The following is a 141,868-nucleotide window of genomic DNA, read 5'->3' as shown; positions in this document are numbered from 1 at the left end:
TGGAAGCGCCTCAGCAATCGGGGGTCAGAACTGACCCGACTGGATCCTTCCTGCGGTCCGCAGCCCCCGGGGGCCCCCCACTCCAGAGACCCTGTCTCCTGGTTCTCATGCCTTTGTGCAAACTCCGCGGTTACGGTGGCCTGGCTGGTGCCCCACGTCCCATAAGCAGCACGCAGAGGCCGCGAGGGACCTCGCTGCCAGCCCTGAGTTCCTGCTGGCGCCGCTCTCTGTCGCCGGCCCTCCCTCTGCGCGCGCGGCGCTGCCCAGGGCCCACAGGGCCGCAACCGAGGCAACCTCTGGCCAACAGCCCGGAGGAGCCGCGGCCCCCAGGCCGCGTGGATCCGAGCGAGAGCAAACGCAGGACCCGCCCCAGTCACGCCTTCCGACCAGGGACAGGCCCCGGCTGACCAACGGCAGCGAAGCGGGCCCGCAGCCAGGCCACGCGGGATTCCCAGAGCACAGAAAGGTCTGGGGGTGATTGGCTGTGCAGCACCGGCTAACTGTATTCCTCCACCATGAATTCTCAGCTATAGGAAACACCCAGCTGAGGGCTGCAACTTCCTCTCAAATGGTTCGTAAAAAATACTATGCACGTATAAAAACATAGAAAGATATACAAAATACTAAGCAAATGAAGCAAAATACAAACGACTGGAGAAAAAAAGGTGAAAGGTAGATTGAAATTCTCTGTAATAGCCCTATAATTGTTTCAACTTACATCAAAGTAAAAAATTACCCTTAAGGCCAACATAAAAAGTCAGTTTAAGAAGAGAAGAGTTAAAAATTATAAAAGTGGAGTTTAAAGAAGTTGTGAGAATAAATAAAAATAGAAAAGCAAAGTCCTCATCAGAAGAAGAAAAAGGAAAAGATCGTAACCCCGTATGGAGCCGGATGGTACTTGCTTGGACTTACTGTGATCCTCTCCCAATATGTACACCGGACACTTGGAACTAATAGAATGTTATCTGTCAGTTATACTGCAACAATAAAAAACTTTAAAAGAAAAGAAAAGGAGTTCCCGTGGTGGCTCAGTGGAAATAAATCTGACTAGTAATCGTCAGGTTGCTGGTTCCATCCCTGGCCCCCCTCGGTGGGTTAAGGATCTGGCATAACCTTGAGCGGCGGTGTAGGTGGCAGGCGCAGCTCAGATACCACATTGCTGAGGCTGTGGCGGAGGCGGGCAGCTGTAGGTCCGATTCGACCCCTAGCCTGGGAGTCTCCATATGCCGTGGGTGCAGCCTCAAAAAGACAAAAAGAAAGAAAGAAAAGAAAAAAGAAATATGTTTAAAACCAAAAACAAGTGAGCCTATATTTTTGTCCTATGACCAACATGTCAAAGATTGGGATTTTGAAAATACTGTTCTGTTATTAAGTCCAGAATAACAATAGCTATCAAGAGAGAAATCTGACTTGCCTAAATAAAGAAAAATTGTACAAGACAAAGTTTTAAAATAGTTATTAGTTTTCGTTTGGAGAATCTAAAAAAGCCTTTGAGAAATACATGGATATTAGCTATTTCTACAACTTCTTTGTTTAACTAAGCCACCTTTATAAACACAAATGTATGCATCTTTATCTGCATACTGATGTAATTGTACTAGCAGCATGCCTCTGTGATTTTTTGGAAACATATCAAATTGGGAAAACCTGTTTATATTGATGTTGAACAAATATGTACAACTTGTTAAAGAAAATTCAATATACATCAAAATTTTGAAATATAGCCATTGACTTTGCATTTTAGACATTTCTCTGAACAAATGGGTACTATAAGAAAACGTTACACACAAAGGTATTTAACAGTGAAAACTTGGAAAGAGCCCATATGTATAACAAGAAAGTATTTAGCAAATGGAGAGAAATGGAATATTACGTAATAATTAAAAGTATGCTCAGGGGTTTTTTTAAACATGGGAAAATGTAACGTATAAAAATAGTAATGTGCTGTGTAAGCTCAGTCTTTTTTTTTTCAGGGCTGCACTTGGGGTATATGGAGGTTCCCAGGCTAGGGGGTGGAATTGGAGCTACAGCTGCCGGCCTATTCCACAGCCACAGCAACTCGGGATCCGAGCCCACAGCAACTCGGGATCTGAGCCGCGTCTGCAACCTACACCACAGCTCATGGCAGTGCTGGATCCTTAACCCACTGAGCGAGGCCAGGAATCGAACTCTCAACCTCATGGTTCCTAATGGGATTTGTTTCCGCTGCACCAAGATGGAAACTCCTCGATCATTTTTTAATTCACATAAAGACTTGGAAGAAATGCTCTTATTTTCTTAATGCTATTATATATTTCCAAATTGCCCTGTAAAAGCCTTATAGTCATGTGCATATATGTAAAAATATACAATAATATGTATAAAATACTCCATTATCTTATAGGAGAAGTGATAATGGCTTCTCTGATATTATCTTTAATAAATAATGCAGTTAAGAAGACATATCAGCTGTGTTAAAAATCTTTTTGTTTAACTATAGACTTGGTTTGGGAAAGTGGACACCAGGGAAAAATTAAAAGGAGTTTCTGTTGTCATTTTTAAAGAATATGTGTGCATGCCAAAATTCAAGAGAAATTGCACAGAGAGTTTGTTTTCTTAGACTATTTATAAGAGGTCTTGAGAGAGTTGTTTTATTTTTATATTCTTAGAGTACAGTACACATGTCAAATATAATTGAAATAATATTAAGCTCGTTGTTTTGTGAACAAATTGTATCTCCATGTTGGCTTCAAACCATTTGCTGATAAGATTATTTTAAGTAAAAAGAAGGTACAAATTCCTCTAAAATATCAACATTTTCCCTTGGAGTCGTTTGTATCCCAAAAGTTTAACCAATGGAGAATCTTCAAAAGGAGAATTAGGAAGTATCTTTCTTTTGACCCTCGCACATGTGCTGATAAGGCATACAAAATCCTCTTCATTCCAGTGTGAAATATTGCTTGGGTGAGAAAGGAAAACCTTAAAAAACCAAGAGCTTTGGCAAACTGGGTAATATCCAGAATGAGATTCCAATGAGAATTCAGTATCACAGTGACTCATGGATCCTCACACAATTAAGTCAGTGATTCTCAACCTGGGAGGTTCTGGTCCCAGCCTGTCCCGCCCCCCAATATGTGCCAATGTCTGAAGACAGGCTGTTCACAACAGGGGGGCAGGGGTGCTGCTAGACACCTGTGATGCACGGAATAGCCCCCGCTGGAAGAATTAGTTCCAAATGTCAGGTGTGCTGAGACTGAGAAACCCTCCACTAAATGAAACCTCAAAATGGTATATTTTTTCTTTTACACTTGTATATTAACCCTAATACAGATGACAGATTCTAGGCATACGTACAACTTAGGGGAAAAAAAAAAAACACCACTTCGTTATTAACTTAAGGTAATTATATGATTTAACAGCACATATGCTTCAACAGCAGCAACAATGGAAAAAAATAAATCTTGTTAAAAAATGAGCAAAGGACTTGAACAGACATTTCTCCAGAGAAGATACACAAATGGCCAATGAATACGGGAAAAGGTCTCCGCATCACCAATCATTAGAGAAATGCACATCCAAACCACAGTGAAGTACCACCTGACACCCGCCAGGATGGCTAAAATCAAAAGAATGGAAAACAGCAACAGCTGACAGAGACGTGGAGAAATTGCAACGCCTGTGCACCGCTGGTGAGAATGTAATTAGTGAGGCCACTCTGGAAAACAATACGGAGATTCCTCAAACTGTTAAAAGTAGAACTAAGGACCGTGTTTTCCAGAAACTCCACTTCCAGGGTTAAACCACAAGAATTCAAAGCGGGGTCTCTAAGACACGTCGGCACACCCACGCTGATTTATTGCAGCTTTACCCACTGTGGCCAGAAGGTGGAAACCACCTGCTCTCCACCGAAAGAGTAATGAACACGTGTGTGGTACGCAGGCAGCAGAGTTTTGGTTGCCCTTAAAAAGAAGGACATTCTGACAGGGCCGCAGCATGGATGAACCTCGAGGGTCTTTTCTAACTGGTTTCTCTCACGCAGCGTAAGACAAATGCTGTGCGACGCCTCTCGCCCAGAATCTAAGGTAGTCAAGCAGCAAAGAGGCAGGAAACAGGCAAGTGTTCGCTGGGGGCTGGGGGAGGAGAGTGGGGGTTAGTGTTTAGGGGGCACAGAGTTTCAGTTTTGCAAGATGAAGCTGTTCTAGAATGTTGCCAATGACGTAAATACACTTAACACTACTGATCTGTACACATAGAAACGTTACTGATGACAAACTTAATGTAATGTGATTGTAAGCACAGCTGGAAACAAAATGTAAAAGTTTGCAAAAGCCTGCATGCTCACCCAATCGTAGGACACAATTACCCAGACGAGCAGCAGCTTTGTGCCACGGGGTCAAAGAACTACCAGCGAAACGGAGTAGCCCCAGTGTCTGTCTCATAGCCCACCTTTGCGGATTTGCCGTCACTACCTGCACTGCCAGAGGACACCCAGCTGTTCTCGTCTCTCCTTGCAGCACCTGTTCCTACCAGCCTCCCTGCCAGACCCCGGCCCACACCACAGTCAGCCGTTTCCAAGCTGCCAAGGGAACAGAACCACGCTGGTTCCGCGGGTGCAGGACTGCAGGTCTCTCAGTGGTGCACGTGCCAGAGGAGGAGGCTGGAGGGAAAGCACGGGCGGCTGCGACTAGGCCGGAGGGAGAGGAGAGGGGATTTGGCCCTGTTCTCAGCGGGAGAGCTGAGAGGGCAGGAAGAAACCCTTCCTGAACGCTGGTTCCTTGCACGTCCCCGGGGAGGAGGCCTGGGGGTCAGAGCAGGGACGGACTTGCCTGAGGTCGCGGTGGACCCGAGCCTTCGTGAGTCCCAGGCCCGGGCTCCTTCCACTTCACCGCACCAGGGGCCTCTGGCGTGTGGGCACCTCGGCGGTTTCCCGAGGGCTGGAAATCTGTGCGCTCCAGGGAATTTGCCCTGAGGTTAATTTTCCCCCACATTCTGTCTTATCCATATCTGCTTATTCAAAGGACATTGGACTTTGCTTCCTGTGTCTTTTCCTTTCTTTACTCCGTTTCTCTTTGTTCTGTGAACCAGTAGTTCGTGGCTTTTTATTGCTAAACAGCGTTCGGCTGATTCTGTGTATCACGATTAGTTCATTAGTGAGAAACTCTGGGTGGTTTCCAGTTTGGGGTGATTCTAAGCAAAGCTGACAGAAAGACATGCACCCAGACTTTTTGTGGGATCCTAAGTTTTTATCTTTTCTGGGTAGATACGTAGGAGCGGACTTTTGGGTGAGTGGGTGAGTGTGTTTAACTTGGTGAGAAACTGCCAAACTCTTCACCAAAGTGGCTGTTCTGTGCACTCTCACCGTTGGGCTGCGGCAGTTCTGTCCGCCCTGACAGCATGGACTAGAAGTTTTCCGTGAATACCCAGGGTTTGTGGAGAAGGAGCCCCCTCAGCTCCTGGGACCCCCGGGCCTCACACTGCAGCTCCAGCTTCTGGGTAGAGCTTGGGCTTGTCTTTGCGGTTCCTGGAAACGCAGCGGTAAGACTTGATTTCCCTGACGTGTTATCAGCCAGGCCTGTCTGCTCCGAACCTCCAGCTTGTGGTCGGCTCCCTTTCTTCTAGGAAGCACGGCACTGAAGCCCATCGGCATCTTCTGCCTGTGTCCGGACCAGCCCGGGCCTGCGAAGAATTTCCCTTCTTCACTTGCTGGCTGACGCCCGGAGGCGAAGGCCTTGGCCCCTTCCTTCACCCGAAGCTCAGGGCAGCTACAGCGTAGGCCACAGAGGCAAAGACCTGCCACTCAGAATGGCAAAGAGTCCTTCGCGGGATGTTATTACCCTTCTGAAAACATCTGACTCCTAAAATTTTCTAGCTTTGGGGGAGGAAAAAAGAGAGTTATTTTAGAATTTTTTTTAATCTTCTGATTTTATATGGTTCTGACCCTCCTGTGGCCTGTACAGACATTTTCCCATAACTAATAACCACCACCAGCCTGAGGAGATGGTTGATTTTTAAAAAGCACCAAGCCTTAAAATGCATTTGCTCTTACTAGCTCACAACCTGTGTTTAATAGGACAAAATAAATAGAAGTTAATTCTGAACAGAGACCCTGTGGCGGTTTTGACTGGCTCTGGCACACAGGAGAGGCCACGGCCGGGGGAGGATGGAGCCCGTGGGATGCAGGCTCACTGTGCCTTTCAGGGACCAGAACCTGGCCAAGCGTGTGTCAGCAGTCCCGGGACAGCCGGAGCACAACCCCTGAGGGACCAGGACTGGCGCTGCACGGGGCGTCACGAGGACCTGCAGACACAGATGGGGGCACACCTGTGAATACACCGCGTGGCACTGCTGGCGACACCACTGTAACAGCCAGGGCGGGTGTGTGGAGCTCCGAGATCATCTCACGCAGAAGCAACCGTGTAGGAAACGAACGGGCTCACACTCCTTTTTCTCCCTGGCATCTCCTAACCCCAACGAGTCTTGTTTGCCTTTCCCACGCTCTGTTCCAGCTCTCCTCATGCGTATAAATCATGTTTACTCCATTTTAATTGTTGCTTAGAAAAGACATTCTGGATGGTACTCACTTCACTTCTATTTTAAGTGTTATAGCATTTGCTCCATACTTAGATTTTCTTTAGGTTGTTGCACAATCTTCTGAAGCGTGGCCGTGGGGGATCCTCAGACACTCACTGCAACGGCTGGGCCTTTAGATTATGTTCTTATTCGTATTCCAGTGAGTAGCTTCTCATTTCATTCTCCCTTTGGATTCTTTTACTGAGCTACATTTCCATATGCCCATAGGTTAAGAAGTTTTAGAGACGGAGGTTTTTTACTAACTAAAGCATATTTGAAGGCCTTGAAGTAATACATTTGATCCAGCCACAAACCTGAGTTAGAGGGATAAGGGCCAAGCTCCGGTTTGCCTCTGTCTTTAAAGGAGGCTCTCTCCTTGCACCTCCGCGGCTCTCTCGGGGCCCGAGTCCGCGCAGCTCAGCTTCAGCACCGCGGCCAAGCCTGCCTCTCTCCCCTCCAAGTCTCTTCCCACCCTTGTTTTGGCCTCCTCTGCCGTCTGCTCTTAAACTGCCCCCTAAGCTCCTTCTAGGCAGGAGCTGGCCCCTGCAGGGGGATTCTGCAGATAGCACATAGCAGAAAACGCAGCGCCGACTTGAATACCTGCGTAAGACTCTGAGCATGCACTGCACCAGCGCCTCCCGTCCATCAGGCTCTGGAGAGGCCTCGCCTGCAGGTCAGCGGCCCTCGGCGCCTTCAGCCTCAGCTCAGGGCCGTGGCCGCCACGCTGGGTCCACCCCACGAGGCCCAGGGTGACCAGAAACACGAGGCCCTTAGGCCTCGGACCCCACTCCTCTGGGGACACCCAGAGGTCCACTGCCTCTCCCCAAACTGACGTGAGTTCTTTTCTCCTTCATCCTACAATTCACTTAGAGAGCATTCTCATTCTTTTTTTGAGAAGAGAAGTCAGGTGGGAAAGGCCTGGTCTTCTGAGCCCACGCCTACCAGCGGCTGGTTTTTGAACACCGTGTCCCTCTCACTCGGAGTCTGAGCACAGTGAAGGCCACCTTCTCAAAGCTCCATCCTCAGGTGTCCCCTCCGTGTCCCACAGGAGTCAGGGACCATGGCTGTCCACGTGGCCACCACTCCAGCCCTTTTCTCTGCCACCTTCACAGCTGACGCTTCCCCTGCCTCTGCTGCATTCGACTGCCCTCGTCCTGCCCTCGTCCAGGGCTCTTGCTTGGCACCCACCTCCCAGGTCCTCCCGCTCTGTCCACACTGAGTTCCCCCTGGGACCTGGCTCTCTCCTCCTCCTTTTTTTAATACCACTTTTTTCATTTACAATATTATGCAATTTAACATAAATATTATAACCAAGTAACATTGTTTACATTTCAGCGGTGCATATTTGATACCGGGGGCATGAATGATTAAAAACCACGATACTACCTCAGCATTCGCTACAAAGTGCCCCCTGTTGCTGTGTCTCCAGGAGGGAGAGGAGAGGGAACGGAACCCAGGGAAGGGAGCGGGACGAAGAAGGGATGACCTCGTAGAAGGAGAAAAGCAAACATCCACAACCACACTGAGGTTCCAAGCTGCAAAACCTGATGAGCAGGATAAGCTCTCCTGAGAAACTAGAGTCACCGTCCAGGTTGACAGCTGGTTCAGTTTAACCTCATCATTTGGCTATGAGATGAAAAGCTTCTCAAGATTGTACCAAACAGTGGACCTACTAAAGCAGTTTATTGATTCATAAAATTTCCTGAGGCACATTCCTTTTGTAATGTGTAGAGTGGACTGGTCTCCGGGCAGTGGTAGGTGCTTCAGTGAATGCTGGTTCTGTGGGGAAACGTCCCCCTTCCTTGGCTCTGGTTTGCAGGCACTGGGGTCCCCCTGAGCGTGCTCCTCAGGTGTCCAGCAGGCACCTGAGCCTTTGCAGCTGCAGGTCCCCAGGAGCACACGGACCCCCCCTTCCCCTCGTGCCCCTGCTTTGGCATCCGAGCCACTGGGAAGTTGGGGGCCACAGTAATTCCTCGGTGGCCCCTTTTTGTCCCCAGCAGTAGGGAACATCTGATTGTCACTTTGCTGCCAAAAATCTTGTAAAGCCTGTAACTGTGTATCCTGGCCCACATGGTCCTAAACCCAGGCCATCCTTAAAGCCCCTTGTCCCAAAGGCACAGGTCTTTACACTTGAGAATAGCGGTTCGGGGTCACAAAGGCTTGTAGGTAGAAACCCCAGATGGAAGCATGTGCTTCCAGCCAGGCTCGGCAGTGATGTTTTTACTTTTATGCAGTGTTCCCTCCACCAGGATTCAGAGAAAGCTAAGTGTTTCTGCAAGGTTGACTGTCCTCAAGCACCCTCCTTGTCCCCTTTCCGGGAACCTGGATTTTCCAAGGCCGTCTCCACTGCCTGCCCTGTGAGCCCCGTGAAGCTACACGGCCGGCTGCCAAGGATTAACGTCGACCCTCAGCCAATCGGGACTCGATTCTGCTCTTGCAGGTCGCACTTCTGAGGCTTTTGCCTCCTTTTCCTATCTCCTCAGCGGCATGTTTTAAAATGTCTGGTTTGTTCTCACTTTTCTTGGCTCCCTGATCCACAGGTTACGACATCACAGAAGAGTGAGCCCTTTTTGCTGTTGTTCATTGTGGCTAAGAACTTAGCGTAATTCTCCGCGTTCCTATTGTGGCTCCACGGGTTAAGAATCTGCCTGGTATCTATGAAGATGCAGGTTGGATCCCTGGACTTGCTCAGTGGGTTGAGGAGCCGGCATTGCTGCAGCTGTGGTGTAGGCTGGCAGCCGCAGCTCCAATTTGAGCCCTGGCCTAGGAACTTCATTATGCCATTATGTGTGGCCGGAAAAAAAGAAAGAAAGAAGAAAAAAGAGAGTGCTTAGTGTGATTCTCAACCAGCATGGTGTCAGATGAAACACAAACCCTGTGACCAAGGTATTTCAGAAAGAGGAGGGGACTTCATGACAATGAGGGGCAGTTCTGGCCGCGAGATCTTCAAGCATCTCCAGCAGCACTGGCTTGTCCTTTCAAGGAGGCGTGGACAAGGATAGAAAGGTGGCCAGTGAGCAAGCGTGAGGGGCAAGAGGTCGGAGGATGTTGCCGCCTGAGGTCAGCCTTTCTGCAGAGAGGCAGTGGGGGGTTTTCCCTTCTGGGGACAGCCAAGTTCAGGGGCGGAGGGAGCAGGGACTCTTAGCCAGAGTTTGCCTGACAAGCCAACAGGATTATTTTCCACATATCAGTGAGGACAAAGCAGTTCAGCCAGCTGGTTGTGGGACAGAGAACAGGAACCGGCAGGGCCTGCGTGGAGCCTTTTGCAGGGGAACGAGGGCCGCCCCGGAGTCTGGCTCAGGAGGTGGCGGAGCTCTCCACGCCAAGGTCCTTTCTTGGAGCTCGAGAGACGGTGCCTAACCTTTGCTCTTTGCCAGGAGCCCAGGTCTGGGCAAGGTTCAGCATTGTCGGTAGTTAGAAATAATCTTTGTCCAGGAGGGATTTCATTCTGTGTTCAGCGTTTAATTTGTAGGGAGCTCCCTAGAGCACAGTGTTGCTGAATTATCTTCTCAGACCCATATTCCCAGCCACACCCGTGTGGAGCTCCCTGTCCTGAATGCTTCTTTTTTGGAAGAAGAATTAAACTGAAAATAGGACTTCCCTTTGGCAGAAAAGAGGAGACTTAGTGAAACCATTGTAACTGCCTGGAAAATGGAAGCTTAAGCATTTTAATCACCTTGTTTCTAGAAATTATCTGGTTTGTGCCTGCAGGCATATATTATGAACTCAATATTTTTCAACCAAATATTTGATAGAATTTTTAAAGTCTTATATTTAAGAAATTCTTCAAATGTTGTTGACAATTAAAAACCTAGACCAAGTGGACCCTGCCTAACTGCAGCAGCCACCCCCCGGCAGACCTAGGCAGTGTTGGCAGGGAGGCCCAAGCAAGGCTGCCCTGTGTGGTCACCAGCCCAGGGGCTATGGAGCAGTTCCCACTGTGTAAGGGACACTTCACTTGTAATGATTTAAAACAGGAAGTGTATTCTCCGTGTGTGAGTCTGATGTGTCTGCTGCCCATAGGGAACCTACCTTTCTCTCTTTCTTTCCCTTCCTTCCTTCCTTCCTTCCTTCCTTCCTTCCTTCCTTTCCTCCTTTCTTTTCTCAGCTGCCAGCCTACACCACAGCCACAGCAACGCCTCCACTGAGTGAGGCTAGGGATCAAACCCACCTCCTCACAGACACTGGTCAAGTTTGCTTCCGCTGAGCCACAACAGGAACTCCCTCAGGGAACCTCCAGAACTTCAACCACACGTTACCCAGTCCCCCTGGTAATGCGCTGGCCTTGCTTCTGAGGGGTTGACGGGGAACCTGGGGAAGGTCTCCTCCCAGGACTGACACTGTAATTAGTCTCCTTGGAGGAGCTGGGAGACGGAGGGCAGCCAGTTTGGCAAAGGGGCCAGAACAGCAAGAGCAAACCAATATCCGGGTTCTGTTTATTTGTACCCTTTGACAAAAAATTAATTTCTACTTGAATTCTTTTTCAAAGCTGTTATGATTAAGAAAATAAAACATAATATAAAATGTTGGACCAGGAAACATCTCCTTGCCTGGTCTCAGCATCCTGACAGAGACAGGCACTCACCTTTCCTCCCTCCGCATCTTACGGCCTCAGTCACGATGCACGTGCAATTGTGTGCCCTGAATTTTGTGACAACACATCATAAGCACGTTTCTGTGTCACTTGTCTGTCCTAACCGTGACAGTAGTGGCTGAGTCAGGGTTCAGTTTCTCAAAACTGATAAATACGCATTCACGTGGCTGTGAATAAAATAACATCGCACCGTGACGAGAGAAGCACAATCCTAAATTCAGGCCTTAAAAAGGAAAATGTTATTACCTGCATGGCCAACAGTAGCTGGCTGATTCCCTGGGCTTCCCATACTTTGAAATTCATTCAGTGTTTAAAAGGAAGGTGATCTATTTCACGGCCGCCCCTTGGTCCTGGCCTCCAGCGCGGGGCCACGTGGCCAGCAGGGCCCCCCTTCCGTCTCTTCTCTCCAGGTGGGTCGCCTGCACTTCCTCAGTGGAGTCTATTTTATCCTTTCCCATGTTCTTTGCTTCTTTTAGATAACGTGCCTGTAATTATAAAAATAAATTCAGATGAAGGCTGCCTTTTGGAAGGTGGGTGCATCACGGAACAACGAGGTCGTGGGAAGCGGGTATTCCTCTTCCGTTGGGCCTTTGTGTGGGAATAAGGCAGCGTGACCATTTTAGAATAATTAGGGGACAACAATCCGAAACCCTAAGTAAAAATCAGCCTTGCAGTTCTGCTGATCACTTTGAGATCCTCAAACAGATGCCCATCTGTATCGATGCACTTCTCTGTCTTAATTTGGTTGTCAACTTCCTTTGCCGGAATGCAGGCACCAGAGTTGCTTCCGGTCAGCAGGGCCTTGGCCATCCCGAGGTGTCAGCAGGGCCTTGGCCATCCCGAGGTGTCAGCAGGGCCTTGGCCATCCCGAGGTGTCAGCAGGGCCTTGGCCATCCCGAGGTGTCAGCAGGGCCTTGGCCATCCCAAGGTGTGCGCCTGATGGACCCAAGGAGGAGGGGGAGGGAGGCGCAGACAGGAGCACACAGAAAGGATAAAAGGCCGTTATCCGCAGCAGCAAACACCTGGCTTCAGGGTGTCCGGGGCAGGAAGGTGTCTGAGAAGATCTCCTGGGCCCAGAGGACTTTCAGCTTTCTTCCGCAGTAGGGCTCAGAAAGGGTCAGTGTACCAAACGTTGCTGTGGACGTACGCATGCACCATTTTCCGGGGCCCGGGAAAGTGACAAGAGAGCCAGCACCTTCTCTTTTGCACCCATACATCAATACCTCGCACACCACTGCACACGGGTAGGTCAGTTATCCTTTTCATTCTCTGCCTTAAATGGTGTCCGGCGCCATTTATGTGTCTATATTCAATAAACCCACTTTGATTGAATTACAGCTGATTGAATAGACAGCTCGCAGGTAGGCTTGTGTTACGTTTTTGTCAGTCGTGGTCTTCGTATGTACGCAGGTGCCCAGTTACCTTGCAAACCGCTCGGCTCACGCGGGCTCCCTTTGCCAGCGGGCAGTCACCGCAGGTCTTAGTCACCAAGCTCCGAGGGCACAATGACAAAGCCTCTGTCAGCGATGGTGACAGGTGTGGTTTGGACTCAGTAAACATGCCACAGAAACTACAGTTGGCACCAGAAGGTGCCCACAGAGCCCTCGGGGGCAGGTGAGGCAGAATATTGCCGTAGGTAGTTGGTGGAGGAGCCTGGGCTCGTACATTCCTTTGATGTGGATGTTGATTGACTTTGTGGCTTAAGGGCTCCAGGGCCTTGGTTGGTTGTAGGAAATGCGCGTTCCCTCCAGGCTTTGTTTACCCAGGGAAATGCGAACCTCTAGCCTACTCCTCAAAGATAACAAAGGAATGAGAGGAGTGGTGACTTAATCTAAGGAAAGAAAAGGACAAAAAGCCCTAAAACTCTGGGGACATTTCCAACCCTGAAACGCCTACGGGACAAGGACTGACACAGGTGATCGAGCAAGGCCAATGGGAGAAACCCACATCTTTCTGGACCCCACGTTGGTACCCCCCATCTTTAAGGAATAAAAACCCCTAAGGGACAATAGAGAAAGGGGGGCTCTTCTCCCCCTCCCAGCTATTCGCTTGTTAATGAATACTTGTTAATACTTGTTAATGAATACTTGTTAATGAAGACTTTGCTTGCTTGCTGCCTGTGTGTTCGTGGGGCTCATTCTTCAACTGCCGTGAACAAGAACCTGGATTCTGGTACCATCTTTCCAGTATCCCAGGGACCCCCAAATGAGCAGCGCAGTGATGCCCAGAAGGTACCCACAGAGCCCTCAGGTGCAGGGACCCCCGAATGAGCAGCACAGTGGTACTCAAGCCCCCATGTTCAAGTTCCTTGATGCAAATAGGCTATGGTTGGTCAGGCCAGAAAGTGGTCAAAGCAAAACAAAGCACGATGCCTCTGCAGGTGGCTGAGGTCTGAGCACCCAGCTGTGCTCAGACACGTTGATCAGTGGTGATCACCAGGTCGGCGGCCAAGTTTATGTGGCAATAGCAATAATAACACTAATATTTCAGTAAAGCCTACTGAGCATTTCCTAAGTACCCAGCAGTCAGCGAGGTTCCTCACCTGCGTCATCTTGTTTCATACCCGTTTTACAGATGGGAAGCCACTTATGTAATCACACAGCTCACAGGCAGCGGAGCCAGAGTCAAACCCAGGCAGTAAGTCCAGGTCCGGGGCTGACCCATGGTGCTTGGCAGGCTAAGTCCAGCTGCTCAGGTTGAGTTAAAGTTCACGTGGCTCTGCCTACATTACTGCAAACACAGGACCCCGGAAGGACGTGGTAGGAGGGTCCCTGGTGGTGGGCGGCTGAGGGCCGCTGGCGAGACAGCCGGTTCCCTGCAGCCTCGGGGCTGAGAGGAGCCTCTGCGTGGCTCTGGAGCTGGCACGTCCGCCTGGCGTGGAGCTCTGGTTCTGCCACGTAGCGGTGTGCTGTTGGGCAGGACACCCTGTTTCCTCATCACCACGATGAGCACGGTGGTCCTGTGCTTAGACGTGCGGAGGGAAGGAACAATAGTTTTGAAAGCACTGGTAACCCTGACACCTGAAGTACGCGTGTAATATTGTTATTTGACTTAAATGAAATACGGACATTTTAACCTGTTAAAGAAAAACATTGCTCAACTTTTTGACCTAATATAAAAAATAATTATAGGAGATTTTAAAAGCTTTGTTTATTATTGTTTTCAACTAAATATTTTTTGGCCATACCCACGGTATGCAAATTTACAGAGATCCAACCTGAGCCTCGGCAGTGACAACGCCGGATCCCTAACCTTCTGAGCCACCGGGGAACTCCTTCAACTCACTTCGTTAATCTCTTTCTTCTTAGCATGACACAAATCATGTCAGCTTACACTGTGACCAAGGAGGGTTTGGCGGTATTTGATGGAGGGCTCTGTCTGTCAGACACTTAACTGGCCCCGCAGAGTTTGTCTGAACGTGAGCCTTACCCACGCGTGGAAACCAGGAAGGTCTGGAAACGGCCAGCAGAACAGCTGGTCAAGGAGCAGTGTGTTCAGGGCACGGCTGTGTCCAGCAGGAGAAGGAAAATCACTCCGGACCAATTTCTTTTCATTTCAAATGAACGTCAAAGTCTGGTGGCTTTCCCAGAAATCTCACCTCCTCCACACATGGAAGCCTCGGACCCAGAGCGTCTCCAGGTGACCTGCTAAGCTCGGCGAGGACCCCTTGCTTCAGGCCGAGTCTCCTGCCTCCGTTTCCACCGTCTTTCCCATCGTCCTTTGCCGATGTAACCCCCCAAGAACGGCGTCTGAAAACAGACAGCTCTGTTTGTTCTGCTATGATAATAAAAATACAATTATGAAATAATGTAAACGTTCATATAAAAACATGCAGAAAGGCCAAACACAATAGCGACCCAGCCAAGCACAACAATTTAGCCCTAACCCTTAACAAAGCCACGGAGGGAGACTGGGGCCTTAAAGGCATATTCAAGTAACACTTAAAAACATGAAAACCTGAAAAAAAAAAAAAAGTCTATGCACAAGTTAGTTGCAATTGTGTATTTTCTATTTTATTTTTAGACTCAGAAAACTTGCAAAAATGTGGCATAGATTTTCCACATGGCTTTCACCCATCTGCTTCTGCTCTTAGCACCTTATCAGTCATCAAACCTGAAGATGCTGCTGGATTTCCCGTTCCCTCGAGGCCTCTGGGGCTCCTCGCGGCCCTTCAGCACCTAACACTTCTCAGTCTCTCCGCGCCTTTCGTCCTGAGGAAGCCCTTCTGGCGAGGGCTGCCTGGGTGCTGTGTAGACCCTTCCCAAAATGTCGTTATTGACGAGACGGGCCCTTCCCTCCATGAAGCGCTGTCTGCTGGGCTTCTCCATTGTAAGGCTGATGCTTCTCCCTGTTAGTCAATATCTTGGGGGATACTTTGAAGCTATGCGTGACGCCTTTGCCCCTGATTTTGCATCTGAGAGTGGAGCTCGCAAATTATTGTGGGAATTATTGCTGCGGTTCTGATGGAGGGTCCCATTTCCTTGATTCTTTTGACATTATGATTGGATTCTTCCCCAAGGAAGAGCTGCCCTTCTCCCCCGATTATGTCTTTATTCAATTATTTGTATCAGTATGGACCCACGGGTGTCTACTTTCTGGGGTTATAATAGAAAATGTTGGCGTTCCCATCATGGCTCAGTGGTTAACGAATCTAAGAACCATGAGGTTGCAGGTTCGGTCCCTGCCCTTGCTCAGTGGGTTAACGATCCGGCGTTGCCGTGAGCTGTGGTGTAGGTTGCAGGCGCGGCTCGGATCCCGCGTTGCTGTGGCTCTGGTGTTGGCCAGTGGCTACAGCTCCGATTCGACCCCTAGCCTGGGAACCTCCATATGCTGCGGGAGTGGCCCAAGAAATGGCAAAAAGACAAATAATAATAATAATAATAATAATAATTAGAAAATGTTCACTATTTGGTTGCTCAGATTTTCAAGCTCAGGTCACGGGGGCCTCTCTTGAGTGACCTTCTGTGCCCCTTGCTGCATTTGCCGATCCGTTTGAAACTGACAGCGCTTATGACTTGAACCCACGAGCCAGGACTTGAACCCAGCCTAAACCCAGATTGGGACTCAAACCCATGGTTTTTAAATTAGACTCACTCACTTGGCGTCTGGACTTACTGAGTTTCAGGTTCTTGGTGCCTCAGCTCAGAAGGAATTCATCGAGAGACCAAGTGATAGGCAAGAAATAGATTTATTAAGACAAGATGCTTGTGAGAGACGCTAGTGGGCGGGCGAGGAGGCTCTGCCCAAAGATTAGGTGGGCTCCAGTTTTATCCTCCAGGGAAAGTGTGTGTGTTGCGGGGGTGCGGGGCGGGGGGGGACCGCCTCTTCCTCTTTCTTTGAGTAGCAGCTCCTCCTGGGTATCCGGTAAGAGAGTATTTGACCCTGTAAGGTCAGACTAGGACCGGCACGTGCTTACTTCTCAAACTCCTGCCCTTGGTCTGAACCCGAATGCAGGCCCCACCCCGTCCCCCACCCAGTGACCTCAGGCACATCTCCCGCCTCCGTTAGTCCTGCAAGCTGCCTGTTCGGATGGCTTTCTGGAGCAGTTGCGACCTTGCCGTGGTCTCCCAAAGTCCCCTGGGTTTCCCTCTCTATCTGCGGCCCCTCGTCCACAGCCGCCCGTGGGACTGTCCCCCTCCGTCCCCATCACGTTCTGTGCATCTCCTGCTCTCTGGCCCCCAAGATCGCCCAGGCACGTCGTGTATTTTTCTTAACCCCAGCCCTGGAATTGGCCAGTTCTCCAAGGAACCCCGATTCCTTTAATTGATATTGAATATTTTAATAGTGTTTCAAGACCAGGATCTAGGGGCTGGGTGGGCTCGCCACAGTCAGGCTGTCGTTGGTTCTGGGCCCTCTCAGGGGACAGCGCTGGGAAATACCTGGAGGCGCCCATATCCGTTTATCGGGATGTGTGCTAAAAACTGTGAGCTCGGATGGATGCCTCTGAGCCCAATCCCAACCCGAGGACTCGGTCTGGGTTGTCCCCTGCCATGCTTGTAACTTCCTTTTCTGAGGACGAGAAGCGTGGCTTTCGTTATTTACGACGTGCTGTTCAATCCTAGACACAGCTGTCTTATAATTACCATCCCACATAGCTGTTTTGTCACTGCCATCCCACACCACTGAACAAATCCGCCATCTAGAGCACAGGACTTGTGTATGATCTAATTTTTTTCCAGTCGATATCCTGCCACAGTTACTTACTTAGGTTTGGGCGTTTTCCCTTCCTGTTCCTCTAGTCACTCACCTGTAATACAGCTGGGTTCAGTGTAGCTTCTCCTCTCATTTTATGTCACTTTCATGTTTCTTTAATACTGTTAAAAGTGATGCTTTATTTACAAAGTGGGTCTCCAAAGACCGCTGTTAAATTTAGTGAAAAACCCCTTTGTGGGGTGTATGTTCGGAGGTAGTGGCACTTTAGGGATTTGTTTGGGTTCTTGCATACTGAGAGGCATTTCTGAAAACACTGTGACAGAGGTTATGTTCCAGACAGGCACAAACCCTATCCAGCTGCAGGAGAGTCTAAGTCAGACAGCCCCAGGTTCGCCTGGCTGCCCCCCAGCGAAGCCCGAGATGCCCACACACTTTGATCCGTGTGCTTTGTACTGTCAGCAGCCAGGCCCCACTTAACGGCTGATCGCTGGAGAATAAAATTCCGGGGAGGGAGGGTCAGGCTGGCTCCTGTCTCTCAGGCCCCAAGAATAGAAAAACACATTTGGGGAAGATGGATTTCCCACTTTCCTTTGCCTAAGACAGCTGTTTTGTTGAAGACTGACTGTGAATTAAGAGCAGACAAATTCTTGAATCACCATGTTTGCTTTTTCAAACTATTCCTTTGCCACTGGTGTTTATTCCGCTTGGGGAGTGGGCCACAGGCAGGGGAAAGAATGCTGAGGCTTGTTCTTAATATAATTGGATTATATTAGACTTGCCCTTTTACTTTAGTCTGTAAACACATTTAGATACTGAACTGTCATTTTACATTTTTGTAATATCTCCCAAACTTGCTTAATCTAAAAACGTGATAACCAAGACTTTTATAGTAAAATCCAACATGCTAATGAAAAGTCTGAGTAGAAGTAGGGTCAGGAAGGGTAATTATTATTCCAGCTTTTCCACAGCATAACGTTAGTCTGTGGAATGGCATTTCTCAGATTGTGTTCATTTTATAAGTCCCCTCAGTTTAACATAAGTGAGAAGAAATTGAGGATGTTTTACTGACTGTACACAGCGTTGTTCTGTAGATTAGAGATCAAACACTGGGCCACTACTCCCGACTTTTGCAGTGATCTATGTATTTGCTTTCATAAAATCGCCCTAAACAATTCTACTGCAGTAGCAGCATCTTTCTCATGGAATTCCAGGTTTAAGACTCACATGAAGAGTTCCTGTCATGGCGCAGCGGAAATGAATCCAACTAGGAACCATAAGGTTGCAGGTTCGATCCCTGGCCTTGCTCAGTGGGTTAAGATTCTGGCATTGCCGTGAGCGGTGGTGTAGGTCACAGCAGCTGGGATCCTGCGCGGCTGTGGTGGTGCAGGCCAGCAGCTGTAGCTCCGATTGGACCCCTAGCCTGGGAAGCTCCATATGCCGCAGGTGTGGCCCTAAAAAAAGACAGAAAGACAGTAAAAAAAATAAATAAATAAAAAGAATCACATGAATCACAGATACTTGTCACAGTTCTTAAAAACAGGTGCCTTTATCTCCTAAGGCACTGTTTCTCAAACAGTTAGTCATTTATGTGTAATTTCGCAATTTTCTTCCACATTAGAAAAGCCACCTTCCCTTTTACTCAACACTTTTCCAGAGGAGATTTCTGGTAAGCACTATGGAGAAGCCCGAAGCAGAGGGAGGCAGGGAGGTTGCTGCCCTAAACAGGGTCATCGGAAAACCAAGACTCCGTGGTGATGAAAAGCATCTCCCGCAGGTGGAGCAGGAGCAGAGCTTTGCCCAAGAAACGGCAGAGGCAGCGCTGGGGGAGGCGGCTGGGGAGCAGCGCAGGGCTAGCGGTGGCGGCAGAGGGACGTCTGCGGAAGGCGTGTGGCTCTCTTAAATCCGCAATTCACAATTCGCTTCTCCTGAGTGTTTGTACGGCTTTTGGAATCTCCCTCCTGCTCTTTCTGATGCTCTCATCTCCAGCAGCCACTCACCTGCTCTCTGCTGCTCTGGGACACCTTTGCATTTTCTATGGTTTCTTATAAATGGAATCGTTAGTGTGAACTCTTTTTGGTCTGACTTACTGTAATCAACATTTTTTTTAGACTTATCTGTGTTGTTGCTTGTATGTATTGTTTATTCTATTTCCACTGTGTGAATACACCAGAATTTTTATTCTTTTAGCATAGACATTTTTGCCTAGTTCTTGGTTAAAGTAAAAATTCTGTAGACATTTCCATACAAGTCTCTGCATGGACGTCCCCTTTCTTTCCTTGGAGTAAACACACAGGAATGGAAGGTGTGGGGCTTAGTGCCTCTGAAAGTGTCGGCTGCTGCCCCAGGTGGTGGCATCTTTTACGTTGCCAGCAGCGGCTGCGAGGAGAGTCCAGTGTCTCCACACGCTGGCCCACATTTGGTGTGGGCAGCGTGATCGTTCCAGTCCTTCTGACCTTTGAAGTGCAATGTTGCTGGTTTCTCACTGTATTTATTGGTTCCATTTTCATAGTTGCTTATGGATGACGAGCATTTTCCCCTGTGCTGATTTAACACTTGCACGTCTTCAGTAAACTGTCCGATTTCTTCCAATTGAATCGACTTTTGTTTCTTATTATTGAGTTTTGCTGCTTTATGTATTTTGAATAAAATCCGATGTAAGATTTGCAAGTGCTTCCTCTCAGTCTGTGGCTTATATTTTCATTCTCTTAACAGTGTATTCCAAAAACCAGAGATTTTTAATTTTGGTGAAGTCCACTTTATCAATTTTCGTTTTTGTGGATTGCACTTGTAGTGTTTCATCTAAGGAGTCTCTGCCTAACCCTAGGTCCCAAAGAGTTCCTCCTAGCCTTCCTGTAAGCATTTCATAGTTGTAGCTTTTACATTTATGACCCATTTGGGGAATCATTTTACTGCATGGCAAGAGAGACGGCGCAACTTTTTTTCGGCATTGATTCCTTCTCCTATATTATGTTAAGTCTACACTGGGCTCCCTGAAGCCACGTGCTGCCTTTTCAATGATACTGAAAACACTCTAAGCAAACTTTCTTAAAACAGTGTCATGACCCCGCCTCCCTTTCCCCTTTGAAACTTTCATTAAACATACATCGAGCCCATTCGCTCAGACACACTTCTCACACACGTTTGTGTCTCCTCTTTGTCTTATTCGACTGTATTTTGAATAATTTACTTTGGCATCTCCTCCAGTTTCCTGATTCATCTTCAATTGTGTCTAATCTGCTGCTGAATGTACCCATTGTTCTAAATTTCAAATCTTACATTTCTCATTTACAGACGTTCTACCAGTTTCATTTTAAGACATGCTTCCTTTGTCTCTTGGCTGCTTGTATTTTTAAGCCTCTTCTGTAGTCGTCGTCATCTTATGACTTATATGTGATGCTTTCAGTACTAGCGCTTACTAGGCGACTGGGGAAAGGAGCTGGAAAGGAGCTGCTGTGAGCAGGTGCACTTATGCAGGCCTCTGCAATTCTCAGTGGCGTGTTGAGCACCATCTGAGGGTGGGATGCTCCGCCCTCTGACGTCCAAGGTCACTGAGCAGACACTCTGGAAAGCCCGGCTGGAGGGTTGGTGGTCTCATTTAGCCTTAACCAGGGCAGCTCGAAATACAGAGTTGACTCCACCTGCACAGACATCTTATTGCTTAGGCTGTGCACTGCTTGGAGGACACGCAAGACTCACAACAACCTTGAAATGAAGGCAGGTGGAACAGCTTTGATGAATCATTACCGGTGGTGTCACCCTTCATTCAGACCTCGCCAATGATGCTTTCTTTGCACTTTTCGTTTCTCACTTTAACACTTCACCTCAGTCTCAGGTCTCTTGACACCCAACTGCACACCCTCCTCCCTACCCCAGAACTCAGCTTTATTTTCTTTGTAGCATTTATGACTGTCTGCAATGATGGTGGTTGTTTATTTTTCTTTGGAATTGGGCTGCTCTGTTAGGAAAGCCCAGTATTCCCAGTACTGCAGACAACACCAAACATCGTAGGTGCTCATAAAAGTTTGTTGACTGATGGCATGAGTTGGTTCCCATGTGACCCATTAATGTGGGGAGCTCCAAAGCGCAAGGAAACACCCACCCTTTGAGCCTTGGGACCGGCCCCACCTTGCAGCTCTAATCAGCCCACTTCACGTGAAGGGAAGGCGAGGTGGCCCTGCCAACAGAGCCACATGTGAGGCTGCCTGTGCTGACGCCTCATTCCTTCAGGGGTTCACCCAGCGGGGGTGGGAGGAACCCACGGGAATGAAGCCCGTGAAGGACCCTGGCTTCACAGGGTTTTGCTTTGAGGAAGTGTCGTGAATGCCAGACCTCAAGGAAACCTCTCCATCGGCATCTAAGGAGCTGGCCCCTCACCAGTTACCAGCAGCAGCACATTTTGCAGCAGGAGGGAGTTGTTTTGTCCCTTTTTGTCATATCTTATCTAAACTGTGAGTCCAAGTGGTTACCTGGAAACGATGGTTAAGCCACTGTGTCGGTTAGACACGTTTCTGGTGGCAAGGAATAGACCAGTAATTGCTAATATTTACTGAGCACTGCAGTGCTGGGCACGGTCCCAAGTGCTTTGTGCGGCCATCAGTCATAAGGCAGCTGAGCCCTAGAAAGGATAAGATACGGTCTGAGATCCAGTCGTGGGGGCTGATCCAGAGGTGGCAGGCTGAAGTCCTGGACTCAATCCTGTCACAGAAGCACCTGGTACAGGACAGGTGCTGACAGTATCACTGGGGGAAGACTGGCTCCTGCCCACCAGCGGGGCCCCATCTCCATGGGAATGACCTGAATCACAGCTCTGTGTTTGCCGGGGGCAGTGCCCCCACCATGTAGCAATCAACTGGCTGCTGGATGATTTCAGTGGGAACTTTCAGCTGAAGTTCTTCCAGTATGTGTGAAATTAAACAATAGCCGTTGTCCCTATGCTTGTGGGAAATAGCGGTTCAAAGCCTCACGAGCATGTTTCCTACCTTGGGTCCACAGGGCTTGACAGGAAAACTCAGGAGTGCTGGCTTTCGGGTGGCGGGTGGGGAGACCCCTGGCTGACTAGCAGAGGGAGGAACAGGTGTCGCCGGCTCCTCCCCACTGCCACCCTCGTCCTCGGAGTTTTCCAGGCTTCACGTTCCTTAACTCCGTTCAGTCTCCCAAAAGCTTGTTACATGGATATGAAAAAACCTTACTGAGATGCAGAAGTTCCATTACGGATCCGGGTTCACATGGAACTGAACATTCTTTCAAAATCCTCGCTTTCGTTCGTGTGCCCTTCAAGGGTTCTTGTCGATGCGAAGGCTAAGTCGTGTGGTTTCCCCCAGAATATTCTCAGCCTGTAACTTCTGATTTTCTCGAAAAGCTCAAATTACACGGTATAAATATAGTGATGTTTGAATCTTGAAAACAAGGGCTAATACTGTTGTATAAAAATGGAAATTATATTTTCCTCAGCTATTAACATTTTGAAATTAAGACTATTTTTTGAGCAGTTTGGGGTTTATAGGAAAAAAACTGAGCTACTGGTATGGAGAGTGTCCAAATCCCTCTTCACCCCCACCCCCGTTTCCCCCATTTTTAATGCCCTGCCTTAGTCTGGGACATTTGTTACAATTGCATTTTATTTTAATGAATGGGCTGGATTTTCTTTGTCATTCTGTAAATTTTATTTTTTATTTTTAAGCCAGGGAATGAATTGTTAGAAGACACTGCCCCTCTCATTTCATTTTTATGATTACCTTTTTTGGGCGAATCTGATTGTGAGGGAGGCTCTGGAATAGTGGGTTTGCTATTAAAGATGTAAAAATGTGTAAAGAAGCACATTTCACTGGTAAGCGCAAGGCTTTTCATTATGCAACATAAAGATTACTTTCTCAATTTTCAATTTAGCTAAAAAATAAATCTATGCATTTTCACGGAGAGGGGTGTGCGCTCTGATGTGGAAGTTGCATGACAACAGCCGGGACTGACCTGGGAGGAGAAGCTAATCCTGAGCTCATAAGGGGCCTGGCCCTGCTCATGGAGGCCTCCTTGGACCCTGTCAAGCTGGTGTCTTCAGGAGTGGAGTGCCAAGCTGTTATAGCAGGTAAGTGTCTGAGTGCCACGACAGAGGACGAGCCCCCAAAGCCTACTGTCTACCCATGAAACCATGCCAAGCCTCAAGGAATCTGACCAGGACCAGTATTCTCATTTCAAACTTTTGGGAAGAGGGACCATCTCCTAAATTCTCTGTGGCAGATGGATTTAAAATACGCCCCATTCGAAGGCAGAATGGCCTGACTTCTAATGTGGACAGCACTCCCTGTCCAGAGCTCTTGGCTCAGCCACCCTAATTGTCCTACTGCCCAACCGCAGGCTGTGCTGTTGGTGTTTTCCTGCCCCCATCCCTCTCCTGCCTGACTGGTTGGGTTGGTTGTTCTGTTGGAGATGTTTTCAGGAAATCCTGTTTCAAGCCCATGGAAACAAAATTAGGACAGACTTGCAGAAAGAAGTGGCCTGATGATATTGGAGACATTGAGGGGTAGTTGTTCAAATGTGTGGGTCTTTTGTCAAAGCGTCTCTGACACAGGGTTGAGTCTCAAAGCCAGATGACTCAGTGTGACGTACAGCAATGCCTCACTCATTGGCGTGAGCTGTGGTGTAGGTCTCGGACACAGCTCAGATCCTGCGTTGCTGTGGCTGTGGCGTAGGCCGGCGGCTACAGCTCCGGTTTGACTCCTAGACTGGGAGCCTCCGTATGCCGTCAGTGCGGCTCTAAAAGACAAAAAGACAAAATAAACAAATAAATAAATAAAAATAAAAAAAATAAAAACTGCCAAAAAACAAAAATCCAGGATTGGGTGGCCTCACAGATGAATCCTATCAAAAATTTAGAGAAGACTCCATAGAGCTCTAAAAAAAATAAATTTTAGAGAGGCGTTAACACCTACCCTTCTGAAACTCTTCCAAAAAATTAGAGGAAGAAATACTCCCAAGCATATTTTATGAGGCCACCATCATCCTAATACCAAAACCAAAGACACCAGAAAATAGAAGACCACAGGCCAATATCATTTTTGAACACAGATGCGAAAATCCTCAACAAAATACTAGCAAACTAATAACAACAATGCTTTAAAAGGATCATACACCACGATCAAGTGGGATTTATCCTAGAGATGCAAGCATTTTTTCAAAATACACAAAGCACAAGCACACCAACAAACTGAAGAGTAAAGACAACATGGTCATCTCAATGGATGCAGAAAAGGCTTTTGACAAAATTCAAAACCCATTTGTGATAAAAACTCTCCAGAACGTGGGCACGGAGAGAAACTACCTCAACATAATAAAGGCCATGTGTGAAAACCCACAGCTAACATTATTTTCAATGGTGAAAACCTGAAAGCATTTCCACTGAGATCAAGAACAGGAAAAGGATGTCTACTCTCACCACTTTGATTTGACATAGTCTTGGATGTCTTAGCCATGCCAATCAGAGAAGAAAAAGAAATAAAAGGAATACCAATTGGAAAAGAAGAAGTAAAACTGTCATTGTTTGCTGACATAGAAAACCCTAAAGACGCTACCAGGAAACTACTAGAGCTCATCAATGAATTGATGCAGGATACAAAATTAATACACAGAAATCTACTGTACTTCTATACACTAACGATGAAAGATCAGAAAGAGAAATTAAGGGAACAACCCCATTTACCACTGCATCAAAGAGAATACAATACTTAGGAATAAACCTACCTAAAAAGGCAAAAGACCTATACTCTGAAAAGTATAAGACACTGGTGAAGGAAATTGAAAATGACATAAACAAATGGAAAGATATACCATGATCTTGGATTGGAAGAATCAATATTGTCAAAATGATTGTACTGCTTAAGGCAATCTACAGATTCAGTGCAATCTCTATTAAATTACTAATGTGAAAAATTACCATTTTTCATGAAACTAGAACAAAACATTTTAAAATTTGTATAGAAACACAAAAGACCCCGCATAGCCAAAGCGATCTTGAGAAAGAAAAAAGGAGTTGGAGGAATCAGGATCCCTGACTTCAGATTATACTACAAAGCTTCAGTCATCGAAACAGTATAGTACTGGCACAAAAACAGATATATAGATCAGTGGAACAGCATAGAAAACCCAGACGAAGGAGGCAAGAATATACAATGGAGAAAAGACAGTCTCTTCAGTAAGTGGTGCTGGGAAAACTGGACAGCTACATGTAAAAGAATGAAATTAGAACACTCTCTACCACCATACACAAAGATAAACTCAGAGTGGATTAAAGACTTAACCATAGACCAGATACAATAAAACTCTTGAAGGAAAACATAGGCAGAACACTCTCTAACATACAGCTCAGCAATATCTCTTTTGATCAGCTTCCTAGAGTAATGAAAATAAAACCAAAAATAAACAAATGTGATCTGATTAAACTTAAAAGCTTTTGCACAGCAAAGGAAACCATAAGCAAAACAAAAAGACAGCTTGCAGAATGGGGAAAAAAATCTGTGCAAACAAAATGACCAACAAAGGATAAATCTCCAAAATATACAAACATCTCATATAGCTTTATGTCAAAAAGCAACCCAGTGATTTCTGCTGTGGCTCATCGGCTTAAGAATCCAGTTAGTATCCATGAGGGATGTGGGTTCAATCCCTGGCCTTGCTCAGTGGGTTCAGGATCCAGCACTGCCGCAAGCTGCAGTGTACGTTGCAGACATGGCTTGGATCTGGCTTTGCTGTGGCTGTGGTTTTGGCTGGCAGCTGCAGCTCTGATTCGACTCCTAGCCTGGAAACTTCCACATGGTCAGAAGATCTAAACAGATATTTCCCCAAAGACAGACAGATGGCCAAAAATCGCATGAAAAGATGCTCCATATCACTGATTATTAGACAAATGCAAATCAAAACTACAATGAGGTACCACCTCGTACCAATCAGAATGGCCATCATCAAAACTTCTACAAACAATAAATGCTGGAAAGGATATGGAGAAAAGGGAACCCTGCTACACTGCTGGTGGGAATGTTAATTGGTACAACCACTATGGAGAACAGTCTGGAGACTCCTTAAAAAACTAAATTTAGAACTACCATATGATCCAGCAATCCCACACCTGGGCATATATCTGGAAAAAAACCATATTTTGAAAAGGTACATGCAGGAGTTCCCATCGCGGCACAGAGGAAACGCATCTGACTAGGAACCATGAAGTTGTGGGTTTGATCCCTGGCCTTGCTCAGTGGGTTAAGGATCCGGTGTTGCTGTGAGCTGTGGTATAGGTTGCAGATGTGGCTCAGATCTGGCATTGCTGTGGCTGTGGCGTAGGCCAGCATAACAGCTCCGATTAGGCCCCTAGCCAGTGGGAACCTCCATATGCCACGAGTGTGGCCCTCAAAAGACAAAAAGACAAAAAAAAAAAGATACATGCACCCCAATGTTCACTGTAGCACAATTTACAATAGCCAAGACATGGAAGCAATCTAGATGCATATCAACAGAGGAATGGATAAATAAGATGTGGTACATTTATAAAATAGAATATTACTCGGCCATAAAGAAGAATATATAATGCCATTTGCAGCAACATGGACGGACTGAGAAATTATCATACTAAGTGAAGTCAGACAGACAGGCAAATATCATGTGAGATCACTAATATGTAGGATCTAATGAAAATGGTACAAAAAAGAACTTATAAAACAGAAACTGACTCTAAAAATTTTGAAACCCAGCTTATGGTTACCAAAGTGGAAACATGGGGGGAGGGGTAAATTAGGGGGTTGGGATTTACGTACACACTACCATATATGAATTAGATGGGTAACAAGGACCCACTGTATGGTAAAAGGAAATTTACTTAGTACCATGTAATAACCTATATGGGCAAACAATCTGAAAAGGAATGGATATATATGAGTGTGTGTATAACTGACCTACTTTGCTGTATGCCTGAAATTAACACAACTTTGTAAGTCAACTAACTATACTCCAATAACGTTTTTTAAAAAGATACAGAATAGCTGAATGGATCAAAAAACAAAAAACAACTGTATGTTCCCTCCATGAGACTTACTTCAGCTTTAAGGATACATGCAGACTGAACGTGAAGGAATGGAAAAAGATATTCCATAAAAATGGAAGCCAAAAGAAAGCAGAGGTAGTTATATCAGAAAAAAATAGACCGTAAGCCAAATACTATAATAAGAGCAAAGAAGGTCATTATAAAATGATAAAGGGGTCAATCCAACAAGTGGCTAAGACATTCGTAAATAGTTATGTGCCCAACATAGGAGCACCTAAATATATGCTGCGAGACGTGTTTTTATAATATTTTCTTAGCCTCTTTGCTGAAAACTCCATCTTATCCTTCCTTACTTTGTCCGCCTTCCTGCTTGAGAAACAGTCACGGTGATGGTAAATGATTTAAGCTTAAGAACCTAAGGGCATGGGTGATTCGCGGGGTCAGCTGAATGAGGACGTAATACATTGGTCTAGGCACGCCGGACCTGTGCAGATTGGCACGCCATTTGCACAAGCATGATATGTCCTCTAAAGAATAAGAGAAAGAGGACCCTCATGGCCAAGTGGTTTATGAGGGGTCGTTAGCAGAATATGCATCAGCAAAGAGAGCCAAGGTGCAAACCTAGGCACTCAGGGTTGCCACAAAGTGGCGTGCCCTTTGCAGAAGCACAGGGAGGATTCTCTGAAAGGCTATGCATAGATCGCTAACTCCAATGCTAATGATTCTTAAATGCCTAAAGTTTAGAGTAAAAAGTTTGACCACTTACCAGCTAAGTGATCTTTAAAATAATAAAAGAACTTATAAAATAATTTAAAAAAACCTATATCCTGCACCTACAACCCCCTTTTCACTTGACCTAATCCTCAAGAGCACAATACAAGCAGTGTGGTTTCTTGAGGCAGGGCTCTTGGTCCCTGAGACCTTGAGTCCCCCAGGTCCCACCTTTACTTAAGATAAATGTCTCTGTGTCTTGTTTTATGTTAACTTTTTTTCCTTAAGTTCCACAGCACCGGTTCTTCAGCCCCATCCTGCTGAGCTGGTCTCGGCAAATATATAAAGCAAACATTAATAGATCTGAAAGGAGAAATCCACAGCTACACAATAATAGTGGGAGGACTTTTGATACCCCGCTTTCATCAACAGGTGAATCATCCAGATAGAAAATCAATAAGGAAACACTGCCCTTAAATAACATGTTAGACCAGCAGCTGCAGAGTAATACTCCTCCAGCGCCCAAGGACCATTCTCCAGGGTAGAGCCTACGTTAGACCAAAAAAAAAAAAGGTTTTCATAAATTCAAGAAGATTGAAATCACATGAAGCATCTTTTCTGATCACAGTGCTATGAAGCTAGAAATCAATTCTAAGAAGAAAACTGGAAGATCCACTAACACGGGGAGAGACCGACATGCTCATACATCGCTGGCCGACAGCTAACGCCACAGTCGTGGAAGTAGAGAAACTGTCCCTCTGAGATCAGGAACAAACAGGATGCCCGCTCTCACCGTCTCTGTTGGGCAAAGTACAAGAAGCCTTAGCCAGAGAAATTGGGCCAAAAAGAAAAAAGACAGGAGGAAATAAAGAGAGAGAGAGAAAGGCATCCAGGTGGAAAGGAAGAGGGAGCGTCTGTTTGCAGATGGTATGTTATGACGTGGAGAAAACCCCGGGGGGTCCATGAACAGACGAATGGACAAAGAGAACGTGATATGTGTAAGGAGAAGAAGAAACTATGGGGATTGCAACGGCGTGGATGAACTTTGGGGGCATTGTGCTAAGTGAAATAAGTCAGAGAAAGACAAATACTACTTGATCTCATACGGGAATCTAAAAAATCCAAACTCATAGAAACAGAGAGTTGGCTGGTGGTTGTCAGGGTGGGAGGTAGGGGAAATTAAGAGATTCTGGTCAAAGTTTACAAACTTCCAGTTTCTGAAAGAAACACGTCATGGGGATGTAATGCAGAGCGTGGTGACTCTAACTGGTAATACCGCGCCGTATGAAGGAAATTTGCTAAGAGGGTAGAACCTCAATTATTCGCACCAAAAAAGGGGGGGAGGTAAACAAAATATGAGAGATGATGGATATGTTAATTAACAAAGTGAGACTCCTTTCATAATACATATGTATTTCAAATCCTGTTGTGTCCTTTAAATAAGTTACGATTTTATTTGTCAATAATATGTTAATAAAGTTGGGGAAAAAAAAGTAGTAGCATGATCACTGAGTTGGGCTTTAATCTGCAGACCAACAACAGACCTCTGGTTACTTTACAAAAAGAAAAGAAGAAAAACAAAATCAAGACATTAACTTAGCATTTAAAAAACAACACTTATGTAGGGACATTGGAACCATGTCAACATAAGTTTATTCTACGGCTACAACTGAACAAGTACAACCTCATAAAGAAGGCGAGTTAACAGACGTCTTTTTTTAATGCATGGTCGTCGAATTACAGTGCAACAGAGTTCTAGTATATATACATCCATATGCAATGTCTGAAGGTATAGAGACAACATTTAAGGATTAATATTCTAGTTCATACCTGTAACTCCAAGTATTACTTAATTAGCCCCATTTAAGCTGATTTCTTTCCTCCTCGCTTTGCAAATATATGAATTGATATTTATACCCCTCTCGAGACTCTCAAGTTAAAGTCACCAGATACACAGTCAAATCAAATGTTCGGTGAAGTTTGAAAATGAACACAAAAGAAATGTGACCATGTAATTGGAGGATATTAGCTATTAAATAGTATATGTGAGAACAATTAGTGGAAAACACTATTTTATTTTATTTTATTTTATGGTCTTTCCAGGGCTGCAGGCTGGGGGTTCCCAGGCTAGGGGTCGAGTCGGGGCTGTAGCTGCCAGCCTACACCATAGCCACAGCATGTGGGATCTGAGCTGTCTGCCACCTGCCACCACAGCTCACGGCAATGCCGGATCGTTAACCCACTGAGCGAGGCCAGGGGTCAAACCCAGTCCTCGTGGATGCTAGTCAAGTTCGTTACCTCTGAGCCGTGACAGGAGCTCCCAGTGGAAAGGATTTAAGGATCTGTAAGTTAACCATTTATTTATATTAGAAGACCAGAAACTTTTACATACTGATTAAGGTTTATGGAACAAACAGAAGTATTTAAAAATATATATTAAACATTGTTTGACTGAAGAGTAAATCCTGCCAGCGTAGCAATCATTTTCTTGTACTTTTCAAAGAAGAAAACAATATAAACCTTAATTCATGGTGACATAGTTGGCTGGAAAAATGCCAGTCTGACCTCGAAGCTCTCCTTCCCACCAATCGAAATGTGAATCCGTTTTTGATATAACTGTGATTCTGTCTCCAGCTTGAAAATTCAAATCTCCTGGCTGTTGTCCTTCAAAAGAATACAGGGCTGTCACTTCTGTGGGTTGGTTCAAACTGCCTAAAACAAGAAGAAAGGATTTAAATCATTCACATGCTTATGAGAAAAACTGGAAGTAAGCGGAGGTAAGACATAAATGAACCCTTCGGGGCATGTGTTCTGATGTCCTGCAGCCAGTACAACTCAAAAGACTTGGTCTCTGTGATTTTCATCATGTTATTCATCCTATGTTTTTCTTCTTTGTAAAGAGCAAATGTTTGGTAATAACATTTTCTGAATCCACACAAGTCAAACTGCGTATTATTACGTACTTAAATTTGTGTTTAGCAAATACTTATGGTAATGTGAATTATTTGAATTTGACTAATCTATAGGAAATACTATTAAGATTTTCCCATTTTAATAGCACAGTTATGGTAGCTTCACTGAATTATAGCTATTAGATAAAAGCCGATATTTATGCTCCTGATTGTATCATAAAAGATTCAATTAAAAAACCATGCTCTGCGGTCATTGATAGTGAGGGTTCCAGCTCGAGTGGTACTTTCTGTTTCATCAGCAGGCATTTATTTCCTCAGGCTTTTATGGCTGTTTTCATTTCCTTGATCCTTTCTCGCAAAAGAGAGATGGAATTCCAATTAGCACATCAAGAAGAATGTCTACGTAAGTTTAACCGGAACTTCAACACAATTGGGGAAAAGCACCTAGAGAATCGAGAGGGTAACGTGAGCAAAAGACAGTGGATGTTGTGACCTGTGTGGCATCATAGGAAACGCAAAGAAACATCCTTTCTGTGCGCAGCTACGTGGAAGTCAGTCTTCCCATCGTTCACACAACTTTGTGCCTCAGGTAGGCACTTAGATGTTTGTTAAATGCCTCTAAGCACAGATATACGGAAATACGAATAACCCAACTCTAAATCTGGTTGCTTGTCTGAGCCTATAATAATATAATAATAGGAATAAATAAAATACCTTGTCCTGTCAGGAAGAAATGAAAATAGTCAACAGTCTAATTGAACCGCATTGACCAAAGCACTGCCTTTCTGTCTCACACGAGATGGCGCTACAGTTCTCTTCATAAGGCATGTGTCCAAGTAGTCGAGTTCTCCCGCAGAAATAACCTTAACACTAACTAATACAATTGTATTAGCGGTATCACTGGTATAGTTTTCTCTACGAAAGTGTTCAATATATTTTATACTGCCTTTACTTTTATCCTATTAATTTTAAGAAATAAGATTAAAAGTATGTCACCGAAAGAATAAAATTTTGGTAGCCTGGGTAAAATCAAAACCAGTTAAATGACTGCTGACACACATTAATGAGCAGTTGTTACCATGTACCGTGAAAAGCAGCAACACCTCACTGTGACGGGACGTAGCCAGGGCTCAATGTCACTAGATCAGAAGAATGTTCTGTGTTTTAAAGAAATCATTCTGGAAACCATTTTCTTATCAATCCACATATAAAGTTCAATGTCGATTAATCCAACTTAAGGAACTTGTCCTCCTCCCTCTTGCCTCCAGATATTTCGGATAATAGCCAGAAGCAAGTAAAAGATTGCGTGTGGATATCAGGGAATGTTCTGGAAGCCACCGCCGTCTTAGCTGCCATACACGTAAACACTTGTCACACCAGCTGGAAAATAAAGATGCACAGGAGTGATGCCCACCGGATAACAGGGGTCACTCGGCTCCCGCTCGGGCCTCTCCGCCGAGGAGGAGGCTCCCTCAGGCCCGCTTCAGGAATGTGGACGTGAGACTCGCCAGAGTTGAGTGAGGTGCCCGAGGCAGTGACATCTGAATCTCGGAAATCTGCCTCCAGGCGAATCTTCACCACTCTTGAGATTCTACCCTGGGGGCCACACAAATCTTACACTGCACTCAACAGACCGAATGTAGACACGTCGGGGCGCTTTACTTTTGTTGGGCCGACTTTCCCTGGAGTCACCCAGACCACAAACAATGAGAATATCTGGTGCCGATGATCCTTGGTAACCACGGATGACTGGATTGGTTCGTGGTGGTTTTAGGAATACATTTTATGATGAATAATCACAGGAAGAAAGACATTATGAACAAAAGAAAAGACAGAGGGGTCACAGACTTGGTTCAACCCCTGCCTCCCATTAGGGGTTGTCTAATTTCTGAAACCAAGCAGGGCCCTGTGGGGCTTTGGGACACAAAACCCTTTCTGTGTCCCTCATGCCTTGTCTTTAGGAAACAGGCTTCATTCACCTCCACCCCCCGCCCCCGCCCCAGGACCATCCCTGAGTCCCAAAGGGCAGGTTCAGACAGCGGCTGACCAGGGAAGGCAGGGGATGCAGAGGCCAGGGAGCAGTCCAGAAGCACAGCACAGCCTTGGGGCAGGGTCCTGGTCCCCCCTCGAGGGACAGACATCACCACATCTTTGAGCTCTGCTGTAGAACAGAAGATGTTAACTCCTTGCGGCAGCATTCTTCACTCAGGAAACAGGTCCTGGTGGGAGAACCTCAAGGGCCACCAGAACCCGTCCCAGGACTGCCTGGCGCCAGCTCTGAAGAAGAATGCAAGCTTGCATCCACCCCATCCTTATCTGCGGCCCCATTTTTCACTCCCAAACTTTAATACCCCTTGCTGCCCCTCTCAAGGCAGGACACAGTTCTGAGGGCGTCGGTCCGCCGTGGCCTCCTTTGCCTGGCAAAGCAGTCGAAGCGATTCCTTTGTCTTTCACCCAAAACTCTGTCTCCACTTTTCTATTTAGTAGACGGAGGCTGCGTTTCAGCAGCATGTGCTCTGCACTGCAGTTTCCAGTGAGCTAAGGCTAAAGCTGTGTGGGAAGGACGAGGCAGGGCTGCAGTGCGTGACGAGACCCAGATCCAACACTCTGCCCTCTGAGCCTTGAGCACGGCTGAGACAGACGGGGCCGTCGCCGGTGGAGCTAGTGACGTGCGGCATCGAGGGGCAGCGGCAAGAGGGCCAGCGTTCCTCCCCACCTCACGCGTCAGGCAAACCCTCAGCCTCGCCTCCGGGAGGAGCAGAGGTGCGCCAGGCGTTCAGGGCTTGTGGGAAAGTTCACGAAAACAAAGGAGTGAGCGGCCTGAGGAAGGGCGGGTGCGCCCACGAGGGAGCAGGGAGCTCACAGGCTCCTGGGTGCCCGCCCTGCTGATGCTCTTTCTTCGATTTGCTCCAAATGACTTTAAGTTCCTCTTTACTGTAAATATTAGGGGTAATTTCCACAAGGAGTTAATGCCCACAAAACAGTTCATTAAAAAAATGATGAGCTGGAGCTCCCACTGTGGCTCAGCAGGTTAAGAATCCAACATAGTACCCCTGAGGATGTGGGTTCAAACCCTGGCCTCACTCAGTGGGTTAAGGATCCAGCGTTGCCTCAAGCTGTGGCACAGGTCACAGACGTGGCTCTGACCGACCGCTAGCCCAGGAACTTCCATGTGCTGCAGGTACGGCTGTGAGGGGAAAACCTAAAGGGGAGCCAAGGAGGCCTGTCCTTCCAGGAAGGGAGAGCCCCGTGAAGACCACAAGGCGACGCCCCGGGGACAAGAACAGCCCGCACCCACCGACGGGCTCCCCGCGGAGCTGCTCGCCTTCAGCTTTTACCTTCCTGCGCTTAAAGCCACTCCGGAGGGTCTTTGAAGCAACTGGTCATTTTCACCATAATATTCAAGTTTAATTCAAATAGAGGACATGTCCCCTCCCAAATCAGGGCTACACTTAACAGGAAACAGATTACAATCAGCTTTGGTGATTGGCAGCTGCTCTGAGGCTCCTAATTAGCAAGTCGCTACTTTGCTTCTCAGTGGAGCCTGCATAATGCAACCCAGATGTAGGCTACACATCTGACCCCAGACAAGAGTCAGAAGAAGCAGCTCAGCCTTCGGAAGGTCCCTGCAAGAAGTAACCCGGAGTAAGAGAGCACAGCTTTGGTTTTGTTTCGCATTTACTGCAGTGAGGAGCTGGGTGGTTGACCTGGTCCTGGAACCCGCGTCCCCCCAGGCCACGTGTGGGGGCTGTAACTTTGGTGACCCCGTCCTCTGGAGGGTGTGAATGTCAGTGGTGAATGAGCAGGATGAGGCCACCAGGGCAGGCTGACAGTTGAGCGGTTCTCGAAGGCAAATCTGGGGCATTCGTGGTCATCAAGCTGGGGCAGGGCACTACCCGCCCGGGGAGGGCTTAGTCCACAGGCCCTGCCGAGCCCGCCCACATGCGCAGGTGCCACTGCCAGCGACAGGGTGGGTGAAGAGACGGTGACAGATGCTGGCGGAGGGGTTACAAGACCTTTGGTGACGAGAAAACCCAGTAAACAGGTCTGTGGACTCTCAGGGTCCGCCTCACCCAGGGGCCAGAGGATTGGGTGGTGGGAGCTTCCGAAGGGTGTGAAACAAAAGCCCGTAAGACCTGGAGACTTATGGTTGTGCCTCTGCACTTGCGGCTCACCCGTGGCCTGGGACAGGCTGACCAGCTGGACTGTGGGCGGCCAGATGTCCTGCTCATGTGTGATTTTTTCTGCAAGGCCGATAGACCAGGGTGCAGGGAAGGGTTTAACTGGTTTCACAGCTGCTTTTTGGAAAAACACCGTAAAGTAAGATTTATTTTTAAAATAGACTAAATCTTCACATGCATTTTCTTCTTCAAAATTCCTTGTATTTTAAGAAAGGACTGAAATAAATTAATACGAATAATAACTTAGTACCTGCTGTTCATACCACTTAACTTGTCCTACCCTCAAACACAAAAACACAACCCGACCAAACAGCCAACCAGGCAGGAATGCCATCTTCGGAATGTCTTTCTTCACCTGGTGAAAGCACTGGGTGTAAACCTGAGCCGCTTCTCCAGAGCCCCGCTTTCCCTTATTATTAAACATTTTCCCACACCGCTTTTAAAGAGATACTTGCGGCATTTATTAGGCGCCTACACTACAGGTACAGACTTTGGAGAAATCCGAGAAAAGGAACTCTGGTTCCCAGAGTCACATTTCCAAGGTCTTCCTGGGGGGTCCACAGCGACTTCTCGATGGTACCCATGTCCCTTATCCCTCGGAGCCCCACAGGGGCCCTCCCCCGAGCAAGTGCAGCCCATCAGCGACCGCATCAAGTTTAATCGGCCTCCCTGTGCAGAGCATATTTTAAATGAAGTACTTCTCAAAAAACGCAGATATCCTAGAAATTAAAAAGGGGTGCTGAAAAATTTCCCACCTATGTCCACAACCTGCCAGATTAATCAGGAAGTTTATAAGACGGTTATGAATCATCCTTAAAACAGATTTCTTTTTTTTTTTTTTTTTTTACTTACCAACTCTCTCATGATAGCTGGGAAGTTCAGGATAGAGCTTATATTCGTTTCTGTTACCTGAAAAAAAGTAAATGGATAAATAAAAGAGGGAGAACATTTAGAAAACTTATTAGTATATAGCTTATAAAATACCCAAGAATGTCAAATCTTATCCTTGTTAAGCAAATGTTTTAAACCACCTCAATTGACAGAAATATCTTTATTTTACCATCTTTATATCAAGAGGAATCCCTGAATAAACACAGAAAACAGACCAAATACAAGGCAGGTGCTACATGTCTGATATCCGAGTGACCAGATACACATCAGCTGTATCTCTTGGGCTTGCAAGTACATACTCACCAGAAACACCAACATTTTCCAGAAGTGACCACAAAATGCCTGAATAAGAAAACTTGTAATCCCCAAGCCAGTGATTTTAAACATTTTTGCTGGCTCAACACCTAAAATAATTTTTAACGGAGTTCCCATTGTGGCACAGTAGAAACGCATCTGACTAGTATAGTATCCATGAGGACGCAGGCTGGATCCCTGGCCTCGCTCAGTGGGTTAAATCCAGCATTACCGTGAGCTGTGGTGTAGGTCGCAGACGTGGCTCGGGTTCCGCGTTGCTGCGACTGTGGTGTAAGTCCACAGCGGTAGCTCCAAGTTGACCTCTAGCCTGGGAACCTCCATAAGCTGTGTGTGCAGTCCTGAGAACAAAAAAATAAGTTTTAAATAGCAGGCATTCAACTCGTGCGTGCGTACGTGCGTGTGTGTGTGTGTGTGTATATTATTTTTTTGTCTTTTCTAGGGCCATACCTGCGGCATACGGAGGTTCCCAGGCTAGGGGTCTAATTGGAGCTGTAGCCACTGGCCTACGCCAGAGCCACGGCAACACCAGATCCGAGCCGCATCTGCGACCTACACCACAGCTCACAGCAACAGAGGATCCCTGACCCACTGAGCGAGGCCAGGGATCAAACCCGAAACCTCATGGTTCCTAGTCGGATCCATTTCCACTGCGCCACGACGGGAACTCCCACTTGTATATTTTTAAATCGACATCCAAAATCGTTAACTAGAAACTCAAGGTTATACTTTTTAGCATATTTCGATATCAATTACTTAAATAATCGTCTCTCTCCCTTTCGGGATAGGAGGGTCTAAATACGATCGTAATCGGAACCCACATCATCAGTAAAGAAATTCAAGAGGTTTCTAATAATTGGAAACTATGTAACATTCATTTTTAACCTTCAAATCACATTTTCATTCCATTTGTTCCAAAGATTTTTTTACTAATGTATTAATATTGTACTTTTATGTGTGTTTCTACAACAAAAAATTGTACGTACATTTAGTTTTAAAATTTTCTGTTATGTAACACAGTCCTCTATTAAATAATTTATTACAGATTGAGTTATTGTAATCATTATTAGCACACACTGTGCAAAATTTTAAATATATTATGAATTTGCTAATTTATTAAACACAAAAGTAAAATTATTTGCAATGCATCTCAGAAGACAGACAAGAGTTTTTGCTTGTTTGTTTTGCTTTTTAGGGCCACACCTGCTGCATACGGAAGTTCCCAGGCTCGGGGTCGAATTGGAGCTACAGCAGTCGGCCTATACCACAGCCACAGCAACACGGGATCCGAGCTGTGTCTGGGACCTACAGCACAGCTCTCGGCAAAGCCAGATCCCCGACCCACTGAGCAAGGCCAAGGACTGAACTTGTGTCCTCATGGGTACGAGTCGGATTCGTTTCTGCTGAATCACAACGGGAACTCCCAAGACTTTTAAAAACTAGTACATATACACAGGATGACTATTACGTCTGGAATAACATAGTTTCAACATAAAATTGTATTTCAGTGTTCTTTCTTATAGGTGCTAAGAAAGATGGTTCTTATAAAAAAAGCAGAAAGCGGAGTTCCCGTTGTGGCTCAGCAGTAATGAATCCAACTAGCATCCATGAGGACACGAGTTCAATCCCTGGCCTCGCTCAGTAGGTTAAGGATCCAGCGTTGCTGTGAGCTGTGGTGTAGGTCACAGACGTGGCTCAGATCCTGCATTGCTGTGGCTGTGGTGTAGGCCGGCGGCTACAGCTCCAATTTGACCCCTAGCCTGGGAACGTCCATATGCCATGGGTTCGGCCCTGAGAAAAAAAAAAAGACAAAAAACAAAAAAACGGGACAGGGCAAGAAAGAGATTTTATAGCACTGTAACATAATTCTTTTATATCCCTTCTAATTTAGAGGTTTAAGAAAATCACAAAGCGATCGCTCATCAAAACAGCAATAATAAAATAGTACTTAAGAATTAACAAACTATTACTATTATAACTTTATTTTGGTGATAGCTATGAGATTTTAAAAAATAATACGTAGTGATAATATTCATTACTATTCTTATCATAAATTCAGATAACAAAGCTATTGGGTTCCCCTGCAGTTTTCTCGAAAGCAGAAAAAACAGACGTCACCTAAAATCTACAAAAGTACTTATACTATCAGATGTACTAACTACATCACCACCAGTGTCACTGTCCTTACATTTTGGGGACAGCGTAGTATAGCATGATTAAGACGGTTCGGGGTTTGCTTTTCTTATTCAAATGTGGGAAAAAAACTACTGTGAAAGGAGAGAGAACAGAAAGGAGAGGCTTTCTGCATGTCATGTTCACACGTGTGGAAACTGAAGATCTGGGGAAATCCGTATCTTTTAAATTACCTGTGCCCGCAAACACCTTCCCAGCCTTTGCGTACCCCTAGGGTAGAGGTGCACCACTTTGAAGGCCATGGACCTAAGAAGTTTATGAACATAAAATTATAGAAAGAAGCATTGGCAGGTGGGGAAGAGAGTAGAAATAGGCCAAGAGAATCCTTCTTATTTTTTGCTCTTTAGGGACACACCCACGGCACATGGAGGTTCCCAGGCTAGGGGTCCAACCGGAGCTACAGCTGCCGGCCTACACCACAGCCACAGCAATGCCAGGTCCAAGCAGCATCTGTGCTCTACACCACAGCTCATAGCAATACCAGATCCTTAACCCCCTGAGCGAGGCCGGGGATCAAACCCGCAACCTCATGGTTCCTGGTCAGATGCATTTCCGCTGGGCCAAGACAGGAACTCGGAGAATCTGTTTTTTAACACTGACTAGAAAAAAGAGATTTGGGGTAGGTGACCCATATAAGACAAAAAATATGCACACTGAGACTTTCTCAACTATTAAAATAGGCCCTCTGAAATATAAACGGGGAAGCGTAGTCTATTCACCACAGCAAACCAAAATTACAAAGCACTTAGGAATAAACTTAACGAGAAAGGCACAGAAAGCATGAAATCTTAGGAAAGATACAAAATAACATCTCAACAAAAGGAAAGCATAAAATGGGAAGATTATCATATAAGCGCCATATTCATTAGCTTATACATGTACTGTTATGGTACTTACTATCCCAAATCATAGAATTCTTTAAGTACGTAATATTGTTTTAGTCGGAATTGCATATCGGGGTTGAGGGCAGCATTGGTAAAAAGGCTTCAAAGTATCTGAAGGCAGCGTGTCCAGTAACTGCAAAGAACAAATTCCTACGAGAAAATGCGGGCATCATGAACACAGGCTCTCGGACAGGAGAGAAGACGGAACCATGCTCTGACTAAAAAATACGAAACCTATAAAAATGGTAGACATATTTTTACATAAAAATTAGAACTTCCATATAGTAAAATATATGACAAATAAGATCCACAGACAAATGATACATGTAGCAAAAACTGTAACCCAAACCACAAAGCCCTTGATGTACAAAGCACTCCTACAAACTGAAAATGCAACAAGTTTTCCAATAGGAAAAAATGAACTAATGAAATACAGAGACTTTTCAGACAAAATTAAATCCCCAATGCCAGCAGTTGTATGAAAATATGTTTCAAGCATTATAGACAAAGGCAAACACAATCCAATTAACAAGGAGCTATAACCAACCCTCAAACTGGTAAACACTTCAAGAGACTCCCAACTCACAGTGGTGAGGCTGTGCATGAGAGGAAAGCTATGGGGGTGTCATAGTGGAGAATGAGTGATGAAACTCTGAAGTAGTAAAAACTTTTAAAAAGCAAATCTACCAAATCCACTAAAAATTTAGAAATCTATCCTTTGATCTATCATGTCTATTCCTAGCAATTATCTTTTTTAAAGTGCCATGGAGTTCCCCCTGTGGCTCAGTGGGTTAGGACCTGAGGTTGTCTCTGTGAGGATGTGGGTTTGATCCCTGGCCTTGTTCAAGTGGGTTAAGGATCTAGCATTGCTGCAAGCTGCAGTGTAGGTTGCAGATGTGGCTCAGGTCCAGTGTTGCCCTGGCTGGGGTATAGGAACCAGCTGCATGCAGCTCCTATTCGATCCCTGGCCCAGGAACTTCCATATGCCTCAGGTGTGGCTGGAAAAAAAAAAGGAAAAAAAGAAAAAAGAAAAATGCCAATATGTAGATAATTTTAAAAGATTTTAATTGTAGCATTGTTTCTCATGGGAAAAAAACGGATAGTTAATACCTATCATAGGAGAGTGGCTAAGTAAAATATGGACATCTACACCATGGAATATTAAATAGCCATTAAAAAGAATTAGAGGGAATTCCTGGGGGTCTAGTGGTTAGGATTCAGTGCTTTAAACATTGCAGACCAGGTTAAATTTCTGTCTGGGAACTGAGATCCCACATCAAGCCATTACATGCTGCAGTCAAAAAAAAAAAAAATTTAGAGTTGTATCGGTTGACTCAGGGATTTCCATGAGGTGTTGTCGAGCAAAACAAACAAACAAGCTCTAGAAAAGCATGGGCGATAGGACAGCATTTTTCTGCCCATGTAGACGTCCACACGCCTGTGTGTAGGACGACAGAGACTTGGAGGAAAACAGAGCTCGTGCTGGGAACATGGGCTTCGCGGCAACGAGCGCGGAAGAGGGCGCCACCTGAGTGAAGACAGAGGAGCAGTGGGGGAAAAGGAACGACTCAAAAGAAAAACACTCTCAAAAACCACTTGTATGTACCACATGTGCATTTATGTAAAATGATGTATGTGAGGGTGTATAAGAAGTTGAAAATTAAGATTTAGCTTTTTAATAAAAAACCTGGAAATAGATCAGATTTAAAATAAAAAGTTAAAAACAGATACCAGTTGTGCCCTTTCCTTTTATTGAATCAAAAATGGAAGTTCACAACTGGAGGTGATGCGTTGCATGAGAAAAGATGACGTACATGTAAAAAGAGAGAGAGAGAGACTCTAGCAACAAATACCGAAGCTGAGAAAGTCCAGAGAAGGATGCTCCTCACAGGAACACCTGGAGAACAGAAATGACTTTGCGGAAAAGTGCACAGGAAAGGGGGAAGGCAGCGAGGACTCTGCCCGGCCCGGCAGCACCGCCGGCCTCCGCGGGACCCGACCAGCTGAGCCTGGCACAGGCAAGACCCGGGGACCGAAGACAACGGGGAGACTGGCAAATCCCTTCCCATGGGGAACATGCAAGGGAAACACATCTTCCAGGACCGTCCCGCTGTCAGGTGAGAGGAACGTCTTGAGCTAAGGCAGGTAGTTTCGTAACCTTCGTCAACACAGGATTTTTACGTAAGTGTGATACAGACACCTGTTCTCTTAGTGAAGAAACCTTAGAAACACTACGTATTGTAAAACATACAGATGAATCAAATTTTAGGTAATCACTCAGCTCTAAAATAAAAGTGGATTCAAGGCTCACAACTTGCTCCTGGAAATAAGGGTGTAAGCGAATTGATCACTGGAATGTGAATGAAAAAGAGACTGTGGGTTTTGGAAGAAGAAAGCAGCACCAAGGGAGCAGGGCCGGGGAGGTGTGGGCCAGGCAGTAAAGCATGTCCAGCTCCTGAGGGTCCTCCAGGTAGACGCAGGCACAGCTGAAGGCAGAGCCCGGGATGAGCACAGGGCTGTGGGTCGCAGTCGTGGCACCGAAAGGGACTGAGGGCGGACACGCTTTCTGTCCTCGCAGGATGTCCCTGCTCAGAGTGCTCCTCCCTGAACGGCCCGAAACGCTGGCCCTTGAACCACACGGGTTTGAACGGGGTGGGTCCACTTACTCGCGGATTATTTCTGACAAATACATTGGAAAACTTGTCTGAGGTCTGCGACAATTTGGAAAAGCTCACAGATAGCCGAGAAATATCAAAAGAATTAAGAAAAAGTTAGATATTTCGTGAACGCATAGAATGTATGTAGGCACTCTATTTTATCGTTAGTCACCATAAAAAAACACAGCTATTTTATCAAAAGTTAGAATGGATCAGCACTTAGGCGCGCTCACAGGCGCACGTACAGACCACACGCACACAGCACCGTCAGCAGCGGAGAGACACGCGACCCGATGTCAAGCTGCGGCGCGCAGTCCCCGGGGCGTGGATGCCGGCACTGCCTGTTCCCGCGCACACGTCCCCACGACGCTGGGGCGATCATCTCACAGCTCCCTGCTGTCGCTGCAGCCGGAGCTCGGGTGTGGCAAGTCCCCGCTGAAAATGCCCCACGACGGCAGCCGTCTCCTCGTGACGAGCTTCCGCTCCAGCAACCTGTGTTACATCATAAGCGACCTCCTGGTTCTGGGCTATTTCACACGGCGTGTCAATGGGATACTGTAAACCCGGAATAGCTCCTTGGGCCCCATGCAGAGGACCACGAATGGTCCCGGAAGTGCTTCTGAGAAGCCCTGGAAAGTCGCTCCAAGAAGAGGAGGACTTGCCTGGCGGGCCTGTGGACCAAGGCGTGTGCAGCTGCGGCTGCTGCCCGGCCGGCCGGCCGGCGTGCACCACGAATGCAGGGTGAGGACCTCCGCGAGGAGAGGAAAAGAGATCCTGAAGCTGTGGCTGCAGCTCCGCCAGCAGGCCCAGCAGCCTCGCCCCTCTTGTGCAATACCTTCTTATCTTGCACTGAAAATGCGCTTTGTATGTGGGTGCAGGATCACTATAGACTCTAATACGGTTCGAGAAAAAGCAAAGTTATTACATGACAACTTGGAGCAAAAAGAAAGTGAAGGACCTCGAGCTGGAGAATTAAATGCTGACAAAGGTTGGTGTGATGATTTTAGTTACAGATTTGGCTTAAAAATGTCAAGCGAAAGAAGTAGCTCCTGCCGACCAAGAGGCAGCAGACGAGTTCCCAGAGGCTGGTGTATAAACGGGAATGACTGATCCACCCACTTTGCTGTGGAGCTGAAACTAACACGACACCGTACATCAGCCAAACTCCAAAAAAATGTAAAAAAAGAAAAGAAAATCACTGAGGAGAGAGGACATCTTCGTGAACAGGTTTAAATGCAGATGAGTCTACCCTATTCTGGGGGGAAAAAACGCAGCAAAAATTAGCAGAGAGGAGAGGCGCCAGGATTTGAGGCAGGAAAAGCTAGACCTACTCTCTCGCTCTGTGTGAGTGCAGTTGAGTTTATGGTCTCGTCTATAAGCCTGTTAGCCCCAAGCCTGGGAGGGAAGAGACAAACACAAGCCGCCGATCTCTGGTCAAAAAGAAGGCCTGGACCACGAGAACCTCGTCCAGATCGGTCCCTGGAGTCAGGAAGTACCTTGCCGGAAAGGGGAGGCCTCTGAAAATTCTTTTGGTATCACACAAAGCCCCTGGCCACCCGGAGCCCGTGAATAGAACACCAAGTGGGTGCTTGGCCTCAAACACGTCTCTATTTCAGGCTCTAGATCAGGGGTCCTGAGGATGTGTAAGGCTCATCACACATGCTACCCTATAGAAAGGACTGTCGATGCCACGGAAGAGGATGCCGATGGACCGAACATTATGAAAGCCTGGAAGATTACACCGCAGAACGTGCCATGTTCTTATACAAAGAGCCACGAAAGCCATCAAGCCTGAAACAACACATTCCTGCTGGAGAAAACTGTTCCAGATGTGCATGACTTCAGAGCATTTACAAGAGGCAATCAAGAAAATTATGAAACAGATTACAGATACGGCAAAAAAGATGCGCAGTCTGGGGGCAGGGAGGGGTGTGGTGAAGGATTTCTATGGATCTCAGAGAGTCCCAAGAGCTGACAGACACCACAGCAGAGGAACCAACAGAAGACAGCCTGATGGAGATGAGCGCCCGAACCAGCGCGAGACGGTGACGAAAGAGGCGCGGCAGCAGTGCCAGAGACAATCTGACGTCAGGCAATCTGCGAGAGGGTTCCCGTTATTCAAGACTGCGTCTGATTCCTTTTGCAACATGGACTTTGCGTCGTAGGGGCACTGACACTGAAGCAAACCGTGGAAGAAGGGCTGGGACCACAGAGACATATTCGTAGAGAAATGGAAAAGCAAGAAAGTCAGACAGAAATTACAGTGTATTTCCACAAAGTTGCATGTCTGAGGCTGCCTCTCCTGCGCCCCCTCCACCTGTCACCCCTGAGACAGCAAGCCCAGCCCCTCCTCTTGCTCCTCCTCCTCAGCCCACTCAGCGTGCGGATAACCGGGAGGACGGGTAGATCCTGGTGACCCACCCCCACTGGATGAACAGGAGGTAATCATCAGGCCTCTCGCTTAATAAACTTGCCTGTGTGTCTGCGAGGGTCCTCAGGGGAAAATCTACTCACTCTTTGTTCGTGGCCAACATCACCTAAGTGTTCATCACGTGCAAGGCGCGTAGAGAAGTGCAACGCCGTGCCCAGTACACGCATAAGGTGAGGCGTGTTTAATGTAAAATCAGTAACGTGCTAGTCTTGTTTTATAACTTTGCTTTCAAAGAATGACGCTACTCTACAGTATGCCTCTGTGTGTGTGTGTGTATCACCCTTCATCAAGGATAAGTGGATTTTAAAAAATGTACCCATGTTTCTAATACTCCATTAGAAACATGGCTGTAGTTCTGTGTGCCCTGAAAATTTTATAGCCATTCATTAGTGCACAGGCCAGGCTACCATGAAGCGATCACATTGCTGCTTTTTTTTAATCGACGCATACCTGTAAATATGAATTTCTTTTCCACATTATGTTTCATGTCTAGTGTCAGTAATACATATACTGTTCGCACCGTTTTGCGTCATGTGAGACACTATTGATGCAGGTACTGACAGTCAATTCGCCTTGTAAACAGACAATGTAAACACATGGCGACAATGTTTCCTTTTTTCTAGCTTAGTTAAGAATACAGTATGTAACATACATGACAGACAAAAAATGTGTTACGTGACTGTTCATGCTATTGGTAAGGCTTCTGGTTAGCAATGGGCTCTTAGTAAACTTTAGGGGGAGTCAAAAGTTACATACAGATTTTTTGACCGAGGGGGTGGGGGGCTGGTGCCCCTAAACCCTGCATTGTGCAGGTGTCAACTGTACTTCCTTCCAGTAATTGCAGTTACTCTTCTGCTATCCCTGCTCCTCGACGGAAAGCTCTTTAAAGGCAGAATATAAGTCAGATTCATCATCATTCACAGTACCACTTGCGTAATAGTTATTTTAATACGAAAAACTGTCTACTTTAATACATTGCTATTTACTGGTAATCTCTAGACATGAAAAGCAGAATTCTAAGAGTAACTGTCATAAAAACTAGTAATGGAAAGAGTTGAGTAAAGGCCAAAAACCTGGTGCCTTATAAATTTATAAAGCCACCTTATGAAACCCTGAGGTCCCAAATTCATATGGTAAAATTAATATTCCGAAGTATAAATCTATGAGTATATGAGGAAAACAGGCTTATTCTGTCTCCATTTCAAATGGCAGAATAACAGTCTTGGGGAGAAATGACAAAAAAGAAAAACCTTAAAGATAAATTTCTTTGTCAGTTGGAAAGAGAACTTTCTGAATGAGAACAGAAGTTTTCATAAATTATGGGAATAAGAATTTGCCTTGTGGGTTTGGAAGAGGCCAAGCATTTGTTTTTCTCTCTTTAAGACTCATTAGATGTCCTGTTTGACTCTTAAGTTATAACTTTGGAGACATTATTAAATGTAACTTGGCTTCTTAACCGTATTTCATAATTGCTTAATTACAACTGTATTTGAATTGCAGGGAAAATACTTACTCTGAGAGCCAGAGTTCAGCTGGACTTGTGCAGACGATTGCTGGGGTCTTGACAATGGTTTTGGAGGTAATTCTTTAGCCTGGGAGGGACGAGGAAAAAAAAAAAAAGGACATAATTTTAAAACCCCATTTTTACTAAGGAGCATATCCGGCTTTTTTTCCCCCCTCCTGAAGTACGTGGCAAATATTATCGCAAAGGTTATCGCCTGTGCCGCTTCGGGCCGCCTTTGGTTGAAGTGGACACCACGCGGGGACGGCAGGGGGCGCTCCTCTCCAACCGGGGGCCTCCCTCGCCCGCGCCTCGGACCACCACGCAGGCGGAGGGCGACTCTGACCCGGGCTGCGGAACTAGGTGAGCAGAGCACACAGCACCACCCTCCCCACGTCAAAGCCCCGGTGTTGGCAGCTGTTATCAGCGTCCTGAGTTCATACTGTTAAGTTCTATCCTTGCGGAAATGCGGTCCCAGAAAACCATGTTTCTCTTTGAAATTTGCGGAAGATTGTCAGGGCTGCCCGACACTGTCACAAGAACTTTGCGTAAATGACATTGCAAGAGCAGTTTAGGGGGTTAGCGGGAACCTGATATCAGGGACAGAGTCTTCCATATAAAGACCTTTTCCGGGACTACTAAGAAAAACGAACAAACCAGGCGTGACCTGAGCTTTCCTCTGCTCCCGAGCTGCTTTCCTTGCGTTGATTCGTTGTCCTTCGCTTTCATACTTTTCAGTAAAGGAATCGAGGACTTCATAAAGATCTTCTGCTTGAGCAGGTCGTGGTATATCTCCAAATAAAATGTCATAAGCTCGAACATCCTGACAATAAAATCTAATAAGAAACATCACATTAAGAACACGTCTTTGCAGACACGGCTGTTTTCCAGAGTTAAGTGTAGGACACACACCTGTGTGGGTGTGTGCCTTCCTTACTCAGAGAGAGAACTTCGCCTGTGCTCCTCAGACGCTGACCCCAAGCCACAGCCCATGAGCCAAAATTCTCCCCCAAGCTCGCCTCTAGAGGCAACCACCATACATGGTCTGGTATTTACATCCTTCTCCCAATAATATAAAAGCGCCTCACATATACATACAAACACTTATACATAAAAACATACACGTAGCAGGTATATATAATGCACATACATAAACATGTATCTGAAAACACGTAGGCACCTATACCTCCAAGCACATACATCTTTGTAGGTTTTTACTTCTTAATTTTCTTCTAAAAATGGTGCCAACATAACTGGCTGCGTAACTTCCTCAAAATGTTTCTTCGTATCAAAATTATGTAAGGACTTGCCTTACATGTTTGGAAGGCCTGTACCTGATTAAGAAGTATGTTTGTTTTAGCCTATCCAGGATTTAGGTGGACTTTAGCAAGAAAGTCTTCTGAAGGCCTAGAATCACAAATTTCTAAAAGCATTCTTAAATATTTCAAATTAATAAAACCAGAAGGCAAAACATTTCTCTTGACTTTGCAAGAGGAAGGGTCTGAAACCTCGCTTTCCCCATCCCTCCTGTTCTCCAGTCATTGCGTTTCGCGCTGAGCGTGGCCGAACGTGCTGTGGGGTCCGGTCACCAGGCTCCGGGGTCTTCGGACATGACCTCCCCCAGAGGGGCGGCTGTGTCCGCCACCAGCAGGATTAGCTCCGTCAGGGGCACGGTTGGTGGGATCCCTGCCAGGTTCTAGAAGCAGTCCTCTCAGGCTTGGCTTTTTAACTTTTTCTGGGAAATTAGGTATGTTTTAGTGGAAATATGGAAAACCATTTTGGAAAACATTAGCCAGATGCCAGTTTTCTGTTTTTGGGGTTTTTTTGTTTTTGTTTTTTTTTTGGATAGGCAAGAAATAGATTTATTCAGATAGGACGCTTATGAGACATGCCCGCGGGCAGGCAAGGAGGCCCTTCAGATGCCAGTTTAAGTGGACGTTTCTCTTTACCTGTTAGGGCACTTCCAAATCTTTCTTTCTGTCTTTCTTGTTAACACACCAAAACTGGTCTCTAACTTATGGAAGAAAGACAAAGGCTGAGTGTGGTGACAGGACGTCTCTCATTACGAGGCACACGAACTTTATGTTACCCAGACGGCTTCTTCGCTTGACCTAGGGAACCAGCCTGCCAGCTTCCAGGTTCTTTCTGCAGCTTCCTCCCCCGTCAGCCTTCGCAGCCCTGAACAGTGGGGCTCTGGCCTAAGGGAGTGTTGGGGCCGATGTGATCTCTCCAGACACTCCAAGTCCCTCCATGCCGCTCAAAGGGTTGTTTCTTCGCATCCATGTCTTCCCCGGAGCAGCCCTTTTCCTTCCCCCCAAGACCTTTGCTCTGCGTGCACAGCTTGGCTCCCGTTTTGCACAAAAGGCTTCGTGCTCAGCCTGTCTCGGCTTTGATCCGCCTTCCTCACTAAGCTCAGGCACTTCGAGCTTTTGATTAGAAGTAAGAGATGTGGAGCCCTTCCTTCCACGTGGACACGTGGAGGTCTTTGCAGACTGATACACTTCGATACCGCTGTGTCTCGGGATGGGGCTGCCTGAGCAGAGGGGAGGGAGCAGACCGGACACCCGCGGCGATGGGCGAGGCTCTCCGTCCCATGCAGATGCAGTTCCTGGTGCCCAAACAAGCACAACAGTAACATCAAAGGTCACCGATCACAGATCACTCCAGCAAATATAATAATGAAAAATGTCGAAACATTGCAAGAGTTATCAAAAGGTGATGGAGACACACCAAGTGAGCAAAGGCTGTTGGAAAAATGGTGCCGACACACTCGCCTGCACCGAGGCCCTCTGTACCCTCCTAAGCGCATATGAATCTATGAAGTAGTATGTTCTCATCACACACTCCTCAAATCAATTAAAATTATTTGCCTAGCACTTACTTTCGATTAGTTTCTTTCCGCTCGATCAAACAGCTACCTTCTAAAGATATGCCAGCAAAGAGGCCTCGTGATTTGCAATACGTAAAGACAGCAGCTGAGCTTCTTAGGGAGACGTTGCCTTCTAAATTCCTGCAAAATGGAAGGTTTTGCATCACAGGACTGTGGGCTCCAGCTAAAGGTGACTGCTTGACTAGACAGTACTCTAACCCCAAAGGACAATCTTGCTCTGCACTTACTACAGTTGTTTTGACATGTCTTTCTTCCTGCTGGCCCAAGCCAGGTGTGTTCAAAGTCACCTAGAGGAAGGGCAGTTCACCGCCGGGACATAAGATGTCACAGAGGGCGTGATGCACTGCAGAGACCTTGTGTGAAGTTCCTATTTTCAAGTCGTGTCTTCCTTTCCTGATACAGGGAAACGTATCTCAAGAGTAAAAGACTGCCGTTCCTTTCACAGTGAGTATCTTCATGGGACGTAGAACATTTTTGAATGATTCTACTGTGTCACTTCCATAAACAGTCTGGGTTTAAAGTATCTAATTGCTCAAGTCATTCAAGACTGTTACTCATTAATAATAATCGGAAAACACACTGCAAGTATCGTGGACATCACTCCAGCGAAACACTTCTATCTCAATTTTTCACAATTCAGATTGAAAAAAAAAAAAGTCTCCTTCTCGATCAATGCTGCCCTTTCTCAATTAAAACGGATTTGACTCGGCTCCTTCGGAGCTTACACAGGCATAGGTTATGTGCCGTTCCAGCAGATGCACAGCCTGTATTTCTGAAATACTTCATTTCTTTCTGCGTGTGCTAGTTTCAGATGACCTCATTTTATTGTACTTGGTTGTGTTTTATAAATTTCTTATTTGAAAGCAACCTCAAACTCCCTGGAAGATATATACATCATAACTATGCCTCATTCTAATTTTTCTCAGTGTGACACAATGCAGTTTTGAGCCCTTACTGTCCAGTAGCTGCTCACCAAGGGCCCGAGAGCACTCACCTCCCCAAGGGCCCTACTGCCACGGTGCAGTTCCCGCCGAGCGTTAGGTTGCCACCTTTCGCAAAAGCTTCCACTGCTCTGTCATAATTCAGAATTATTACCAAGTCTGACACCTGGAACGTAGAGAACCGTTTATTTTAAAATAATTTTGTCTAAATACGATTTAAAACACATGTTGATTAAACCTTGAATACCCTATATATAATGTGGCGAGCATTTCAATCTAGTCAGAGAAAGACTATGAAAGAAGAGTCTTATCTTTTTTCAGGTGAGGATGTGAGCAGCTAACATTCCCACAGGTAATTGGAGGCCGTCACCCGGCAGCGAGCAGGGGCACCTGCTTTATCTCCTCCCCAACCTGCGATGGAGGTGGCGGTGAGCACGGCCTAGTGACGTTAAGTGAACTGTCCCAGTGCCAGCCAGAACGGGTCCAACCCAGGAAGGTGGGAAAGAGCAAAAGCCCCCTCAAACACTGCCCTTCGAAAAAGCCACGCCAAAGAATGCAGAGGGCGGCCAGAGGCGTGGGCGCTCCCGTGGGCACCCACGTCCCGGCCAGTCCACCTCCACCCCCCCAGGGAGCTGCGCACTAATTTTAGGTCACCTTCCAACTATCGGGAAGAAGACTAGTTACCATTCGTTATGCCTGCTACCGTGAATGAATTCTCCAAGTTAGAGCAAAACTAGAATGAGTTCATGCTCTTGGCAGGGGCCCATGGAGAAAGCATTTTCTTCAAAGTCATTGCGCTGTGACAGGACCGCCAGAGGAGAGGCGGCCCGGCCAGGTTCTGGGGCGACAGAGGCGAGAGTGTCAACCCAGCTCTCTTGCTAGCATGGGGTGACCCGGGGTCTGTGGCTGCCTTTGGCCCTCTGCCTTCTCACAGCTAAAGCCTACAAGGAGACTGGCCCCCGTGAACCTCCGTGAGGGTCAGGCCCCTGTGGCAGTGCCTGGAGAATGCTAGGCTGGGAAGCTGGGCTCAAAATCCAAACCATACCCAACTTCCAAAATCATCTGGGTGTGAATTCTACTTCTGCCTCTTGAATACTGTGTGACCTCGGGCCAATGACTGAGCAGCTCAAAAGCCTCAGTTTCTTTCTCTGTAAAATGGGTATAATAATAGTAACCACCTTTATAAATAAATATGTATTTGTATACGTACATGCAGCATTTATATCATTCTTTTTTGGGGGGGGGGTCTTGTGTCTTTTTAGGGCCGCACCCACAGCATATGGAGGTTCCCAGGTTAGGGGTGGAATCAGAGCTGCAGCTGCCGGCCTACACCACAGCCAGAGTCACGCCAGATCCGAGGTGCATCTGTGACCGACACCACGACTCACAGCAAAGCCGGACCCTTAACCCACTGAGCGAGGGCAGAGATCCAACCCACAACGTCACGGTTCCTAGTCGGATTCGTTTCCATGGCGCCACGACGGGAACTCCATTCTTTATAATTTTTAAAGTGTTTTCAAATTGATGTTTTTTCATCTGACAGAAGAATCTAATTATTACCAAAAGTGATTGTACTTGGAGGGGCCCAGTGGAATTTCTGACACAGTTTAATTTGAATCATTTCATGAAAAAGTATACTCAAGTTCCATAGGACAGACTGAAAATGCCAGTTAACTAACCCATGCAAAACATTTCACTGTGACTCATGTCAACTGCTATTTCCATTTTATACATGGAATATTTCTGAGGATCATATTGTTAAATGACACAGAAATATTTCTCATTTCTCCTGCAAAGTTAAGCAATTTTGTCAATGATTGCATAACCAAATCTTATGTAATTTTCAAGGTAACATATATGAAATGACTTTGCTTGGTATGTATGCACTCAGTACAAATCTCAGTTGTCATGTCTCTTTCGGCTTGGCACATCTTAGTATAGTTAAGTAAGGCAAAGCTGCACGAGTCAATTAAACTAAATTAACCCTTTAATTTTCTCTCCGATCTTAGTCAAATACTCCTGAAATAAGAGGGGGATAATCCTGTGTTCTTTGATGACACCACCCAGTTTGAAGAGCAGCAGTAACGACAGCAGCTCTAGGTTTATTTGCGCAGCTTAGAATAAAAAGCAAAACAGATTCTTCTTTCCTGAAAGAAACTGGGAGCAATGGAGCAAATAAACAGCAAAAGACAGACATTTGACTAAGGCTGCTTAAGAAGTTTGCATTAAGGTACAATTAGCTGTAAAAAAGATGAAGTTTTATGATTAAATTCAACTCTTAAACGAGAATTTTAGCAAACACTAGTATGCAGGAAAAGCTGGAGGAGAACCGTTCCCAGGAACCACCGGTTTTCTCCTCACCTGACACCCCGGCCCCCCGAATGCACCGCCCATCCCCCTCTTAGGTGTTCTCGCACTTCAGATGCAAGCTGCTGAGTTCCCCCAGCTGAGGCCCTGAAGGCCCCACATCAGGCAACCTGGTGAGATCGGCCAGGGCTCCCTCCTCTGTTCCCAGGGAGATAAGGCTCCAGCCCCACCTCTGCCTCCCAGAGGCAAGGACAGGCTGCTTTCCCATCCTCTTCTTCCTCATGCACTCTGCTTGGGAGTCCGGCCTGCTCCCCAGAAAGCCCCTTCTGTGGGCAGCAGGCTTCCAGGCTCTCAATGCCGCATCATCAGTCTCAAATTCAATCCGAATTTGAGGGGGGCCACCCCTTCCACTCGCACCATGGTCTTAGGGCCTTAGAAACTGAACTCTGATCTCTAACAGTTTCCCAACTTAAGCCTAGATCCCGCCTCATCGTTAAAGTAGAAAAGTTTATCCAAATTCTCCTGGAAAAAGCTGAGCCATTTTTCTCACTTTACCATCTGAGGTTAATCAGAATTCATGGCCCAGTGTGGAGTCTGGCTGTTGGTAAACAGATAAGCAATCGGACAGTCCAATGAATCAGAGCTTTCAGAGCCTTGGGCTCTGCTGTAATTGTCCCGGAAAGAAAAGATTACAGATGTTTAACCCAAGTCTTAGCACTGTCTTCCCTTACACTGACCTCAAGCTTTTATTTGGTGCTGTTTTTGTGTTTAGTAGGTATAAGTTATGCAACCCTGGGGACTCTCAGCAGTTCTCATAACAACCTGTGCCATACAATCTATATTTAACTCGTGTCCAAGCTAATGAGGACCAACAGATCCTATCAAGAGATGACACAGTCCCTAGCTTCGGATACCTTCTGAACTTAACCTTGTCTAAATTCCAGAACAGAACTAAATCTAGAGTTCCTGGCGGCCAAATCCACATCTCACGTGTACTGAAGATGTTACCCCCTGTGGCAGCAGCATGAAGGTGGGAGCTCACTCCTAGACTCGGGAGCGGTCTGGTCCCAGTGTGAGGGCTCCTCCAGCCCCTTTGCCTCTGGTCACACGCACGGCCTTCTCTTCCTGTCGTCGGACCAGGGCACATCTACCTGGGGCCAGAGCCTTCCTGCGCCCTTCTTCCCCTTCTCAACCTGCAACCCTGAGCCCCTTGGAGCTTTTCCCCCAGGACAATTGCTCAACAGATCAGGTGCACCCAGAGTCGGTCTAAGCTCTGTCTCCAGTGAACCCGGTTAGAGACAGCACAACCTCTTCTGTGGTCCTTGGCGAGACGCTCGGCATCTCTGTGCGTTGAAGATAATCACATGTGCCCTGCCTGCCTCATGTGTGCCCTGAAGGCCATGTGTGTTAGGCAGGTGGAAGCTACGTTAAGGGGCCCCTGGAAGCAAGGAGACAGAGCTCAGCTCCTCCTCGCCTGCGGAGGCCCCAGTAAGGGGAACAGCACCCAGTGCTGCAAACAACCTGCAGACTGGGCCTGGGGCCAGAGGCCTCCCTGAAGGACCATTCTGTCACTCTGGCTGTCTCCTGGAGCAGTCACATAATGCAGTTATCTCGTCTGCAAAATGATGCATCGACAGCCCCCCTTCGTGGCTACGGTGTGGGAATGATTCCATGAGAATCCACGTGAAGGTTTTATGAAAATCTTAACCATTACTGCTAATGATTCCATTCTAATTAAAATGGCAGATAATCACCCAGCAAATATGTAATAGTCTGAACCAATGATGCCAGTGCTTTAAAGAGACAGATTTGCCTGTCTGCTGGTACCTGACCCTTGGCCAGCCCGAGGACACAGGTCTGAAGCACTCTCGGTCTAGGTGGAGGCCAGACCAGAGGACGCCCGGGGGCTGCACGTGTCAAGCACTCCATCGGGTTAGGAGCAAGCCTCTGGCGGAGGAAGCATGCCAGAGAGGAGCTGGGTCAGCCTGGATGGCTGCAGCCGGAGGGCACCGGTCCTGCTTCCCATCAGCCACGGGCCTGCTGCCTTATGGAGCCAGAGCTGGGCTGACAAGACCCTCCGGGGCGGTGCCCCACGCACATGGCCACAGACTCCCCAGCTTCCCCATTCCCCCGTGGGCAGGAGCACCGAGTCGGAGCTGAGCTGCGCCCCGAAGGTGGAGGCCGCTCCTGCCGGCCGAGACGCTCCCTAGGGAAGCACGGAGAAGTGGCAGCTGTTCCACGCTGCACTTGACAGGCAAAGTCAGGTTGCGTTCAGGAGGCACAAGCCCTAGGACAGTCCTCTAATCTCTATTTGAAAGGGATATTTTTAAAACTTAATCATCTTCCATGTACAATATTTACATGGCATCCCAGAGTTAATTTCTGTGGCCGGGAGGGTGGGTCACGTATTCCGTTTCCACGAATGGCAAGTAGAAATGAGGAATGCAAACATAAAACCTTAACAGCAAAAATGACGATGGTCTGTGCCACCTGAGTATTTTTATGTAGAAATCATTTATTTAATAAGCCCAGAGGGAGGGCTCTTTCATCCCCGTTTTACGGATAAAGGCAGAGAGGCAGCCCGCGGAGGCCGGTCACCGCTGAACCAGGGTGGCACCAGGGTCTCTGCCCTTACGTCACAGTGCAGTGCCTCGTGACCCTTGGCAGACAATCAAATGCGTCATTTTAATAAGGAGTGGATGTTCCTCCTGTTTCACGTACTGGGTGACAGGCCTGTATTGACTTTCACTTGGTTTTCCAGGCTGTGAACGTGCCTCTGGCCAAAAACCAAGGGCTCTCACCACAGAGAGCCTGCTTGTCCCTCTTCAGCGTGTGACACTCACTCATTTAAAAGTAAACGTTACCCGAAAGGGGGCCCCAAAGCACGGCCAGCCTCACGTGGGGTCAGAGTACGGAGCGCAGCTGTGACTCGACACCACTAGCAGCACACCTGTGTTGAGTGCAAGGGGCGTGAGCAGGGGCTGTGAAAACACGCCTTCCATGGAGTGCGGTATTTCTAAGGCTACGGTTCAGTCGAACATACAACAGAAAGACAGTCATGACAGCAAATAGAAAGTATGTTTCTCTCTTTATAATCCAGATTTATGTGGCAGCCATACGGGTCAAACAAAGACAAGAGCAGGAGCCGAAATACTTCCTCCTAATAAGGCCACAGGCATTTAAAACTATGGCAACAGAGCAAATTCATAAAAGGATAGCTTAGGAAGAAACCGACTGAAACTTGAGGAGAAAATGAGTTTGAGAATATTAGATTTGATGATCAGTTGCTTGGCAACAAAGCAACAGAGGAAAGATTAATAGCATCTCGCAGAAGATGCTCCTGCGGAAGAGACGCCCGTCGACGCGCACGTGCGGGTGTAATTTCCAGTCCCTTTGGCAGAAACCACAGCCACCTGGCACAAGGCTGCAGAATGAAAGGACGCACAGTCGAGCTTCACGTAAAGAGCTTGAAGCCATTTGAACATGTGCGGCGACACACTGGACTTTGCCACAAAGGATGCATGTGGCCCGAAGCTGCTCGCAGCCACAGCTCCGCAATGGGAGCCCAAACGGCCGCTGGCGTTGGACACATCTCAGAAGAGCAGTCTGCAGATGTGCCGGAGGTGGGAACAGATGAGACGGCGAACGAGGGAAATCCTATCCCGCTCTTGGTGGAAGAAAGGAGGGGGAGTTTCCTCGTGGTGCAGCGGGTTAAGGATCCAGCGCTCCATTGCTGCTGTGGCTCGGGTTCAATCCCTGGCCCAGGAGCTTCCCATGCTAAGTGTGTGGCCAAGAAGAAGAAAGAAAGGAGGGAAGAGAGGAAGGGAGGGAGGACGGAAAGGAGAAAATAGCAAACATGACATAGTTGTCACAGAGATTCAAGAAAATACTAGGGAGTCACTTCTGTAGGGGGCAAAACAAGAAGAGTGGGAACCTCCGACTTTCCCATCATCGGCTGCTTTTAGAGAAGACAGCGCTCGTGTGTCCACACATCACCACTCACCTCTATTCCTAGTTCAAATCCTCCACCAAGCCCAGCTATGCCAATGGCCGAAGGTGCAGACCATTCTAATAAAAACAAATAAACAGGCATTATTCCAGCACTAAAGCTCTCTGGCACACAAATAGGAGGAGGAAAAGCGCGAACAGGTGAATGAATGATGTTTCTTTTTAAAATAATATTACTTTGGCATTTTTGCCTATGTCTTTAAATGTTCTCTAATAAACATACATAATTTTTAAGGTAAAGATATTTGAAAGGTGTTAGACATTCACTATGAGTATTTGCATAATACCAAATTACTGAATTCTCACCAACTACGCAAACGTAGCATTTGACAATTTGAACTATCCATATTTATAATGTTTTACAAAATAGATGAGCTTAAATCCTAGTCTTTAGCTAGAATTTTATCCCCGATAAAAGAGAGCAAAAGGATCCAAAAGAGTTTATTATGTCCCTCCTCAGGGGAACATAGTACTAAACTGTTTCTATGGCAGATATCTGAGGGCAAACGCTATTTTGACGCCCTCCGCGCCTCGCGGAGGCACCAGAAGTGGGCTATAAATTCAAGATATTAAAATTCTAACAAGATACATTCCTTACCTTTGGAAACTAAGTACAATAGTTCCCTTTGCCACGATATGGTACATTTCAGTATTATCATGTGCTGGTTTTTTCCTGATGTGGAGACAATTATGTTAAGTTCGGGAAAAAATAACTGGGGGCAGATAGCCTAGATAAAGTACTTTCTAAAAAATGCACATGAGCTTCCTAAGCCTAGTTTTTCTTGCTACCATATATTCTAGATGGCAGGACAGTGCTCGACTCCAGAACTGATCTATCCGGGGTTAGAGGAGCGGGATTCCAGAAAATATTGTCTCACAATCCCCAAATTGTTGTCCATTTCCTATGTCAGGGACTGTGCCTGTTTACAGATCGCCCACCTGGCCAGGGTCTCGGGGGGTGGCCTCATTGGGTGGCTTTTAAATGCCCTCTGCAGAGTGAGAAGAAGGAAGAGAGAAATTTCGGTATTTAACCCAGTAGGAAGCTCCCCCTGTGGTTCTGAGAGGAGCCGCACGGTCCACAGTTCCTCCACCTTTTCTGACAGTCACCTGTCCACAGCCACGCCGACCTGCAAGGCAGGGGCTTCTTACAGACTTGGAGCCTGTCTGACAGTGGACTCCATCAGAATATGCCTCTACTTGCCCAGCTGGACTGCTGGGAATGTGCCCATGAAACCTGGGGCAAGGCTTGAGAGGAAGAGAATTTTGTCACTTTTATTTCATAGCCAAGCGAGGAGCTATGAAATCTGAACCACAGCCTCAAGGCAAAGTCTCACTGACTGGGGACACCTCTCAGGGGACAGTAAATCCCACTGCCATGTGTTCAAGGGCCATGCACCCCCCAAATAACCAGATGTAGCTACTGTCATGGATATCCCACACTCTCTCTTGAAATAAAATTAAATGGTCAACACTAAAGATAGCTATTAACAGAAAAATGTGTCCCATTATATAACTGAACAGCAAACATTAAATTCATACAAAAAGAATTTTCATTGGTTATGACACACCAACATGCATTTTAAATCATCACAAATGTTGCTTCTTAGGATTCAAGGCAAATATATTTTGATTTCATGTCTGAAAAATTATTGGATTTCACCCTAGAAAATAAAACCAAATTATATTGATCTTGATATGATTCTACCCTGGGGATATTCCTTAAAATGTTTCCATTTTTATGGTCTCCCAAAGGAATGAGGAGAAAATGCTTACAGAAGGTCCTTATACCTATCAACTTCCATAAAATAAAACAATTGCACCATGAAGCTGAGGAATAAGAATTCATATTTAACAGCAGAAATGCAATGTCAGTGTATAGTGTTTGCTATACACTGGGACAGCGACAACCTGTATAAAGACAGAGGCCTGTCCACCCGCTGAGTCTCTTCTGAGGCTGTGACGGACGAGAGCCAGGAGACCAGGAGGCTCGATGGTTGGTGGACACCTCCGGCCAACAGCAAGGGAGCAGCCCTGAGGATGCAGGGCAACTCAGGCGGCCCAGGAAAGCCTGCCTGCCTCCCTATGAAATGTGCTCAAAGTGGGAACAGAAGCAAAAAAGGATGAAGATTCTTTGCTCCTCCAAGGGAGGGAATCCTGACTTACTTCCGTCTGGAAGACGCGCCAGCACAATCCCGCTGCCTCCTCTGGCAGTGACCAGAAATCCAGCCTTTATCACAGACAGGATCGCCAGGCCCTTGGCTTTCGCGATGACGTGGGCTGCAGAAGAGGAGGGCGACGGGCAGGTGAGCTCGCGGAACAGGTAAAAGCTAAACAGACCAGTGGGCAGAGGTTGGCCTGCCCGACTGGACCGGGCTCCCTGGGAAGCCTGTCCAGAACCCTGCACCAGCCACGATACGGAGACACGTGGGTGAGACTTCATCGATACCTAGTAGCAGGAAAATTCAGGGATTTTTGCCACTTTAAAAAGTGTTTAAGGAGTTCCCACTGTGGCTCAGCAGGTTAAGGACCCAAGGCTGTCTCTGTGAGGATGCAGGTTTGATCCCTGGACTCGCTCAGTGGGTTAAGGACCCGGCATCGCCACAAGCTGTGGCGCAGGTCACAGATGCAGCTCACATCCGGTGCTGTCACGGCTGTGGCTTAGACAGGCCCCTGTAGCTCCAATTCAGCACTTAGCCTGGGAACTTCCATGTGCCATAGGTGCGGCCGTAAAAAGGAAAAACAAAAAGTGTTTTAACTTTATGAAGGGATCTGTTCGGTATTCAAATAACACATAATTACTGGTGTGCTGAAAATACAATTTAATTTATAAAATATTGGTTTATTCGCATTTCAGGGACGTTTTGTTACATGAAAAGATGATTATTAACTTAGGTGCTCACTAAATACGGCGCCTCACTATTCTGTGGATTTAGTGATTTATGTATTCATTTATTTTTGAGGGCCGCACGGGCGGCATAAGGAAGTCCCCATGCTAGAGGCGAAATCGGAGCTATACCTGCCGGCCTACACCACAGCCAGGGCAACACTGGATCTCAGCCTCAAAGATCCTAGTCAGATTCGTTAACCGCTGAGCCACGAGGGAACTCGTATTCTGTGGATTTATTCACACAATAGTACATCTTTCAAATAACAAAGGAAGCCTAAATGGTGGAAATTATTCTTGGACCCCAATATCACATTTAAAGTAATTTAATTTATCATCATTTTCATCAGATATTCTGTTGAGGCAGTCAAGTCAGACACGGTACTCAAATACACAAAAATCTTAGCAGGAAGATGCTCCATTTCAAAAACTGGAAAATGAACAACAGACTCTCAGCAATTTAACGCGCAAAAACCTTCCTGAGTTGTTGGTACTGAAGCAATAGGAAGTCAGGCTGGCTTCTCAAATGCTAGTCTGCCAGGTGTGCCTTAGCTCAAGTTTCGAAAGGAATAATACGTTGTAATAATGCGAAAGGTCCCTGTGTAGCCAGGTTTGTTCCTACGACACAGCACCTCAAACTCCCTTCTCACCTGGTGCTTTTGCAGCCAGTAATGCCTCTAGAAACGTGATATATAATAAAAGCATAAGTTTTTTTAAGGAAACCTATTTAAACATCAGGCGTGTTATATCTTATCCAGCCAAATTCAGGGACATTAAAATACAAATAATCCCTCGATAATTTTCCAATTAGCTCCTCAGGTACAAGGCAGAGTGTGCTGACTGCAGATTTAGTCTCCAAACTTAGTGTCATTTACATCTCAAAGCCCCTGACACCGAGGAAGCCGCACCCCAAGAAGGTCTAAAGGTCTAGGCATTTCGTTTTAAAAAGTTTTGCAGATTTTACCTTCTATTACCTAGTGGAGCTCCCTACTTTTAAAGTAAACATAATGCCCCTCCCTCCTCATCCTAAGGAAGGCTCTAGAAGAGGCTTGGTCCTCAGCAGCGGTGGGGCCTTCTGCCTCCCCACCCCCTCACACAGCCTCTATGCCGCCTCCGCCCCCAGCTTTTACTCAGGCTGCTGTGTAAACGGGTTTGCGTTTTCTGAAAGGAAGTTGAGTGGCTTTTGACTGCAAGTAGAATAAAGGCAAGACAGAATTTTGCTGGATAAAGTCCATGAGATATAATCCATACCCAGAAGTTTTTATGGTAGGAAGCACAGCTTATCCACAAACTGGGCAAGCCTGACACGTATGTAGATGCTGGTGTTTCTCCCCCAAAACGTCTTCCAGCTCCTGCTTCTGAACAGTGATAGAGAAAATCCAGTTTTTCTGGCTGAATTTTCCTCCAGTCTTATGCAGCGCTTCTCAAACTTTTACATGCACTTAACTCACCAGAGATCTTGGGAAAGATGCAGATTCTGATCCCTTAAGCCTAAGGGGAGCCCAAGGTCCTGTTTTTCTAACAAGCTCCCAGGTTGTGGTTCAGGCTGCACTTTGAGTGGCAAGACTCTAGGAAGCATTGTTTTCTTAAGATGGGAGGAGTGACTGGGCCAAAATAACAGCAATTAACATTATTATAACAACGACAGATTCGATATTTTAAAAACGTTTAAAGTTCTGTCAACTTCAGAAAATCTGGCTGAAGAAATTAACACAGGATGGGAGTCATGCACTAAGAGGGAAATGCATGTGCCGTTGCCCGAGCTAGTGTGCAGCTGAGTCTTTGCTTCAGCCAAGTCTCCTGGGAAAGACCTTTTAGAAATAACTGCTGGTAGTAATGAGCAAGTTCCCAGGGCTCACCTCCGAACCAGGTCTCAAGTGGTCAGTCTGAGTGCAGGAGAATCATACGAGAAATATGCTAAAAATCTGTGCTCCTGGCCGCTCTGCTCCCAGAGTCTGGTTTAGCAGGTTTGGGGGGGGGTGAGAAATTGTACTTTAATGATGTACAGCTGTGTTGGGAATTAGTGATTAATGTTGTCTTAAACTACTATAAATTCTATGTTACCTAGAAAAAGAAAACATAAAATAAAAACTTATTTATGCAATTGGCTACTGAGTTTGCAAGATGAGCTAGCAAAGTCCTCAGAAATTGAGGACAGGACCGGTTGAGTGCGAGGAAAGTGGAAACAGAGAAGGACCCCGCGGTCCTCACGGCCAGGGGTGGGAGAGGAGGAGTCTTCCCAGGGGAGGGGCGGGGGAGGCTGCACAGGACGCATCGGGAAAGATGGGCCAAGAGGAGGAAGGCGGTCAGGTTGACCGCCTGAGGTCCAGGGATGCAAAGGTAATTTAGGAAACAGAGCAGATACCGAAGTGAAAATGACGCCTCTTATTTACCTACCAGGAATGATTTTATCAGGTCCATTTCTGGAAGTTATTTCTGTGAATTCTCTTAGAATTTTAGCAGCCTTCTTTGCTTCAGATTTCAAATTGGAAGGTATAGGGTTATTCACTAAAAGATAAAGAAAATAATAGTTTTGATGGAAAAATCTACTAAAATCAGAAATTTGTTGTAATTTCATTTTTCTCATATACAATTAAGCATTAACAAATTACATCCTTCCAGACACAGGAAGTTAATTGGAGATCCTTATTTATTGACAATTTCATCTCTTTTTTTCCTAATAAACTAAATTAACTCTGAGGTTGGGAAATCCTAAACTCTCAAAATCTTGGATATTACAAAACCATGGCATTCTAAAGGATCTTAAATTCTGGTATGGTCTCTCAATTATGTGTTTTCTCCTTGTAATTCTTAACTCACCTCAATATCAATAAAAACATTAAAATTTTAAGAATTAACAAAAGATGTATTTTACAATTGTCTATAAGAGATAATATAGCATTTAATATATCTGGTTATTTTTCTTGGAAAATGTTTGCACTGTCTGCAAAGATTTCCTTTATTATTAGGAAGCATCTAGTAGACTCAGGAACTGAGCCATCACCCTGAGTGACGGACACGCACGTCTGAACAGCAGTCTACGTTTTCAGCAGTGCTCGTGTGTTTCTAAACTCGCTTGAAGGTTTTCTGTGCCAGCAGTGCTCACATACTCCCTCCAGCTCTGATGTCAGGTGGATCATTCCTTTATCTCAGGATGAGGAACCAGGAGAACCAGCGGAATCGAGAGGCTTCAGCGTAAAATCTGCTGTTCAGACCAGCAGAGGAAGTGCTCGTTTCAAAGACTGTTTTCAGGCCCGAAAGTTCCATTTGGTTGTGTTTCGTTCATTTCATTTCTGTCCTGATTGTGGTTTGCTGTTCTTTAAGTCCTCGAGCTCGTTGTTCAAAGTGCTCGTACATCTGCTCTGACAATCGCATCCCTCTGTCCTTTCTCCCGTCACTGCTTACATTTTGTTGCTTCTGCCTCTTCCCAGTGAGATTGGCTGGTTGCTATGGACACTGTGAGCGTCACCAACCTGAGTGTCCAGATTTTGCTTCGTTTGTTGATTAGAATACAGCTGATGTGCTGTGTTGTGTAAGATTTTGTGGTCCTTGAACCGTGTTGCTGCTCGTGCTGGCAGGCGGTGAGCGCCTTGTGAGGCAGAATGACTCCGGTAGGTAGAGTAGGAGCTTGGGCTTCGATGTGTTCCCTGGTCAGTGTCCATGGTTTAAGATTTGTGAAAAGAGATCAAGATAAACCCGGCTTGTTGGAAGATTAGCTATTGAAAGTGCGTCTGTAGACGTCAGCCTCTGGTCTACACATTTGGCTGTTAGAAAAGGGGTGTAAAGAAGGGTAACTGAGTCTAAGGGAAAGAAGAGCCAAAGGACCCTGGAGCTGGCGGGCGCAGCGTATCCTGCCTCCAAGCCCCTAAGGGACGCGGCCGATCCAGGCGCTGGGCCAGGCCAGCAGGGAGGAGAACTGAGAGCAGGACCCCACGTTGGTACCCCTGTCTTAAGGGACCAAAGCTCCTTCGAAGATTAGAGGGCGGGAACTCTTCCCCCCTCCCAGGGGCCCTGCCGGGAGCTGTCTGCAGGCCTGTAATGAAGAACTTGCTTCTGCCGCCTGTGTGTTCACCAAGTTCGTTCTTCGGCTCTGAGAACAAGAACCCGGATTCCAGAAACACTAGCAGATCACGGCTGTCTTTTCAAGGCTTGCTGTTATGTTTTGCTTGGGTGTCTAGAGATGAACGCGAGGCCCATGGCTACAGTGTGACTCCCGGCTCTGCCCAGGCTGGTTGGAACTGCTGCCCCCACTCTGTGCCAGCTGCCTGATAGCTCTTCTTTGCCTTGGCTTCCTATTCAGCTGAGGCTGCCAGGGGTCCATCTGCAGACAGAGGTCGCTGACGCTCTGTCTTGGCTCCGCAAACCGCAGTCGCCTCAGTCTCGCCCACTCCGAACGGAGCAGATGTCTAGGTGGGCTCGCCTCCCTGGGATGCAGCTTGGGAAGTGCCTCCAGGCAGGTTCCCCTGCCCTCTGGGAACCTAGACCCCCTCGCCTGTCGTCCAACGTGCGAAACACATGCTCCATGTACCTTCCCCAGTTGCTCGCCGTTTACGGCAAATGGCAATTCCAGTACCAGATTCTTTCTCCAGAAGCTTCCTGTGTACTTTTAATTTGTTCTTTTGTGATAAGTAAAATTGAGTATCTTTCTATTTCTGTCATATCTTCTTCACATTTATTGTCCATTTATGGAGGGTATTTCTCTGTTTCTTATTGATTTATATAATGAGGGAATTAACCTTTTTTCTAGAAAATGAATTACAAATATTGATTTCCTCTTTGTCATTTGTCTCTCCAATTTTCTTATGATGGTTTTTCTCCTTAAAAATGAAATCAGGGATGCTTTTACTGACATGAATCTGAGAAAAGGACAGAATGAACTTCTTTGCAGAACAGATATGGACTCAGCAGACTTTGAAAAACTTACGGTTTCCAAAGGAGACAGTTCGGGGGGTGGGGGGATACTCTGGGGTTGTGGGATGGGAAGCTTATAAAACTGGATTGTGATGATAATTGTACAAGTATAAATATGATAAATACACTGAGTAATAAAAAAAGAAAAAAAGAAAAAAAATGAAATCAGGGAGTTCCCCGTCGTGGCTCGGTGGTGATGAATCTGACTAGTATCCATGAGGAAGCAGGTTCAATCCCTGGCCTCACTCAGTGGGTTAAGGATCCGGCGTTGCCATGAACTGTGGTGTAGGTCACATACGCGGCTCGGATCTGGGGTTGCTGTGGCCATGGTGTAGGCTGGCAGCTACAGGTCCGATTGGACCCCTAGCCTGGGAACCTCCATATGCCGTGGGTGCAGCCCTAAAAAGACTAAAAATAAAAAAAGAAATCAAATTCATATTCTCTTTTAAGTCTAACAAGTGTCTTTTAACTAAACAAAGTAATTCTCAAATTCATATGGAAAAATAAGCCAAGCAAAGCTAGAGGAAAAAGTGAGAAAGAAGGATAACGAGGGGCATGGTTTTTCCTGGGGCTTTAACATATGCTAAAGTAAATACAGACAGAAGAGTCAATTTTGCAAAATAGAAAATTCAAAAACTGGCCCAAATGTATAAACGAATTTAATATATAAAGAAGATTGCACCTCAAATCAAAGTGGCAAAACTCTATTACACAATACACGGTTGTCTTTTTGGGAGAAAAATTCATCCACAGCTTCAAGTTCCATAATGATAAACTCCAAATTCACTGATGATTTAAAACGCCAAAAGTCATCCCATAAAAGAGCCAGAAATAATGAGAGAATTGCCTTTTAAAGTCATAGGACAAAAGGCCCATCTATGATGAAAATTGCTCTGTATTTTTAAACAATCAGAAATTATGACATCAATACATTGTAAAAATACAGGGAAAAGGATAGTTGCTTTAAATATTGAAGGAAAAAGGCACCCCTACTTCTACTATTCACCAATACTACTGTCTGCATTTTAGTGTGGCTGCAGTTGATTTCTGCTGCTGAAGAAATAGATTATTTCCATTTTTAGTTTTACAGATGCCACCGTTGGACGGTAATTATCTTGAGATAGAATCTTGAGTTGTTATTAATGACTCAAAACCAGAAAATATTTTAGGTTTTTATCCCATTATCAAATCACCTTCTGAAATCACTACCCAACTTTAGAACCACTAGGTATTACCATAAAACATTTGTCCCATTACTGGGCAGGCTGGTAGAGGCACAGGGCCCACATCAAAGGGACAGAAGGACAAGTTTTATTTGACTTGATCTGAATACTAGCAAGTTTTTCTTTTGTTTGTTTACATTTTCTGTTTTGCATATTTTCTGTTCATGTTCTTTCCCTATTTTTCTGTTGCCATACTCATTTTGTCTATAATTTCAATCATGTCACAAGTTTGTATCTCAGCTTCTTATTCTTATGTTTTACGTATAGCTTTTCGTATTTGTTTTTACTTATATAGCAATACCTCTCTGGGCTTTCAACCACTGTCGTCTTTCTATTATTGTGACTAAAGTCCTTAATTAAAAAAAAATTATACACCTATTATTCTAAAGCTCTTCTTCCAGAGATTTTACTTCAAATATTTGACCTGCTGGTATGGGATGTGAAGAACTTATTTTTTTTAAATACACAACAAAATTTATTAAATAATCCACAGCACTTATTAAAAATGCTACCTTCATGACACAAGCAAGAAATACATGCTCTTCTATTTTAAAACATACAACAGAGATGACAGAGTAGATTAATAAATTATTCTGGGACGACTCTGAGTCATTCAGTGGAAAACAAAATGAAATGAGGTTACAACATCACATCATACGCGAAGGAATTCAATGTAACTGAAGACCTAAATATTAAAAGAAAAACTTAGTACTTTTAGAATAAAAATAATAGAGAATATCTTTATGACTTGAGGATGGAGGAACCCCATAAACAAGGAAGCTACAGGTATATTCAACTACATTAGCATTTAAAACGTTGTATAAACACACGTTTGAAAAAACAAAAATATAAGCCACAGATTGAAAAATATGTCATAAACATAAATAACAGATTTAGAATCCAGACTATGTAAAGGCTTTTGAAAATCAATAAAAATATGAAATCACAAAAGAAAATTGGGCAAAGTGTTCAATTAATTCGCAAAAGAGGAACCTCCATGGCCAATAAGTATATGAAAAGTTGATCAAATTCCCTAGAAACCGGGGGTGTGCAAAGCCAGGCCACACTGCCTTACGTTTCCTGGAAAGCCTGCAGCAGCGCATAGGCTGCAGGGGGGCAGAGGCAGCCTCCGTCCCGTGTTCCCTCGGAGGGCCAGGCTGCTCGAGGGCAGCAGGAGGCCTCAGCCGTTCTACTGCGGACAGGCTCACGGAGACACTGCCCCCAGCCTCATCCATCCGGACCCTGGGAGTGGGACCTCATTTGGGAAAAGGGTCTTTGCCGATGGAATTCAAAGCCAGATGGGCACCCCACAAGGGCACCCTTCCCGCAGACAGAAAGCTCGCAGAGACAGACAGACAGCACACGGAGGCGTCGAGGCGGGACCGTGTGGAGCCCTCGGGGGCCCGGAGAGGAAAGGCGGGACTCCTGGAGGCCCTGCGGACACCCAGACGTGTGGCCTTCACACTGCGAGAGCGTATGTTGGTTGCAAGCCAACCACTCTGGGGTAATTAGTTACTAGTTACGCAGCCCAGGAATGGAGTACAAGGTGTACAGGAGCGCTCACTTCGGCAATGGTTTCAACAGCAAAATAGTAACATGAAAACAAATACCTTCAAACAGGAAATAAACTGCCCTCAAGAGGAGGAGGGATATATCCCGTTTGGTGCACTAGTAAAACAGTATTCCGTATAGGACTTCCCACCACGGCACAACAGCATCTGCGGCATCTCTACAGCACCAGGACGCAGGTTCAATCCCTGGCCTTTAATAATAGCGGCTTAAAGGATCTGGCACTGACACAGCCATGGTGTGGGTTGCAGCTGTGGTTTGGATCTGATCCCTGACCTGGGAACTCCATATGCCACGGGGCAGCCAAAAAAAAAAAAAAAGAAAGAAAGAAAAAACAAATTCTATACAGAACTTCAACTCGATAAACGTGCATCAACATAGGAAAATACAAATAATATTGAGAAGAAAAATAAGCTGTATAAAGATATATAGAGTATCACAATTTAGGTAAACATTTATAGAAATGCTTATATATATATATATATATATATATATATAATAATGTATTTGATTTGGGAGGTGGCTCTGGGGAAGGCTTATCCAGGAGACTTACTAGAAACTTGAACTTCTTTCTTCTAGACTGTGTATAGCAAGTCGTGGGTGTAAATTGTTATTCTCATTAGTCCCTTGTATGTCTGAAATATTGCATAACAAATACTGTTCAGCATAAACTGAATATTTTATAATTAAATACTAATATATTAGTGGTAATGTATGACTCCAGCTGTAAAAAAGAAATTATGACTAATTACTCCAAAAGATGTCTTTTGTTTAAAATCTGACCTCTCACAGCCAACATGTCTTGCATGAAAAGGTACAGAAAAGTGATAAATGTATCCTTACATTTTACACAAACAACAGAGCACACACAGCCTCCCCTCCTCCACCCTTACACACGCACGCACGCACACACACATCAAAGGACAGGGATTTGGAGAGAGGCTATACACTAAATATTGAATTGTTACTATATGCATTTGTATTCACTGGTAATTCTGAAATTTGAATTTTTAGGATCTAATACAAAGCTGCTCTTCATCTTCTCTATCATGTGTTTGTTTAAAATCCCACCATCACATTTTGATGGCGGTACTGAGATACCGAAGGGCTGACACTCCAGGAGCTCTGCTTTCCCTTGCAGTGGTGAATATGAAGCCCAGAAATGAACACAGGCAAATTCTCAGAAGCATGTCATTGTTAAATGGGGAAAGAATCAGGAGCCGTCCATTTAAGATCACGTCAGTTTCCTCGTGGCCTTTACATTTTCTCCGTTATGAATGCTCTGGTTACACAGTCTGCATTTAGAAGATCGTCAACAAAATACAAGCTAGAAAAATTCCAGGTGAATATCCTTTTGTAGCTATTCGGGCCTTTTTGGAAGTAGCTTTTGGTCATGACTTGACAAGCATCAGCAGCAGTTTTTGGTATTCCACAGGGACCGAGAAAAAGTATGCATAGTAGCACATTTCCAATCATCTAAGCTTCCAAGGCAGTGTTGACACATGGACAGCTTTTGAAAACCACAACCGGCGTGTAGAGACCCGAAGGGGGTCAGGTCCACCCCCATCTGACTGCTGCACAGGGGGAGGTCTGAGCTGGCAGGTGGCGCGAGGCAAACTGGGCCATAAGCAGCAAACTGGCTAACAGCACTTGTCCGTTTGCAAGGCACATATGCATTAATGCTTTACATTACGACTAGACGCAGCCTTTGTTTTCTTAGCTTTTGTTGGTATCTAAGCTGATCTGACCTTACTTTCTACAGAATGAATAAGGCACATGCAGAGGGTCCACTTTATCAGTTCTGTGGTCGGGAGAGAAATTCCCACCCACCCGTGTGTGCCCATGGCCCACGTATGCACTGCTTCGGTGCCACAACAGTGAGAAGCAGAGCGTTCTCCATGCCCTTGCCTGTCCCTGGCTGAGGAGGTCTCCGGGGCACAGCCACAAGTGGGACTGATGCAAAACCCCTGGACCAGCACATGGGGGAAGCTGCCCACCGCCCGGGACATGAGGGAGGCGTTCCTTTTACTGTGCTAGGAAATGAGATTCAGGGGGTTGTTATTGCAGTTGGCATTACCCAAATTATTATACTCAAAAAATTATTTCTGAGCTCTCCATCGCATTTGCTGAAGGAGAAAGATGGAAAAACATTTGTAATTTTCATTTTCTAACTCAGGACTAGACTTGACATGTTTTTATACACATTCTAATCACTTAATTAGTTTGGGGCAGTGGAAAAATGGTTAAAAGCACTTATCAAATATACCATATGTTAATAGCTTTCCCTTTGATTACATAGTATTCATAATAGACCATTTGCAAGTTCTTTTAAAAAAAAGCAAAGCAGTTGTTTTGCCTTTTCATTAAAAGTTAAACCTTTGCTACACCGAGTGCCCCCCTTAGTGTGTGTCTCAAGACAAATTCACATTCCTGAACTCTTCCCGGGCACCCTCCTGCGCCCTCTCCTCTGGCTTTAACCTCCCTGCTCACCTGGAGCAAGTGCAGCAGACAGGGACCCAGAGCAGGTTAAAGGGGGCGTGTTCCCCCTGCACGGCACCGTCAACGAGGCAGCCCTCGGGAGGGTGTATGGAAGGGCTGCAGCGCTCCCTCGGGAGGTGAGGCCCAGCCCAGGGGGCAGAGCCCTGTCCCACCAGGCCAGGCCCTCGGGATGCTGGCCCCTGGCAGCTGGGGTCTGGGCGTGGCGGGAGCCTGGCTGCAGCAGGGGCGGGGTCCTCGCGGCTCTGGGGGCTCTGGTTCCTGAGAGGAAGGGACTGTGGGAAGCACTTTCCAGGGCCTGCGGCCAGGTGGGCTCTGGCCACGCGATGACCTGCCTGTCCCTCCTGAGGAAGCTCAGCCGCGGGCCCATTTCAAATAAGTGGGATTAGGGGATCCGGTGCTGGCCTCAAAGGGGCGTCTGGAGCCAAGAGGCCCGGGGGACTTGGCACATCCAGCCTCCTGTGGCCTGTGACCTGAGGGCAGTTTTATATTTTTAGTGGTTGAAAAAAGTAAACCAAAAGAAGCATGGTATTTTGCATGAGAACACATTTTCAAAGAGGACAGCTGGACATTCGTCATCCGTTGTGTGGTAAAGATTCTGCACAGTGAACCCAGGTGGGAATGCTCTCGGGTAGTGAGAGTCACAGTCCAGCCACCAGGAGACTGGGTTACAGAAAAGTTCTCAATTACTATTCCAATTCAGTTTCATCAATAAAAATTTTGGAAGACTGTTTTCTCTCTTTTCGTGTGAGTGTCAACACATATCCTCCGTTTTGCCTCTTGGCCCCCAAAGCCTGACATGTGGGCTATCTGGCCTGAAAGGAGAAAACGCCAACATCCGACCTCTGAAAATACCACTCATTCTTCAAGACCAACTTTAAATGCAGCTTCCACTTGAAGCCCTCTGAGTAACTGAAATCTTAGCCCAGGGCTGAGGTTTGGCAAGATTCTGCCTCTCAGACTCTGCGATGTTTCCTAGACCTTGGAAGCAAAGTCATGGCTCATGGAAGAGCACCCTGAAGGGTCCTTTCTAGGTCCTCCCAGGAAAGGGTGGACAAAACCAGACCAAACCAAAGCAAAGCTAAGGTGCTCTGAGTGCAGGAAAGCAGCAAGCGGAGTCATCTCCGAAACCTCAAGCGGCCCCAGTGTCGAGGCTGCCCCAGCCTCAGTGCCAACGTCCCCTCCAGCCCGAAGGCACAGCAGGGCCAGAGCCCCTGCCTGCAGGAGGAAACTCCGCTGCAGCACCATCAATACCTTGCGACGCAACAGGATCAGCTTCGGAATTACTGGTAACGGAAGACCAAAAGCAAGTCTGAGTGGGCAGAGATGGCACAGGTCTGACACCTCTTCTTGACACCCTCCCTGGAAAGGGACTGAAACGAGGGCTCGGAACACGGTGCTTACATTTCTGGCTCTCGAGCCTGGGATTTGAGACCCACATCCACACATCTCTGCTGCTCTTGCCTGCAGCCTTTGTGGCCAGAAGCAGAGGCTCGCTCATACTCCCAGATGCTCACTACATCTCACTGGCCTGGATTCAACTGCAGGGGAAATTTGTCCTTTTCCTGCTGAATAGCTGTGCCTTTTATGTCAGATCTAGCATGGCTTTTCCGTTTCCGCCGATGCTGCCGCTGTAGTAGAGCAGGTGCCCTGTTTGCGAAACTTGAACAAGGGTCCACCTTGTGCCACAGAAGAGCTTTGTAACCAAAGCTGACCCACATCAGCATCGGACTGGGGGCTTTGGGGGCAGCTGTCAGAACTGCCTCTTTTGCAGGCTTTTCTGTCTGAACTTGCCGCAAGATTTTGTCTCCACAAGGGGGAGCCTGAGCACAAAGCCCTGCAGAGGAGCCCTTGGCAAGAGTTGGAGAGAAAACCTGGCCTCTGCTGGGGCTGCCCAGCCCAGCGCTGGGCCGCAGGGAACTCTGGGCTCTTGAAACACACGGACCAGTAAAACGCTTTTCTGCTAAAGCCAATTTGGATCAGATTTTCTGACACATTGCAACTAACGCATCGTCAATGATACATAAATCTTACCCCCCAGACTTTCTACTTTGAACTCTATCAACCAAGCAGAATTAAACCAGTCAAATAAGCAAATTCCACAGTTGAGAGTTGCTATTGCAAACATCCTGTGTAAGGACAGTCAGAGCCTCTTTTGTAAACAGGGGAAGGAAAGCAACCGGACTGGGGAATTCAGATGCAGCGTAGGCTGCCTGCAGCCCACACATTTGATCACTAAGCCTGAGTCTGGTCCCCGTGTCCCTGAAAACTGGGTGTCACAAGGCTCGTGGTGGTGAGGAGACTTTTGTGTTCAGCTGAACTCCGAAAGAGTCTGACTAAGGTGTTTGAATAGTATCAGATCCTATTAAATTTCTAATCAAAGCATCTTGCTTTGATTAGTTTCTCTGTCAGAGCCAACAAATAATAGCAACAATTTAGAGATGGGCCCCAATTCCGGTGCTCAGCATCTGGCTCGTCCACGTTTCCTCTGCTGTCCCATAAGCCGGAGTGGGTGCCCCTGCCATACCGTGAGCTGGAGCGAGCACGGTCTGATCAGCCTGTGAATGTCATTACATTGCTGAAGTGATGAAGATACAGGTCACTATTAAGTCATGGTTTGCATCTGAACATGCAAAAAAGTCTTAATTCTCTTGAATTCCAAGGCAAAGCAAATTATCTATAAATATTTGAACTTTCTCTAACAGAAGGATGGCTGCCAAACCTCAAGCCAAGAAAAGAGATGTAAATTTTTCTTTTAAAAGTAACTAAGATATTCAAAATCTTCACTTCTTAATTTTTAATTGACTTTTTTTTTTTCTTTTAGGGCCTCACAGGCAGGAACTCCAAAACTTCTTTTTTTTTAATTAAGAGGAACTGTACAGGAGTTCCCGTCATGGCTCAGTGGTTAACAGATCCGACTAGGAGCCATGAGCTTTCGTGTTCGATCCCTGGCCTTGCTCAGTGGGTTGGGGATCCGGCATTGCCGTGAGCTGTGGTGTAGGCTGCAGAAGTGGCTCGGATCCCACATTGCTGTGGCTCTGGTGTAGGCCGGCGGCTACGGCTCTGATTCGACCCCTAGCCTGGGAGCCTCCATATGCCGCGAGAGTAGCCCAAGAAATGGCAAAAGGACAAAAAAAAAAAAGGAACTGTACAATACTAGGACAAAATTTTTACTTTAGAAACTGAAAAAGCTTTAAATGAGCTTAAAATGTGAAAGTAGTTCCCATATTGATCAAAGGGCAATACACTCAGGGTTGGGGTCACTGGGCCAACAGCAACATTCCAATCCTACTTGGAGTAAATTGCCATCTGGGGTGAGAAAACCGACTGGTTTCCAGTCTAGCCCTCATGGGGTCTGGAAGGCAAGCAAGGTCAAGAAAGCCCCCCCCCCCCCATGCTTCATCATTCTGAGCTCAGGGCTTCCCAAACTTTCCTTCCGTCAGCAACATCTACTATATTATTTGCCTCAATGGACTCTCAATTATGAGAGGGCTATCTATAGGAACTTTTAAATACATCTTTATTTTGGCTATAAATCTTAGCCAAAAATAAAAGACTTTGAAATGTTGCCTTTAGCTTTATTAGAACATTATCATCTTGGACACCACTGCCTGATAACTATGGCCATTGTTTCTTTCTTTCTTTCTTTTCCTTTTTTAGGGCCGCACTAGCGGCATAAGGGCGTCCCCAGGCTAAGGGGCAGAATCCAAGCTGCAGCCCCGGTAACACAGAATCCAAGCCACGACTTCGACCTACACCACAGCTCACAGCAACAGAGGATCCCTGACCCACTGAGCGAGGCCAGGGATCAAACCCACGTCCTCATGGATACTAGTCGGATTTGTTTCTGCTGCGCCAAACGGGAACTCTGGCCATTGTTTCTTAAACTAACTCTTATCTTGCTGTGGTCTGGGTTTAATTCCTTTGTCTTAAGGATACAACGTTTGTCAGTTCTAGAAATCAAAACAGGTCTCACTGGTCAGGTCATTAACCATCTAATCCAAACTTCAAACTGATCATTTGAACCCAAACATTAGTTTGACCTGCGCTTCTTTCCTTGTCCCCCTGACCGCAGGCTTCGGATGAGAGGACAGCGGGCATGACTTCGGGCATGAGGAAACCCTTGACTTATATCCGCTTCACTTTTTCTCAGACTCAGAGCAGGACTACACCTGCCACTCCAGGCTGATCATTTAGTGTGAAAATGGATTCCTTCCAAAGAAAACAAAAATTCCCTGCTCTTAGGAGGATGTCTTATCAGGACACACTTGCACATAAGGCAACGTGCAGGACTTGTGACCATCGGTCATTCGGCAACAGGGTGGCAACATCCCCTCGACTTGTCAACATTCTCTTCTTCCCAGACACCGCACCCTTATTTCTAAACAGTGAGAAATTCCCTGAGAAAACATTCTGCATGGAATAAAAGCATCAGATCACTCTGGATGAGCAAAGATTTCTTTCTTTTAAATAATTGTTTTAATTTTACAAAAATGAGAGGTAGCAGTAACTCATTTTGTTTCAGCAGAACATTCGTAAACCATATCACCATGCCTCTTTAATTTAAGCATGACAAACAGGATGAAGTTATAACTTATTTTAACCTCCAGCTGGTCACTGCACAGATCTTCCAATAGCAGGTCACACAAAGGACTCAACAGTACTACGGAAACCTGTTATTTTGCTGAGGTGGGTGTGTGCAGATTTCCCAACTAACCCGTTATCAATTCAAGCATCTTCCACAACTCAATGAAAACTCTGATGAGGACAAGAAAGCAGGACACTCGTGTTCTGTATACAGAAGAAAATCTGAAAACTTCTCCCCTTGGTAGAACCTTCCAGGACCATCTTTCCTACTCCCTGTCGGGCAGGGGCCGCCTGTCTGTGTCACTGTCTCCAACTCAGCCTCAGCAGCAGCAGCAGGGGTAACACTGAATTATTTGTTGAAATGAAGTGAGAATGACACATTTCCAGCTGGCAGGGTAAATCTCATTACCTTGTGGTCATCTACCAATTCAGAGCAGTTTCCTATTTTTTTAAGCAAGGGAAAACCACCTCAGCAACATGGTCCAGTGCTCCCAGCCCCAGGGAGGCAGCCACTCTGCCCCAAGAGGTTTCCTGAAACCATGGCTGATCACAGGCAGGGCCAGGTGAGCTGCAGAGGGCCTGGGCCCTCCACCTCAGGGGGACCATGACTCCTGCCCCACAGTCAGAAGCATCTAAACCCAAATTGTCTAAAAAAGGACCAGAACCTCTACTGAAACAGATGGGAATGAAAAAGATAGTAACTAATACTTGGCTTTTCAAATATTACATATTTACAAATAACAAAAAATGAGTTATGATGATTAAAATTAAAATCTTAGAAGTTTTCTGTAAATTGAATCGCCTGGGGCTACACTTGAATCAGCCACCTTTGTGGAGAGTCCAGGGAGCTCTTAACTTCTGACATCTTGTGGGATATTTAAGTATTAATAGATGTGCAACAGCAAAAAATCCCAAAGACATCATTTCTCCCTCTTTCACCGAAGATTTACCCTCCCCAGCAAAACTTTTTAAAAGCAGGATAAGAGGGGTGGTCCCGATTCCAGGTGAGGTTCAGTGGCGTCACCGACACCTGTACTCACTTGTGACCCCGAGCCTCCTCCGCTCCGGCGCCCCTCGAGCTGCGGACACCTACCCAGGAAGAGGAAGGGCGCTCCCTGCTCGGCTCCGCCTCCCAGGGCAGGGACCGGTCTAGCGAGGTGCGCACCTGAGACAGGTGAGGGAGCAGGTAAACACCCGCTTTGGTCCAGGGCAAAGCACCTACTTTATACGTATTCGCAGGACAAAAACAGCAGCTAGGGAGGGTGTGCGCTCCCCTTCCTGGGTCCCAGGGCTGCTCCTGAAGCAGCCCATCTTTGACGACTGGGCAGCCTGGTGGCAGCCCTGTCGCAGAGGGAACTGTGAGCGGCGGTTCTGACCGGGGGACTAGGGGTCGAGGGTCAAGGGGCCCCGGGAGGCGCCCTTGGTAACCCGCCCACCCCTGACAGCAGGCCGCACGTTCGGCCGCGCGGCCCGGGTGAGGGACGCTCAACTGAACCCCAGGACTGACCCCTGACTCTCCGAGGACCCTTGGGGACCGATGAGGCCCCACCTCTCAGGCTTCAGTTTGAGGCCCCTAATCTCTGGGGTGGCGCTCGGGGCTACGCCCTCCCCCGCCCTCGGGTGGTCACGTCACCGAGCCCTGTGACCTGAATTCGTCCCCACTGAGCCCCTCCCCCTCCAGGTGGCCCTCAGCCCCGCCCCCTCCCCGCCCCTAGCCCCCCCACCCCCCGCAGGAGGCTCTCGGCCCCTCCTCCCTCTCACGGCGCTCGGGCCAGAATGTGCAGGCGCGAGACCGCACGCTCTCTTTAGGCGGAGCGGGGTCGGACTGCGCAGGCGCGTGGCGTGGGTTGCTGGCAGTGCGCCTGCGCCGCGCCGGAAGCATTTCGACGTGGTTACTGGGCGCCTCTTTGCGCGCGGGAAGATGGCCGAGCAGGTGACTAAGTCGGTGCTGTTCGTGTGTCTGGGTGAGACGCCGCTGATCTAACCCCAATCTGGAGGGCTGGGATGGGCTCCGTGAGCTCTGGGCTGCGCCGCTGGGCAGGGACGGTGAAGGGGAAGAGGCCAGAGAGGGGAGACCTGAGGGTCGGATGGGGCGCCGCGCTCTCTCCACGTCGCGCAGCTGCCCTGGCGGCTCTGCAGCGGGGTCTCCTTAACGTGCCGGGTTCTCTCTCCAAGGGCGTCCCCTCTCCCCTGTTCAGTCCTGTCTCCACTTCGGATCCCCTGTCCCCTGCCCGGTCCTCGGTGCAGGCCTGGGCCTCTTACTTCTGCACAGCTCTTTCCCCAAGACCGAGTCCCCTTTCGCGCGGAGTACCTGCACTCCAGGCGTGAGCTCTCTGCATTGCACCGGCCTAGAATCCCTTTTTCATCTTCATCCCATAGACCCAACGCCGCTGGATTGATTTGTCTCTTAAGGGCCTCCTGATTCCCGGAAACCCCTGACAACACTGGCTTGTTGGCCTGTTTGGCCACTGCCCACAAGTGGATCTGACCTGAAGGCAGATGGAATGGGAGGGTTTAGGATTTGGTTGTAACAGCCAGATCAGGCAGCCGGATTCCCCAGGTCGCCATGACAGCCCGTGTACCGGTGTTCCTATACGTGAAAATAAAGAATTTTTAAAATGTTTTAATTTTTCAGGTAACTTCCAGCTCAGAATTATTTTGATTTTTAGGATTTCAGCAGTTAGCCTCCCTTACTCAAAATGAAGTGCACTTTCCCTTAAGCTTTCCAGAGTATTCCTTTGATGCAGACCACAGGGTTCTATTCCTCGGTGCGTTCATCTGTCTCCTTCATTCCTCAGAGAGGAAGGCCTGAATGGTCAGTAGTCCAGTGACTTTGAATCTTCGCATATGTGTGTTTCCTGCAGAATAGCGCTTCCTTTTTAGGTGCCCCTTCAGGAAGACCAAAGAAGTCTGCCTGGTCTCCCCACTATCCTCTTTCACCCACACCCTCAGGCTTGCTCGTTTCTAGCACTTCACGTGCTCTGCATGGGCCTTCCCTCGTGGAAGTCCATTTTGCATATTACCCGACAGCCTTTCCAAAAGGTCAGACCCAAGTATTCCCTTCTTTCCTTTTCCCAGATCCTCTAAGTGGAGCTGAGTTGTTCCTGCGACCCTTTTTATAGATAACCTTTCCTCCCTCAGCTTTTATTATGATTATTTGTTAGCCTCCTCAGATTATAGCTAGATGTAGCCCTCTTGATGGCAATAACTGTGGCTTATTTTTCTTTGTATTTCCAGCTGTAGGACAAAATAAGATGCTCACTAACTATTTGCAGCATTAAATTTCTAGGAGGGGAAAAGTAAGTTTTGACAGTAGGCATCATTCGTTTTTTAAGCCCTCCACTGAAGGCTGAGGGATGGTGGGAACACATTTATTAAAGGGCAGTTCAGTTCAGGTTGGGCATCTCATGGAGTTCCAAGGCCTTGTTTGTTTCACTTAGTATTGTTGCTTAGGTTGACATAATGCGCCACGGTGGCTCTTAATGGGAGATGTTTGCTTGTATGTATTTATGTATATATTTATTTTCAGTACTTTAATTTTTTATTTTTTTTAGCAACTGCCATGGTGCCAGGCACTGTTCTGAGGGCTTCAGAAAGTGAGCAAAACACAAAAATCCCTGCACCTCCGGAGCTCACATTCTGTCATCAACAGTCAAGTACTTGGTTACACAGTCAGTTGGTGTAAGGACAGGAAGGCAGGAAAGGCGGTGGGAGTGGGGTGCAGTTTTAAGAAAGGTGTTCAGGGAGAGACTTATCAGGAGGGTGACACTTGAGCAAAGACTTGAAAGAGGAGAGGAAGTAAGCATGAGTTATTTCAGAAAAGCTTCTTGGATCCAGAGGAAAGTGCCTGAAAGATTTTGAAATGAGGGGGCTGGCCGTGTTCAGGAAAGACAGGGAAGCTACAGAAGTGGGCCTGGGTGACCTAGTACTGTCTCTGCAGACCCTCCTCTGTAGCTCGGGACTCAGAGATAATGTGCGTAACTGCTTTCTCAGTGTCCGGTGGATTCATAACTAGTACCATTCTTGGCGCATAGGGCAGAAGTGACTTGCTCACATGCAGTGAGCTTTCTGGGGCAGGAATCTGCAAGCTTTTTATGCAAAGAGCCAGAGAACAGGTCCTGCCAAAGGCGTGGTGCCAAAGCAGCCTAGCCAGTTGTAGACTCTTGTGCTCGGCTGTAAGCATTTACTTGTGGACACCGGGATTTGAATTCCCTGTGATAGTCCCATGTCTCAAGATGCTTTGCTTTTGAGATTTTCCAACTGTTTAAAAATGTGAAATTGATTTTTAGCATCAAGATCTGTATAAAGTGGTGGGTCCTGAGCCCTAGTTTTTTGGACCCACATTTAGGTCCTGTGGGGGATAGGTCTGGTGAGGCTTTGGAGGATTTTGAGCAGAGGTGGGACGATTTGAGAGCAGTGTTCAGTAATTGAGATTAGACTCAGGGGTGGAGGCGAGGGCCACAGGAGGGAGACCAGCCATGTGCAGAGCTTGTATGTTGGGCCAGAGCTTTGCTGGTGGAGGTGGTGAGACAGATGTCGAGTTCTGGAGAGATTTGGGGTCACTGTGGCATTTCGCATGGTAGCCTGTATGCAGGACAGTAAGAACAGTATTTCAGAAATGTTTAAGTTTTGTTGTTTCAGAACATTTATTTGGATTTTTTTCACACTGAAGTGCAGGGAAGCATTAAATGTATTACATTGGTAAAGGCAATGGCAGAGGAGAATAGAACTCCTTATTTTGGCAAGATCATTGAGTGTTTTAGGTTTTCATGCTAGAGAGTGCGTGCCATTAGTCATGTCCCAGCCAGTGGGTGGGAGATGAGAACCTGTTAAGGGTGTCAGATTACCGTTTTCCTACAATTGGTGTTTAAATACCCTTTGTCCCTTAAAGATCAGCCATAATTGTTTTTTTTTTTCCTGATAAGAAATTTTCTTATTATCGTTATGCTTTTTAGAATCTTTTCCTGTGCTCCTATAGTATGTTGCTTGTCTGTCAGCATTTATTCTCTTGTTTTTATTATAGCTAATTCTGTATCTCCTGTGACTACTTTGCTTAGCATGTGATGGAAATATTTGGAAAGACAATTTCGTCTTTGATCTTTTTCCCCTGTGTAGTAAGGAATGTGGCTTCATCCAGTGAAGAGTCTTGCCTTTGTCCTGTCTCCTGGGAGGTACCCTCCAAACCCCTTGGAATCCCCTTGGAGTATAGGAGTGTCCTGTGGTTCAGGGACAGCCCCTACACAGTGTGCGCTGAGGAGGTCTCTTGGAGTGGGGGCTGGAGATTGAATTCAACCACAGGCCAGTAATTCAACTACTTGTGCTTACTAATGAAGCCCCAGTAGATCCTGGCACTGGAGCTCTGGTGGGCATCCTGGGTTGGCAGTATTGTCACACATGGGGATGGGAAGGTGGCATGTCCCGTAAGACCAGAAAGTTTCCTGTTTGGAATTCTCCCAGAATCTTCACGGTGCTCTCTGACTGGTTCTGCTCTGTATCTTTTTGTGATGATAAAACTCTGATTGTAAGCATAGGGTTTTCCTGAGTTCTGAAGTCCTAGAGTAATACTGAACCTATGAAGGCCCCCGAATTTGTTTGTGGCCATCTGATTTGAAGAGAGGGTAGCCTTTAGGGATCCGGGAACTTGCCGCTGCTGCTGTAAGTTCTGGGCACAGTGGAGGGCCTGGAGGGTCGTCGCCACCCCAGCTGCTGACTCCGGGTCACGGCGTTCAAGCAAGGGCTCTGCACAGGTCTCGTGGTAGAAGTTTATGTACAACTGTCCAAAGTGCACTGTGTGTTACGCCCAAACACACTTGCTTGTGTATTCTGTGAAACAGCATTCATCTTTATTATGTGCAGTGTATTTGGAAATACGTATTTTAAACTTGATTCTGTGGTATTTCATTTTAAAATAGACGAGTTGCAACCCACTTCATTGATTACATGGCTCCCTTCTGGGTCAGTGATAGCAAACTGAAAGATGATGCTTTCCGTTCTGGTTGTTCTGGTGTCTTCTCATCTGCCTGTGAGTGCTTGAGCCATTGGCGTGAAATCATTGCGGGGGTTTGGTCAGCTGTTGGCGCAGGTTCTACCATGTGCTGGTAGGGCGAGCCCCTCGAAGACACATGTTGGCCTCACTCTCCTCGCTGCCCCAGGTGTGTGACGTCGTTCACGGCTTGTGTGGTGCTGGAACCCCGCACCCGCCCTTCCGTCAGACTTGACACTCACGCTCTGCCTCCTCCCTCCCCCCTTTTAAGGTAACATCTGTCGATCACCCATCGCAGAAGCGGTTTTCAGAAAACTCGTAACTGATCAAAACGTTTCAGATAATGTAAGTACTGTTCATTTTCTTAAGGAGGCCAACCTGAATGCCTTTGGGTTGAAATTTCGAAAAAAAATTCTTTTTTTCTCCTGCAGTGGAGGATAGACAGTGCAGCGACGTCCACGTATGAACTAGGAAACCCTCCTGATTACCGGGGGCAGGCTTGCATGAAGAGGCATGGTGTCCCCATGAGTCACATTGCCCGGCAGGTACCGTACTTGACCTTGAAGATATCCTTGTGTGTTTTGTGTTGCAGTGGGTCATTGACAGCAGCGCTGTTTCTGATTGGAACGTGGGCCGGTCACCAGATCCAAGAGCTGTGAGCTGCCTAAGACATCATGGCATTAACACAGGCCATAAAGCAAGACAGGTAGAAGAGACCTTGTTTAATTTCTAATACGTTGATTCCATAACCTGAGCGGTTGTGAGAGGCTTAATCAGGCTTACCTGTAAGGACTGTGTGTAGTCAGGGTCAGCATAACCAGCCACAGTGCATCGTTCTGGTTCCACAGTTCCGAAGGATTTATGTGGCCTTGGAATTTACTGGTTAAAACGCACAGTGGAGAGAGCCCTGCCTACGAGCGGGAAGACCTGAGGTGTGGTCTCCTTTTTCTTTCTATCTGCGTGGTCTTTAAGCATTTAAGCCATGGTGACTTAGGCTGCTGCCGCTACAAAGTTACTGCTCAAAGGCAGTTCTGCTTTAAGTTCAAAAACAGTTTCAGCAGTGACGCACCTTGGAAACACAGGTTAACGCTGATAGGGATGTGTAGCCCGCAGACCAGCAGTAATACTCGGGTTTGGGTTCTGGAGCGCAGCCCAGTGCAGTGTCTGGGGAAAGATAGTGTGCCTTATCTGCTCTGTCCCTTACAGATGCCACAAGCTTGTGGCTCTTGCACTTTGGGCATGTGGCCAGTGTGGCGGAGGCTGAACGAATAGTTTGAACTGACTTCAGTAGCCCCTTGGTCTAGTGGGCACCTCACTGGGCTGCAGGGTTCTAGCTCATGGAACCAGAGAGGGGGGCTGTGGGCTGAGGTTCTCACAGTAGCAGTTGTGGTGAGATGGCTGGAGAGCGGGCACCCTGCCCCTCCCTGGCTTGGAGCTGTGGGTGTCGCGCTGGGAGCTCCAGAACCACAGGAACCAGCTTCTAAGGGGTCGGCTCCCTGTCCGATGCAGAGGATGTGGTACGTTTTTCTGCGGGGACTGTGATTTTTAGCAGCATGTTAATGGAGTTTGAACCAGATTTGTAAAAAATCCGGCTAAAGTCTAACTTCCTTTTGTATCCATCATGAGGAAACCTACAGCTCTGTAGGCCAAGCAAAAGGCCACGTCCCGAGATGAGCCAGCTTTTAAGGCTTCAAAGTGAGAAGCCAAGTGTTTTGAAAATTAGTCGTCAAACATAGTGCATGCTTTTAAGTGTGGGTGGCAATATCAGTGCTTGAATCAGAATTTTTTGTAAGACTAAAGGCTCATTCGTCATTGTTACAGCAAACCTTGTCTACTTAAAACTTTCCAGGTTGCTTTGCCACACGATGTCATGTTTTAGATTCTGCTCCTCTCAATTTTTATTAATTACGGAAGTGAGTAGTTAGTTGGTAAACCCATTTTGCAGATCAAGAAACAGTTCTAGAGAGAAAATAAATGACCTACTGAAGGTTACCCAGCTGCAAAGTGGTAGAACTAGGATTTAACTACAGGTTTCTGTATTTGTTTTATAAAAAACTCAAGGAGTTCCCGTTGTGGCTCAGTGGTTAACGAATCCAACTAGGAACCATGAGGTTGTGGGTTTGATCCCTGGCTTCGATCAGTGGGTTAAGGATCCGGCGTTGCCATGAGCTGTGGTGTAGGTCGCAGATGTGGCTCAGATCCTGCATTGCTGTGGCTCTGGCATAGGCCGACAGCTACAGCTCCAATTAGATCCCTAGCCTGGAAACCTCCATATGCCACGGGTGTGGCCCTAAAAAGACAAAAATAAATAATTAAGTAATAAAAAATAAAAAAAAAAATTTAGAAGTGTGAGCCAAGAAATTCACAAAATTACCGTAGAAATAACTTTTAGTATGTTAATAATGTCTCTGAAATTTGTAATACACACATTATGTGGTTTAGATAACTTTACCCTTAGATCCGTGAACTTCTAATTTCTGGCTATTTCAGTTGATTCTGCATGTTAATAATTTACTATTTAAATTAACTGTTTTAGGGAATTCCTGTCATGGCTTGATGGTTAATGAATCTGACTGGGAACCATGAGGATTCGGGTTCGATCCCTGGCCTTGCTCAGTGGGTTGGGGATCCAGTGTTGCCGTGAGCTGTGGTGTAGGTTGTAGATGCGGCTCGGATCTGGCGTTGCTGTGGCTCTGGTGTAGGCCTGTGGCTGCAGCTCCCATTAGACCCCTAGCCTGGGAACCTCCCTATGCGGCGAGAGTGGCCCTAGAAAAGGCAAAAAGACAAAAAAAAAAGAAAGAAAAATTTAGCTGTTTTTAAGGACCTCGCCCTTTATTAAGTAGAATTTTCATTGGACAGAGATTAAACATTTTTTATATCGTTTTTCCATTCTAGTCTCTTTGGGGTTTTTTATACCTTGCCCGTTTCTACTTTCCATTTTTTAAAATAATGTAGATTTATTTTGAATAATCCTTTAGAATTATGAGCACTCATACTTTCATGTTTTCTATTTTTAAGATCATATTTTTTCGTATATTAGAAGTATATAATAAAAGTGGGATGCTAATGAAGTGCACATGTCTTTAAAAGCTGGAAACTTTATTGTTTAAGAACACATGTAATTACCAGTTTTAGAAGTAGTATTTCCACATGATCTGTTTGTTTCTCTCTTTCTTTCTTTTCTTTTTCCTGTCGCTTCTAAGACTGTTTTCTCAACCTTTTTTTTTTTTTTTTTTAATTTCAGAGTCTATGTCACTGCTGTGGCGGGTTCAATCTCTGGCCCAAGATTCTCCGCATTTGAGGGTTTGGCCAAAAAATAAAAAAGAAAGAAATGTCGAAGTCCTAGTAAGATGTGTTTTATAGTCAGAATCACAGCAGATCTTTGCTGTTTTTTTAGCATTTTTCTAATGTTTACAGATTTCCTTTTTAGTGCATGTCAGCAACTTGAGAGCTGTTTGGTAATAGTTCTATTAAATCTGCTTTTGGTAGATAAAATATGTTTAGGGTGCTTTCTCTTCTTAATGCATGCGCTCAGTTCTCGAGTCTGGGACCTCTCCACATCCGGGTAGCTCTGCGGGATGTTTATCTTATCAGACATTCTTTCCCCTTCGCAGTAAACTTTATTTGACACTCCCACAGATTGTCAGTGTGCTCAGTGCATTTTTACAGCGTGACCAGCACATTTCCACTCCAGAGGCCACCACGAAAAGCGAAATGCGTCCACCTTTTCGACTGCGTGGCACGGGGGTCCTCGAGTGTGGGCCTTCCTGCCAGCGTCTCCCTGTGACAGGCTCCATGTTGTTGCTCCCGACAGAGGGCCGGTCGGCTTCATTCAAGGCGTCGGCGTTGCTGCACAGACAGGCCGCGGTTTACCAGGCCCGCTCCTGGCATGCGCTCGAGTCGCTTCTGGTTTGGGGCTGAGTCTACTGGGAGTTTTTTTGATACGTGTGCAGTTCTGTTGCATACACACCCAGCGTCACACACTGTGTCAGGTGGGACACATTACACTTTGTCAGAGTGGAGCAGCTGCGTAGAACAGTTGGCTCTTGCTCCCCTTTCTCTTAAAATTTTTGTCAATGATAGTATTTCTACTTTAATCATTTGGAAGGATTCACCTAACCCATTGTCTTTTGTGGTTTCCTGCAATTGCTAGCATTTTCTTCTGTCTTTAGTTTTTTTGGTGTGTAGTTTCCAGCAGTTTTATGTGGTCGAATTTGCTTCCTGAATTTGTGCCTTGATGGTTTTCATCAGTACTGGAAAATTCTGGGCTGTTTTCCTTTTATAGTTTGTTTCTCCTCATTCTTCTGAAGTTCAGCCTAAGTGTATTTTGGACATAAGTTTCTTTTTCTACTTTCTCCATCCTTTTCACTCTCTGTTTTTCAGTCTGAGATTTCTTACTGACCTGTTTTGTGATGTACTAATTTTTCTAATGTTTTTAAACAGTCCGTTAAGCCTCCGTTCATTGAATATGGTACCTGTTACTGTATTTAATTCTTTACTTGATTTTTGAAAAGTTGATTCCAGCTTTCTGGTGAAATCCTACATCTTGTCCTGAACTTTCTTGAACAATACTGATCACAATTTGTTTTTGTCTTTTTGTCTTTTTAGGACTGTACCCACAACATATGGAGGTTTCCAGACTAGGGGTCCAATTGGAGCTGTAACTGCAGGCCACAGCCACAACCACAGTAACACGGGATCTGAACCACATCTGTGACCTACACCACAGCTTATGGCAACACCGGATCCTTAACCCACTGAGCGAGGCCAGGGATCAAACCTGCATCCTCATGGCTGCTAGTTGGGTTTGTTAACCACTGAGCCACAGTGGGAACTTGGGCCATTGTTTCTTAAACTAATTCTTATCTTTCTGTGGCCTGGGATTTTGTTGCTTCTGAGTCTGGCTGTCATGGGAGCAGGTTAATGGTTGTGCAGAGGTGTTTGGTTTTGATGGGCTTTTTCTAACTTTTTTGGCAATAGGGTTGTTTTGCCACAAACTATTTGATTTATGGCTGCGAGAAGAACTTTACCATGCGCTTTCTTAGAAGATGTTGATTGTAGCTGTTCCCTTCCTTTCTCAATTATTTTAGCATCCAGACATCGCATAGCTACATGTGGCTGTCAGTTACTAAGTCTTTGTGAGGATCTGCAATTGAAGTCATTCCATTAACAGCAGTGCTTAATATTTAATCCCAGGATATTTCCCAAACAACTAATTTGGGGAAATAGCTTGTATATGTTCTAATAGATTTTAAAATAAGTTAGTGCCTTAGGAACAGTGACAAAATTTAGTGCCAGTACTTTGCTACACTAAAAATTAATGTAAGCGCACAGCCAGACCCAAATTTTATTACTTCTTTTTTGGTCACACCTGCAGCATATGCAAATTCCCAGGCCAGGGATCAAATCTGAGCTGCAGCTGTGACCTACACCACAGCTTTAGCAACTCCAGATCCTTAGCCCACTGCACAGAGCTGGGGATTGAAACCAAACCTCAGCAGTGACCTGAGCCACGCCAGAGACAGTGCTGGATCTTTAACCCACTGTGCCATGGCAGGAACGCCAAGATTTGCTCTTTTTTAGCAGAGTAATGAGTATATTTATTGTTCTTTTGCCACCCTGATTGTAGTAGTGCCACACTTCTGTTTAACTGGATTTTGGGGAGTTTCTCTGTAGCTTCATTGTACCACTAAATTTTAGAGGGTTTTTTAATGAGGAAGAGGAATATTGAAATTGCATTCTTAGAAATTGTTTCTACCTTCATTTTGTGTCATGTTTATATTTCTCCCTCTTTTTTAAATGGGCCATTTTTTAGATTGAAATATAGTTAATTTACAGTGTTGTGTTAGTTTCAGATGCATGGCAAAGTGATTCAGTTATACATATAAATATGTATCTATTATTTTTGTTTTCCATTATAGATTATTAAAGATACTGAATAGAGTTGTTCTTTCTTTTTCTGTCATTATTTATAATATTCAAGAGTTGTGAAGTAGTTTTCATTTGTATTTTAGTGGGCTTATATTTATAAATGGTGCCAGAAACAACACAGGGTTTAGGTTAGAATCAGTAAAAATAGCGAGTGGCCCTCTCCTCCTGTCCTGATTATGGATAATTCAGTTCGAATGAGGACGATCTAGAGACTAGTTCCTCAAGTTCCTTCTTGATGGGTCTTCCTGAGCACCTGCTTGCAGCGGCATCTCCCCGACTCGTCCCTGCTTCCCTGGTGCCTCCGTGAGCTGCTGGCCCCGCAGGAGGGGAGCCGTCCCTCCATCCTGCAGTCAGTACCCATTGCTGGGCTCAGGATGGTGCTTATGCCATGAGATACAGGGCTCCGTATGGGACATTTAATAAGTTAACTGAATTATACTTTGTTTCCTAGAAATCAAAGTCTAACCTTTGCATCTACATGTTACACTGTTTCATGATTATTCCAAGGAACTTTATAGTGTAAAATTTCTTTGTAATACAGTTTCAGGAAGTTAGAGTAATTCTATTTTAACTCTGAAGTACCCTAAATTATTTCTCTTAGTGAGTAGCAGACAAGTATAGCCTTTTTTTTTTTTTTTTTTTTAAGTCTGTTTTGGATCTTCTAGGCTTGTTGGTCTAAATGTAAACATTATCTTTTGACTTCTCATTCACTTCTAGATTACCAAAGAAGACTTTGCCACTTTTGATTACATACTGTGTATGGATGAAAGCAACCTGAGGTAATCACATTTTTAAAGGGTATTTCTTTTTAATTCAGCTCCTAATAGGCCAGGCAGTTTGTTGTCCTAAATGACTGTGTTATTGCCTTAAAGATGGAACATACGTAATAATGATCACGATGTACAGAGTTACTTCTTTAGAGTAGCGTAGCATCCAGAGACTCGTGGAGAGTGGGAGGACCTTTCCACTGCGCCACACCCTTGCATGAGGAACGTCTGATTACACTGAACTGTGCTTTGTGGGAGCTTGAGTTTCTTCCTGCTGCAGGGGTTCCTGGAGAGTGTGGTGTTTCATTGTTTCTCATTTCATTCCCCTTTCCTGCTGCCCCACCCCCAACCCGAAGAAAGACTGACAAAAAAGAAAACCTTTTACTCTATTTAAATTGTTGGGGAGTTCCATCTTGGCACAGCAGAAACGAATCCAACTAGGAACCATGAGCTTGCAGGTTCGATCCCTGGCCTCGCTCAGTGGGTTAAGGATCCAGCATCGCCGTGAGATGTGGTGTAGGTCGCAGACTCAGCTCAGATCTGGCATTGTTATAGCTCTGGCGTAGGCCGGCAGCAGCAGCTCCAATTAGACCTTTAGTCTGGGAACCTCCACATGCCACGGGTGCGGCCCTAAAGAGACGAAAGACAAAAAAAAAAAAGAATAAGATTGTTGATTGTCTTAATTTAAAAGACAGAAGTTGTTAGACTAGGTATTGGATACAAATGGCTCACCAAATGCCTGTGGGTCTGTGCTCCGCAGCCAAAGCACTTCCTCTAGAGATTCTCGCTGTTGCCCCACTTTATCAAAGAAGTTGAGGCAGGTTCACTGGTGCTGCGGCGGGTGTGGTGGAATTTTAGCCTGGGCTCCTGGAGGCTTGTGAGTCACCACTGTGCCATGTGGCCTCACTTGTGCATTTGATCCCAGGGGCATGAATTTGCAGAAAGGAAGGTGGGGGCATTTCTTTAGCTGTGTGCTCCTTTTCTGTATTATCAACAACATCTTGTTGAGTTCAATTCTGTCACCTTTGTTAGTCTCAGAAACATGGGCTTCTAAGAGGAGACATACTCAGTCTCTGGCCAAGGATGCATGTTTGGGTAGAGAGGGTGAAGTCCTGTGCCGTTGCAGCTCCACTGCCCGTGACTGCGCCGCCGGGGCCCAGGCAGAGCTGCTCGCCTGTTGATTTCCTTTCTAAATCAGGTCACTGTCTCTGGGTCTTGCTATGGATGCTTGTAAAACCCTAGCAGATGTCCCCGTTTAGCTCAAAACCACGATTCAGAAAACTAAGTTCATGTTTCAATTTCGCAGAGATTTGAATAGAAAAGGTAATCAAGTTAAAAACCGCAGAGCGAAAATTGAGCTACTTGGGAGCTACGATCCACAAAAACAGCTCATTATCGAGGACCCCTATTATGTAAGTACGTTCCCGTCTGTGCTCGGGGCTGTGCCCGCACGTGGGCTCAGACCTCTGATGGCACGTCTGTCACTTCCTCTTCCCTGTGCTCGCAGGGCAACGACTCCGACTTCGAGGCCGTCTACCAGCAGTGTGTGCGGTGCTGCAGAGCCTTCCTCGAGAAGGTGCACTGAGCCGGCCGCCTCCCGCCGAGGCCCCTTCTCAGTCCAGTGGCACGGCGAGCTGCCCCCAGCGCAGGGTCACAGCCCTTTCCTCTGTCGACTCGCTGTTTCTTACCCTAAAAGACCTTTGTAGATGGACATCAGCTGTGTTTTACAGAAACGAGTAAATAAAATTTTTGATCGAGTTTATGGGGTAAGTGTTCTTAGACTAGTTGCCCCACTTTGTCCCAGTTACAAACATGGTGGAGCAGACAGAACAGCAGAGTGACAGCGCGGGACCCAGTGGCCCAGTCAGCATCTGAGCCTCTTGCTGCCTGTCCCCCGCCCTCCCCGCCTCCTGACCCGCGTGGCCGTGGCCGTTCCTGCGCCGCCTCCTGACGCAGGGGCCTGGGGAGGAAGTCCGTTGCCCGCACGGTGCACACGTGTCCGCTCCTGATAAGAAAGACGAAGATGGGCGGGTTGATCGTGGGCCTCGTTGCTCCGCCTTAGTTTGCGTCTGTCTGGTTTGTTTCCTAAGGAAGTCAGCTCCTTGATCCCATTTGAACTTGAGTTCTGTCCACAAGGAAGGAATCTGTGTGCTGGTTCATCTTACGGTCAGTTTGAGGGACGCGTCTGCTTTTATGCATCTATCTATCTGTCTGTCTGTCTACCCGGATGTCAAATATCGCTCAGCTCAGGTGGGAAAAAAATTATAACTTGGAAAAAGCTCTTCTTTGTCGGATGCTTAAATGTTGCTATGTTAAGTATTCTTTTTATCAGTGCTTAGTTTATGGGCAAATATAGGTAATTTCTGTGTACTTTGAGATAACTAAAATTCCCCATATGGATAAATGTCAGAAAAGATTGTTTTCAGTAAACTGGGGAAATATAAAAACACAGCTAAGACGCAAGTCTGGTGTCGGCCTGTTTTGTCGCCGACAGGGGAAGAAGCGTCAGCGCATGGCCGCTCCTGCCCCTTGTGGGTGGTTTGTCTACAGTGTGTCTCCTCTGTCTGCCCTGTTGCTGCCGCTGGCGTCATATGCTCATGGAAGAAGCTGGTGGCCTGTGGCCACAGCAGCCTTGCAAACCTCCCCCCCCCCTCCCCGCAGCAGAGTGTAGACCCCCCTCCCTGGGGACCAGCGCCCCCAGGCCAGGCCCCCCCAGAGGCTAGATGAGGGGCAGCTTTCCTCCACACCCTGTCTCCCCCCGAAGTCCTGGGAGGACTCAGAGTCCCAGGTCAGTCTGAGTGACGGTTGCCCGCAGCAGGGAGAGCCCAGGGATCGGCTCCCAGTCCTCAGTGTCATGAGGTCCCTGGGGCGGGTTAGGCCAGAGCTCGCTTGAGTCTGAAGCTGCCTTCCCAGCAGGCCTTCTGCCAGGCACGGCTGGAAGATGGGCCAAACCGGGTCTGGCGGCCTGGGCAGTCTCTCCGTGGTCCTTTCCCAGAAAACCGAAGAGGTTAAGATACTGGGAATTTAAGTATGCAGCCCTCAAAAGTAAAGAATTGAGGGGGAAAAGTTTAAATCATTAACCACAACTAGAAAATAGCACTGAGTAAAGCACTTCAGAATTTATCGCTGTACCCTAGTCATTCAGTAACCGCTTAGTAATCTCAGCTGAAGAAATTTCTTACTCATCTCTGCTCCTTGTAGTTTGTTTTCTTTAATGCTCACGTGTGTCTTACATACAGATCCTTAGACAAACCCCAGGGTTCTCAAGTTGACTCTGTCCTGTGGTCGTATCCAGGCAGGGACATGTGAACAGAGAAACTCACTGCTGAACTCACTTGTCTTTTAAAAGCAACCAGTGGGTTAAGAACCCAACTAGTATCCATGAGGATGCGGATTTGAGTCCTAGCCTTACTAAGTGGATTAAGGATCCCCATAGCCGTGGTTGTGGCATAGACCCGCAGCTGCAGCTCTGATTCAGCCCCTGGCCTGGGAATGTCTATATGGGGCAGGTGAGGCCCTTAAAAAAATAAATAGGTAAAAATAAGATCCAATCAGATTTGTTCAAAACATACTTTCCTGTAAAATTTTGAAGCTGCTTAGACGTCTCAAGGCCCCTCCCTCTCAGTTTAGCGTTTCCATTACACTCATACAGGAAATACAGACGCAGCTTGATCTGAAATAATTTGTGACTAAGTCAGGTTCTCTCTTAAGGAATATGTCACCAGTACGTAGTGCCCCACTCTAAAAATGCTGATTAATTGCCCCTTAGGAGAATTTGGGAGGTCCCCTCATGGCTCAGTGGGTTAAGAACCCAACGTAGTCTTGAGGATGTGGATTCCATCCTTGGCCTTGCTCAGTGGGTTAAGGATTTGGTGTTGCCACAAGCTGTGGCACAGGTCGCAGATGCAGCTCAGATCTGGTGTTGCCGTGGCCGAGGCCTAGGCCTCTGCTGCAGTTCTGATTCAGCTCCCAGCCTGCGACCTTCCATGTGCCGCAGATGCAACCACAAGAAAAAAAGTTCATACCCTTCCCGTGTTATGTATGCCTTTTATATTCTGTGACCTGCCAGTATTTCAGTCACTCCATGGATTTCTCAGTCATGAATTGCCAACGGTCAGCTCGTTCAGCAGTAGAGAGTCACTTCAGAGTCTTCATTATAACAAACGCTGTGTTTATTACTTGCGTTTTATTTACAGTATTTACATATTGCACATATCTGGATACTATTTTACATTTATTAAACAAAGGACAAATGAAATTAGCCTGAATAGGTTCACAGGTTTACACTCCAATATCTCCACAGCTGAAAGCTTTTTATTTTTGTTTTTCATGCAGTTCCAAATAATACTCTGGGAATTTAATTCTAAAAGTAATAAAAAATATTAAATAACACCATATGCTATATGAAAATATAGTTTCAGATTTTACTGATTCTGTTTATGTTTCTAAAGAAATATTTGTGATGTCACCTAATCCGGAAAATGAGAGATTTCACAGCAAATGTGGAGCCTCCTCTTGTGTTACTGTCAGGTACCCCAGCGTACTGGGTGTGTGTCCACACTGTGCCAACAACAAACACAACTCAAGGTGAGGGAGTTACGGGAGAGGCTGTCTGCAAAAATAAATCTCTGGTTCACAGGGTGTGTTTGGAAGGTAGCAGGTTCTGGTTCCTGTTGGTTTCCAAGGCACTTCTCAAGGTTCCTGGGCCGTCGGTCCTTTACGGCTCTGCTCACTGCTGGAAACAAACACATTCTCTCACTTTCCCATCAGTTCTGCTGGACCGGCACACGCATTACAGGTAATACGATGTGTTTACAGGCGGGGTTTCAGTCTGCGTGTGCTCATGCTCCAGAAAGGGTGCTGGGGTTTCTCGTGGGCAGTGACTTGGTCACCACGGGCCTCCAGGGCCAGAGGGGTGAACAGCATCAGAGATGCAGACTCAGGCTCCTTGGGGTCTGAGGATCCAGCCGCGCCCAGTGCTGGTGTGTCTGTGGTCATGTCCTCAGGAACTCGGTCTCCCTGACCTGGGGCTGTCCTGGCCTGCTCCGACGAGGCTGCACTCTGGAATGAGCTGGGTCCTTGTTTCTCAAGACTCCGTTTCTCTGAAAATACCCCAGAGCCCAGGCTTCCACCTCCCTGAGGGGCATGTCCAGGCGATGAAGTGGGATTGGGGGGGAGGTGGGGAGGTGAGAAATTAGCTTACGAGAGAAGGAAGCCAGTGGCTCTGCTCTGAGGTCACAGCAGGGGGCCCTGTGCCCAGACCCTCGGAAGACCCACTGCAGAGGCCGAGGCTGTCTTCTGCAGTAGGAAGAGGACTCTTATCCTGCAGCTTTGCCCTGACAGCCTCGAGTGTTAGGGCAGCAGAAGGAAGGTGTCTGGACACAGCTTATGAGGAAAACCCACTGCTAACCCTGGATGTGTGCTCGGCCCCCAGGACATCAGGCTGCAGGGAAACCCTTGACGGCCTGTGTCGTTGTTCCCAGCCAGTGAAGAGTTTGCTGCTGCAGTTCAGGACTGGAATTGGAAGAAATTAATCTTTAAAAATGTCATGAAGTTACTTTAGCAGAAACATCTATATTTTTTTAAAGTACCTGTTTCTTGGCCAAAATGAGCAGTTACTGACAGTGGTGACCAGTGTGACCTTGAGCGTGGTGCCCTTTTGTCTTCCTAGAAGTCTGCATGTTGTGTTAGCAAAGCCCTGGTTGCCTGTCTTGAGGCTGGTGCAGAGGCAGGACCACACTCAGGAGTCCACAACCTGGGCTCCTTGCCTCTGGGTGCAGCTGTCTCCCCTGGAGAGTGGTCTGCGTGGACGGCCACTGGGGGAGCAGCTGGTCAGTTCAAAGGCACAGAGACAGGAAGCCTGTGGCCTGAGTGGTTCTGCCAGTGGGTGTGGACGCAGGCATGTGGTCTCCCCACTTGTAAGCAAGAGCAGGCTGTTCTCCAAGGATATGCCTGGTTCACCTCTAAACAGTGATACTTTAATGATAAAGAAATGCTTCATAAAAGTAACACTGTCACCTCCCCTAGCAGGTACTTTGGGAGACTTAGCAGAATCCATTCATTGCTTTAAAAATAAGGTTTTTGTTTGCCAGGTGGGCGGTGGGAGGGAAGCTAGACAGTTTTCAGATGAGAAGGGAAGGCGGGACAGTTCTCAGCTTTGGCATTAAAAACTGCCTTCACTTGCATCAGAGCGCCGCAGGTCAGTGAGCCCGAGGAGAACGTGGGGCCCGGGCTCCACAACCGCTTGTTGCGTGACGCCCCCTTTGTTAGTGGGGCTTCTGAGGAGAAGCAGCCCGAGAATGGTGTCACAGCAGCACCCAGGCCACGCCAACCCCAGCACCTGCCCAGCCTTGGTCCGCACAGCCCCGTCCGCAGTGAGTGGGCCCCTCCTCCACGCACACGGCACAAGGGAGAGCTGTCTGTGTGCCGGAAGCAGGTCTCACTTGGGGGCAGACCTGGCACTTGGCACAGCAAGGGTCCAGTCATGAAGGTACAGACTGGCTTAGACCGTGGCCTTTGTCTCAGGCCCCCGTTGACTGGCTGACGGTTGGTGCTGTGTGTTAATGCCAGCCCTCGAGAGGCCACGGTAAAAACCCGAGTTCATAGACTCGACGTGAGGTTTTAAATGACTTTAGGAGTTCCTGTGGTGGCGCAGCAGAAATGAATCTGACTAGGAACTATGAGGTCATGGGTTCGATCCCTGGTCTCGCTTGGTGGGTTAAGGATCCGGTGTTGCTGTGGGCTGTGGTGTAGGTCGCAGATGCAGCTCGGATCCTGTGTGCCTGTGGCGTAGGCTGGCAGCTACAGCTCGGATTTGACCCCTAGCCTGGGAACCTCCATATGCTGCAGGTGCAGTCCTAAAAATACAAAAAAAAAAAAAAAAGAATAACTTTGATAGAAACATTGAAAGACGATAGCTGTTCTTAGCTGTTCTTCGTAAGTATGTTGGCATAAGGATGGAATTCACCTCAAGCAGTTGCCAGACACGTCTCTGAAATTTGTACGGTTGGTCATGTACTCATTTCTCAGTGTTTGAACAAAACCCTCAAAGTAGCTGGGTGTGACCTCAGGTACCCACCACGTCACATGCTGCAGTCAAGCCAGCAGTGAGTGTTATGTCAGCCTTACTCCGAGTAAGGCTGCTTTTGCCAAAGGGTGAGTGTCTCTAAACTCCATGAATCTGTCACATCCCGGACGGATCCCGTCTCCGCCGTGTGCGCCAGTGCGACCTGGCTGCCCGCTTACCTTAGCCGTCCACGCACAGCGGGCTGACAGCCAGCCGCGTCAGAAGCCGGGCGCATCTCTTATAGTCTGCGGTGGAAATAATCACAGACCCTTGTCAGTATCTCAGCAGCTTAAATAAGCAGCATTCAGTTTACACAAGCATATCAACCGCTAAAGCCATTCATTTCCGTAACTATTCTGGATTCCCTGGAAGCCGCCTGTAGACTCTCCCCTGCAGTCATGGCTCCAAGGTGTTGATTTGATCATTTCTGGCACCTCGGGGCCTTCAGCGTTACACAGCAGAAGTTAAATGACGTTACAGAGGCTGTGGGGGTAGAATGTCCCCTCCCCCAGGCTCTCTGCCGTCTTCCTCTCACAGGGGCCCCCCGAACTAGCTTCAGTTTGGGGGCCTCAGACAGCCGCACCCCGTTACTTCACTTTAGGTCACCTGCAGCCTGAGCTCATCAGAACCACCTGAAAACTCGAAGATGGTGGGTCAGCAGCCAAGCCCCAGAGCCAGAGCCCCGGCTGGAGGGAAGCAGGAGCTGACTGCCCAGGGCAGACTGCTCTTCTAGAAAGCTCACGTGCTTCCCTATTTCATTATTCCAGTGGGTGCTGCCTCGGAGGGGCAGCAGTCAGGGCCATAAAGGAATTCCTCAATTTGAAGGTTACTCTCAAGAGTCAAAAAATCCTGCTTAAAAGTAGAGTTCATACTCCTAATTGAAATTCTGAGTGAATGAGTCAACTGACAACAATAAACACGCACCTGTTAGACAAGCAGTTAACTCTTCTAAAACCCCCCCCTAAGTATTTAGAGGATGTAATAGTTGGGGCTCAAAGGAGAAAATGATCTGACAGCTGGAAGCGGGGTCATCGGGATCCTGGCTTTGCGCTTCATCAGATGCGCCAGGTTTTTTAGGACGTGGTTTTTCTAAGCAGATCACATGCGGATGCAGTGAGGACTGTGTGGACTCAGAGGGAATACTTGCATTTGCCACACACCTGAGGCCCTGAGGTTGACCCTGACCCCACTGAGCCACATGTTCCCTGCCCCCATGTCCACCTGGGGGTCTTGTGAAGGCGCAGGCTTTGCTCGGCGGGTCTGGAGGACTTAAAAGTCGTGCTCTTCCAAGGCGAACCCCCAAGGCCACACCTTGAGGGAGAAGGCTCTGTGCTTCCTTCTGAGCTGCCAGATTCTGGGAATTGTCATACAAACCTAGAGCAGCACAAAGGTGGCCCAGATGTGGCTCTGCAGATGTGGGCTGAGAGGTGGAAACCAGGCAAGAAATCGCTTATCCAGTGCGCAGATCTATCTCTAGACCCAGGAGCATCTCTGACTGGTTCTGGTCCCGCCGCCTCACCTTATGGGTGACCAGGAGCCTTGGCGGCTGCCCCCTCAGTTATGTCAGCAGAGGAGACGGTGAATGTGGCTGGGGGTCCTGGAGAAGTGTGGTATCAGTGGTGGGCACACGTAGTTTAAGTGTGTGGTCTGTTTGCTCACCCATCAATGAAAGGGTTAGAAGTCATGACCCTAAGGGTCGCTTTCAAACCTAGAATCTATAATCCCATTATTGTAAGATAAGATTTAACATAGAAATATATGCACATTTAAACACAAAACGAGAAGGTTCCCTGACCCCTAGAAGCAGGTACGTAATTCTGAAACAGAAGGTACTTCCATTTCAGAGGAAGGAAAGGAGATCCCGTGTCCCAGGCCCATGTGTCCTGGATGAGAGGATGGGACTGAGGCACGGAGCTCCTGGACATGGGCGCCACCTGCCCTGGGTCGGTGCCAAGGTGCCTGCCTTGTGCCTGCCCTTCCTGTAACAGTCGTAACCAGGGGCACCTCAGCTCCCTCCCGAAGGTGCTCCCTGCCTTCCTCCCTGTCCGGGGACCTGCTAGACCAGGGTCTGTAAGGTGACTGCTGCCCACACAGAGCAGCTTCTCCAGCATGTGAAGGGCCTTATTGTTCTGAGCAGGACAGCAGATCTGGTCTGCTGCCCTCTGAAGAGTCCAGAGAGCAGCTACTAAGACACCCCGCTGATCTGCACAGCCTTCTTCCTGGGAGCCCTAAGTGAAAGCTGTGTCCCCGCCAACAAAGAAAAGAAATGGATTTTAGGGTTCTAGCAAATGCCACTCCAGCTAACAAGCTGCTTGTCATTTGCATGTTTTGTGAAAAGCACAAGGGACCACTTTTGGGGAAATGAAATGCATTTTGTTGTGGATAAACCAGGAAGTTACGGATGAGAGCCAGGTGAAGAGGAGCTCCTGCATTTCTGAACTAGGGATGAAGCCAGCAGGAGAGAGGGTTTTTAAGCAGCGCAAAATTCTTGGGTGAGGGGGTTATAATTACTGGTGGAAACAAATCTCTGGCCGAGGTGGTAGGGATGGCCCAGGTCCGTCCATTGATACTTCACATCCTGTAGTAGTCATTTTAGCAACCCATTTTCAATGTTTGTTCCACTGTCAGAGTTGAGATACGAGGACAGGCCTTGTGCCAGAATTCATTAACAAACCGAGACCGTGAATGGAAGAACGCAGCCCAGTCCAGAGCTGATTAATCCCGGGGCGTGTAAATCACGTTCCCGGGCACCAGCTGCTGCTGGAAGTCGCTCTCTTCTGCAGCGGTCCGGTCAGCCCAGGCCCCAACTGCAAGGTCAGCAGGGAGGAAACCTTAGCAAGGCAAGTCTGGGTGCAGAAGGGGGGCAAGGTGCGGGGCGGGGAGCCCTTGTACGCTGTGCTGGCATGTTAGACGCGGTACATGCAGTCACTTACATGCGGGGATGGTGCAGTCTCGGGTGTTGTAGTAAAGTCTGTGGAAGTGTTTGCTGCACTTTGGGCTGAAATAAAGGGGACCTGGAAGGGGAAGAAGAAACAGCTGGTGAGGGCCCGCTGGATGCAAGGACCCGGGAAAAGGCGAAGGAATGAGGAGAAAATTCACCTGTAAGGTGTTTCAGAAACTTGTCTTTCATCCTTAGATCTCGAGGAACAATTTCTGTTTGAGAGGAAATAAATCAATTACTGTATTGCCTGAAAGAAGCATTTTTTTTTTCATGTGACCCAAAGTGAATGTTCAAAGGTACTGGAAACTGCTCTAAACACAGCAGTCAGTCCCTTGATTGCTGTGTGTGACAACGTGAATTCTGGTGATCCAGGCACATTTTCTTCAAATAGCATTAACTACTCTCCAAGCTCCAGTATTATCTCCCGGGTCTCTGCCACTAGAATGGAGGCAGTGACCGTAAAGTTATAGGAAAAGAAAGGTGTGTGTGTGTGTGTGTGTGTGTGTGTGTGTGAGAGAGAGAGAGAGAGAGACAGTTACCTTCCAGTGAATGAATCACTTAGACACTTTTCATCTTGAAGAGCTTGGGAATCAAAACCCACAACCTCTCCATAGTTCTAGGAAGAAACCTGATCGGATCCTTTAAACAAAAACTTTGCCATGAAACATCACTTCTTCCAGGTGTATATTTAGAAAAAGGGTTAGATGCCATTTCTCAAGCCACCTGTTATGAAGGCTGGTGTGAAGCATGGAGACAGACGGTGCCCTGGAGGATCCGGGGAGAGCACTTTCCTAGGGAAAGACCCCTGAAGGAGCACAGCTCCTCGTTTGTGTTGGCAGCTACCTCGACTGACTTTCTGATGTCAGCCTTGCTTTGGCTTTTGAAGTCATCTGGTTTTGTTTGCACTCACCTGTTCTGCACTAGTGATGGGATGGCATATGCTCACATTTGCTACCAATTCCCATCTGAGGAGGGCACAGTTCCATCAAATCTTACTTGCACAGTTTGGACAACTCCTAAATGTCACTCTTCATTTGCAACTAACTTTAGTCGGTCTATATAAAATTGACCTTATCATATTTGACCTAATTGTGTCATCAAAGCATTAAGAGCTTGTACGCTTTCCTTGGAAATTTCCCAAGGGGCAGCCACTCTGGAAGGCTCTGCGATGGGGGCAGGGGTGGGATCTAAAACATTTCTGTCTCTCCGTTGAAACTGCTTTGCTGAAAATATCTCCGTTTGCAAAATAAGAGATGGCAGTTCTACGCTGAAATTATGGGCCTAGGAAGCGACTCGCAGGTCTGAGACGTGGATGAGGGATAGTTACCTGTTATCTGCCACCAGGCATCATTCATGGCCTTCCTATTTCCTTCTTTTAAAAAATATTTTCCAGTTTTTATAAACAGTCGAAACGTTTTTACAGCTCAAAAATACGTGTGTTCTCTCAAAGCCAACTGGATTTGCAAGCAAGCCCTGGGGACTCCTGAGACAGGACAGGCCGACGTGCTGGAGGCTCCGCCAGCACAGCCCACACCCCAGAAGCCTGTGGAAGGGGTCCTCCGTCCACGCGGCCGCTCGGGCGGCACACTCACCCACTCTCTGCTCCTCGGCGTAAGCGCCGTAGTCCGCGACCTCCCTGCGGCCCAGGCTGTCGTCCTGCCGGCCGGAGAGCTGCAGCCTCTTGGCCTCCCCCGAGTGGTACTTCCTGAGCTCCTGGACGATCTCCACGATGAGCCGCAGCAGGCTCTGCGGGTCCGCGGCCTCCCGGGGCTCCGCGACCCCCTGGCCGGGCCCCGCCGCCCCCAGCACGAGCAGCAGCCCCACGAGGAGGGGGCGCCCGGGTCCGCGCATCCTGCGCTCGGCGGGGCTGGGCGGATCCGACGCGCTCCCGGAGCTCGGCTCCCTGGAGGGACAGGGGTGCGGGGAGACCCGGAAAGCCAGTCGGCGGCTGGCGGGGACGCCGGGGAGAGGCCACTCCCCTCGGACCGCGCGCCCCGGCCCCGCTGTCCCCGCGGCCCCCAGCGAATCCTGAGCCCTCCGCGGACCCCCAAGGACCGCGGCAGTTCCCAAGGGCCCCCCGCGGACCTCCGCGAACCCCGAGGACCTCGGCGGACCCGGCGGAGGGGCGCCCTGCACGGTCCCCGGCCCGGGGGGGGGGGGGGCGGGAGCAGACGAGGGGCCGCTGAGCGCCCGGGCCGCGGTCTGCACGGGGACCCGCCGAGGCCCCACCGGTGATGCTGCGAGCGAGCCCCGGGTGCCGCCGCCCTCCGCGCGCCGGGCGACACGGGCCTCGCCCTCGTCCCGCCCGCGTCCCGCCCCCGCCGCCGGGCCGCGGAACTTTCATGGCAATGGCGCAGCGGCCGCCGCTCGGCCGCGTGCGGCGCCCGCACAACTTTCCGTCACCTTGAGAAACCCGGGGGCGGCGGCCGTCCGGAGGGTCCGGCCCACAGCCGCCTCCCTCGGAGAGCCGGGCCGCGCGCCCCGCCCGGCAGCTGCGCCCAAGTTTCCAGCGGCGCCTTTGTGTGGCGGTCGCCCCCTCCTCCTGGTGTCCCCGAAGCCCGCCGACCAGCCCCCGCGCGGGGACCCTCGCTCCGGGGGGCCAGGGCGGGGGAAAACCCTCGGCCCTTGGGGAGGGGGCCGAGCCCGCCTCTGCCGGGCGCCAAGCCTGGGGCCACCTGTGCGCAGGAGCCGGGCCGGGTTACCTGTCCTCTCGCCCCGGAGCCGCGGGCGTCTCCTGTCGTCTGTCCCCGCGCCCCGGAGCCGCGCGCCCCGCTCGCTACTCCATGCCCGGGGCGCCGGCGCCAGCGGAGCGCCCTGGACGCGCGGGGACTGGCACCGGGACGCGGGGCCTCGACCGCGCCGAGCTGGGGACCCGCCGCCGCCTGAGTCGCGCCTCGGACCTCGGGGCGCCTCTTATCCCCGCGGCCGCCGACGTCAGGCGGGTCCCCGAGGGCCTGGCGCGGGGCTTTAATTAGAAGCCGCTGAAGTGTTCGTATCCCCGCGCGGATCTTCGTCAGACCCCCCTCCCGGCCCCCCCAACTCCTCCCATGTCTCCCTACCCCGTCCCTCTCCCCTCTCCCACCCCCTCCATCTACCCCCCGCGTCCCCCCCATTTCCCCCCCTTCCCCGGCCCCCTCCCCGCGCCGTCTCCCCTCCCCCACCCCGTCGTTCCCCCTCCCCTCCCCCTTTCCCCCTTGCCCCCTCCCCCTTCCCCCCCTTGCCCCCTCCCCCTTCACCCCATCTCCCTCTCCCCCCTTTCTCCCTCCCCTTCGCCCCCCCCCCCGTTCTCTCCCTCAGTCTATTTCCCTCCGTTCCTGTCACTTGTGACAGGATGAGAAGAAACGCCTTTACCAGGAACTCGGATCTGTTTTTGTCTAAATGTAGATCTTGGGCTATTAAAAAAGGAGCTGCCTGATTGCCTCGACATTTAATAAGTCAATGGGAGTCTCTGCGTTCTGGAGGAGTCTGCAGGCGAGCCTGGGGGCCACGCTCAGGACCGCGGTCTGCTTCGCCCCAGGCTGGTCCCCCCAGGCGGCAGCCCAGAGGGCAGGGGCCGGCCAGCCCCCCGAGGGGACCCGCCGCGGCTCCCCGCCCGCGCCGTGCCCCCTGCCCCGCCCGGCATAAGGACCTCGGTCGGGACCCTCAGCCCTCAGGTGCTCCGGCTGCCCTTCCCGGGAAAGGCCGGCGGGAGCCCTCCCCGGGCACCGCCCTCCCGGCCCCCGTCTTTCAGAAAGTTTTGGTTCTTCGGGTGTAGGCAGCACATTTGTGAGAGTTCGCCAATTCATCTCCTTTAATTTTTTTTCTTGTAAAATGTATTATCAATCAATGGCGCTCTTTCCCATTTTATTGGCGCTTTCTGGGCAAGAGCTGGACGGCCTCCAAGTTGGCGCTGTGATTGGGAAAGGTGTTCTGAGAACAATGCCCGAAAGGGAGCTCGGGGGCCGGAATTAAAAGCCTCGGCCATTAGCAGGGCGGCCGCATAGTGGATGGTGAGGTCGCCGCGGGCTGGGCTGGGCGGGTGGCCCTGAGGCCCCGAGGCAGGCCCCCGCCGCGCAGCCCAGTCTCCCTGCCTCTGCCGCTCCCTCCTTTCCTTGGGTCGTTTCCTGCGGAAGACGACGTGTTTGGCAGAGGGCGGTGGGCTAAACCGGACCGGTAATCGTCCAAATCCACCCCTCTTCTGCACACACGTTTTGGGGTTCGATTTCTCAGGGAGCTTTTCTTTTTCAAGCAATATGACTCCAATGTGAGCGTTTCTATCAAGAGATACTCCGGAGAGAGGGAAAATTCTCATCAAATTGATCTTGGGTAGGTAAAAGGAGGTCGTTTTCCTTGCTCCCTTTCTCCTCGCCGTGTGTAAATGGACATTTGCGCTACTCCAGGGAGAGCGCCGCCTAGCGACAAGCCCTTCCTCCTGCCGGCGCTCACCAGCACCCCTCAGGCTGCCATAGACCGATTCCCGTTTCCAGCATAATGGACGCATGCAAAGCATCCATTATAAGATATTTTGGTAGAAATCTTGCTGAAAAGAAATTCTCTCAATCACATAGGATTTTAATTTACATGTAAGCTCCCCTTCTAAATAGTACCTTACCACATCAAAAGCTAGATCTTTTTAAGAAAGAGCTTTCCTCCATCGCCCCCAAATGTCCCAGCCAAAGAAGTCTGGCAAGTAATCACTGGTACCCTTTTTTATTTTGCCACTTTTAATGGTACAGACGGATTCCTCGAATGAGTTCCGCCCGATTCCGCATGCCGACACTTCAGCCGGACTTATTGAATACTTAGATGTTTCAACAACAGGGCGAAACTGGAACTTGGTTGTTATTTGGGTTCATGAGATCTGGCAACTAAAGATCAGACCGTTCATGTATTTATTCACCCATTTTTGCAAAGCTCTGTGCTGAAACGTCTCTAGGTGCCCTCATTTTGAATAAGCCACTTTTACAGACTTTTTCAACTTCATACAAGAGTGTGCTGATTTAGAATCTCTACTGAGCTCTTAAATTTGGGGTATTGTCTGAATGAACTCTTTGGCGCTCTCTGATCCTCAGAAATATGTGTATGATACAGGTTGTTAACACAATGTTTGGCTACATTAAGTTGTGCTGGTTATAAGGCCAACTGACGTATATGCAAACCAGCTCACACGAAAAGGTGAAGCTGTATTTGCACATCACTCAGGCTGTCCACTTCTTCTGCATAAAAGGAGATGACTGGACAGCACGGGTTCTGAGTCTAAAGCTCCGTAATTCCATAACTGTCATAACAAAGGTCAAAAACAACAGAAGGCAATTCCTGCAAAAAACTGGAGGCTAATCACTATGAGTTTTCAGGCAAGAAGAGGCGCTATATTCTTATTAAGTAGTTTAATTCCCTCCTTTAGTAACTGAACGACTTCCTGCCATGAGGCACCCAAAAGAGATCTGAGCTAAAATTAGACAACACACTACATTCTAGCGTTATTGGCAAAAATAACTAATAGTTTCTTTTGCGAGAATTGATTTAGTTTCTTGAGAAAGCTATACTGGCTCCTAGAAAGGAAACTAGCCAGAGAGGGAAGGGTTGTCTGCAACCTGCTTTTACTGTAGATCTATGCCGTGAGATGGAGAAGTTATTTTTCTTTAATTTATAAGCAGTGTAAAACTCCAATGTTTCAACTACAATCAGTTTTCTCTTTCCCTAAAAAGGAATATATTTTATTTGAGATGAATATGAACTACCTTCAAAGACTTCCAAAGTAGATACACATTAATTAACTACATATTTAAAAATGAATTTTTATATTTGTTCAACACTAGGGTGATTATGTAGTAATTTAAACTCCCGTTAGAGAGAAAACAGTCACCTTTTGTAAAGGATCATATTGCATGCTCTAGAGAAATATTGCTTACTCTTTAACTTCTGTCAGTTCTAGTGTTTTCACTGTTAGTGTGTTGCTAGTATATTAGGAATGTACTAGAAACCTCTAAAGCATTTGGAGAGACAAGCTTTCTTGCAGGACGTCTCTTAGTATAAACGTAATACACGTAACCCCTTGTAAGTAGCAATGCTAGCTGGCGATGTGTTCGGCAGGAACAACTCCAGCTCCGACCTAGTTCTTTTCCTCAGACGTGAGAGGAAGCAGGCCACGCTAAGGCTCTGTAGGTCAGCCAGCCCCTTTCATTCCTCGACACCTGCTTCTGTATCTGCAAAACCACACCGCAAGCTGTCCGGAAGCCATGGGACCCGGAGGCTGTGCACTGATTGGGCGTGTGACAAAGCCTGACTTCTTCCTGCTAAGGTCCTCGTCTGCGGCCAAACTGAAGAGGATTCCTCACGGGGCACAGGCTTAAAGGGAGCACGGACCTTGCCTTATTCCTAGGAACTGGTTTAGTTGTAAAATCCAGCTAGAAAAGACTCTTACGGCTCGATGACAATTTTCTGCCCTTTGTGGCTCCAATCTGGCACTTTTTTTTTTTTTTTGGTCTTTTTAGTGCTGCACCCATGGCATATGGAGGTTCCCAGGCTGGGGGTCAAATCAGAGCTGTAGGTGCAGGTCTACACCCAGCCACAGTCATGCCGGATCCTTAGGCCACTGAGTGAGGCGAGGGATCGAACCTGTGTCCTCATGGATGCTAGCCAGATTCGTTTCCGATGCACCACGACGGGAAGTCCCATCTGGCACTTTTGGACCACATCAATGACAATATATTTAAATGTACACACCGTGTGTCAACAAGTCAACAAAAGACCTTCCTACTTCGCAAAAAGCCCTTCTCGACTGTAGAGACAGTCAGATTTGTCCTCGGGAAGATGTGTGCAAAATGTGGTCCTGCTGAGGAGCAATTACTATGTCCACATTTGTATGTTATTTTCTGAATATATTTTCCTCCAGGAGAACAAATATCCTGATCAAAAGCAACACAGGCAATAACTGGGGTTGTGTAGGCCCTTCCAAGGCCCCTCAAAGGTCCCAGATTCCAAAGATATTCCCACACCTACAGTACTTTTTTCTAGGGTAAGGTAAGCCTGCTGACAAGGAATCCATACGCTTTAGTGGCTTAATCCAGTAAAACTTTATTTCTCTCAGGTCGAAGTCTAACACGTGGAGGGGAGGGGCCGTCTGTGTGCTCACTCAGGCTCTGCCTTTCCTCTGCGTCTGGCCTGAGGGCAGTCCTAGGACCAGGGCACGAGGTGGCACAGGGCCCTTCTGCCCCTTCCGTGGGTCAGCACGTCGTCGTGGCCAAACACGCCAGCCCCTCCCTCACGGAGGGTGGGTTCGAATCTGTGTGAGCAGGAGGCGTGGTCAGAAAACCAGCGCTGCTGTTTTCTCCCCCCTTGAGCAGGTCGGGACGTAACAAACCGAACTCTGGCCAAGGCTCTGGGGCGCCAGCCCATCTCGGGAGGCGCGTGTCAGCAGACAGCCTGGGGTGGCAGGCCTGCTGTCCCCTCGTTAAGCAGAAAGGCAGGACTACAGGGCCTCCCCAAAGCCATGCCCGTCTCAAGACTGTGCTTCAGCCACACAGAGCTGTTCATAAGCTCTTGCCTCCGGGACCCTCACCTAAACTGCCCAGGACGTCCTTCCCTTCCTTCTCCCTCTTGCTCATTCAGCAACTCATCCTAATTCTCAACTCAGGCAGCTGATTTCCTGGGAACGCCCTACGCACCCCCCTCCCCCAGGCCTCGCCTCCCTGCTTCTTCCTGTCACCCACCAACCTCGCTCCACTCGGCTTCAGAGATATCCTGGGTCATTTTTCTGTATCTTTCGTTAGACCGTCATAGTCTTGCAGCCAGGAGCTATTTCACTTCCCTAGTGCTTAGTATAATGATACTAAGGGAACATTGTGCACACGAAAGGACATATTTTTGAAAAGACTAATAGAGGTACTGTTTTTGCATATTTCTTTCTGATAGGTGCTCACAAAACATGACTTAACACATGCTTATCAGGCACCTACTCTATGAAAATCAACGCCGGAGAATGACAAAGACGACTGGAATGGGGACCGTTTCTTTAGAAAGTATCTGATCATATAGCAAAATTATGACCAAAGTACCGTTCCTAATAAAAGATGACATCCCGCTGAAGCCATCTCAGAAGACTCTGCAGGAAGAGTGGCATTTGCCGTGCACTTGAGCGATGGCATTTCGCGATGCTGGGCTGAGGGACTGCACGTATGAACCCAAGGGGGGAGCCCAGGATCACAGCGAGTTGGACTGCAGGGAAGCAGGCGCAGTCCGCTCTGCTGAGCAAAGGGCCGGGGAGGACAGAGAAGTGCGTCCCGGCTCCCACTCCCCGTGTGTGCACCTGCGCAGGCCTGCCCTCTGAACCCCCTTTCGTCTTGTCCAAAAGGGACATGGCAGAATCTGTCATTGCAGGAGTTTTGTGAACATTAAAACAGGATGAAGCATGTTAACCTCTTGGTACAATGTCTAAAAATGTTAAAAACTGATAAAAATTTTCTGTTTCATTGTACTCTCCTAAAAGTCTTTTTTTTCTATATTTCATCATTTCTTGTAATATGTCATAGATATTTGAATGAGAGCATCATTCAAATCTTCTAGAGCGTCTGGGGCAGCGGAATTGTATGACTAGCTCACAGCTGCACAGAACATCTATAGTTAGAAAGTAGACGGAAATACCCTGAATCACTAAATGTCCATATGACCGGACAGCATTCGGACCAGTGAATGAGGGTTCAGTCCGGGGCGGGGGGGGACGCTGTCCAGAGGCTTTCGTCCGGAGGCCTGAGGACCCTGCCAGTGGGCGCGGGGGTCTAGCGGGTGCGCTCTGTCCAGGGGCGAGGGTTGCTGTTGTCCAAGGCGGCACACAGTCTGCGCCCGTGCGGAGATTACGGGCAGGTTGGGTTGGCCAGGGCTGTGAAAACAGAAGAAACAGTCCATTTTTTGCACCCGGCCCTCACTCATAGTCCTGGGAGTGTTTGAACGTGGCGGTGCCCCTTGCTGCGATATGTGGCCACGTCTCTATGCCATTATCAGACAGAGAGGGGTTGGGATACTTGGTACCCACCAGATACAGGCTGATTCCAAGTTCTGACAGGACTCCGAGTTTAAAAGACATCAAACAGAAACGGTTCTTTGCTCCCACCAAGGAAGCGAATTCATGCCGAGCAGCTGGAACTCGGATTCAGCTGCCGCGGCTGTGAGCCCCCCGGAGCGCAGGGCCTAGAGGTGAGACTGCCTCTGAGACTCCGGGTTTGTGGCTGTGACAAACGCCAGCTAGTGAGAGCAGGGCAGAGGGCGAGCATGCGAGTTGGGCTGGAGTCCAGGCGGCTCACAGATGGAAAGGGGATAAGGAGGGAGAGGGCGGCCACGTTTAAAAGCTCATCCCATGTTTGGAAGCGCTGAGGAGCGCCTCTCGGGAGCAGAGAGCCAGGGAGAAAGGCAAGAGAAGAGGCCACTCTGAGCCCCGTGGACGGCCGTTCTCCCGCCGTCTGTGACAAGGGCCGAGTAGTTGCTGTTCCACGTGTCAGGCTGGGGGTGGAGGTGGAGGAGGGGCCCAGAGGATTCACCAGCGGCAGGTGGCCCAGTGAGGAGGCCCGTGCTTCACTGTCGCTCGGCATCCTCCAGGCGACCCGTCCTCGCGCAGAGCATGCGCCCCCAGCCTGCGCCCAGAGCTGCGCGGCTGTGCAGGTGTGCTGCCCCCTCTCAGCCCAGCAGAGCGATGACTGAAGAACAGCTGCCAAGTTATAAAAAGGGCAGAAGAAAGAAAGAAATGCTGGGAGAGAGATGGGATGACAAGGGGTGGAGGGAGCCCCCATTTCATAAGGTGGTTGGAGAGGCCTCTGAAGAGGGGCGCTTGAACGGAAATCTGAAGAACTTGGCAGCCACTTGGCAGCAACACGAGTGAGAGAAGCCAGAGCGAGGGCGTCAGGGGAGGAGAGCCTCTTGGCTCTTCTTTTTCTTTATTGTTTCATCCTGAGGTCGTGTCCCCAGGGATGCCAGGCTCTACACCTGCATTTAAAATACAGCGGAAAGAAGGAAAGTCAGATTGAACTGGGAACTGTTCACGCCTCCATGAGGTAAACCTCTCGTCCCTGGAGCTCCCCATGCCGACACACACGGACACAGGCCCGGCGGGGTTAGGGATGTCACAGCGTGCAGAGTCAGCTCTCCTTACTAGGTTTAAGAAGCGATGTTAGCCTACTTAGAAAAAAATAGCGACATAAAAACAAACACAAAACGAAGGTTTGCGTAAAAGCCTCATCCTACTTTCCCCGGCTCTGTGTGGCACGGGGGAACAGTGGCACACCTGAGCACGTTTTGCTACTGTGCCTGGGGTCCTGCTCATCTTTGAGGCGACCCTGTGGCTAAGGACGGTGCACAGGTAGAGGCCACCAGGTGTGGCACCCCGTGGCCACCACATGCTGAGCTTCGCCCTGAAAGAACAAAATTAGGACTGCTGGAAGGACCCCAGAGCCCTTCAGCTCCGGGTCTGGAGAGCTGTCAGGAAGGCCCAGCCAGCCTCAGATTGTCCTCCAGCATCTGGACTTTGCTCTGTCGTCCCTGAAGTCGTCAGGGAACGCCCGAGACTCCTCCCAAGCTCTTTTGGACGGTTTGTGCCTATGGCTCGGGCCGCATCTTGCGGCGGTGGGTTTGAGTTTCCCTCTCCTTAAAGTGCTTTTTTAGGTTGTCTTCATCGTGATTCAGAGATGGCTAAATGTGCCTGTTGGTTCTCTTCTGCTGCAATCTAGCTCAAAACTCTGTGTGTCACTTTCAGAGTCCCAGGGAAGCGTGCAGACTGCAGACGGCTGAGCTGCGCTCACTCTGACAACATGGGCCCCGAGGCCAAGACTCGTCCCTTAACCTCTCTTAATTCCTGAGATGATCTTTTTAGGACAAAGATCTTTTCAACGTGTTACTTGGGTAACAGATCCATGTTTTTTTGTAAACTAAGCAGCAGGCAGTATTGTTTTCTCCTGCTATTCATGATTTGGTTGCATTTGACCAAATACAGTCCTGGCTTTTGTTCTTTCTGAATCCCCCTTTTTGGTGACTGTCCTTACATGGCAATGTTTGTTTTTTGTTGTCTGTCTCAGGACCTGTCACAGCGGAGTGGCCATGACAACTGTGTCAAAGCGTCACTGCATGTGCACGCTCGTTCTCACCACAGTATTGGCCCACGTTTAGCGGCCACCCGTGCCCCCACGTGCGTGGGCGCATCTCTCTCAGAGCCCAGGCTCTGGGCTGAGGGGTACAAAATCGGTAACAGGCAGGAGGCACATTCAGGTGACGTCTTCTGCACATGTTCAAATTGAAATTCACATTGCTTCACGGTTTGGGACGTGCTGGTCCATCGTTCTTGAACAGCGAGTGTTTCACAGTCAGATGGGTGCACGTCCTCACTTTTGACCTTGCGGTTGTTGCTTCTGCCTGAACAGGGCTGCAGGTTCCTGGCAGCTGGTGTGCTGGCCCCACTTGACTCACACTCACAAAGATGCAGAAAAGATCTGTCACTCCTACCTCTTTCCCTCTTTCTATGAGCGAATGGCCGCAGTCCTGTAATCATTATGCCCTGTTACGGACCCTTTTCGGAGGCTTTAAAGACTAAGGAGGTTGAGGTCGCCGGGGTCCACCCTCTGACTCCCTGGCGCCGGATCATTTCTTGACCCAACGCCCTTCCCTGGGCTCCGAGTGCCTGTGCTGCTGAGCATGACTGGAAGCCCGCGAGCCTTGCCGATGTTATAAAAACACCCGTTCAAAATCATCAAAGTAAAAGTAAACGAGCCTAGTCCATCAGTGCCACAGCAGCAGCGTGAACGATGTCTTTTGCACACCAGGGTTTAAGCTGAGGGCGGTCAGGGATTACTTTCTCCCCAGAGACTGGGAACGTTTAGGTTTGACAAGAGAGAGCGCCTTTAAAAGGGTGCTTTGTTTTCCCATCATGTTGCATTTATGTTATCAAATAGTAGCTGGACGTAAAGAGCAGAAAGTAAACACAGTAAATTCAGAATCCTGGGTATCTAACTTTCTTCAGGTAGGCCCTGACCAAATGTCGCCAAAAACCCTGACGTTAAAGAGGCCAGAACTGATCTGTGTTGAGATCTGTATTGAAACAACCTGGAATGACCGGTGTCCTTTTAAAAGCATTTCTTGTTGAAGAGTTAGCAGGAAACAGCTTTCAAGGGATTTTTTTGTAAAGTTAATTGATAGGTCATATTTAAAGTGGTTGTCGGTGCTTTTTACTGCCTGATTGTCTTCTTAGTCAAATCTTTTTTTTTGGTCTCTTTTAGGGCCGCACCACGGCATATGGAGGTTCCCAGGCTACAGGGCGAATCGGAGCTGTAGCTGCCAGCCTACACCACAGCCAGAGCAACACGGGATCCGAGCCGCGTCTGTGACCTACACCACAGCTCATGGCAATGCTGGATTCTTAACTCATTGAGCGAGGCCAGGGATCGAACCTGTGTCCTCCTGGATACTAGTCAGCTTCATTTCCGCTGAGCCACGATGGGAACTCCTTCTTACTCAAATCTTGACTATTTCTGATGATGAATTTCACATACACACCACAATGAGAAGAACTGCCATTTTTATTGTCAGCACCTTAAAATCAGAGTAATAGAAAATAGTAGAAACAAATTCATATCAAAGTTGTAGCTTTCATCAGGCCCAGCTTTTTCCTGATATAATCTGTACAAGAAGTGAGAGAACGCTTCTCATTTCTGCCTTTTGTTTGAACCCTTGTGATTAGCAGGTTTGTGAAAGAAGAGTCCCGTATGTAGGGGTTTGGTAATTACAATTTCTTCCATCTTTTAAAATGCACTCGGTTCTGAGAAACTGATATATACTTTGGCAATACACCCACTCTACAAAAGGCAAAAACATTCCGATGAAAACTGAAAAATGGAATCAATCATTCAGATGCTTCCAAATGTTTGGCATCTGTTAGAAATTCCATCTGAATAACTAGCTCAATTTTGTAGAAAGTATTTTTGCAGAGCTGACCCTGAGAATATGCTTGTAATTACTTATGTATATCTCTGAGAACATGGGTGAAATTGAAGTTGAATTGAATCGTAAATGTGCTAAGAGTGTTTGTTATTTAAAGAATCTGGTTATTTTTAAAGCAAATATGTACTTCATAAGGAAAATCTCTTTTCATTATTTTTTTTGTAAATTTAACTTTATGTCACTACATAGAAATAGATTTTTAAAACAATCTTGAAAGCTTTAGAATTATTTTGATTTCTTTACATTTTTACCATAGTTATTTTAATCCTAATATTTAAGTTATAATAAGCTGCATAAGAACACTGATATTTGCAGCGAACTGCTGTGGGACTCTGCCAGGCCTCACCACCTCTAAGCAGGCTCTGGCTCAACCGGAGTTTGCGGAAAGAGGGCAAGGATTTGGAAAAACGCGTAAAAGCCCGCGGCAATTCCTTTGTGTTAATGAAGACAGATGCATCTTTTTCCGGTTCTTCTCATGCTCTTCAGCCGCGTCATGACTTCCTACAACTTCCCTCACTGAGGACTAGGACAGGCCCTTGCGCATTCTCACGTGCACCGTCCTTTCTGAAGGTGTGGACTTACGAGGGTCCCATCAGGTTATCGAGCCTCCAGCAGAAAAAAGCCAACACCGCCCTGATGCCTTGCCTCTCACGGGCAACGGCGCAGCTCTGGAAGCCACTCCAAGACCCAGTGGTGCCCCTGGAACCTGCTGCCGTCTCAGCCAGCCCCGCCCCCTGGGACGCAGACCCCCCCTCCTGGGCCTGCCCTAGAGTAAGACCCCAGCTGAGTCTCCCACCCTTAAAGGTGAAAAACATTCATTGACATTATTTTAAAGACATGAGAGGATTTTAAACGGTGTCCTTTGATGTCGGGGCGGGGGGGCGGGGGTAAGGACTTGGGGCTCTGCCTCCAACCTACTCTCCCCTCCTGGGTCTGAGAAGAAACACCGTCATTTCTCCGTGGTTCCCTGGAAATTTCTCAGAACGTACACTTTATTTTATTTATGTGTGTATTTATTTTGCTTTTCAGGGCCAAACCCGTGGCATATGGAGGTTCCCAGGCTAGGGGTCGAATCAGAGCTGCAGCCACCATTCTACACCACAATCACAGCAAGCCCAGACCCAAGCCGCCTCCGTGACCTATGCCTCAGCTCACTGCAACGCTGGACCTTAACCCACTGAGCAAGACCAGGGATCGACCCTGCATCCTTATGGGGGATTCATTTCCGCTGAGCCACAATGGGAACTCCCAGTAGGTACACTTTAATCTTAACCTCCTATGGATACTATTCGGGACCGGCTTCTCTACAAGCGTTTTATTCCTTTTCCTCTTCCCCTCCCCCACCCCAGCGTCTGGCCTCTGATTTTTCCTTTCAAAGTTGGTGACTCATACACTCTGTCCCAACCACCAACAGTCCATCACGCTCTGGCTGTGCTGACCTCAAAGCTGGGAATGAATGATTTAGCAAGGATTTGGGTCCTAAGTAACAGAAAACACAAAGGTGGCTTAAAATATACGTGTACAACATGTGCAGCACATGCGTGTGTGTGTGTGTTACACCCACACCCGGAGGTCGGGTCGGAACTTCGGGGCTGGTCAGGCCCAGCAGCCCGTCGCGTTTTGGGCATCTCGGGGCGGTCTCAGCTGGGCTGTCCAGGATGCGGAGCGCCTTCCCCGCCCGAGCTCCCGGGCCTGGGCCAGGTTCCCACCCGGGGTCCGCTCTCCTCCAGCCCTGGGGCGCTGGCGCGTTACAGGCCGCGCGATTTCTGGGCCTGCCATGCCTTTGTGGGAAACTTGCATTCGTTTTTCTCCTTGTGGAGTTGACACAGCCATACCAGCGTGCTCTGGAGTCAGGGCCAGTTTTCTGAGAGCTCCGAGAGCCTCGCAGGGGAATCTGCGTGTTCGCTGCCAGGCCCCTTCCACCTCGAATGACCCAACTCTCATTTTAAAATGGGGCTTCCGCGTGATATTTCCCTGCCTCGTAACTGTGGGAAATTACTCTCCTGTGGTCATGCTCTTACCTTGGTAGGAATGCATCCAGAGAAGTGAAGTTTCTTCAGATCACACAGCGAATCGAGCCGCAGAATCAAGGCATTGCCTGTTCACGCCGGTTCTCCTCCCACTAGGTTTCCTAGCGCCTTGTGCCAACTTTTTAAAGAAAACGATGTAAACAAAGTCAAGACACAGTCCTATTGTGTAAAAAGAGCAAGATGCCGATGCTCTCAGGGACCAAATGGGTACAAGATGCAAGGGGCCGGGGCGCCTCTCGGAAGCGGCGGGAGGAAGAGGAGGAGGCCAAAACCGCCAGGACCGGGGAGCGCGCGCTCTCCCCGAGCGGCTAAGCTGGGAGGCTGATGGGCGCAAAGCCGCCCGAGGCCCCAGGGGCTTGCTTGGGACCCCTCGACACCGACATTAGGTGAAGTGAATGCGTTTTCAAGCGGAGGTTGTCTGGGAGATCTCAGCGCCTGTCGGAGGTCAACACAAGGCATTGGTCACATGTATTGAGTGTTTTCTGTTAGTGTATTTCTTAACATAATTTACGAAAAGTACATTGGTCCTGCATGGCCCAGTTTTTCCCAGACAGGGGGATATGCATCAGGTGAGAGTCAGTGCAATGAATTACCGAGATAAGTGTATTCCGGAGATGCATCCGCTGTGATGTTACCTGTTGTGACGTGGGGACCGTGATCCTCTTAGACGCCTTGTTGCTATGGTAACCACTCCGTTCATTTATCCTTCCTGGTAAGCGGAGCTTTAACAAGCATTCAATTTCAGTCTTTCTGCTGACCAAGGGTCTTCAATCTGGGAATTTTCTAGCCACTCATTCCTCTGCTTACTGACGTTTCTGCCTCCTGAATCCTTTTTTAAATAGTATAAATAGTTATTGTGCTGTGTCAATGGCTAACTTTCAGGAATAATACATAGATAAAAGTGTCCTATGACAGAGCATTTCTTTTTTAGTTTTGTTAATAACACCAGGAACATGCAAATATGTTTTCTCTGTAAAAGAAAGACACGGTTTATATTTACGCAGCGTAAACCAGGACGCTCCCTCCCACTCCGCTCGCCTCCCCGTGCAGTTTGGAGAGCCCTGCCAGGTTGTCTGGACACACTGCATGGAAACGGGGGGCAGGGGGGGATGCAGCCTCCTCCTGTCTTGCTCTCTGTCTATCTCCTGCTCTCTCTCTGTCTCCGAATCTTTTATAACTTCGAAAAATCAAACGCAACTCATTTATTTTCTCAAGGGTTTCTCCTGGTTATCTCTTGCTTATCCAGGGATCAGTACTTTTCCTTGGCAGGTGGGGACATTCAGACTGGAAATCCATGTCGAATGACAGTGACTCTTTGGCTGAGGAAAGTATCTCCGATGTACAAGGTTTCCTCCACGAGACGCTAAACCATTTCCTTAAGCGAGTCCATAAGAATTTCAGATAATCAAATGGAAACACATTAATTACTTTCACTAATAACTGACCATACAGTTCTGTGGGTTTGACACAGTGTGTTGATTGCCTTGGAATCAGTGCTGCATTGAAACTTGACAGTGTTCAGGGGTCCAGGAATGAGGCCATGCTTTACTCCCCAGTTTCATTTCAGAGAGCCGGTTGTTACAGAAAGCATGTTCTTCTTAGCAGAAACGTTACCCTCCTCCCCCAAATAATGAGAGAATATGGAAAGACTTCCTCAAAATGGATTGGCTACAAGCCAAGTTAGTCTCAAAAATTGATCTGCTAAGCATTCATCAAGCAGCATTATTGGTCAAACATGGAAATTTTGAGCCTGTAATTTATTTTTTATTTTTTGTTTTTTTTAATTTTTTTTTTGCTTTTTTTTAGGGCCGCCCCTGTGGAATATTGAATTTTCCAGGCTAGGGGTTGAATCAGATTTGCAGCTGCCAACCTGCACCACAGCCACAGTAAGGCGAGATCCTTAACCCACCACTGAGCAAGGCCAGGGATCGAACCCACATCCTCATGGAAACTAGTTAGATTTGTAACCCCCTGGGCACAGCAAGAACCGCTGGGCCTGTAATTTAAAATCTTGACTTAGGCAATGTGTCGAATGACTGTATAAGGCATATATACTTTAAACGATGATTCCCGTATTCTGAAGTGACTTGCCTTCCTGGATTCAAAGCACTTTCTTTAGTCTCTTTGCTGTACACATTCGCCTATTTTTAATATCATCCTCATAGCTTTTAATGACCTAATGTTGTCACAGCCACGAAAGAAAATATGCCTCCCAAAATATATTTTAAAAATTTCTTGGAGCTCCCATTGTGGCTCAGCAGGTTAAGAACCTGACATAGTGTCTATGAGGATGCAGGTTCAACCCCTGGCCTTGCTCAGTGGGTTAAGGATCCCATGTTGCTGTGGCTGTGGCATAGGCTGGTACCTGCAGCTCCAATTCGACCTCGAGTCTGGGAATTTCCATATGCCATGGGTGTGGCCATAAAAAGAAAAAAAAGATTAAAATTTCTTTACATTTTTATAAAAGTTCTAACCACCCCAAAGTATTCAGCTCTATTTACTTTAATCATCCTAAGAAGGTAGCCAGTGGTCTTAGTAAACAGACACCTTTTGCCATAATTTAGCAGCAAGTTGTTACTATGGTTTATTTGGCTTGTTATTTTCTTTGATTGCTCCAATGCACATTTAAGATTATGGCTGGTGGCTGTCTTTGGACTGATGCATTTCTGACTGTGAATGGGGACGACTACCCGCCTTTTAGGAAGGCAGTGACTGCAGGGACAAACGTGAGTCCTTGGGAATGCCCTCAGCTGCAGTCCGTGCCTCCTGGTCTCTGGGAGGTACTGCTGCAGGCCTGTGCTGGACCTCTGCCACCTGTCTCAGGAGGCATCTTGAATGCCCTCTTGTCTCAGGTGCTCCAGGTGCAGACTGCAGGTGTGTGTGACACTGGCTCTCAGTCAGACCTGGTGACCCACCTGGGAGGGGGATGGGGGAAGCCTCTGGCACCTGGCCAGCCTCCTAGATGCCACGTGGCAGCAGCAGGAGCGCCTTTCAGGGGAGCCCCTGGGATCCCTCAACCCAAGGCTTAGGGTCTGACTGTGGCTCTTGAATGTATTTCCGCTAGCTTCCACATTTCGAAGAGTTACTTTTTGGCCTAAAGTCTCTACATCCAGCTCTCTCTCTTTTTTTTTTTTTTTTGTAAATAGGGACAGAGAATGATTTTTTAAAAAAATTTTAGGCAAAGCAGTCAACAAGTATTTATAGATAGCTTTTGCACAGAACATTGGAGCATGTTCTGCAGAATGTGCTCTGTAACCACCAGCCTCAGATGAATTGGGGAGTTTTAAAGGGCAGGTTTCTGAGTGAACCCAGAGCTGCCGAAGCCAAGCACCTGGGAGAGGCCCAGAGTGCTGTGTTCCTTGAACAAGTGATCCCCACGTAAACTAAGAATGCCGTGAAAGAGTGAGATAGCATTCCTGTCAACAGTGAATTCAGATTCAGCAGGAAGACCCCAGGACGTGTGCATGGACAGCCAGACCTGTGTATAGACGAGGTAAAGGGGTAGGAACAGGTGTAAATTGGAGGTCTCTCTTTCTATACATGTACATATACATATACATGCGCATAATCACAGTATTTTTATTAGAACCTTCTGATTATGGAAATAAAACCTGTTTTTGTTAAAGAAGAAGAAAGATGGTCTGTGTTGGAGCTCCCTGAATTCATCCGACGCTGGCGGTTCCAGAGCACATTCCGCAGAACAACATCCAACCTTCTGTGCAGAAGCTCCCTGTAAATAAATACTTGTTGACCATTTCATGCAAAAAAAAAAAAAAGAAGCTCTGTTATTAGTTGCTGGTTGTCATCAAGAGAGCAGACCCTCTCCAGGCGGCCTTCCAGGGCTGACAGCGTGGCTGCTGACACTTGCTGGGTGTGTCCGACATGCTAGTAGCTGCCAGAGGCTGGAAACACGTGTTCATTCATTCAGCAAACCTCTGTACCTGTATGTGTCAGGTGCCCTACTAGCAGCTGGGAATAGAGCAATGAGTAAATAGGGAAAAACCCTGTTCTCATGGGACGTATTTCTAATGAGAGGGGAATGATGATAAGCAGACGAATATAAAATATATAGTGCGTCAGATGACGCAACGCTCTGGAGAAGACCAGCAATGGCAGGGGCCTGCGGTGCGAAGTAGGGCCGTGGGGCTCCCTCCTTGCCTCCTGAGGCCTGTGTCACAACTGTCCCCACTTGCAGACCAGAAACCCAGTCTCAGAGCCCCAGGAACAGTCCCCATGTCTCGTCGAGGAATAAATGGCAGAAATGGAATTTAATCCTGTGAGTCTAACAAGAAACAGAGCGTTTAAAAATAAAAATATTGCAGGAAAAGACAGGAGGTGAATTTGTCAAGGAAGAGAAGGGAGGTGACACACTCCGTGTCTCTGCTCGTGTTCCCAGCGCGTCTTCCAGCGAGCCCAGTTTTACACGAAGGTCTCCCTGAGAGCCCACGCTCACACGGTCAGCTCCGAGTGCTTCCCGCATGGGTGCTGTTTGCAGCCACAGGAGGGACCACTCACCCTCTGGCCAGAGGTTAACACAGATCTCCTGGGCTTGGACAACATCTGGAATTCAGCTCAGATGGACGAGAGAGATTTGGGGGAGGGCAGTGTGCATTTAGGCTCCATTCAGCTTCAGGGCTTGGCCCCGGGTGGCTTGTGGCATCTGTTCATCCTGGGAGAGTTTGAAAATAGCCTTTAGTGTGGCTCCTAAGTGTGCAGTGATCCCCCACTCTCATGAGCCCAGGGAAAACAGAAAGATGACAGAGGCATGCCGGAGGCCCAGGACTGGGGCACAGCCGGGCTCGATTCTCTCACATGTCTGCCTGCACAGGAGCTGCGAGGGCTCCCCTTACCTCCCCTGTCACCAGGTGCAGGTGACCAAGTCCCCTGGCTGTTAGCTCACTGGTCCGCAGCCAGGGTCCAACCTGTTTCACTCCTAACAGCTCTTGAAACCACCTCTGTCTGCCAGGAAAGCTGTCCAGGGACATGGGGAGGGCAAGTGGTAAGTATTTACAGCTTTTATGGTTGTTTCTGCTCTCCCAATTGGAAACACATTGAGAGTTCGCCTGCAGCCCCAGGCCCAGCCCTGCCCGGCGCAGGCCCCTCCCGGCTGAGCACCCAAGGGGCTGCCACTCCGGTACTGAGCTGTGCCTGAGATGGTGATTTGGTTTCCGTTTTTAGCTTTTATTCCTAAGTGTGTTTGTTCAACATTTATTTGATTTTTTTTTTTTCACTTGGGCTTTATGAAAAAAATGTCTTTGAATTGAAAACAGGAGAAAGAAGGAAAATTATTATTTTTCGCACATCAGGCTGAAGTTACCCAATGCCTTCAATCGGCCGTCTTGTAAGTTTCTGGACCAAGCAGCTATGAACTTGTGGTCCACATGCAGCAGAAGAGGCGGTGGCAGTGCACCTGCTGTTCTCCTTCCTGAGAAGGGAGAGGCTTGGCCAGGATCTCTGAAGGCAGGAGCCACCCTCTGGGCTGGGGGAGGGGGGGTCAAAGCCCTCAGAGCATCTCTTTGTCTGTGCTGGGGTTCAGCAGTGCACCAGGAGGCCAACACAAACGCCCACAGGCTGGGCTTCTGGCGCGAGCATACGATTAGAAATGGCTCCAGGGTTCCCCATCACAAGCATGTTTATACAAGGAGGTACCTGTTTTGTTTCCTACAGACCACGCCACACTCAGCTGAGTATTTGAAACCTAGTAGACCCTCCATAAATGTTTCTGAATGACAGAATCAATGCTTTACTCGGTTTAATGATCAAGAATGGAAAATTTTAGGCTTTTCATTTTTTTCTAATCAAAACCATTTGCGTAGGTGATATTGAAAGCACTCCCCAAAAAGAGCTTCTTAAATCGAGTTAGTTATAAGGGCCACCACAGAAAAAATGTTCAAAAAGGCCTCATTAATCAACATAGCAGTTAGTATTCCAAGAAGCAGCGTCTCTTTGATTGGGACCAGTCGCAAGTGCTTCCTAAGAAGGCACGCTCTGCCCTGAATTTTTCTATTACCTGTGCTTTAGGTTCCTTATAGACGTGTCTTGGTTATACATGCCAGGCAACGCCGCCCACATGAATACCTCATGGATGCCTAGCCCTAAGTCGCGGCACAGGCTTTGACGCTGCCTCGGGCGCGAGCGCGGGTCTCTGCTGATGTTGCAGAAGCGGAGGAGCAGGTGCCCTGCAGTGGGGCCTTTTCCTGCCCGCCGGGTCTGACAGCGCGTGGCCAACGTAACCCAAGTGACTGAGTGGCCCCAGGTGTTCCCGAGCACGGGTCACAATCAACCGCCAGAAAGCTTAGGGTCGGTCCCCGGACAGTGCGCGGGAGCTCGTTCTGAGCGGACGGGTAGGCGTGGTGCCGGGACGGAGCTCCGGCAGAGGAGGGCGGGACCGAGATACCAGGGCCACGCTCGGCACAGGCTTCCGTCCCAGCCACCACCCACTAGCTTACGACCCTGGACTTGGCCTCTGTGCCCTCGAATGTGGCATCAGATGCCGAAAGCAGAGGATCGCAGGACCGTTCACATGCTCTTTACAGCTTCATCGGTCTCATTTCATGACTCACCATTCACCCAAGTAAATGGCATCTTCCACTTTTCATCTCAGTCGCTTTCTGTTGCACAGTCAGAGCTGTCAGCCCACACAGGAGTCGAGGGTGAGGCTTTGGTCTAATTAGCACACTTACTGTGATGGAATGAAAAGCAGAGCCTGCTCGTGGCAGGGCCGTGGAGAGGGCTTGGGATCAGCAAACTCCTGCGACCCCTCGGCCTGACTCGGCTGGGGCCTGAGGCCAGAGGGCCCCGGGATCAGTCCGGCAGGCAGTATCCTGCTTGCCCGGGGCCTCCAGGGTTTGGGCGGTGAGCAGCCTTTGAGCCGAGGGGCAGCCCTAGGCAGAGCCCCACACCCAGCTCCCAGCAAGTTCTCATCACTCTTTTAATGAAAGGCTTGATGGGTTCATGAGTCAGAGACGTGAGCGAATTGCACCCGATTGGCCCCTAGGCCCATGCAGGTTTCAGGAGAACTTGTCCCCGTCATTTTGGCAAAAAAAGTTAATCCTATCTTTGAGGGAAAAAATATTTTTTTGGCTTCTTCTACTCTAAGATTTAGATTTCCTATTGTCTTGCAACTTATCAGCTTTTTTTTTTATGAGAAAAACCTTCAGGTTCAGTAATGCATAAATTTGAAATCTAAGTCATGGCTGTACTAGTGATAATATGAGCAAAACCAGATTAAGAATCCTAATTATTTTTATTGTTTTCACACTAGAGCAACCAGATGCCTAGGGAATCTGGTGTCAGGCAAAAAAGGAGCCCATTTCAAGGAGCAGAAATAAGAAAATGCTCATCTCCACCCACCTTCTGAAAACACCAGCCGTCACGGCGAAGGACTCAGACGGGCTCACTCGTGTCCGTGCCCGGGCGGGAGCCATCCTGAGGGCATGTGGCCGCCGGGGAGGAGGAGCTGTGTGCCTGGCACCCTCGTACGTCCCTGTTTAATGCTGTGCAAGCATTCTGTTCTTGATACAAGACGTCTGTCGAATGTGCTACACACACGGACCAGGACGCCGAGGAGTTTTCTTTCGTTGGCATCAAAATGTACGGATAAAAGGCACTTGGCCACCCAAACTCAAAATTCAAAAAGAAATCTGAGTTTTTCCACCAAGAAGATATTCTTGGCTTCAATTTGTCTCACTTGCTCATTTTCTTTCTTCCTCTGGTACCAAATAAAGGCAAAATTTCACAATCAGCGTCACATGGCAGCCACTGGCCACCCTTGGCACAGGGCCAAAGTACTTTGCACCACCAGTACCCAAATTTTTCATCTCCCCCGTGGTGGCTTAGCAAGTGACAGAAAAAGCTCGGAGATATAAACAGCCTGCGCTGTGTTTGCAGTGGGGTTGGCGAGGGGCCAGCCCCCGTCCTGCGCTGACTGGCACTGCTCCTTGTGACCTCGTGTAATTCGGGCTCTTCAGACTCACTCTGCTTCTGGACACATGCAATCAACACAGCACGTGCTAATTACGAGGGGATTACATCTGGGGTTTCGTTTTAGGTTGCACTCGGCTTGTCCTCCAAGGGCACTGAGCGGCGGGCTGACTGTTAATCAAAGGCAGGCGTGGTTTCCACCCTCAGACCTGGGGGTCCTGACTCGCTTGCTGGGGGGCAGGTATGAGGGACGCGCCGCGTGGAGTCAGGCTCAGCGGGGCAGCCCGACCGGGAGGAGGAGCCGGGCCCTTGACCACTGGTCCACTCCGAACGCCCTTCCATGGGCTGGCTTTAAACGTTTATTAATTTTTTAACAAGAGAAAGAAAAAAGAATTTACAGATCCTTGAGCAGTGGGAATACCATCGAAGGCCCATGGTCTTGGGAGGCTCTTTCTCCTTTGCCAAAGCAGAAAATGATTCTTTCCATTTCCTGTCTTACTGCAAAACGTGTCTGCTGGTGGCCAGAAGGTCTGCAGGTACCTTCCCGGGATAAGCACCTCCTCCGGCCTCACACGGTGACCTGAAGTCCCCTCCCTCCCCTGGGTGTTTTCCGGGGCAGGGTGCGGGTTTCACAGGCCCTGGTGCCTTGGCCTCGGGACGCTCACCTGGCCTCCCGCCCCGTCTGCCAGCCGCCTGCTATGGGCTCCAGCTAGTGGATGCCGGTCACTTGGGGCTATTTTGGGACACACCTCTTTCAGAAGGGAATCTGGTGTGAAAACTGCTGAGTTTGCAATGTCAGAGTCTGCCTGCTCTTCCTCTTTCCTCGCGTACGTGCTGGGAGCGGGACGCGACAAGGACCACGGTCAAACTTTTAGGAAGAAGCAGCTGCCCTGAGGCCCCGTCACTGCGCTGTCACCCCTGCATCTGTCTTGGAGCAGTGACGTCCTCCGTCAATCGGGTCACTCAGGAGACCCCGCGCGGTGCTGAGAGGGGCGGAGCGGGGAAGCCAGAGCCAAGGGGGGTCTGGAGGGCAGACGTCCCACCCGCTGAGGACGCACGTGGGCAGGGCCCCGTCCCTCGGGGTGGCCGGGAGCTCCGAGCCTTTGCTCGGACACACCCCGGCCTCGCTGGCTCTGCGCTGGGCAGGTCACTGCGGGGGCGGCCTCCTCGGGCCACAGCTTCCGGAGCCCGAGCTGCTGGCTGAAGCTCTAGGAGGAAGATCACGCGTGTCTCACTCACGCTTTCGGTGGGACGTTTTCTCATCTGCAGTCACTGTTGAAACAGAGCAGGTACAGGAAGCTGTGTGCAAGCTTCATCCACGCGGTTCATGCAAACACACCCCTTTTACAGAAGAAAGTGCTTTCCGCTCCCGTGTGGACCCCGACCCTCTGAAGGGGGGATCGCAGAGGTGGGGGCAGAAAGGCCTGGCTCGGCCGCCAGCAAACATCACAGAGCAGCCTGCTCTCCGCCGGGCTGCCTCCACCCTGGGCACCTGGAAATGTGCGTGGTGTCCTGACCAGGAGCAGAGCAGCTGCAGGGCGGTCACTTCTGCCTCGGTCCGAGGGGCCGGGACATCCAGGGGCTTCTGCGTGCAGGTCAGAGGCGGCGGCGGTGCGGGGGCGGGAGTGGACGGTCCCTGAGGGCCCAGCAGGAGGAGGGCGGTGGACGGCTGCGTGGCCTCGGGCCAGCTTGGCACTCCCAGCCTCCTGGGCTGGGGGCAGGACCACGCCTGTCACAGGGGGAGATGAGAGGACACGGGTCTGGTGTGCCGAGGACAGTCTGTGGCTCTGCCTCCTTCCCAGCACGACCGGCAGCGCGGTCCTTTCAGTCGGGTCAAGAACAGTCAGAAAAACACCTTAAAAAAAGATATCAAGCTTGGGAATTCCGCAGTGGTCCAGGGCTTCGGCCTCTGCACTTTCACCGCTGAGGCCCAGGTCCAGTCTCTGGTTCCGACTCTGCACTGTGGCCTGGGCTCCGTCCCTGCTCTGGGAACTGAGATCCCAAGTCAAAGCCACGGCACCGAGACCAGTGCATGCGGGTGTCAGCGTGACATCTAAATACAATTTGGTTTCAGTTACTTGGACAGATAGAATCTGAAATAAGATTAGAATAAAACTGCCCCTGTCAGAGGGAGTGCGTTCTCCTCCAGCACCTGGAGGAGGCGCCCCACGGCCCTGCGGGGTGTGGTGACTGTCAGAGGTGACCTGATGGGCAGGTGACACGATTGTGGGGGGTGGTGTGGCCGTGGGGGTGACACGACCGCTGGCTCATGGGAAGAAGTTTGAGGCTCGGCCACTGTGGTCACATCTCGGAGCCGGCCGCGTGCACGCAGGCTGTGCTCCAGGTCCTGACATGGCCTGTTGGGGAAGAAGAGTCTGGAATCTGCTGCCTGATTTCGCGGTCAGGAGAAAGGGAGGACGCAGTTTGTTCCGGGGAGCCGGTGGGGGGAAGTGTGCTGGGGGTGCAGGTTGTCCGCCCTGCGGAGGCAGCACGGGGTTGCGCGCACAAGGCACCTGCTCGAGGAACCTGCTCAAGGCACCTGCTTGTCTCTTCCGCGGGCCGTCCGGGGGCCGGGGGCGCAGGGCACTGCCACCTGAGAGGGGGACCCTGCGGGCCTGTGGGTCTCCGTCTGTCCGAGCTCTCACTTCTTCCCAGAGAACAGCCTGAGCGGGGGGGTGCCGCTGGGGCCACCTCCCCCGGAGCCACGGTGCTGCCGTCGGTTCCGAAGCTGGCAGAGCAGCTGGACGGCAGGGCAGCGGGTGCCAGAAGGGAGGCCCCGGGGGGCACAGGCAACAGGAGACCTCAGACCTTAACCTTAATGTCTCGCAGGCTCTTCCTCTGAACCGGGAGGTGGTGGCAAGCAGACTGTGGTCTGAGCTCTGCCCCTGCCTGGCCCGGGGCCCTCTCTGAAACTGGGCTGTTTCTGTAGCCTTGCCTCAGGCATGCGGAGCCGCTATGAAGGCCAGTTTCTTTCAGAAATTTGTGGGGATTTACCTGAAAGAGGAGAGCTTTGTTTCCATCCTCTGCGTTTGCCATAGCCCCCACTTGTGTCTTGTGTCGCCTTTCCCCCTAAGTCTCAGACAAGGAAGGGCAGGGTGTTCAGAGAAGGGGAGCCTGTGGCTGAGAGCAGAAAACAGCCAGAACGTGACAGCTTGGCCCAGAGGGGGCTTGTCCTGGGCAGCGCCTTTGCTTTAGGTTAAACTTTTTTCTCTCTGGTATTTGCTGCCTAACCGTAGGTTGTCGGGTTCTGCAGGAGCTGGGAAGCTTGGCCCCTGCTCCTGGGACAAGCCTGGAAATGGCGTAACGGACTCTGCACCCATGGAGGTTGTCACCCCCTCGGTCATTGTCCGCAGGTCTCCAGACCTCCACGAAGGTGACTGTGAAAGCCAGCCTCGGGTTGCTGATTCTGGTCTAAGCGCTAGAGCCTTGAGGTTAGGCCAGCAGCTGAGTCGAAGGTGGGCGAGCTCGCCCTTCCCGGATCCAGGCCCCTGGCAGAGTTCCTCGCGCTCCACCAGCTCCTCCACTTCCACCTTGCAGCAGCGCGCCGCTCAAGCTGCCAGATAGCCCAAGTCTCGCTGTGTGTAGATCCTGGCCCTAGAAGACAGAAATGTTATTTTCCACCCCCTTGGGGTGCCTCCTTCTGGCTGAACCTGGAACTCCAACTGTGTCAGGCCCAAGACAACAAATCCATGGCTCACAAAGGGGCGATGGGGGGCGAGGCTGCCCATTCTTGCCATGTCTCCAGTGTGGTTTTAGAAGGTCCTGTGAATACATTGTTGAACTGGTAAGTTTCGAACTCTCATGACTAAAAAGGCAAAACCATATCTGTTTGTTTTTGTTCAATTTCCCAAGTTTTATATAGAGTTCCCATAAATAAAACATTGTGCTTTGAGAATGTGAGGGCAGGAAAACAAATACAGTTTAGCCAATAGCAGTACCTAATGTTCTAGTCTCCTGGGGTGTTTCTTTGGAATCCTGAATTTTATATTAGAAGATGATTCTGGGGCTCCACAATGTTACTAGATTGAAAATTTCATTTCTTTTTTATTCACACATGAAGTGTTAAAAATATTTATGTGCAAAATCTTGTTCCATATCATGATCAGTAAGCGCGTCGGAACTCCTACAAGTATTGGTGACACACGACCCCGGTTTATTACCGTCTCACGGGTTGTAGCATAGTTCACGTTCATGTTCTGATTCAGTTGTATGATTCAAGTGAGCTTGGAGGAGTTCCCATCATGGCACAATGGAAACGAATCCAACTAGGAACCATGAGGTTGTGGGTTTGATCCCTGGCCTTGCTCAGTGGGTTAAGGATCTGGCGTTGCTGTGAGCTGTGGTGCAGGTTGCAGACGTGGCTTGGATCTGGTGTTGCTGTGGCTGTGGCAGGCAGCTATAGCTCTGATTAGACCCCTAGCCTGGGAACCTCCATATGCCGCAGGTGTGGCCTTAAAAAGACAAAAGACAGATAAATAAATAAATATAAAGTGAGCTTGGAAGTTAATGTATTCCATCAATGATACGCAATGATGATGGTGTGCCCATGGGATATATACAGAAACTCATTATATTTAGAATATTTGTAAGCTAATGACTAGTGACACTTTTAAGAAGGGTCCCCTTCTTTCCTTGGGACAGTTCATTCTCTGCTAGAGCAACCTCAGGATAACCATCTGTACAACCAACCGTACAGCTGACCATTGAATAACATGGGTTTGAACTGCCTGAGTCCATGAACACCTGGATATTTTTCCATAGTAAGTATTACAGTACGGCATAGAGCGTTGGCGATTAAATCCTCAAATGTGGAGGAACCACAGATATGAAAGGCCAACTGTAAATTATACTCAGATTAAACCCCTCGTTGTTCAAGGATATTGCATGTATTTATATTTTTAGCACCATTAATTTTTCAAAGGGACATTATAGCCCCACCTATATATTGACTTGATAGTAGCATTCAAAAACAGACATGGGCGAGATTTTTCGGCTGACCAAAGAAAGTGCTTTCACTGAGGGAATATTGAGGATCTCTCTGTTTTTGAAAGAGGGAGGAAGGTCAAGAATCTGTAAACATATCAAAGAAAAACATTAGGCTCCTAATGATTAGAATATTGATTAGGTGGGTGATTGGGGAAAAAACATGCCATTACTTGAAGATAGGCAGGGATCATCGCAACGGAACATACTCAAATGAAACAATCTACTGAATGAGATTTAGCAAAAGTGTTTAAACAAAGAGTGTTTAAAACAAGTTTGTTTGTTAGCCAGAAGTGGACTTAACAGATTTTCTGCAGATAACATGGGAAGTGTGACAGGCAAAGAGACATCTGGACTAACTTTTAGAGATGAGACAGTTAGGGGAATTAATTCAAAGTGGTCTGTGAGAGAGTGTATTAGCTAGTTTTGGTTCTATAATCAAAACTTAGCAGTTTAAACATAGCTGTTTATTTGGTTCATAGTTCTGTGGCTTAGCTGGTGTTCTTCTGGCTTGAGGTAGTCCCGCTGATCTCTGAAGGGCTCTCATTCATCTGTGGACAGTTGGCAGGGCCAGCTGATTTTCACCTGAGATTCTTAGGTTCTTCTCCATCTGTTTTTCCATTTATCAGGATAGCTTAGCCTCATCAAACTTAGATCTTGCAATTATGTTAAATGTATATGGGTCAAATATTCCACCTAAAATGCAGAGATTACCCAAAGTGACTAAATAGAAAGTAAGACATATGCTGAAAGTAAAAGAATGGAAAAAGACGTACATGCAGTCAGTGTAGGAAAGCGGACGTGGCTACCTTAGGGCGGGACAATGGAGACTTAAAGACAGAAGCTATTACCAGAGACAGAATAAAAGGGTCAGTGTTTCAGGAAGATGTAACAGCATTAATGTGAACATATCTAAATATAAAAAGTACATTAACAAAAAACCGAAAGGAGATAGGCAAATCCAAAATCATAGTAGTTGGGGATTTTTAGCACCCTTTCTTGTTAGTAATAGAACAACTAAACCAAAAAACAGCAACCAAAAAAAAAAAAAGAAGAGAGAGAGAGAATATGAAAATTTTGAACAGTCATCAACCACCTTGACCAATTCTCCCTTTGTAGAGCCTCCACACAGCAACCGGAGTATTCATGCACTTTTTAAGTTCACCTGGAAAAGTCCCCAGGCAGACCACATGCTGGGCCATATATGAAGTCTCAGTAACTTTGAGAGCATAAAACCTTGCCATTTCTGTTCTCCAATCAAAACAGAATCAAATGAAAGATCAACTACATTTGGAGAAAAAAATCTATAAAAGCCCCAAACACTTGGAATATAAACAATATACTTCTAAATAACTCATCGACAAAGGAGGAAACCACTAGAAAAATAGAAAATATTTGACCTTTATGAAAATAGATGCAGTAACAACATAATTTAGAGGGAACTTTATAGTTTTAATGCTGATATTAGGAAAGACCAATGGTTTAAACTAGTTCTATGTGTCCACATAAGAAACTAGGAAAAACAATGTAAATTAAATTGATAAGTTTAAACCAAATAAATAGATGACCTGGAATAAGTAAAATAGAGGAATGTGAACAATAAAGACAAAAATACTATAAGTTGTTTCTTTAAAAGAATAATAAATTGATGTCTCTAGTGAGGCGAATGAAAATACAAATGATCAGAAATAAAAGAGGGGTTATCACCGCAGTTTTTACATAGTTTAGAAAGATTATAAGGGAATATCATAAGCAAAGGTATTCCAATAAATTTGACAACTTAGATGAAATGAACAAAGTCTTTGACAGAGACAGCTCACCAAAATTTGCTCAAAAACATACTAAAAATCCGGAGTTCCCATTGTGGTGCAGAGAAAACGAATCCATCTAGGAACCATGAGGTTGTGGGTTCAATCCCTGGCCTTGCTCAGTGGGTAGAGGATCCAGCGTTGCCATGAGCTGTGGTGTAGTTCTCAGACGAGGCTCAGATCTGAGGTTGCTGTGGCTGTGGCATAGGCAGCCGGCTACAGCTCCAATTAGACCCCTAGCCTGGGATCCTCCGTATGTCACAGGCGCAGCCCTAAAAAGACAAAAAGAAATTGAAAATCTGAAAAGCCATGTATCTAATAAAAAAATTTGAACTTTTGTATTGAAAGTTATCAAAAAACCTTAACATGAAAGTAACGTTGAGCCCAGATGGTGAATTCTGGAATGATGGATGAAATAATGGAAATTTACACAAACCCTCACAGAGAGGAGGGAAAACAGAACACGTCCCCAAATGCTTTCTGAATCCACACCACCCTGACGCCAAAACATAAGACACAGTACATGTGTGTGTATGTGTGTACGTGTGCACGTGTGCGTGTATGTATGTGTGTGCAGATGTGTGCACACACATACACAAGTATTCCTCATGGACGCAATCCTAAACGTGACAAAATGTTGGAAGTGAAAAGTGGGATATATCCGAGGAATGAAAGATGAATTTAACATTTGAAAAACCATCAATTTACAAACATGAACCAAATAAAGGGGAAATAATATGATCATTTCAAAAGTGCAGAAAAATATTTGACAAAATTAAACATTCATTCATGACAGCAAATGCAATCTCCTCAAACGGATAAAGGGCATCCATGAAAAACCTGCAGATCACGGAATAATGAAATACTGGAGGCTTTTCTCCTAAAATCAGGAACAAAACAAGGATGCTCTTTCAAGTCAGCTCTGCACTAGAGTATTCCAGTGCATTCAAGCCAGAAGAAGAGATTAAAAGGCAAAGAAAATGGAAAAAAAAATGAAAACTTTTAAATTTACATATAGCACAATTGTTTACGTAGAAAATTCTAAGGAATTTGCAGATAACTGCTAGAAATAACAAGGGAATCAAGCAAGGCCATAAGACACAAAATAAATATAAAAATTAATTGTACTGCTATGTACTAGCATTGGCCAAGTGGAAAGTAAAGTAAAAATTTATTCATAATAGTCAAGAAGGAATATAAAATATTCAAGAGGACTTTTCATAAGCAAAGGGCTGGCGTAGAGCTATGAAAGTAAAGAAGGCCAAGAAAATGGAGAGAAACCCGACGTTCATTAATGGAGAGTCTCTATTTTGTTAAGAATTCAAATATCCACAAGTTAATCCAACAAACCCCACCCAAAATACCAACAGACTTGTTTTCCTGAAAATGTGTGAGTGAATTCTAAAATCGATATGGAAACGTTAAGGACCTGGAGTAGCCCGGATGCTGCTGCTGCTGCTGCTTCTCCTTCTCCTTCTTCTTTTTCCAACCCTCCGCAGCCTGTGGAAGTGCCCGGGCCAGGGTCTCCTCGGAGCTGCAGCTGCCAGCCTGTATCACAGCCAAAGCAACGCAGGCTCCTTAACCCGCCCAGCAGGGCCGGGAATGGAGCCGGAGTCCTCGCGGATACCAGTCAGGTTCCTGACGGCTGAGCCACAACAGGGACTCCCCACTTACTTCTCGTGAGAAAGAAGAAAGAGGACCCGTCCTTCCTAATCCCAGACTTGTTCTAAAGTTACTTTAACAAAGCCAAGCGGTGTTGACACACGCAGGCAATTTCGTCAATGCAACAAGCAGACAGCGCAAAAATAGACATATGTGGACAGTAAATTGATTTTTTACAAAAGTTCTAAAGAAGTTAAATGGAGAAACTGTTGTTAAACACATATATTTACGTATTTTTCGGACTCTTCTCCGTTGTACGTACTACAAGACAGTGGGCACGGTTCCCCATGCTGCGCAGCAGGTCGCTGTCGGTTACTTCGTGCAGAGTGGCGCGTGCGTGCCAAACCCCGCCGTCTAATTTATCCTTCTCCTCCTGCCCACCATTCCCTTCGGTAACTATGAGCTTGTTCTCTACATCTGTGAGTCCACCTCTGCCATTTATACCATATTTTATTTATTTTTTGGCCACTCTCACGGCGTGTGAACCTTCCCAGGTCAGGGATCGAATCTGGGCCACAGTTGCAGTCTGCACCGCAGCTGTGGCAATGCCAGACCCTTAACCCACTGCAGCAGGGAATTTTCACTTGTACCACATTTCAGATTCCACATGTAAGTGCTATCATATGAGATTTATCTTTGTCTGACACCACTGAATATGCTCACCGCTAGATCCATCAGATTTCGGTGCATTAATTTTTTATCCGGCAACTTTACCGAATTCATTGTTGAGCTCTAGTAATTTTCTGGTAGCTTCTTCAGGGTTTTCCATGTATAGCATCATGTCATGCACAAACAACGAAAGTTTTACTTCTTTTCCAGTCTGGGTTCCTTTTATTTCTTTCTCTCCTCTGACTCTGTGGCTAGGACTTCCAAAACTATGCTGACTGAAAATGGAAAAAGTGGGCATCTCTGTCTTAGAGGAAATGCTTTACACTTTTTCATCACTGAGTGTGGTGTTAGATGTGGGTTTGTTATCTAGGGGCTTCATTATGTTGACGTAGGTTCCCTCTCTGCCCCCTTTCTGGTGAGTTTTTATTATGAAATGACATTGCATATTATCAAAAATTTTTTCTGTATCTATTGAGATGATCATATGATTTTTATTCTTCGGTTTGTTAATGTGGTGTAGCATGTCGACTGATTTACAGATATTGAAAAAATCCTTGCATTGCTGGGATAAATCCTACTTAATTATGGCACGTAATTCTTTTAATGTATTGTTAGAGTCAGTTTGCTAGTATTTAGTTGAGGATTTTTGCATCTGCATCAGTGACATTGGCCTGTAATTTTCTTTCTTTCCTTCTTTTTTTAACCTTTGATTTTGGTGCCATTGTGATGGTGGCCTCATGGAATGAGTTCAGAAGTGTTCCTTCTTCTGCAATCTTTTGGAATAGTTTCAGAAGGACAGGTGTTAGCTCTTCTCTAAGTGTTTGGTAGAATTCACCCGTGAAGCCATCTGTTCCTGGACTTTTGCTCGTTGAGGGTTTTTAAATTACTGATTTAATTTCGGCACTGTTAATTGGTCTATTTTTTTCTCTGTTTCTTCCTGGAAAAAATACAGGAGATTGTACCTTTATAAGATTTTTTTCATTTCTTTGAGAGTGTCCATTATTTTGGCCTATAGTTGCTTGTATTTCTGTGGTGTTGGTTGTAAATTCTTTTTCATTTCTCATTTTATGGATTTGAGCCTTCTCCCCCCTTTTTTTTTCCTTGATGAATCTGGCTAAAGGTTTATCAAAGTGTTTTTTATTCTGGAACAACAGAATAAACATGTGGAAAAAACAACCCCTATCCCTGCCTCTCACTGCACCAAATATGGTTCCTGTACCAGAAACAAGCTAAAACCATAAAGTCCTAGAAGAAAATGCTGCCAACCTAGGAAGAGACGAAGGTGTCACGAAGTGTATGAAAGAGGCACTAAACTGCGAAGAACAAACCAGAAGCTCTAACGGCATCAACATTTTAAAGTAACTTTGAAACATATCATTAAGAACATCCAAGTCATAGACTGGCAGAAAATATTTGTAGTACATAGATTTTCCAAAGGACTTGTGAACGGAGTAACCAACCCATAAATATAATCAAATAAAGATGATTCAGTGACGTAGACATTCCACCAAAGAATATATGTTTGAATGGCCAATGAAAAAGCGCTCAAAAAATAAGACTTCAGGGAATATAGATTAATGTCACAGTGTGATACCCCTTTGCTAATATGAAAAACCCAATGAAATGTGTAGGTGGCTGGGCAGCAGATTTAATTTTCACCTGTGCTGAAGGTGGGGTGGCTCAGCCACCTTGGAGAAATTTGGCAGCCCCTGACCAGGTGAAATGCATCTGGCTGTGACTTAGGGACAACAACCTGGTGTCCACCCAGGCTATACGAAAAGAATCTGTCCACAAAAGACTCGTTCAAGGACCAGCTTTGCTGGGAGCACTCCAAATACCCACCAACAGGAAAAGAGATTTTAAAAGTATGACACAATCGTTCCACGGATGTGACTCAGCAGTAAAGAGGCCGGGACCTCTGATACTCACACAGCACAGGCATGTGTAGAGACCTTATATTGGCAGAGGATGCAGGCTCAGTGGGCACAGACTGCCCGACTCACTCCCAGGGTCTAAGAACCCGCCATCCTGTCAGCAGTAGCCAGAACCGTGGTTGCCCCGGGGCTGGTGCCCACTGCTGGAGCAGGATGGAGCCCTTCCTGTACCTTGGCTGGCATGTGGGGCCGAGAGGCTGCCCCCGAGATTCGCAGGCCCTGATCCCTGGGCTTGTGGATGTTATTTCAGAGGAAGAGGGATTCTCCGGCTGGCAGTGACGGTGAAACGTGGACACGGCACTGGGCTCTGCCGGAGGGCATCGGCAGTCGCACTGTAATCACGAGACCTGTGAGAGGAGGCAGCGGGGTGACGAGCCGAGCAGGGGCCCAGGGAGCAGGGAGAAGAGGGGGGCACTGGGTCCTCCAGGAGCAGGATGGGCCAGGGAGCCAACTTCTGCCCCGAGCCTCTGAGGGGGTGGCCCTGCAGACACCCTGACCCGGCGCAGTGGAGCCCACCTTGGACTCCGGCCACTAGACTGTATGAGAGTTCAAGCCTCATTTGTGGTCATTTGTTCTGCAGCCCCAGGAAACTAATACAACTGGCATGCTGGTTTTATGACTGTATGTAATTATCAAAGTGTCACAATATCCTCTTAACAACCCTCTGGTGACAATCAAAAGGCCAGTGGTTGCCAGGGGTTGGGGGCAGGGAAGGATGAGTTGGGGGCGCAGGACAGTGAAATACTCAGTTGTGTCACTGCAACTGGCGGACACATGCTGCGGGGAGTGAGGGATCCTGGGCAACCACAGCTCGGGTTCATCCTTGGTGACAGAGGTCCCTTCCGGGGGCGGGGATGTTGGTGGTGGGGAGGCTTCGCATAGTGGGGCAGGAGGCATATGATAATTCGTTAGGCTTCTCTCCCAATTCTGTTGTAAACCTTAAAAAACGTCTTTAAAAAATGTACCCTTATGATCTGTAAGTTTGACTGCATGAACATTTTATCTCAATTAAAAAAACTCTTGGAGTTCCCGTCGTGGCACAGTGGTTAACGAATCCGACTAGGAACCATGAGGTTGCAGGGTTGATCCCTGGCCTCACTCAGTGGGTTAAGGATCTGGCGTTGCTGTGAGCTGTGGTGTAGGTTGCAGACTCGGCTCGGATCCTGCGTTGCTGTGGCTCTGGTGCAGACCGGTGTCTACAGCTCTCGTTAGACCCCTAGCCTGGGAACCTCCATATGCCACAGGAAGCGGCCCTAGAAAAGGCAAAAAGACCAAATAAATAAATACATAAATACCTCTCAAAAACAACAAAAAAAGAAAAACAGTCCATTCTGTGCTTAGACACAAAAATAAATACATACGCAAAATGCAAGTCCGTAACGCTTGACGTGTTCTTCTGGAGGAGATTCAAACATGGTATTTTTTGCGTGATTCTTATTCTTTAAAGTAAAAAAGTCTTCAACTCAATCTCAAATCTCAGTTCCTCTCAATCACAGCAGCAGTCAGAGCAACTCCAACTTAACGTTTAAAGTCGTGTCTCCAGACTCCCCTTCGCCCCTGGTTTCCAGCCCCCTCCCCATCCTCCGGTCACTCTGGCCACCCCCAGAAGCCTCTGCCCTCCTGCCCCTTGACCGCACAGCCGGGTGTCTGCACCCTCCTTCGGGGGACCCCGAGAAGGAGACCGGAGGCGGGCGAGGCTGGGCACGAAGCCCAGGACTGAAACACCGGAGGCGACAGCGGGCGCGGGGACCCGCCGCCTCGGAGCGGGGACCCCTCTCGCTTGTGACGAGTCGGAGCGTGGCCAGGATGGACGGGGCGGCAGTTGCCGCCCAGCGGCTGGGATCCGGGGGGCCCCTGGCCCAGCAGCTGAAGGACCAGGCAGCTTTCAGGGCAAAAGTGCAGGGAGCTCTGCCGTGCGTGTTCCACAAAGATCCACTCCCTGCAGGTGGAAAGAAAGGTGTAGCTGTGCCTGAGGCAACGTGGAAAGAGGCCACCCGAGGGGACAGCGGTCCGGGCCGAGGACTCAGCAGAGGCCCCCCGAGGGCCCTTTCCGTGGTCACCCCAGGCCGCCGCCGCATGCTTGTGCCCCCCTCCCTTTCATTCACAACTTAGAGTAGGTGTCCTTGTCGGCATTTGCACATGTAACAGGGGTTTAAAATAGACTCTGAACAGCGAAAATCAGAAAGGACTATAAAAGGTTAAAAATAACTTGAACATGTATAAAAATACAGAGCTCTGGATACACAATCTGCAGCTCTCAGCCGGCTCTGCTCCGTGCCAGCCCTTGTGCGCGGCAGGCTGACGTCCCCTTCACCGCGGGTCCCCGCAGGGGTGGGCGCCGTCCCCACCAGCTCCTCGTCCAAACGACCGCCTGGTCCATGCTCACAGGATGAGTCCTGCAGAATGTGCTCCCTGGCCGTGATTCCAAACCCCCTCATATCTTCATGCACATATCGAGTTTTACATAAAATTAGGCGTTTCTCGTTTTTTCCTTTGAAGCCGGCTGGGCACCTGCGTCTCCCTTGGCAGAAACTCCCTGCAGGTGTGGCTGTGGGTCTGTTGGGGAGGCTGCCTGGCGGGTCCTAACCGGGTGGGGGTGGGACAGTGGGTGGAGTCCGTTCTCCTCTTCCTCGAGGTGCCGCCCTGCCCTGCCCGTCTTGGGGATGCTCCGCGCCCTCACTGCCTCCTTCTCCCTCTGCCCCATTCTCTTTGGTCTTTCCTTCTCTGGCATGAGAAGCATGAGCTACATCGCATTGCACCAGGACAGCAGAGTCTCGGCCTCACCAGTGGCAGCTTTCACTGGCAGGGCAGCCTCAGGGGAAGGAAGCTGTCTCCCTCCGGAGGAGGAAAGTGGGTGAAAGGGGGCTGAGCCAGCCCCGAGATGCCCAGGGAGGAGCAACAGTCCGGACCTCAGGGCCCTTCGTAACAAATGAAGGCAAACCTGTGCTTTACCCCAAAGGGCTGCACGAGGTTGGGCCACTGCAGGGAAGGTGAGGCCGTGGATGGGCGTTCTGTGCTTAAGACTCGACTCAGCTATGAAAGGGCCCCAGTGATTATCAGGCGTATCAGGAAACTTTCAGCTGGAAACATCGAGAACAAATAGAGCATAAGCAAATGCACAATTTGAAGAGGTCATAAGGAGAGGAAAGCAGAAAATGCTAACATCTTGAGGGAGACTGGAGATGGTATCAAATGAGAACGGATGTTATCAGAAACATTCAGAGAACAACAATGAACCCTTAGACATTAAAAAATCATAACAAAAACTACAACTCAGTCAAAGAGTTGGAAAACACTGCTTTGGAAGCCAGCGCTAAAAGACAGACAGGAAAGGTGGTGGAGAAAAAATGAAGCTTGGGCAGCTGGTCCTGCAGGTGTCCGGGCTCAGAGGGCAGAGGGATCAGAGCGAAGGTGGTCACTGAAATGCTTGGAGGAAAAACGTCCAGAACCAGAAGACAGATTTCCAGACTGAAAAGAAACACTGAGGGCCCAGGACAAGGATGAAAATCCCACCAAGCCAAAGCACGATGCTGGCAAGTTTCAGGGCGAGGGGCAGCTGAGACCTTGAGAGGAAACACAGGACCAGGAAGGAGTCTACCAAGCAGGACCGCCATCAGAAGGCAGCCCCCACCCTGGCAGGGGACCACTGCCGCCTTGTTGTACCAAAGCCCGCCAAACTATGGAGCAAATTTGGGTGGAATATAGGTGTTTTCAGAGTAAGACACTTGCCTGCTAATTGACCTCCTAGGGAAGCCGCCAGAGCGTGTTCTTCACCAAGAGAGGAAGAGCCTTCCCAGGAGGGTGGGTGGGGTGGTGCCAGAGCAGCACTTGTGCCTGCAGTTTAGAGGGTGCCCCGTGTAGACGGTTGTGTCTCCAAGAAGAACAGACTGGGAGAACACTCGAGGACACGTCTGACCACCTGGGGAGGTGTCTGATGTTGCATTACTTGAATTACAGCCAAATAAAAACAAGGCAATTACTAACTCTAAAGAACACAAAATCTAATTTAAAACACAGACTCGTGGTTTATTTCATGTCTTCATCAATTAAATTTGCAGTGGCAAAACTGAATGCTGATATTGACCTAAACCAATTGCTAGATGGCTGTTTGGGGAAGATTAGGGAGCTCCCGCAGAGCCCGGAGCGGAGGAAACAAGGTCCTGAGGGTGCAGACGCGGGAGCAGAACAGGCCTACTCTGAGAATTCGGCGGCGTCCACTCAAACATTTCGTCTAGAAATAAAGAGTGATTGTCCAAAGGGGTGTTCCGGGCACGAACACCTTTGATAAAACTTTCGAGTGAAAGAAAGAATTCATGAGGACAAAACAGAGATGCTCGTGACGAAGTTGCTAGAACTTGTCCATGAGGATAATTTCATCAGAGACCCGCCGTCTTGGGCTTAGAAGCATTAGCTAGCACTTGGAGGTATGCCCCAGGGCCATTCTAAACAGCAAAATCACCCCCCCACAACACATGTGCACAAAATGCAAAACATGTGGCACTAACCATGCGGCAACTGTACCGTTGTCCACCTGTGTACAGGTGAGACCTGGAACAGGAAGGCAGCGTTTAGCCTTGTTTGACCCCAGCTGTGAACACGAGGTGCTAAATGGGCTGGGGGGCAGGCTTCAATATGTCACCCCTCGGGTTATGTCAGCAGATAACCCAGAAAGCAAATGTTGCAAGTATTGACTTTGCAGTAACAAATTCTAGCAAGTAGGTGACTTCTCAAAGGCTTTGTAGTAAGTTTTGAAACCAGGAAATATGAGTCCTACTTTGTTTTTCTTTTTCAAGATTGTTTTAGCTATCTTGGGACTCCTCCCAGTCCTATATGAATTTGAGAATCAGCTTTTCTATTTCGGCAGCAAAAGGCCGTTACGTTTGGGCAGGGATTACCTTCAGTCTGAAGCCGGCTTTGGGGAGTACTGCCATTTCGGTAGTGTCAATTTTCCATAATCATGGGATGTCTTTTCGTTTATCTAGGTCTCTGATTTCTTTCAACCACATTTTGTAGTTTCAGTGTATAAACTTTTTACTTCCTTGAGTAAATTTCTTCCTAGATATTTTATTCTTTTAAATGGTACTGTAAATCTAATTTCCTCTCAGATTATTTTATGCTGCCATTTAGAAACACACCTACATTTTTATGTTGACCTCATACTCTGCAACTTCCCTGGATTTCTTTATTAGCAGTAGTATTTAGTTATTTGGGGCGTGGCTTCTGTGGGTTTTCTGTGCATAGAATCATGTCATCTGCAAATAGAGACAACTCTGCTTCTTCCTTTCCAATTTGAATGACTTTTTTCCTTTTCTCGCCCAACTGCTCCGGCGAGGACCTCTCTCTGTACCACGTGGAAGTGGACATCCTTGTCTCCTCCTCCGTGTTAGGGGGAAACGTTAGTCTTTCATCATGATGTGCCATGTTGGCTGTGTTTTCTTCAATTGTTTTTTATCACGTTAAAGAAGTTCTACTAGTTTCCTCAGGTTTTTTTTTTTTAATCAGCAAAGAGTATTAAATTTAGTTAAATGCTTTCTCTGCCTCTATTTAGACAATTGTGCGTGTTTGTTCTGCATCCTGTTAATGTGGAATACTGCATTGATGGATTTTCTTAGATTGAATTACCCTTGCATTCCCAGCATGAATCTTACTGTGTAGAATCCTTACCCCTTTTCTTTCCTTCTTTCTTTCCTTCTTTCTTCCTTTCTTAGGGCCACACCTGTGGCACGTGGCAGGTCCCAGGCTAGGGGTTGAATTGGAGCTGCAGCTGCTGGCCTACACCACAGCCACAGCTATGCTGATCCGAGCCACACCTGTGACCTACACCACAGTTCACAGAAAAGCCGGATCCTTTGAGTGAGGCCTGGGATCGAACCCACATCCTCAGGGTTACCAATCCGTTTACTGCTGAGCTGTGGCAGGAACTCCCTAGAATTCTTTCAATGTGCTGTTGGAGTCAGCACGCCAGAAGGTGATGCTAATCAGTAAAAATGTTCACAGTGGTGTTAGGTCACTTATCTGGAGTTTCATTTGAGGAACCCAGGTCAAGATCGAGGGCTGGAGTTACCCGGGTCGAGATCGAGGGCTGGGGTTACCCGGGTCGAGATCGAGGGCTGGGGTTACCCGGGTCGAGATCGAGGGCTGGGGTTACCCGGGTCGAGATCGAGGGCTGGGGTTACCCGGGTCGAGATCGAGGGCTGGGGTTACCCGGGTCGAGATCGAGGGCTGGGGTTACCCGGGTCGAGATCGAGGGCTGGGGTTACCCGGGTCGAGATCGAGGGCTGGGGTTACCCGGGTCGAGATCGAGGGCTGGGGTTACCCGGGTCGAGATCGAGGGCTGGGGTTACCCGGGTCGAGATCGAGGGCTGGGGTTACCCGGGTCGAGATCGAGGGCTGGGGTTACCCGGGTCGAGATCGAGGGCTGGGGTTACCTGGGTGGTGTTGATGACACCTTTGTTAGTTGGATGTTTCATGGAAATGGAAATTGATCATATTAAGATAAACATACAAAAAGTCTATTTCTGTATCTGGGAGTTTTAGCTCTATACTAAATTATTCATTGTACCTAGTCAGCAAGTCTGTAATGCAGCAATGAATTCATAGTAAATATATTTAGGTTGTAAAAATAAGAATAGTAATACATTTATCATTGTCATCTAACCTCACAGAACATATGAATATGTGAAATCTGATTTAATACAAGCTGTGTCACTTTTTTCTTTTTACCAATAGTGATTTGTAATCAAATTTAGCTTTGAAATGTTTGTCTCTAGTTGAGTATTTCCTAAGCAGTACTATGTTTCTATTTGATTTGTACCAAAAGGATAACATACCTGACTCTTGCTTTTTTTTTTCCTGTGGTGTTGCCTCTAGCTATTAAGTTAGTTTTCATTAGGATGTTAGCTTCTATTTTTCATTTGGATTACAAAAGTAATGATTTCCCGCGGTTACGCCTTCGTTAATAATACATAGGTTCTCTATCAAAAATGGTATGATTCTTGCAATAGTTGTTTTTGCAACCGTTTCTTTAAAAATTGTGGTGCTATGTATGAATTTATATCCATCTTCTTAAATTCTACTTTCTTCTCTTCTCATACACTTTTGAAAGTGTTAGAGGATAAAATTCTTATTTTACATTTAAAATAATTATCCCTGCCCCCCAAAAGATGCAAATCCAAGACAGTTTAAAAATCTCCTTTCATTTTAGATAATTATTTATGAGATTTGATTTATAATAGTATAAACTTTTGCTATTCAAATGATTTTAATAATTACACTTAACTGTGTGCATATCAAGTCTGTTTTCAGCCTCCCTTTTCACTGTCATAGTCTTGCACCTGCTCTCATGAGCTCCGTGACACCGGGCTGGCCTCAGTCATCTGACCCCACAGCTCCTGAGCGTCCCAGGCTTCCTACAGTCGACTCCCTACCGCCTTCTTGTCTTCTTTCTTTTCTTGCTCCTTATTTCTTTCTCATTTTGCTTCATTTCTCCTATTCTTTTCCCGTCTCTCTTTCTTCCACGTTTGTTGAATGAAAAGTCCTGCAGCCAGATGTGGAGATTTTATATCTCACCCATGTCAATAACTTAGTTTAAAATATGCCTTTGAGGAGTTCCCGTTGTGGCACAGCGGAAACGAATCCTGCTAGCATCCATGAAGATGTGGGTTTGATCCCTGGCCTTGCTCAGTGGGTCGGGGATCTGGCATTGCTGCGAGCTGTGGTATAGGCCAAAGACATGGCTCAGATCCCGCATGGCTGTGGCTGTAGCTCTGATGTGAGCCCTAGCCTGGGAGCTTCTATATGCCATAGGTGCAGCCCTAAAAAGCAAAGACAAAACAAAACAAAGAAAGGCCCTTGACCAGATCCTGACACACTGTGATGTCTCTCTGCTGGATGGGGCTGAATAAGGAACTCTAGAAATTCTGCAGGACTCTGAAGGCAGCTCCAGTTTCTATCTGGTGTATTTTCCTCTTCACAGTATCTGTATACTCTTTCTTCACAAGGTATTTTGCAGAGGAAAAATGATATAATTGAGAATATAAGAAATGCACAGTAATAAATCCTGATTTATGATCAGCAGGAAATTTGACAGCTGTGTTACATTTCTGCTTATGCTATTCTTAGGTTAAATCTTACTGGCTTGGACACCCGAGGTGACATTGGCTCGGTGTGGAAAGACAGCAAAAGCAAGCGCGCTCTTACGATGGAGCAGACCCTCTCTCCGGAGTTTACGTTTGACGAGTCTGTGGTTTCTGCAGGAGAGAGGCAAGTCTAGCAACAACACTCTAGGCAGGGAGGTTCCTCCGGCCCCAGTGACTCTCCGCCCTCCCGGGCTCCTGAGAGCCGGGAGCAAACGCCCTCTCTCTCTGGCTCTTTTCTCAGGACAAGACGTCGGAAGCGTGTGACTCAAGGTCAGAGGAAGGGAGAGGTGGCTGCTCCTCGTCCTGCCTCCCCACCACCCGCTCCCTCCAAGGACTCAGGCTTAAAACCCTCATTATTTTGTCAGGTGCAATTTCCAAAGTCATAAAAAACCCCACACCACCCACATGCCTTTTGAAACTGACTTGAATTCTTCCATGAAAATACACTCTACAAAATGGGATTTATATTTTTGGAAATGTGTCCAGATTCTGTCTCTCCTATCTAAGCAAAAAAAAGAAAAAAAGTCTTTTTCCAAGCCTGGCTGAAGAAGAGAAATTATTTGGTTAATTGAGAATATAATAATGTTTTTAAAGGAAAATGGATTTTACTTGAATTCTGTCAGGACAGTGGAGGATGGAGCCAGGAAGAGCTGCAGGCCAGAGAGCAGTGGCCCAAGCCCCAGCCAGCCTTCCACACGGGTCAGGTTCTGAAGAGTCCAAATATCTTACAATACAGAGAACACGAATTACAGTGCACGGTTAATTTGATCTTATCTGGTGATTCAGAAGCAATTCAGACTCTTGCTTCAGGGTTAGCATAACGGATATCAGATGACACTGCATAGTTCTGTACGCACGAGAAATCTGGTTTATCAGCCCTGAGTGCGCAGCACAGCCCGGAAGACACCACTTCATCTGAAATGCCAGCATCAGCTTGCGTACCTGAAATGTAACCCTTCGTGGTCACAGTACCCACTCCCAGGTATAGAGCAAATCAGTCCCGGGGATGTGATGGCAGCTTGAGGCCTGTAGTTGGTAACACGACGTTGATATCTCAAAGTTGCCAAGGGAGGAGGTTGACAGGCTCTCATCACAGGAAAAACTGCGCACCTGCGTGAGATGGTGGATGTTAATCGCACACATCGTGGTGATCATTTTGTGAAATATGCAAATATCAGTTCCTGTCGTACACCTGAAACCATACCTCAATTTTAAAAATAAATTAAATAATTTTAGAAATCCTTTTGTCTGCCTATTATGTTTACTTCATGTTACTTACTGGACAAAAAATACTCGCCGTGTACAAACATGTATGTATTGCTTAGGTTTATATGTAGTGTATTATTTTTACATATTTATCAGTTGCTGTGCCACTGTAATACTTTAACAATTACTAAAACTTTAAAATACACCTTAATATCATTGGTAGAAGTATCACCTTATTGTGCTTTAAATAATGTTTTAAAATTAGTTTTTCTCTATTTAATTTTGTAAGTAAATTTAGATTCATTCTGTCATATTACATGGGGAGAAGAAATATCCTTATAATATTTTGTCTTGAGACGTTTTCTCTTTAGCAAATGACAGATTTTGGTACACAGGTCCTTCACAACTGTGGGTGTGTGTCCCTAGGTATTTTATAGTTTTGTTGCTGTTACAAAGGAAAACCTCTCCATTGTTTTCTTTTCCTTTCTTTCTTTTTGTCTTTTTGCCATTTCTTGGGCTGCTCCCGTGGCATATGGAGGTTCCCAGGCTAGGGGTCGAATCGGAGCTGTAGCCACTGGCCTACGCCAGAGCCACAGCAACGCGGGATCCAAGCCGCGTCTGCAACCTACACCACAGCTCACGGCAACGCTGGACCCTTAACCCACTGAGCAAGGGCAGGGACCGAACCCACAACCTCTTGGTTCCTAGTCGGAATCGTTAACCACTGCGCCACGACGGGAACTCCCTCTATTGTTTCCTAATACTTTTACTGTGATCTTTCACAATATTTGTGTCTGACGGCCTTATTGCGTTTCATTTTTGATTTCCAGAAGACTCCCTTGAACTTTGCATGTAAAGAGTCATATGATCTACAGGCAACACTGACTGGCCGTACTTCCCCGTATTTGTCTCTAATTTCTTGTTTTTGTCTTATATTATTCGCTAGAACATCCAGAACAAGGAAATCAGTGGCAAGTGCTGAAAAGGAATGTCTTTGGATGGTTACAGACCTGGTTCCCTCCCAGTCCTAATCGCCACTCCCAGGAGACTGCCCCCAAATTTCCTTTTGTGTCTTCATTAAGTTGGGAAGATAATGTTACCTCATGGGTTGATGGAAAGATTAGGGGTAATTTTTGCCATTTTTTCAAGCTAAGATGCCAGAATGTTGTAAGTATACATTTTATGGCACTTAATTGTATGTGTTAAAACAAATCACAATGATATTGGGCATCCTTGCTTATTCTTAAGAATGAATTTCTTGTCTTAATCGAACATTAATATTTTTGGTGATGGTTTTTTTTTTAGGGCCACACCCATGGCATGTGGAGGTTCCCAGGCCAGGGGTCTAATCGGAGCTGTAGCGGCCGGCCTGCACCACAGCAACGCCAGATCCAAGCCGCATCTGCGATGTACACCACAGCTTGTGTTAACGTCTGATCCTTAACCCACTGAGCGAGGCCAGGGATCGAACCCGCATCCTCATGGGTGCTAGTCGGGTTTGTTAACCACTGAGACACAGTGGGAACTCCTGATGCTGGTTTGCAATTGATTTATTTTAAATCCAAATTTTATATAAATAGGAGATTTTTTTTTTTTTACAAATAAGTGTTGGATTTTATTATAAGGTAGTTTTATGATGTATAAAAATGATAGTTTTTCTTTGACCTTTGGTGTGACGAATTATGATAATGCATATATTAATATTAAACCATCTTTGCAATTTTTATATAAATACTAATTGGTCACATATACTTATGTTAAAATGGTTATTATTAAATTAATAAATACAGTATGTGCAGGGTTTATATCTCTAAAATAGAAAATATTCTTCCTCATAACTGTATCCTTAACGTTGTGGTTTGTGTTTTATTTTCTTGAATACGCTTACACAATAATTATTTTAATCCTTACATTTAAAGATTTGGCATTTGGATTATATTGTTTATTTTTCTGTATTCTAATTCCTTACTTTTTTGTCTTGATTATTTTTCTGACCATTATCTTTATTTAATTAATTACATGCTTATTTTATTTCTATTTTTGAAAAATTTATAATGAAACATTACTGACCAGCATTTTAGTTGCTCTTTATTGACTGTGTAGGTTATTGACTGATACTTTGCA

At 47.5% G+C, this 141,868-nt stretch overlaps 3 protein-coding genes and 1 long non-coding RNA gene across 13 annotated transcripts; 2 read left to right on the top strand and 2 right to left on the bottom strand.

Annotated features, from left to right (window-relative positions):
- Nucleotides 1-29,665: 29,665 nt before the first annotated feature.
- SH3YL1 (SH3 and SYLF domain containing 1) lies at nt 29,666-75,473 on the bottom strand. Of its 6 annotated transcripts, none has more exons than XM_047782739.1 (12): nt 74,850-75,471; nt 69,217-69,695; nt 61,421-61,531; nt 58,303-58,416; nt 56,135-56,199; nt 49,878-49,990; nt 48,875-49,003; nt 46,661-46,829; nt 46,006-46,084; nt 35,977-36,033; nt 30,552-30,743; nt 29,666-30,373 (listed from the first exon to the last, which is right to left on the bottom strand). In XM_047782739.1, the coding sequence occupies exons 2-11, from the start codon at nt 69,590-69,592 to the stop codon at nt 30,553-30,555; spliced, it is 1,404 nt and encodes a 467-aa protein (XP_047638695.1). In that variant the 5' UTR covers nt 69,593-69,695; nt 74,850-75,471; the 3' UTR covers nt 29,666-30,373; nt 30,552. The 6 variants fall into 6 exon arrangements, with proteins under 6 accessions (XP_047638695.1, XP_047638701.1, XP_047638696.1 ...); XM_047782740.1 differs by having other exon boundaries at nt 30,365-30,743; nt 74,850-74,974; nt 75,317-75,471; XM_047782741.1 differs by having other exon boundaries at nt 30,365-30,743; nt 74,850-74,974; nt 75,359-75,471.
- A 184-nt stretch (nt 75,474-75,657) lies between these two features.
- Nucleotides 75,658-88,248, top strand: ACP1 (acid phosphatase 1). 3 transcript variants are annotated; one of them, XM_047782733.1, is made up of 6 exons: nt 75,658-75,773; nt 80,064-80,137; nt 80,385-80,498; nt 86,441-86,502; nt 87,797-87,902; nt 87,998-88,248. In XM_047782733.1, the coding sequence occupies exons 1-6, from the start codon at nt 75,731-75,733 to the stop codon at nt 88,073-88,075; spliced, it is 477 nt and encodes a 158-aa protein (XP_047638689.1). In that variant the 5' UTR covers nt 75,658-75,730; the 3' UTR covers nt 88,076-88,248. The 3 variants fall into 3 exon arrangements, with proteins under 3 accessions (XP_047638689.1, XP_047638688.1, XP_047638691.1); XM_047782732.1 differs by lacking the exon at nt 80,385-80,498 and adding an exon at nt 80,224-80,337; XM_047782735.1 differs by lacking the exons at nt 87,797-87,902; nt 87,998-88,248 and having other exon boundaries at nt 80,224-80,498.
- A 2,402-nt stretch (nt 88,249-90,650) lies between these two features.
- Nucleotides 90,651-99,256, bottom strand: ALKAL2 (ALK and LTK ligand 2). Of its 3 annotated transcripts, XM_047782736.1 has the most exons (6): nt 99,200-99,256; nt 98,090-98,400; nt 96,656-96,709; nt 96,490-96,570; nt 93,736-93,801; nt 90,651-92,004 (listed from the first exon to the last, which is right to left on the bottom strand). In XM_047782736.1, the coding sequence occupies exons 2-5, from the start codon at nt 98,346-98,348 to the stop codon at nt 93,737-93,739; spliced, it is 459 nt and encodes a 152-aa protein (XP_047638692.1). In that variant the 5' UTR covers nt 98,349-98,400; nt 99,200-99,256; the 3' UTR covers nt 90,651-92,004; nt 93,736. The 3 variants fall into 3 exon arrangements, with proteins under 3 accessions (XP_047638692.1, XP_047638693.1, XP_047638694.1); XM_047782737.1 differs by lacking the exon at nt 99,200-99,256 and having other exon boundaries at nt 90,651-91,225; nt 98,090-98,603; XM_047782738.1 differs by lacking the exon at nt 99,200-99,256 and having other exon boundaries at nt 90,651-91,222; nt 98,090-98,603.
- Nucleotides 99,257-120,194: 20,938 nt separating this feature from the next.
- On the top strand, nt 120,195-141,042 carry LOC125126901 (uncharacterized). Its single transcript, XR_007134830.1, has 3 exons — nt 120,195-120,999; nt 122,641-123,188; nt 140,691-141,042. It is a non-coding gene; the product is annotated as an uncharacterized LOC125126901 (long non-coding RNA).
- Nucleotides 141,043-141,868: the final 826 nt, after the last annotated feature.

The sequence above is a fragment of the Phacochoerus africanus genome, chromosome 5 (assembly GCF_016906955.1).
Source record: "Phacochoerus africanus isolate WHEZ1 chromosome 5, ROS_Pafr_v1, whole genome shotgun sequence".
NCBI lineage: Eukaryota > Metazoa > Chordata > Mammalia > Artiodactyla > Suidae > Phacochoerus > Phacochoerus africanus.
Note: the sequence above shows the minus strand (reverse complement) of the source record. Positions and strands in the feature narration are given on the sequence as shown.

Bases quoted from the DNA above. Each gene is read 5' to 3' on its own strand.
- SH3YL1 (XM_047782739.1), bottom strand. From the start codon at position 69,592: ATGGGCCCGCGGCTGAGCTTCCTCAGGAGGGACAGGCAGGTCATCGCG. The intron at 58,417-61,420 runs GTAGGTAAATAA...CCTCTTCTGCAG, and splicing joins ACCTGATAAAATCATTCCTG to CCCACGTCATCGCGAAAGCC. The intron at 46,830-48,874 runs GTAAGTGCTAGG...GTTTCTTATTAG, and splicing joins CGGAAAGAAACTAATCGAAA to ATTTTATTGTCAGGATGTTC.
- ACP1 (XM_047782733.1), top strand. From the start codon at position 75,731: ATGGCCGAGCAGGTGACTAAGTCGGTGCTGTTCGTGTGTCTGG. The intron at 75,774-80,063 runs GTGAGACGCCGC...CCCCCTTTTAAG, and splicing joins GGTGCTGTTCGTGTGTCTGG to GTAACATCTGTCGATCACCC. The intron at 80,499-86,440 runs GTAGAAGAGACC...ATTCACTTCTAG, and splicing joins CAGGCCATAAAGCAAGACAG to ATTACCAAAGAAGACTTTGC.
- ALKAL2 (XM_047782736.1), bottom strand. From the start codon at position 98,348: ATGCGCGGACCCGGGCGCCCCCTCCTCGTGGGGCTGCTGCTCGTGCTG. The intron at 96,710-98,089 runs GTGAGTGTGCCG...CCTCTCAAACAG, and splicing joins CGCCGAGGAGCAGAGAGTGG to AAATTGTTCCTCGAGATCTA. The intron at 93,802-96,489 runs GTAAGTGACTGC...TTTCCACCGCAG, and splicing joins AGACTGCACCATCCCCGCAT to ACTATAAGAGATGCGCCCGG.